Here is a 140376-nt window from a genome sequence, read left to right as displayed (position 1 = left end):
AGAAACAGGCGGGTCAGGGATTGAACACTTTCAGCTGGGTAATTTGTAAACGTCAATCAGGCACCGGGGCAGAGAGAGAGAGAGAGAGAGAGAGACACACACACAGAGGAAAAACCAGAAAAATACTGTAGCAACCTTAGTGTAGGAGGCCTCTTCATCCTCCAGAACCCAGGGCTGGAAAGGCTCAGGCCAGAGGCAAGGCAGGAGGAAGAAGATAGGGAGGCAGGGAGAGAAAGACAGGGGAGGGGAAGAGGGGGAAGAGAGGGAGGAGGGGGAGGAGGGAGGGGGAGGACAAAGGGGAGGAAGAGGGGGGAGAAGGAGAAGGAAGAGGAGGAGGAGGGAGAAGGGGGGAGGGGGAAGGGGAGGAGGAGGAAAGGGAGCCCAGAATCAGCCACAGAAAAGAGGCTGGGATGAGAGGGGAGGAGGGGTTGTGGATGGAGAATGAAGAGAGTGAATCAGGAAAACAGTTTAAATAAGACCAGGCAAGATTAAATTAACTGATACATACATTCTAAGAGGTAGGTCGCGGGAGCAGCCATAAATACCAGCTCCCTATCTCCCCTGCTCAAGACAGCAGGGAGAGCAAAATAAAATTAAAAGATATAACAATAAAAATTACAAATGCATCTTGAGGGCTGTGTACCTGAGGTCTGTAATGGAGGCACCGAGTAGGCTGGGGGCACAGCTCTCACTCACAGCTGTGGGAGCTTCAAAGTGGGAGCAGGAGGGGTGGGGGGCCGCGGGGAGGGTGGATCAGTTCATTTTCCATTTGGCTGGTCGTTCTGTGTCTCCTATTTCATCCAACAGACTTGCAGAGTGTCCCCTGGCATGTGTGTGAAGAATTCAAAGGGTGATGGTTACCACATGACCACAGATTTGGTGCTTTATAATTCATAAGATTTTTCCTGGTCACCATCACCCCCTGAGTGAGCTGGCTTCTATTCCACTCATTTTACAGGTGAGGAAACCAAAGCTTGGAGAGGCCATGAGTTGGCTCAAGATGACTCACTAGTTAGCAGGTAGAGCAAGGATTCGAACCCAGGCCCCCTGACTCCACACCCTTTCCACCACTGCCCTCCAAGGGCTTATTCCCATCAGTTTCATCCAAGAAACTGAACACACTTTCTGAGCACATGCACATCCCAATACGGACATGCCCCCTGAGTGGTGAACCAGATAGGTATGAACAGAAGCAGGATTGTCCACCTCAACAGATTGCAAAGATCTTCCTTAGCATCCAAAAGTTACTCAACACCACACCAGCCACGTGCATTCACAAGAACACTAGTGGTTCTACTTATAAACATCTGGAAGTTGAGAAAGTGCCTAATAGCTCAAAGCTATAATAAATCCAGGCACACTTTTAAAGGAATTATAGGGATGCCTGGGTGGCTCTGTGGTCAGGTGTCTGCCTTCAGCTCAGGGCGTGATCCTGGAGTCCCAGGATCGAGTCCCGCATCGGGCTCCCTGCATGGAGCCTGCTTCTCCCTCTGCCTATATCTCTGCCTCTCTCTGTGTCTCTCATGAATAAATAAAATCTTTAAAAAAATAAATTTAATTTTACTCATCACCATATTCTTGGGGGAAAAAATTTAAACACAGAGATAAACAAGACAAAGTCTCTGTTGGCAGCAATAGTAGGCACACGTGAGGATCAGAAGACCCCTTTGCAAGGACTCCAGGACAACTTCCCACACTGAGGCCCTCAGCCCAAGGGTCCAGGCCTCTGAGGGCCTTTGGGTCAGGAAGTTATGGGTTGGCAAGGTCAGCCTAGGAAGACTCCCAGAGGGAGAGGGAAGATCTGCCCTGAGGAAGGGCAGGGAAGGAAAGCAGTGTGGCAGCACCAAAGCTGGTGGGGGCAAGAGGTGGGAGGGAACAGAGCAGGATGGCCACAGCACTCTGGCCCCATAGCCACCAGAGGTCTCAACTTAAACCTTTGTCATGATCTCTAAATGGGGTCATGTTGGCAGCCACAGGGACTCCCCAAAGGTTGAAAGAAGAAGGTATTATCTCTTATAGCTTTAACCTGAAGTCTCACCTGGCCCTCGCAGCCAGGAGTGTACCATTCATGCATCAGGGGAGCAGCAAAGACCCTGGAGCTCCTACTATGTGCCAAGCACTGCTCTATGAGCTAGAGCTACAGCATGGAATGAACCAGGGGACAGAAAGCCTGATGTCATGGTTGTCGATCCTACCTTCATAATTTTCTCAGTCTTGAAATGACTTTGTGAGAGGCACAATTACATGCATCATCTTTTGTGAGTTAAAAGTGTTAATTTGTGGAATGTAAATCAGATGACACTTTTGCAACCATGTTTGGCATTTCTTCTTTTTTAAATGTATTGGAGCCTCAGAAATAGAAAAGGCCTACAGGCCCCCAGGAGAGTCTGAGCAGGGCCAGGGACCAGGACCTGATTAAAGTCATCCATCTAACAAAAAGTAGCTGCTGCCCTCCTAGATGCCAGAGGCTCCCAGGGTGACAGAGACACGAGGGGAGGGTACTGGTACCCAGCCTCATCTCCACCCTACAGCTGACCGACCTCTTCTGCCTTCCCACCTCCCTCAACCAAAATCACAGCTCAGTAATTAAAAGCTCCTGCTCTGATTGTCCTCCAGACTATTTGCTCTTCCTACCCACCTCCTCTCAACAAAAAGAGATTTCCTGGAGAGAAAAGGCATCAGGAAAACTTGCAAATAATCCACTGAGTTTTGACTCCACAGACGTGGTCCCTACAAACTACAGAAGCCCTGCCCCTCTCCACCCCAGCCAGCATTGCCCTGAGCTAATGCTCCAATCTCATTGTGCTTCAGCTGCCTCATCTGTAAAATGGAAATAAATACTAGTAGCTAGTCTAGCAGGGCCACTGCTAGATGATTCCAGGGCAGAAGGCAGAGGCTCCATATTGTTGACTATTATGATGATACTCTCCCTCTGAGGCTCCTAACAGGTTGTACAAGTTGGGGGGAGGAGGGAAATTGGGAGCTAAGCCAAAGAGTAGGAAGCTGTTGCTGAGTCAGCAGAGATCAGGAGAAAGAGGCCTACGCTGGGAGTTAAGGAGACAGGGTCTGCCGTTCCTAAGTTTGTAACAGCCTAGCCTCAGTTTCCCCATTTGTAAAATGGGAAGGTTGCCCAGCTGGGCTGGGAATGTCTCTGATTCTAGGAATCGGCGTTGGAGAGAACTAGAGGGACCCAAGCCAGATGCAGTCCATGAACAAAGATAGGGTAACTGTGGACAGGGCTCTGTCAGGCAGGTTCTCTTTGAAATCCCAGGCCCCAGAAGAGAAACTAGCCAAGATCACTTCACAGACTCATCACCATCACCAGGAGCCAGCAAAAGCAGAAAGCCTGGGCAGGGGAGGAGAAGGGAGGGGAAGGGAGGGGGGGAGAGGGAAGGGGAGAGAAGGGGAGGGGAGGCGAGGCCAGGGGAGGAGGAGGGTGGCACCCTACCTGCTGGCCTGCCATCTTGTAATCAGGTACCTACTCCTTGTCATTAGCTCCACCCTCAGCCGAATTTAATGAATCTGAGAAAAATTATGAAGTCCCATAAAGCCACAAGTATCATAAAAAGTATAATAAAATTGAGAAAAGCTATTAAGTTATAAATACAACCAATGCATGCAACATCACTCAGTCGGGGAGGAAGTCGCTATAAAATAAAGTCATTCCACAAGTGACTAAATCTCCTAATTCACAAGGCACACGCTCCCCTTTACCAAGCCCAACCAAAATGAGAGACGCCGGACCGAGGCGAGGCCGAGCGACCCCCGCCCTAGCCGGAGGCCAGCCAAGTAGGAAGCGCCACGGCGCCCGCACTACGCGGGGGGCCGGCGGGGGGGGGGCGTCTCCAGGTCCCAAATCTAGACCCCGACTTTGCCAAGCAGCCAAGGTGAAAGGAAACGCAGATTTGGAAAAGAAACAGCGCGGGGGGCGGTGGGGGGGTTGGTGCTTTCGCCGGGGGGCTCGGGGCGCGCTGGAAGCGGGCCGGGCCCTGACCCCATCCACCCTCCGCGCTCCGCCCCCTCGGATGCCGGCGCCGCGCCGCGGGTCGCCCGAGACCCCCCACCCCCCGCCGGCACCGGCGCCGGGGCCCCGCGCGCGTCCACCCCGGGCTCCCCCCGCCGGGAGACCCCCCGCGCTATGAATATTCATAGCGGTAATTAGAGAGCGCGCCCGGCGCCCACCACGGTGACTGTGCGTCCAATAAAAACAAACACGCTAATGAGGAGCTTTACCGCCGGCGGGAGGGGCGGCCCCGAGCGCTGCGCTCGCCGCCCCGGAGCCGAGGAGGAAGACGGGGTGCCAGCGAGGGAACGAGCGGTCCCTGGGAGGGGCTCGGGAGGGGACGGAGAAGGGCGAGGGGCCAAGTCCCCCAGGCGGCGGAGCCCCTCTGATGGAGAAGCCCCCGGCGCGCGGGCGGGCGGGCGGGACGCGGGCTGGCCTCGCACCCCGCAGAGAGAGCAGGAGGGGGTCCGGGCATCGAGCAAGGCTTCCTGAGACGCCGGGCGGTGCAGGTACACAGGCCCCACCCCGGGCGGAGACGCATTCCGCGCGGATAAGCCCCAGACCCGACCCCACGGCTCCCAAAGACCTTGCATTTTCAGAGATTTCTGAGGATAGCCCAGGGCCTTGGGCGCCCAGGCGTGACTCCACTCCTGGGAGGGGTGGCGAGGGAAGCCAAGGTGACAGGCAGGATGTAGAAGCAGGAGGGATTTAAAGTCGACCCTTTGACCGACTGAGTGCCCCAAACTACTTCTGTGGAAAAGTGGGGTTTAGTGGGGAGCAGTAGTCAGAATCTGCACACTATCCAAGGAATGATCCAGGCATCCCTGCAGGTCACAGCCACTCTACCAGCTGAGCAAGCTGATGCAGCGGAGGTCAAGGAACTGTACGCGATCACCCTCCCGCAAGTAGGTTCCACTGGGCCTGCTTGGCTCATCTGCGGGGCTACTTGAAATGTGTCGGGGAGCCTGGACAGAGCGGGGGCTGTGGGAGGCGCTTCTCGCTGAGTGGCTGCCTGGGATGCTTGGGAAGGAAGGCGAGAAGCCCACTACTCTGTGCGCCCCTTAGCCATGGGCCCACCCTCACCTAAACCCGGCATGCCCAGTAAGTGCCCACTGATGTTTGTTCAGGGGATGAAAGAAGGAAACCACTGGAGGAAGGGGACTTGATGTAGAAGACGGGAGAGTAAAGGAAAGATCTAGAAGAGAGATGAGGTGGGAGACTGTGAGGCCTACAACAGTGACTCTCAAATCCAGCAAGGTTAAAATATAGATTTTTGGGGGGGCACCTGGATGGTTCAGTGATTGAGCAGCTGCCTTTGGCTCAGGTGGTGATCCCGGGGTCCTGGGATGGAGTCCTGCATAAGACTCCCCACAGGGAGCCTGCTTCTCCCTCTGCCTATGTCTCTGCCTCTGTGTGTCTCTCATGAATAAAATCTTTAAAAAAAATATGGATTTCTTATGTTCCTGCATACAGGATTTTATGTACAGAATTTTCACAGCATTATTATGAGAGCCCCAAACCGGAAACAACCGAAAAGTCCATGAAGTGGTGAATGGATAAACACATGTGGCCTATCCATGCAACAGACTATTTGCAATCCAAAGGGCTAAACTATTGGTGCGCACTACAGCATGGATGAACCTTGAACATGTTACACTAGGTGAAAGAAGCCAGTCACAAATGACCACATTTTATGATTTATGATTAATTTTTAATCAAATATGATTATTATTAATAATAAATAAATTTATGATTTATGATTCAGTTTATATAAAATGTCCAAAATAGGCAAATTTACTAGAGACAGAAAGTAGATTAGTGATTGCCTAGGGTGAAAGGCTAAGGGAATTTGGAGGCGACAGCTAAGGGGTACAGGGTTTCTTTTGGGGGCTAATGAAAATGTTCTAAACTTGATTATGGTGTCGGTTACAGGACTCTATGAATATACTAAAAGCCATTGAATTGTACACTTCAAATGGGTGAGTTGTATGGTAATGTGAATTATATCTCAACAAAGCTGTTAACAATTAACAAAACATTATGCTAAGTAAAAGAAGCCAGACAGCCTCCAGAAGAGACAGATCTGTGGAGACACAAAGTAGATTAGTGGTTGCCTAGGGCTGGGGTGGGGAAAGGATTAACTGTAAACAGACACTAGGGATTTTATTGGGGTCATGGAAATGTTCTATAACTGGGTCGGGGTGATTGTTGCCTAGCTCACTAAATTTACTCAAAAGTCGTTGGATAGTGTGCTTCAAACAGGTAAAGTTTATAGTATGTGAATTACACTTCAATAAAGTTGTTTAAACACACACACACACACACACACACACAGATTGCTGAATCCTACCCCCAGGGGGTTTTGGGATAGGATGGGATGGTTGGAGAATGAATTTCTACGGTGTTCCCTGGTGAGGCTGGTACTGCTGGCCAAGACCACGCCGGGAGAACCGCTGCTCTACAGAGGTGAAAGGCCGAGGCCGAGAAGGGGGAGGGGCCTGTCTTTTAAAACGGGGAAGGAACCCTTTGCACCAGCTCCCAGGCCCACCCCCCGTCCTCGCGCGGCGCCCCGGCGGATAACCGGGAGCGGCTGTAGGGCGCCAGGTGGCTCTCCGAGCCTGGCCGACATTCCTCCGCAGCAGACAGCCTCAGAGTTCATTTCCAGGCAGCCTCTCCACGATCAACCGAAATTGCCTTCGTAAATAGGAACCGCTGTTTATTTGCCACTTACCTCTGTCTTGTTCCGCTTAAATACTGAGGGGAAACCCGGACCATTACGGTCAGGAGAAAGTACGCAGCGTCGCTGTGGGTGGGTGACAATGATATTAGAGACTGAGTTGGGGGGGGGGGGGGCAGGAAAAAAATAAATAGAGGAAGAAAGGAGGGTGGAGGAGGAAAAACTGCCTTGCACCAACAGAGCATGAAATAAAATAAAATTAAATAAAAATCTGTTTGGTGGGTGGGGAATCTTCGTCCCAGGAAATATGGGTGGAGTTTGAGGGAGGGGAGACTTCGGGAGTTGTTTGCAAAGCCAGCCCAGGGAGACTGTAAATTCGGATTTCTGTGTTCTGGACGGATTAGAGAACGGTTCCGAACGATTCGCTTTCCTCTGGGTCACCAGGAAACGGGCCCAGGGAGGAGACAAAAGCCCAAAGCAACCATCGTCCCCCCCCAGGGGGTCTCTCCCCCTACCTCCGTGGTCTTGGATTGTCCCTGCCCCGAGGGGCTTCACACCCCGAAGCGGCCTCCTGCCTCTCCTCCAGCCCCCACCCCCTGGCGGCATTAATTGGAGGCGAGAGAAGTACCACATTTATTACCTCCCCTCCTGCTCCACACTAAATCTTGTGGCAATGCTTCTAAAAGTCAATAAAACGAGAAGGAAGATGCGATAAAATTAAGGTGGAAAGTGCGATGGGGAGAGGAAATGGGAATCTTCTTTTTAATTTAGCTTTAATTTTAATTTTTTGTCACCTCTCCAAACAGCCTCCTTGCTGCCGCAGCAGAGGAGAACTGGGGGAGGGGCCGGCCTCGCTTTTTAGAGACTGGAGACGGCTGCACACTGGGCCGGGTCTTGGGGAGCCAGGTCTTGGGGGAACCACAGCTGGGAGCGAGCTTGGGGTGGGGTCTGGCGCTGCCTGTTAAAACCCAATCCCCCGGAAGGAAGTGCTCTCTTCTTGGGGCGCCCAGAGCACACTGTCCAGACCTGAAGGCCTTCCTGCACCAGATTTTGCACTCCCTGAAAGTAGGATCTGTGTCTTAGGCTTCCTAGTCATCTTTTTTTTTTTTAATTAAATTAAATTAAATTAAATTAAATTTATTTATGTATTTATTTGAGAAAAAGAGCATGAGCAGGGGAAGGGCAGAGGGAGAGAGAAGCAGACTCCCCACTGAGCAGGGATCCCCCCACCCCCCACCCCCCAGATGCAGGACTCTATCCCAGAGCCCTAGGATCATGGCCTGAGCCAAAAGTAGAGGCTTAACCAACTGAGCCACCCAGGAACCCCTCCCCCCTTTTAAAAGATTTTATTAGTAAGTAATCTTTGCACCCAACCTGGGGTTCAAACTCACAATCCAGAGATCAAGAGTTGCAGGCTCTATGGAGTGAGCCTGCCAGGTGCCCCATCCTAGTCATCTCTTTATCCACAGTGCCAGACACAGAACAGAAATAGCAGTGATGATAATAGCTAATAGTTATTGAGCACTATTCTGCTCAATAACAGAACACAAGCCCTGTTCTAAGCACACTTTATAGTTACTATTTCATCTTATTCCTCCCATCAGTATTATGAGATACATACCATTATAATAGCCCCATTTTACAGGTGAGGTCATTTAGAATCGAGAGGTGAAGTGTCTTGCACCTGGCCACAGGGCCAATAGGACGTGAGAATGATACTCATGAAATAGATAGCAGATAGCAGATGACTCTCATTTATGGATTGGATGAATAATGGATGAAAATTGCATAAGAATTCTAACAAATTGCCAAGGATTCATAGGAGTGGCCCTGTGGTGTTCCTTTCCTTCCATCCTCAAATGATGGGGGGGGGGGGGGTGCCAAGCAGTGCAAAGGTAGAGGTAGATGGCTTCAGAGCTCTGGGAAGCTAAGCTTCTTGGTACTGGTGGGAAAGCCCTTGAGGTCAGGCCAACATCTGTTGTCACATACTTTCCCATTTTTAGGAAGGGTGAACTAACAGTCTCTCATCTCCATCAAACCAGAAGATATGCTTTCCCCAGTGGCCCAAATCATGAGGCAGAGAGTCTGTGGCTCCACTTGTAAGCTTCTTCTCAAGAACAGGACCCCTAGGCAGCAGCATTATTGACCCTCCCTCACCCAGACACCAGCCGGGTGTCTGGAAGCTTCCTAGCAGGGCCCCATGTGGCCTACTAGAGGAGGTTGGAGTTCAGAAGTGGAAGCTCTAAGGATGCCAGATCTGCCAAGTATAGCTCTACAACCTACACATGAGCAAAGTCAGCCCCCTGAAGAGGATGTACTCCTCCCAAGCCACCTAGGTGGGCAACTTCCCTATAACCCAGAGATTCGCTTTCTTTCATGGGACCCCCCATGTTCACTGTTCTTCAAATTCCTGAGTGGACTCACATCTGTCCCTGGTGATAGCCATCGGGAGGTGGGCAAGAGATAAAGGGCTGATTCTTCTACATACAGAGAAGGCTCAAAAGGTTTCATAGTTTTTCCAAGACCATGTACTAACACTGGCACTGGGCCCTGTGAAGGTGCAATGAAGGATCTGGCTGTTGTCTATCAGTATGAAAAAAATATTGTATGTTTTCAGAAGATACTTTCCTCCTCCCCACTCAGGTTCTGACATGGCACTACCTGCTTCTTTGCCCACTTCCTGATCCACAGGGACCCAGTGAGCTACTCTGCCTCATAGTATTTCCCTCCCATAGTCCTGAAGCCCCAGCCTCTCCAACTAGAGGAGGCAAGAAAGGATATAATTCCTTTCAGATGGGCTCCTTCTTGCCCAAAATATTGTTCCCCTCATTAAAAAAAAATCATATTCTTAAAGACTAATCCCATGGAGAAGTACACATGCATATTTGTAAGTCAAAAAAAAAAAAAAAAAAAGCAAGTTACTAAATGCCATGCAGCATATAATCCAATTGTGTTCTGTTCTGTTTTATTTTTATTTTTAGATTTTATTTATTTATTCATGAAAGACACAAAGAGAGAAGTAGAGACATAGGCAGAGGGAGAAGTAGGCTCCATGCAGGGAGCCCGATATGGGACTCAATCCTGGGTCTCCAGGATCAGCCCTGAGCTGAAGGCAGATGCTCAACCGCTGAGCCAGCCAGGTGTCCCATAGACGCATTTTACTCTTTTTTTTTTTCTTAAGTAGGCTCCCTGCACAGTGTGGGGCTTGAACTCATGACCTTGAGTGTTCTGTTTTTAAAAATAGTTTATGGGGGATCCCTGGGTGGCACAGCGGTTTGGCGCCTGCCTTTGGCCTAGGGCGCGGTCCTGGAGACCCAGGATCAAATCCCACATTGGGCTCCCGGTGCATGGAGCCTGCTTCTCCCTCTGCCTATGTCTCTGCCTCTCTCTCTCTCTCTCTCTGTGACTATCATAAAAAAAAAAAAAAAAAAAAAAAAAAAAAAAAAAGTTTATGGGGCAGCCGGGTGGCTCAGTGGTTTAGCGCCACCTTCAGCCCAGGGTGTGATCCTGGAGACCCGGGATCAAGTCCCACGTTGGGCTTCCTGCATGGAGCCTGCTTCTCCCTCTGCCTGTGTCTCTGCCTCTCTCTCTCTCTCTCTCTCTCTGTGTCTCTCATGAATAAATAAATAAAATCTAAAGAAATAGTTTATGGCAATATTTATGCATGCACAGATTAGAAGAATATACATCAAGCTATTTATACTGGTTTTTGTTTCCATCCTTGGCATTTCTGTATTTTCCAAATTTTCTGCTGGGAACACATGTCCTTTTATATTATATAAAAGGAAATTATAAATGAATTTTAAAATTATGCCTTATTAGGTCCCATTTTTTAAAAATATTGATACCCCTTTAGCTTGCTGGCTTTGCAGACTCATAGCAGCAGCCAAGAACAGTTCACATGTGACTATGTGTGTGTGTGTGTGTCGGGGGGTCCCAACTCCCCCACCCTCTCCCAGTGACTGCTGTTCATCATAACCAGGACAATTAACCATCCCCTTATTATTCACACGTCATGATTACTAATCACCCTTATTAATATCCATGCTTTGCAAAACCAGGAGGCAGCTTGGCTCAGATGCTTGGAACTCCACAGGAATCCATTCCTGACCCCAGACGCATCCCTTCCTGCTCTGTGCCTTCACTTCTCCCTGGATTGGGAAGATCTGCCCCTTCCTCATCCCTCCACAGTGACCAATGTCCTCTGCTTCCCTCCTTTGCCTGCTCATAAGAGCCTCACGCCCCAGAGGTGTTCCCATCCCCGTTTGCCACCTGAACCACAAGCCTCCCTTCCACTGGAAGTGAAATAAGGGTCTCTTCCTATAGTTGATCCCTTTTCTCAAATTACCCACATTGTTCATAAAATCCACGCTTTACACTAAACAGATGTTATGGCTAAAGACTGAACTCTATGGTTATACCATTTAACCATGTTCAGTCTCTAAATCTTGTTACCTGTTTTGGGAAATGCATTAGTAGTTCCGTGTTAAGCCAGCTATTGATACATTGGCCATTCAGCTAATGTTAAATTTCCTGGCCAATGTTTAAGGCAGATTTATACCCTGGGTCACTTCAGCCCTTGGTTTTTAATGTGGTGGTGGCTCCGAGAAATGCCGAGATGAGCTGTGTTATTATCGGTGAAGTGGGTCCAGGCTCTGCCACATGTGCACAGAATATACACTGCACCGCCATACCAGGTCCTAAAGAGGTGGCTGTAACCTCTTCTGGGTGGAGGTGACGATGCCATAAGAGATCTCTGCATAAGATGTCTCTGCATTGAGCACACTCTGGGTCAAGACACTAAGCACTGATCACTATCCCAACCCTGGTTGAGAGGCAGAGCCCATGCCAGTCCTGAACCTACTCGTGGAACATATGGGGGATGGTGAAAACAATGGATGTAATTTAAAAAGGTATAGCAGTTGTATCTATTACACAAGAAATTAGACACCTCTTGGGGCACCAGGGTGGCTCAATCTGTTAGACGTCTACCTTTGGCTCAGGTCATAATCCCACTGTCCTGGAATCCAGCCCCACATCATGGTCAGGCTCCCTGCTCAGCGGGGAGCCTGCTTCTCCCTCTCTCTGCCCCTCTCCCTGCTTGTGCTCTCTCTCTCTCTCTCAAATAAATAAATAAAATATTTTAAAAAAAAGAAATTAGGCACCTCTCACCCAATGAGAGTGACTAAAGTAATAATCCTGCAACATGATGGGACACCGTGTTCCATTAAAATGACAAGACAGTGGGCTCGAACCCTGAAAATGTCCATGTGTGTGGATGTTAGGGGAAAGCAGGAAACCCAGATGGAGGGCAGGCAGGGCATGCAGCCCCAGGGAAAGAGGCTGACACCAGAGAAGGGAAGAACCGGGTTCAAATCCAGACTTGGTTGTTAATGTTGTTCGTGAGCCGCAGTCCTTCCACTTGTAAAGGGAGACAAACACCCCGGCTCCCAGTGTGGTGAAAAGGCTAAATCAGGTCCCAGTGCTTAGGACCTTGCAGGTACTCATTAACACAGATGCCACTGAAGGTAATGATACCTCAGAAAGAACTGATCCGAATGTGAACATGTAGCAATTAAAGTCCTTTAGATCCTTTTGGACATGGCTTGGGAGGAGCGGCTTGAAGATTCCCCATAGAGGACTGGTGGCCCATCCAAGACCAGCCAGGCTCTGGAAGAGAGAAATGTGGGCTCTCTACCCAGCCTGGGTCCCCCCGCAAAGAGGACCAAAGCGACACTCCGTACCTGGGCACTAAAAATCCCAAGCTCAGGCACAAAATCATACCCACCCTGTGCAACTCAAGGGAAGCACGGGGGAGGCAAGGAGGTCTTAGGAGTCCCCTGGGAATTTGCCCTGTGAATCAGAGACACAGAGACAGAGGGAGATGGAGCCAGAAGCAGGGAGGGGAAAGAGCTCAAGCTCTCTCTTCCTTCAGCCCACGTCCTGCCTGCTGCCTGCTGCGGGCTGGGGACAGGCTCTGCCAGCCTGCTCCAGGAACAAGACAAATAAAGCAGGCAGTTCTGCCGGGGCTCGGGCTCCTGGCGCCGCCTCCCCCCTCCTCCTCTCCCTCCTCCTCTCTCTCCTCCTCTCCCTCCTCCTCTCCCTCCTCTCCCTCCTCTCTCCCCCTCCTTCCACTTCTGCTACCCAAACTGCATCCCCTTCCTTTGGCATCCTGGAAAGAATGAAGAGTGTGTGAGCCCTGTTTAATGTAAATTACCTGACATGAGTATTTCTGGCGGAGAAAAGGATTCTTCCCCCCACGTATGTGCCTTCAGGGACCCATGAAAAGTCGCACAATATGCGGCTCTGACACCTCCAACCCAAGGCCATCCCTCCTCATTATCTAAGGACAGTTTGGGGACCACCTATCTCCAGCCCCCCCGCCCCCCCGCCCCGCCACAATCTTCCTCCTATACCACCTTCTTTCTTGGAGGAGTGGGAATGGGATTAAGGACACACCGGGAGGCTGAGGGAGAGGGGGAAGAAGAGATTTTTAAAAACCTGTTATTCTGGAGGGAAAGGAAAAAGGAGGTGGGCTACCTTGAGAGAGCAGAGCAGATCCAGGGATTCAAAAGAACATTTCAGTAATTATCTAAATAATTCAGCCTCCTACACTCTTCCCTGTCACCTTGCACTTTTGTTTTAAGAACCCAGGGATGTGCAACAACTCTCAGTTTCATGTCACTTACACTCTGCTCTAGGAGAGCAGCCTGTTTGCAGCTTTGTGCCTGTGGTCCCAGGTTTTCCACCTGCCAGGCAGCTGGAGCCATCTGAGAAACGCTCCCTCTTTTATGAGACCGTCTTGGCCTCTCACCAGACAGAAAAGCTCTATTTTTTTCTATGCTGTCCTGGAAAGGCAGTATACTCTGGGATTTTCTGCTCACATCCTATCCCCCAACTGCAGAACACCTTGCTGGGTCCCTGTGATGCCTTTCACCTAATCGATCAGCCAATGAGCTGAGAAAAGCAGCTGGAATAGGGGGATGGGAAGCCACAAATTTGCCCAAATTCCAGTTAAGTGACCCTAACGACAAGGATGCTTGAATTCAGTCTAAGGCACCTCACTTTGGTGATCTCGGCCAAGTTGTGTATCCACCATCCAGAGTGAGTCCCGTTACCACTCATTCTGCCTGAAACACCCCCAGCTAGTAGAGACCGGAACCCAGTCTCGCTGACCCTGCCGCCCAGGCTCTCCCCACACTGCCTCCTATAGCTCATTTCTCCAGAAACAAGGGGCCGCCCCCAATCCTAGTTCTCCCAGATGGGTGTCTCGCCTTTGGATTCTTTGCTTCTTCAGCTCCAGTCCAAGCTGAACCAGGCAAGTGCCATCACTCAGCCACCTGGGTGGGCAGGTGGGGTAGGTAGGAGTTGGGGAGCCCCAGGCACTAGTAAACACTCAAAGAGGTGACAGGCACCTTCTCATCTTCGTGAGTAGCTGGGCGGCAAACATCAAAAATCTCTGGGATAGAGTCCACCACATTATTTTTCCTTGGGTTGTTCTGTAACTAGGCAGCAGGAATTTGGCCTGCCAGGGAAGGGTCCATGGAGAAAAGGATACCCACAGTGGGAGAGAGGACCCCCTGACCTCAGCAGACAGTCCTGCCCAGCTTTTAGCCCGAGTTGGGGTGGGGGAAGGGTTGATCCCATCTCAAAATCCCATTCTCTGAGATTTATTTCTTGACTTCCCTAGGCCTTTGGGGAAATGCTGCAAATTCTCAGGCTGCCTCTCATCGCCATACCTCCACCAGGGCCTCAGTTCCAGCCCTGGAATTTTAGGAACAGACGTCCTGACATGAACTGCCAGGGCTTGGCACATCCATCTGACAGCTCTACTGGCTCAGGCATCCTGCAGGACAGACGGAGCACAAATGCTGGGGGTCTTCAATACACTCACACAATTTAAATGGACCCTTCCCACGCATTCTCTCAATTGGTTTAAGCCCCACAATGGGGTCCTGTGAGGTGGGCAGGGCAGATATTATGAACCCTTTTCTTTTTTTAAAGACTTTGTTTATTCATGAAAGACACAGAGAGAGAGGCAGAAACATAGGCAGAGGGAGAAGCAGGCTCCCTTCAGGGAGCCCGATGTGGGACTTGATCCTCGGACCCTGGGATCACGCCCTGAGTCGAAGGCAGATGCTCAACCATTAAGCCACCCAGGTGCCCCATGAACCCTTTTCTTAAATGAGGAACCTCGATTTCAAGGAAGGTGAGCAACTTACTCAAGGTCACATTCTTCGGAGCTAGTGACCACAGTAACACTGACAAGATGCACAGCGGTTCCCAGTCATTAAATGCCAAGCCCTGTGCTAAGTACCTTCCACGCGCCTAACATCCACAACCATCCCATGAGGAAGACATTTTATCTCCATTTTACAGATGATGAAACAGGGACTTAGGGATGGCTGGTGTTTGGGGGAAGCTGCCTGGAGTCAAGCCTCAAGCAGCCTGATTCCTCGGACCTTCCCCCAGGGTGCAGACTTTGTCAGCTGGGTCCTCTGAATCCCCAGCACCTACAGGCGTGCCTGGCCCACATAAGGTGTCTCACTGAACGTTTGCAGAATGCTTTTCCACGAATAAGTCCATCCCCACTGCCCTTGCCCTTGACTTACTACTCCCAGACTATTCTTATCCTTTCTCCTAACACCTCGCTGGTCCCAGGCCAACCATTTGACACCTCTTTCCTGGGAGTTTAGGGTTAAGACCCCTCAACCCCCCACCAAAGTTCCCCAAAGAGGCTAGGGAATCCTACCAGCATTTGAGGATTTGTGGTTTGTCTCCATGGTTCCCCTTTGCCTCAGTTTCCCCACCTATACCAGTTAAGAGGAAGTAGGTAAGCAGAACCCTGGAAAAGAGGCCCGGAGGCAAGTCTGCCTCTCTCCTTCCTACTCCCAGGGGTTGCAGGGGTGAGGGGTAGATACCATGGAGCTGGAGCCTCAGACACAGGCAGAGTGGTGCCTGCAGGGGGAGGGGGAGACGCAGGACAGGTACTAGAGCCAGCAGGCCCTGCCCTACCATGCATATTTCCCTGCAGGGAAAATGGGAAAATCTGAGGGCAGGGGTCTCTGGAGGATGGTCTCCTGCGGGGTGAGGTTTTAAAGCCCCTCTGGAACACTGGCCTCTCCAGCTAACCAGTCAATGTCACTGAGAATTGACCAGGCCTGCAGGCAACGAGGAAGCCAAGGTGCCACTTGGGCAAATGTATGGGACCAGAGAGGTGCCCCAGTCTGGGAGCCCTGGGCACCTCTGTGTGTGACCTCATTCCAGCATCCTAGCAACTTGGAGAGATACACCCATGTTGCAGAGAACGAAGCAGGGATCTGAGACTTGCCCATGGTCACAAGGACCAGGACAGAGCTAAAGGGGGACAGGAATCCAGGGGTTTGAGGCCTGGGCCAGTGGATTCCTTCAATAGTAGCTGGAGGCTCACACAGACTCACCTCCCCAGGCTCTTAACCTGGCCCCCAGGTCCAAGGGCAGGCGGTGTGGGCAAGTCTCACCTCCAAGGGGCCCTGGGTTTAGAAGCCTGGGTTTTAGGGGCCAGTGAGAGGACAGCCTTCCCCGTGCCCTCACTGGCTCAAGGTCACCCACACGCCGCTGGGCTGCTCCTCCCTCACCACCCCCCTCTACCTATGTGCCTCCCTCTGCAGCCCATCTGGTCCCTCTGTCCCTCCCACTGCTACTGGTCCAGCCTCACTATTTGGGGCCCCAGGAATGACCTGACTGGGAGGAAGAGTGCTCCCAACCCCCAGCCTGTCTTCTGACCTCTCCAGCACCTCTTCACCCAGCCTCGTCCCTGGTGTTAGGTCCAGTGAAAGGGACTTCTGCTCAGCCCACCGGCCACAGCCCAGCCAGGCTTGCAGGAGATTGACCAATATCAGAGCGCCACCTAGTGTGCCCTGTCCCCCCGCCGGCCCCTGCCGGTCGTTCACTTTGTCTGGGGGCACCGCCTCTAGGGGGTCAGGGCTGAAGAGGAAGAAGGGTTTCCAGCCCCGGACTCAATCACACAGACCAAGGGCCTCAAATCCAGACTGCTGACACTATTCCTAGCTACATTTTTGTTACCCGTCTTTGGCGAGTATTTCTAACAAGAGCCTAAAATAACGAACAGTGACTAAAAGCATCGATCAGTAGCTGTCCAAGAAGACTCCTGCTCACATCCTATCATACCCACATCAGGGTATGGAGACTGTGCTCCCTACCTTGCTCAGCCTGTTTTGTTGTTCTCTATCCCTCCCTGTCCTTCCCTTTCCCTCTCTCTCTCCTTTCCAGACCTGGCAGGTCGCCTGATAAAGAGAAACAAGCACTGAGCATGGGCAGGGAGGCCAAGCAAATCTAGGTTCAAATCCTCGCTCTTTACCAGCTGTGTGACCTTGAAAAATTCACCTAAGCTTTCCGAGCCTTACTTTTCTCATCTGTAAAATAGGCTTGTGAGGAGCATCATGTAAGATAACAAACACGAGGCACTCAGCAAAGTGGCAGCTTACCATAGGCTCTCTATCTGCCAATCTTGTCCTTCCCGTCCCCGTCAGGGCCTCTCTTGTGACATATGCTTCCAAGGCACCCTGAGCTGGGTCTCCATCACTTTCCTGCTCTCTGAGCACTGGTCACGATGCATCCTGCATCACCATGTTCTGTGGATAGGTGTCTCTCCCCAACAACTTTCTGGAAGCCCGGCCCAGTGGGGGGCCGGTGTGAGTGTGTATCTGCCAGTGGCTGAATCAAATGTTCCCAGGCCAGTGGCCACACCACATTAGGAGAGCCCATTCTCCAGCCCAGAGACTTGACCAGGTTTCTGGCCCTGTCAAAACATTTTCTATGGACTTCCAGTTATGGAATGAATAAGTCACAGGGATGAAAGGTCCAGCATGGGGAATAGAGTCAGTGGTGTGATAATAGCGTTATGTGCTGACAGATGGTAGACACATTTGTGGTGAGCACAGCATAACATACAAGGATGTCGAATGACTGTGCCGTACACCTGAAACTAATGTAATATTGTGTGCCAACTGTACTCCAATTTAAAAACAAACAAATAAAATTTTTTAAGAAACATTCTCTCTTCCAGAACCTCAGTCTTCTCCTCTGTCAAGTGGCATTGAAGTTCCTGACTCGCCAAGCTGTTACAGGGATTAAGGAGAGGACATTTGTGAAAGCACTTGTAAAGGTTGTAGCACACAGCAGGCCCACAATAAGTAGAATTTGTTATTGTGATAGCTGGGGAGGCCCAGTGGGTGCTCAAAGCCATGCCGAAGGAACACGGAAGAGTCGGATTCTCTCAATTGTACAACTTCAACAAAGACATAGGGCAAGGATGCAGAAAGCAAAATGGGGAGGATGGGAGGTGGTTAAAATTGACAAAAATTAAAACCCAGTCAAGATCTCAGTCAACAACTTATTTAAGAGGCACCACACAGGCCAAGGGTGATTGGGTGGGGGAGGCTTCTCCTTCTCCCCAAGGTGGGGATGGGGAACAGGCCAAGAGGGGTGGGGGATGAGGGGGCGAACAGCCTCTTTATTAACACAATTATTTTATTTGCCGAAAGGTAATCATCCTAAGTGAGGTCAAGGCGGCTGGCGCAGGAAGGCTCTGCAGGCGGCTGGCCCACGTTGCCATGGAGACGGAGCCTGAGCACTTCTAGCAGCTGCAAGGGCTGGAGGTTCCTGAGAAAGGAGCCCCCCTATTTCTCTTCTTCCCCCCAGAGAAAAGCTGAACAGGACCTACGGGGATTTGCATTCCCCTCCCAGCTCCAAGTGATAGACCTAGAGTCCTGGGGGAGGGGGGGTGATGTCCAGCCCAGGTTTGCAGGGAGCCCATCCCAGGGGAGAAGGGTCTCTGCGTCCATCATCTCTTTTCATCCATAATCACCATGCAAAGAAAGGACTAAGCATCACCTGATCATTTCCCAGAAAGCAGTGGCTCAAAGGAGCTAGTGATCTATCCACAGACACACAGCCCCTGAGGATTTACAAACTGGATCCTGAAGTCTGAGGCCCTTTGCAGTTGCCTCAGAGCCAGGGGCAGGTGACAATGATGGGGAGGGAAGAGACCAGGGTCTCGATTGATCAGAAAAACTGGGGCAGAGGAAATGTTGCTACCCTAGAAATCAGGGAAACCTGGGCTTGAGTCCCAGCTCCCTCCTCACAAGCCACTTCACCCTTGGCAAATTGGCTCCAAGCATTGGTTTATCCAAAGCTTTGTGTACCTGTGACTTACCAGTCCTGCAAGAGTAAGCAATGACCAAGACACATTTCCCTATCTGCAAAATGGGCCAAGTAAGCCTTGTGCCAGGACCCCGGGATGGCGGTGGTGACTGGTAAGCTTGCTGCAGTGCACCACCATGAGAAGCTTGTTTTTTTAATTTTCACCCAAATCTCAAAGAGTGTTATCTGTGCAGAGCAGGGAATAAAAGACTCCCTGACCTCAAATCCTCTGGCCCTCCCTCGAGTCCAGGAGACAGCACAGCAGAGGCAGGCCCCAGGAGGATGCTCCCAATGCTGGGGTCCATTTCCCTTGTGCCCACAGCATCTACCGCCCTCTGGTGGACGAGTCTGACACAGCCACAGGGACTCTGGGCAAGTCACAGGAATTTCTGAGGGGACTGAAGGGAGGGGAGCTGGGGGCGGGAGTGGGCAGAAGAAGGAGAGGGGAAGCGGGGAGGGAGTCCCCTTTACTGAAGGCCTGCTCAGCTCCTAGCCCTTTGCCGGCGTTCCTGGTAACTCTGGGGACCAGTGCCCTGAAGTAAATATCCCTGATCCACAAGAAGGAAATCAAGACTTGGTATGGTTAGGAACAGCCCAGGACTCCCACAGCCAGGACACAAGCTGGGGGGCTGACCTCAAAACCTCTCAGACCACAAGCAGGAAGAGAAACTAAGGCCCCGGAACACTTACGTGGCTCAGCAGTTGAGCATCGGCCTTCTGGCCTTCCGCTCAGGGTGTGATCTCAAGGTTCTGGGATCAAGTCCCGAGTGGGGCTCCCCACAGGGAGTCTGCTTCTAACCCTAACCCTATGCCTATGCCTCTCTTTTCTATGGGTGTCTCTTATTAATAAATAAATAAAATCTTTAAAAGAAAAGAAACTAAGGCCCCCAAGAACCCATGATCCCTTCTCCCAGGAGTAGGACCACTCTGGCCCAGACACCATGGGGAAGCATTCTGGAGGCCCCTGCCGTCTTCCTGTGCCCCCTTCCAGCTGTCTTCTCTCCTAGCCACATCAAATCCCCAGTCTCCCGTGACACACACACTCACACTCTTGCTTTTAGAGTTCTGGTATACCGAAGACATTCACAAAGAACAGTTCACCTAATTTCCCATTTTAAGATTCACTCACCTCCTCTGCAGCTGCCAACTGGAGTCCCTGTCCTTTACCAAATGACATTGATCAAAGGCAGGAGATGAAAGGGGGACTGCTTAGGGGAAGATGAAAGGGGGACTGCTTAGGGGACGGTCCATGTACATGGCCGGCAGGCGCCACCCGCCCTGGTGGATCCCAGGTGAGAGACTCAACTGTCAGGGGAACCTCTTAGCAAAAGGTGGGCAGTGGAGAGAGTTCCTCTTCTCCCAACTAGTCACACAGAGACCTCTCCCAGGGTGGGCTCATGAGGGGGACAAGGTCATCAGGTTTGAGGAAGTTTTCAGGGTCATAAGGCAGAAAGAAATAGAGACAAGGTGAGAGACAGGGAGAGGAAAGGGATGGTTCTAGCATCACAGCTGGACCTGGCACCAATGCCCAGGGTCCTGGCCACACTCCAGCTGGGTGATAGCGCCAGTGCAGCCCTAAACTTTAATCAGTGGATCTAAGGCTTGGCCACAAACAGCAGCAAGGAAGATTAGCAGAGACCTGGCAGGGAAAGAGGAGGGGGGCACGTTTGGCCAAGGAAGGGTTGTATGGATCTCTCTTGGATCAGAGTCAAGTGCTTTCAGTACCCCTTCCCAAGAGGTGTGGAGTGAAAGGCTGAGCTACATCAACAGCGAGGGAACAAATCTGACCCACTGAGGCTCAGCTAGAACCCAAAATTCAGCCCCAACTCAGTCTTCCCCAGTCCCAACAAGCTTCAGTGAGACCCCAGGATGTCGGAACAGGGGCAGCTCAAGATGTTCATGCCATGCCTAGTTGGTAGGAGGGGGTGTCTCAGCAAAGGAGCTGTGGTACCCCATTCTCCCCTCCAGGCCAGGCTGCACAGAGGGATGGACGGAATGGGCCACATCCCCACCCCCCAGTGTGCTGGGGAGAGGGTGGAAAGTAGGAGGCGACAAATGGTATCAGCTGCCCAGCATAACTTATTAGCATCCAGGCGAGATTAATCAAGCCCAGAAACCTCGAGCAGACCCCTAATTAGTTGCTGCTGATAACTATATTTGTCATGCTCTCCAATTATTCCACTGTAAATTTCAGAGTTTAATTGCACCTTGTTCTTCATTGAAGTGTCACTGTTTGCACACGCTCCCCTAATTCTTTAGCAAATTTGACAAAATTCAGCATTAAATATAGATTATCTTTAGATTTCCATAATTAACACAACCAAACTGTCTCAGGCCTAAATATTTCTCCCAGTGCCATAAATCTGGCCTGTCCCCAGAACCCAGAGAGCTGCTCCCAGCTCCCCGGCAGAGGTCTCTGGGAGAACACGCATGAACATGACAGGCCTTTCAGGGCTGGGGTAGGGGTGGTAGGTGAGGCTTCTTTGAGGGCATAAGCCCAAGGATCACCCTAGCCCCAAATTTACAGGAGGCTTTATCAAGGCTTCTCCCTGGGGTAGCTCAGCTGGTTCCCAGAGTTTAGAAGTCCAGTCTGGCACCATGGCTGACCTCTGGCCCTGGCAGGTGGGTTAGAGGCAAGAGGGCCAGCCTACTGCCAGCCCGAAAGTCATTTCACCCCACAAAAGCCAAAGGGCCCTTGTTTATGACATTTTTCCCCATTAAAGCCCACCTTGGTGTTTGACGTGCTAGGAACACAACCCAGACAGACAGGAATGCGCTCCATGCCACAAACCCTTCCTGGCACCCTCACTGCCAGTCTTCTCTCCAACCTACTCTCTCCAGACTCACCAGGTGAATATATATGTCCAGTCAATTCTAAACACACTCAGATGGGACTCTTAGTTCGGATTGGAGACGGAGGGTGGAGGAAAATTTATGCCCACCTCCAGCATTAGGTTGTGAATCTTTTCCATCAGCCCCCAAACTCCAAACTTAATAATGTAACAAAGTCAGCAAGGTGCCCCATTTCCAAGATGACAAAGGGACAGTAGGGGTGAGTGGGAGAGGGCAGAGAACCCCTCCAGAGCCCTACCCAGCCCTTGGCCCCTGGTAAGAGAAATATATGTTGGGTTTATTTTATTTATTTTTTTTAAAGATTTTTTACTTATTTATTAATGAGAGACACACACACGCACACACACAGAGGCAGAGACACAGGCAGAGGGAGAAGCAGGCTCCCTGCAGGGAGCTCAATGGGGGACTTGATCCTGGGTTTCCAGGTGCCCAGGATCACGCCTTGGGCAGAAGGCGGCGCTAAACCACTGAGCCACCAGGGGTATCCCATATGTTGGGTTTATCCCAAGTCAAGTCCCTGCTCCTTCCCCAGACTGGCTTTTTCATGGGCAGCATAGCATCCGGAGCTCAACTGCAACCCAAGACCACCCCCACCGCATTCACGCAAATACACACAAACTCACAGACACACACACACACACACACACACACACACATACACACAGATAAATACAGGTGCATAGAGACACTACTGACACCCACGGACACACATACAGACACACAAAATCACATACCAACACACAACATACACACACAGAAACACATACCTGTCTGCCTAAGCCCTGCAGCCAGGGAGCAGCCAGGCAGGGAAATACTCTCTCCCCAGAAACCGGTGCCATCCCAGAGTCTTGCTGTGCCGTAGGGCTGGGGACTCCAGCCGACAGCACCTGCAGGCCTCGCGCCCTCCCTATGGCCTGCCAGCGCAGCACTCCTCAGTTTCCCCGAGGAAGCTATGGTGGTGGTTGAGGGGCTGAAGGTGGGAGCCGGCAGTAATATTGAGAAGCCTCAAAGTGTACTCACAGTAAATTTGGAGGAAAATCAATGGCCTTTAGTGAGATTTGATTTTTCTCCATGATGGGCCGGGCTGGGGGTAACGTGGGGGAAATTTCTGGGCACAACATGGGAGATGAGCCAGGACACAGGATGCAGGACTGGGCAGCCAGAGTAAGAAGCTCCAGGCCCAGGAGCCACAGGGGCAGGCAGAGTGAAGACGAATAGATAGGATATCAGGCTGCCATCCAGCACCTCCCAGACAGGGCCCCTGGTCCGGCTTGGGTATCTGCCATGGCTGAGCTGGGTTCTGGATCCATGAGTCTGGATAGACTGCCCTCAGGCTATGAAGGGCTGGCCAAGGCCATGAACAGTGGAAGTGGTCACCAGAGGGTAAAGAGTATGTAGCCCATTTGGGGTCACTGGCTTTGAAAGATGGTGGGAGGCAATTATCTGGGATTAACCTGGTCACTGTAGTTTACTGAGCACCTGTCAGGCTCCAAGCTCCTGTTATTGCCATTCTGTCAACCCTGTAAGAGAGGTGACAGCCCCTTGCTCAGATGAGGAAGACGAGAGTCAGAAAAGTGAAAGAAATTGCCTGAAGTCAGGCAGCTGGAGAGTGCCTCAGGCAGTACCTGGATCAAGGTCTGCCAGGCTCTGCAGGCTCTGTATCATGCATTGTGCTCACAAGTAGCCCCTTGCAGATGAGGAAGGAGCCACATCTTTCTCTCTTTTCTCTTCCAGCCCCAGGCTCCAAGATCCTCGGGCCATCTGGGTCAGAGCTTGGGTCGAAGCTCCAGGCTGATCGAACTCAGGAAATCTCCATAGATAGACCCCAATACAAGACATCCCCAGGCACAGAGGAAGGTACACCTGTCACCTGCAATCCTGCCCACCCCACCCCTCACCTCACTGGCTAAAGTTTTGAGTTCCCAATCCTTCCTTACTGAATCATAGAAGTAATCAGAGGCCATCAATCCAACCTTAATATCCTCTCCCTGAAGTTCCTGTGCAACATCCTACCTGAATGGTCATCTGAGTGCTTATACTCCTCCAGTGACAGGGAATTCATTACCTCTAAAGTACTCCATTCAACCTCTGGAATCCTGTTAGATTGAGCTGCTGTCTCCCTGAGCTTCCCACTGGTTCTAGTCCTGATGTCTGAGTCACTGCCCCACCCAATGAGCTAAAGATGTTGACAGAATTGCTGACAGTGGAGAGAAGCAACCATTTTTGGATGGACTCAGCGATGATTTCTTGGATTTGATACCAAAAGCACAGGCAACAAAAGAAAAAATTGATAAATGAGTCTAAATCAAAATTTAAAACTTCTGGGCATTAGAGGACACCTTCAATGGAGTGCAGAAGTGCTTCTCCCTCTGCATGTGTCTCTGTCTCTCTCTCTGTGTCTCTCATGAATAAATAAATAAAATCTTTAAAAAAAAGAAACAAAACATACAAGCAGAGGGAAAAAATGAGAAAGAGGCAAATCAAGAAATAGACTTTTTTTTAAGAATAATTTTTTTAATTTTTATTTATGATAGTCACAGAGAGAGAGAGGCAGAGACATAGGCAGAGGGAGAAGCAGGCTCCATGCACCGGGAGCCCGACGTGGGACTCGATTCCGGGTCTCCAGGATCGTGCCCTGGGCCAAAGGCAGGCGCCAAACCGCTGCGCCACCCAGGGATCCCCAATAGACTATTTTTTAAAAAGGTTTTATTTATTTGACAGAGGGAGAGAACAAGCAGGGGAAGCAGCAGGCAGAGAGGCAGGGAGAAGCAGGCTTCCCGCTGAGCGGAGTCCGATGTGGGGCTCCAATCCCGGACCCTGGGATCATGACCGGAGCCGAAGGCAGACGCTCAACCAACTGAGCCACCCAGGTGCCCCAAGAAATAGACTCCTTTTTTTAAAAGATTATTTATTTACTTATTTGAGAGAGAGAAAGAGAGCACAAGCAGGGGAGAGGGGGAGGGGGAGAAGCAGACTCTCCACCGAGCAGGGAGCCCATGCAGGGCTCCATCCCAGGACCTGAGATCATGACCTGCGCCGAAGGTAGATGCTCAACTGAGCCCCCCAGATGCCCAAGAAACTGACTCTTAATTATAGAGAACAAACTGATGGTGACCAGAGAGGAGGGAAGTGGGGGATGGGGAGAATAGGTGATGGGAGTTAAGGAGGGCATTTGTCATGATGAACACCAGGTGACGTATGGAAATGTTGAATCCCTATATTGTACACCTGAACTTAATATAACAGTGTATATTAACTATACTGTAATTAAAAGAAAAAAATTGGGCAAAGGACTGGAATAAACATGTCTCCAAGGATAATACACACTTGGCCAACAAACATAGGAAAATATGCTCTGTATCACTAGTCATTAAGGAAATTAAACCCACAATGAGATATCACTTCACATCCATTAAGATGACTATGCTAAAAAAAAAAAAAAAAAAAAAAACAGAAAGTAGTAAATGTTGAGGCACCTGGGTGACTCAGTCAGTTAGGTGCCTGACTCTTGGTTTCTGCACAGGTCATGATCTCATGGTCGTGAGATCAGGCTCCGAGCTGGGTGTGGAGCTTCCTTAAAATTCTCTCCCCACCCCTCTCTCTGTCCCTCCAACACTTGCTGCCTCTCAAAAAAAAAAAAAAAAAAAGTAGCAAGTATTGGCAAGGATGTGGAAAAATTGGAGCCCTTGTGTGTTGGTGGGAGGATGTAATGGTTACAGCTGCTATAGAAAACAGTTATGGAGATTCCTAAAAAATTAAAAATAGAACTACCGTATGATTCAGCAATCCCACTTTTAGATGTATATCTGAAAGAACTGAAAACACGATATCAAAGAGATATTTGTACACCCACGTTCATTGCCGCATTATTCACCAAGCCAAGAGATGGAAGCCACCCAAGTGTCTATCATTCCATAAATGGATAAGTAAAATGTGGTATATACATACTGTGGAATATTATTCAGCCTTAAAAAGGAGGAAAATCTTGTCACATGCCACATGGATGAACCTTGAAGGCATTAGGCTAAATGAAATAAGCCAGTCATAAAAAGACAAATATTGTATGATTCCACTTATATGAGTCTCTAAAGTTGTCATGTACATAGATACATGGAAAATAGGATGGTGGGGATCCCTGGGTGGCTCAGCTGTTTAGTGCCTGCCTTCACCCCAGGGCGTGATCCTGGAGTCCCGGGATCGAGTCTCGTGTCAGGCTCCCTGCATGGAGCCTGCTTCTCCCTCTGCCTGTGTCTCTGCCTCTCTCTCTCTCTCTCTGTGTGTGTGTCTCTCAGGAATGAATAAATAAAATCTTAAAAAAAAAAAAGAAAATAGAATGGTGGTTGTCAGGGGCTGGGTGAGGGGAACAGGGAGTTAGAATTTGATGGGTATAGAGTTTCAGTTCAGTTTCAGACGGAGCAGCTCTGGTGCACCACAGTGTGAATAAACTTAACCATACACTTAAAAATGGTTAAGGAGCACCTGAGTGGCTCAGTTGGTTGAGCGTCTGACTCTTGGTTTGGGCTCAGGTCATGATCTCAGAGTCATGAGATTGAGCCCCAATCAGCTCTGCTTGGGATTCCTTCTCCCTCTCCTCCCCCTCTGCTCCTCCCCACCCCTCTCTGCTTGCCCGCACATGCGCACTCACACACACACACACTCTCTCTCTTTCAAATAAATAAAATCTTTTTAAAAAATGGTTAAGGGACACCTGGGGGGGCTCAGCAATTGAGCATCTGCCTTTGGCTCAGGGCATGATCCTGGATTTTGGAGATCGAGTCCCACGTTGGCTCCCTGCGTGGAGCCTGCTTCTCCTCCCTCTACCTGTGTCTCTCTGCCTGTGTCTCTCATGAATAAATAAATAAAATCTTTAAGAAAATAATAAAAATAATAAATAATTAAAAAGTGGTTAAGATGGTAACCAAAAAAAAAAAAAAAGGGGAGGGGGCCGGAAAAGCAATGGTTTTGGAGGCAGACAAAACTGGGCTTGAATCCCAGCCCTGCCATTTCCTGTGTGTCCTGGGGCAAGTTGCCAAATATCTCTGAGCCTCATTGTCCTCAACTATACAACAGAGAGTGAGAGAATCTAACTGGTTGCTGTGAGCATTAGCTCACTGGCAAAGCAGTGAAGGGCCTGGGACATTGGTGTGAAACTCTAGGCATGGAGTTGCAGAAGCAGCAGAACCATGTTCTGGAAGCTACCCTAGTAGAAGCTGCCTAGGCCTCTCAGATTGGAGTTGGGGCAGCTATCAGCCCAGGACTAACCATCTGTCCCAAGCCCCAGACAGCCCCTGGCCCCATTCCTTCTCCCACCCATTCTCTCCTTTTCTCCTTATTCCTCACCTCCCCCCCACAGCCACACCGGCCCCCCTGGGAGCCTAGAGCACACAAAGCATCACACCCCCACCCCCTGCCAGAGAGTCTTTGCACTTACCTGATGTTTTCACTGCCCAGAATGCCCTCCAATGGCCCAGTCCCTCATTCTCTTGGGGTCTTGACTTAAAGGTCACCTTTTCAAAGAACCTCATCCTTCATGAGCCTATTTACAATGTCACCTCCCCTCAATCACTGCACTTCCATCCCTTTTTCCTGCTCTATTTCTTGCATAACACATTATAGAATTTTACTTATTGATTTTTTACTTGCTTACTGCTGTATTCCCAGCTGGCACATAGTAGGTGTTCAACAAATCTTGTTAACCCACAGCATAAGCCAAGCCTTGGCCTTCTGTCTTCAGAGGCCCTCTGCCCCATCCTCTACACCCATCCTAGTGGCAGGGTCTGCAGCTTTAAGGACTCCCACTCCCTGGTCCTGGTAAGGGAGGGGGGGGAGCCCCACTTCCCCTGCAGCCCCAGGCTCCCCAGCTGCCACTCCATGCAGCCTGGGCACCAATCCTGTCCATCAATATCGGCCTCCAGCAGCCACAGTTGGACGCCCACCCCAATCGATAACCAGCGGCTGCCATCGATCAGCCCCCAGGGTATCAGGAGCCGGGGGAGAGGCAAGAAGAGGGACAGACAGGCTGTGGAGACACAGCCCTAGAGAGGGAGCAGCAACAGGGAGCCCCCAGGGACAGGCAGACAGGACAGAGATCATCAGAAAAGAGGCAGAGCTGAGAGAGAGGCACCAGACCCCAAAGCTAGGAAGGGCAAGGAGGCAGACACAGAGGGAGGCCCCTGAGAAAGAAGGAAGAGGCCAGCAAGGAAGAGTTCTTGAAGTCCTACCATGTACCACGAGCATCTTTTCTCGAACCTCAGCACAACCCTGGCAGAAATGTCATTGGTGTTATTTTACTTTATTTTAAAGATTTTATTTATTCATGAGAGACACACGAAGAGAGGCAGAGACACAGGCAGAGGGAGAAGCAGGCTCCCCACAGGGAGCCTGATGCGGAACTCTATCCCCAGGCCCCGGGATCACGCCCTGAGCCCAAGACCAATGCTCAACCACTGAGCCACCCAGGTGTCCCACTAATGCTATTTTATAGGGAGGAAAACAAGCACAGAGGTTGAGAAACTTGACCGAAATCTGAGCCTTTATTTGGGAGCAGGGCCAGGATTTAAACCTAAATTTGGGTGTCTCTGCGAGTCCAGGCTCCTTTGCTGCATCCCACAATAGATAGCTCTGAGCCCTCTATGCTGGCCTCCCAGCCTGGGTATACCACCCAGCTGAGTGGGGAGCTGGTGGAAAGTGGCCCTCACCCCGCTCTGCTGGGATGCCCTGCTTACAGATCGTCAGGATGGTTCAGGAGAGCTGGAGTTAGGAGAGAGCTAGGGGTACTGCGTGGGGGCAGGATTGGTGTGGTGGGGGTGTGGGGAGGGTGGCTGTGTGCAGATTTGGCTTGGCCTCCTCAGCCACAGGCGTCTTAGCTGATGCTTGAGCTGGAGGCTCTCTCCTTCCAAGCCTAACTCCCCACCCTCCATCCCTGACCCCCCTATAAACCCTTTTAATTGCCACAGCATGGGCTTAGGCAAGGGACTCAACCTCTCTGGGCCCCAGCTTCCTATCTATGAACCAAAGGTAATAGTGCCTATCCCAAGGTGTCATGAGGATTAAATGAGATGAAGCACGTAAAACCGTTTAGCACAAGCTAAGTATATAATAAACGTTAGTACCATCACCGTCATCCTCATCACCCTGCTCCAAGCACACGGCTTCGGGGGCCCTTCCCCGCCATAGTGAGACTGTATTAAGTACGTGTGTTGCTCTCAGGGCTGATTCAACCAAGATCCAGCCCCTTGCCATGCCTGACCCAAGGCTAGTATAGTCCCCCCATCTACGGGAAGGGCATCTGTGCAAGGCCTGAATGCACATGGGTCTCAGCAAGGCCAAAGGCTGAGATGTTCTACAGAGCATCCCCTTGCTCTCAATGAGCTCCTTTGTCTCAGAGAATCCAGAGCAGCTGTGGCTAGGACTCATTTGTGTCTTGCCTTCTCTGAAAGTGGAAGGGGATAGCCAGCTGGAATTGTGGGGCGATTTGCCCCCAGCTGACAACAGAGAAGAGAGGGAGTCTCCAAACTCAGGACATGCTCGCATGTTCATTTGTGATTGTTAAATACCCAGTATGTGCCTGGCCCTGGGCAGGGACCAGGGACTATAAAATGAGGAAAGAGGGACACCTGGGTGGCTCAGCGGTTGGGCGCCTGCCTTGGGCTTAGGTTGTGATCGGGGCTCTCGGATCGAGTCCCACATCAGGCTTCCTGCAAGCCTGCTTCTCCCTCTGCCTGTGTCTCTCATGAATAAATAAATAAATCTTTTTAAAAAATGAATAAATAAAATGAGGAAAGCTCATTCCTGCCCCTCTCCTATAAAGGGGGGGGGGGGTCCTAAAGGTAGGAGGGGCTGCAGAGGCCTATGGAAGCAAGGGGCTTACTGGAAGGTACCAAGCCCACCGTCTTGCCGCCCCCCTCATTTGGGAATTTGTGCCTTGGTTTCTTCTCTCTAGAGGAAACTGCTCAGCTCACTGACATTTTTTTGAGACTATGGCTCAATCACAAAAGGGGACACTTCACAGAGTCTCTCTTCTGACACCCACAAACCTCAGCAAAAAAGCCCCAAGTCTGAGAGGAAGAGGAGGTGCAGAGGTGGCAGGAGAAAGCAGGGCGGGCCAAGTTCCGCTGGCTGCAGGGCTGGGACAGGGAGAGGCCCAGGGCCAGCTCCTCCTTCCCGGCCCACAGCTGGTGAAGGGTGTCCTCCGAAATGAAATATTGTGACGGAGGGGGCACAGCTGGGGTGAGGGGCAGGCATTTCCATAAGAATCCTTCTTCTTGAAGTGTCTGGAGGGGAACGTGGTTTAGAAGCATCCTTCCCAGAGCCCAAGATCTAAATCTCCAGGTCCTAATTCATGGATCAGCCCCACTCCTTTTCCCAGTCTGGGGAAGAAACTGGGACAATTAACTGGGGCAGAGCTTATGCCCTTTCCTGTTTCTCTAAATGCGGCTGCTCCCCCACCCCCACCCCCACCCCCACCTGCAGCCAGCTAAACAAGGTTCTGCAATTTAAAAAGATAATTCAGGGAGCAGTTGTGTCCGCAAAATAACAGTGGCTGCCATTATTGAGAACTTAGTTTTCTGGGCCCTGCGCTACCCTACCATAGGGAGGCTATCCCGGTTTTACAGAAGCAAGTGCACGTCCTAGAGAATAAGCGCCTTGCCTTAAGTCAAGGTAGATCAGGATTAGAACCCAAGACCATGCTGCTCACATCGAGTCACAGATTTGAAAGGAAGAAAGTGTCCAGATTGGGATGCAGTGGGGCTGAGAGACTAGAATTTACCAATGAGAGATTGAAGGGGGTAGAGAGAAAAAGAGGCCAGTCCCAGGTACTACGTCCCCTGACCAGGCCTCCAGGACTCTGGAGTAGCAGACAGCGACAGCCTCCTGGCCAGTGGCCCCCTCTCTGTCACATAAAACCCTCTCCATGTGCATCTCAGTCCAGACCTAGGAGCATGGCCACATTGAGCTCTGGCTGAGTAGGGGGCAGTTAGAACTTTCTGGAGCACCTCCCCCAGTAGGATGAGCTGAAGACCACCAGGGAGGTGTTAATGAAACAGGGAAGCTGTGAACAGACCCAGGAGTGATTCTAATCTGACACCTCCACCCTAGCCCCCACCAGTAATGAGCTGGGACCTGCCCTTCTCCCCAGAGAGGAGGGTGTGGGGGAGAAGAGGAAATCCTTGGGTATCTTTGTAGCCTCGGATGCCTCCTTTCTTCCTCAGCATCATCATCACCACCATCATCATTTTCACTGCAATAAAAAGCTCACATTATTAAGTACCTACAGTGTCCCTTGCACTGTGCTAAGTCCGTTTCCTAAATCCAATAATGAATTGTCACCACGAAGTATGTGGTAGGTACTATCCTTGTCTCCATTTTACAGGTGAAGAAACTGAGGCTCAGTTAAGTGATTGGCCTGAGGCAGACCCAATGTTTGGACCCAGGCCTGTCACACTCAGAAGTCTCCGTTCCTTTTTTTTTTTTTTTTGTAATATTTATTTTTTATTGGTGTTCAATTTGCCAACATACAGAATAACATCCAGTGCTCATCCCATCAAGTGCCCCCCTCAGTGCCCGTCACCCAATCACCCTCACCCCCTGCCCTCCTCCCCTTCCACCACCCCTAGTTCATTTCCCAGAGTTAGGAGTCTTCCATGTTCTGTCTCCCAGAAGTCTCTGTTCCTAATGCTTTTACTACCGTGCCTCATAGCATGGCCCCACCAAATTCCTCAGTAGGAAGGTAGATGGAGTGGGAATGCTCCCCCGTCTGGAGACAGGCAGAGCTGAACTGTTGGGACACTGGGGGTGGGCTCACAGCTCCATGCTGGGAGGCCTATACGTGTGGCCACAGAGCTGGAGCTGGTGTGATACAAGAAAGGCAACAAGCCCACCCTGCATCCAGAGATTCCAGAACTAGAGAGAGAAAGGGAAGAAGAGGATCGTAGCCCTATCACTGAGCCTCATACTGTCCCTGTGTGCTCTTCCAGTCTTCTTTCCATATATGTGCAAAGAGAGTTGGGTGAGGGGGCTCCAGGGAGGAACCTCCAGCTCTACCCACTGCCTGGGGAAAGGGATGGAGAGGGTCATTGGCCTAGTGTGTGTGTGTGTGTGTGTGTGTGTAGAGGGGGTGCTGTTAGAAGACTCCTCTCTCCTGGTCCTGGAGGGAGGGGTTGAGCAGCTCTGTGAGTGGAGTCCCATGTTTGTAAACATCATTAATCAGGGATTAGCAGATGGGCATGCTAATTGCACCTGTGGAAGTCGGAGACCTCAAGGTTGATTACATTTACAAACTGTGGGGATCCCTGGCGCCTGGCCCTGCAAGAGTGATGGGGGAGGGTCTAATTTAGGACCTCAGCCTGGGGGAGGGAGCTGGCAATTTAACCTCCTGCCAAAAAATATTGCAGCCCCGGAGGGGGCTGGGGTGCTGGCCACAATTTAGCTATTCTGGAATACCAGCCTTCTGGGACCCTTCCTCTCTTGGCTGGGGAGCCCTGACAAAGGAGGAGCTTGCCAATGTCATTCCAACCCCCTCCCTCTCCAGCTCCCTCCAGCTGCTCTGAGGTAAATCACATGTTGCAGCTGAAATAGGCCCTAGTCTGTGGGGAAATTGAGGCCAGGTTGGTAGGACGGCAGAGCCCATGCCCTCAGATGCTGCAAGAACAGCTGCCATGCTCCTCCAGGACTGGGCTGAGGGCTTTACATGCATGAGCTCATTTGATCTGCACCCCGACCCTCTGAGGTGGAAGCTATTGGAAAAGTTAAGGGATCTGTCCATATTTACACTACGAGCAAGTCTGAGTTGGAACTCAAAGCAAGCACTACTTCATGGCCAGGGTCATGTTCTTAACCACCACTGCTCCCCTCTGGCTTCATTCTGACCCTGCCCTGCAGGGGATGGACCCCAGCCAGCCCCCCTTCATATCCACAGCCACGGCCACCCCGGGTCCTGTGTACTCAATCATGCTTGCTGAGCAGCCTCTGTGCCAGGCACTGCCCTGTGTCAGCGACCAGAGGCCACCCCAAGGAAATCCAGACCTTCTCCTTCACCTTAGGCTCTCAGGTGCTTTCTCTTTGTCTTAATGCCTGGTTTGCATCACATAATTACATACCTATGTGTGCATGGCAGGTAATCACAGCCTCAATCCCCTTTGGTTCAAGTGAGGCCAGACAGCCTGCTGCCCAAGGGATGAAGCAGGGAGGAGCCCCCTGTGCTTGGCTCTTAGCCCCCAGAGTGGCACTTTAGAGTGGCCCTCTAGATGGCTCAGACTCTTGGGATCTGGAAAAGTGATGAACACCGTGCCCAAAGCAGGGTAGATTAGGTTCCAGACACTACATGAGAGTCCGTGGGCAGGAGAACAGCCTCTGAACCCTGAGTATCCCCAACCACAGCTTCCAGGTTCCATGCTGGGTTTGGTCCTAGAGAGCAGAGCTCAATTCTGCACTGCCGCATGGAGGGAACACCAGGACATCTCAGTTAATTTCCATCAAGTCTACAAATCTGGATTCTCCAGAGACACAGAACCAACAGGTGATGTATACCCATATCCCTATCTGTATACACATGTATACACATTTGCTTATTATGAAGACTTGGCTCACTTGACTATAAGACTGGCATCTCCCAGCTCTGTAGGGTTGAGGGAGCAAGCTGGAAGCCCGGGAGAGCTGATGACACAGTTCCCATCTGAAGGCCACCAGCAGGCTCAAGACCAGAAAAGAGCCCACGTTTCAGTTCCAAAAAGCAGGAAGAATTCTTATCAGGGGAGTGTCAGCCTTCCCCCCGCCACCCCCTTCAGGCCTTTGATTGAGGCCTTCCCACACTGGAAAGGGCGCTCTCTCCCTTACTCAGTATACCAATTTAAAGTTTATTAGTGATCTATTTATTAATAATCTCTACACCCAACGTGGGGCTTGAACTTACAACCCCAAGGTCAAGAGTCACATGTTCTTCAGACTGAGCCAGCCAGGCGCCCCTCAGTCTACCAATTTAAATGTTCATCTCATCCAAAAAACACCTTCACAGAAACACTTGGAATAAGGTTTGGCCAAATAGCTGGGTATCCCATGGCCCAGGCAACTTGATACCTAAACTGAGCTGTTACAGCCACGTCTGTATTATCACATGCTAGTCCTGGGGTGCGCAACACTTAGGTTTACAGAATGTTTTTGCTGATACTCTCTTTTTATTCTTACAAATCCTTGTCGGGGAGCGGGTACTGGGGCAGGTGCTGAAGGCACTGTCCCTATTTTACAGATGAGGAGGCTGGGAAGCTATCCAGGCCAAAAGCTGTGGAGCCAGGGCTGGATGCAGCACCTTCTAAGAACCTTTAGGCAGAGATGAAAGGTTAACTGGCCCAAGCTTTCAGACATGCACTCAAAAGCGTGGGTGTGGGGGCACCTGGGTGGCTCAGTGGTTGAGCATCTGCCTTTGGCTCACAGCGTGATCCTGGGGTCCTGAGATCGAGTCCCGCATTGGGCTCCCCACGGGGAGCCTGCTTCTCCCTCTGCCTCTGTGTCGCTCATGAGTAAATAAGATCTTAAAAAAAAAACACAGGTGTGAATGATTTAGAAGCGGTTTTTTGGACATGAGAACGTGGTTTCAAAGACCAGTGATTCTCGAACCTGGTGACACAGTGGCGTCAACTGGGGAGCCCTAAGAAACATGGGACCGGTCTCCTTCCCCAGAGATTCTGATCTAATCAGCTTGATGCCTCTGGGCATCTGGAATATTAAAGCTGTTACCACCACCACATACATCCTCAACCCTGATCTATAGAGTTTTATGAAAGGGTTTCTTCTTCTTTCTCTTTTAAAAAGACTTTATTTATTCATGAGAGACAGAGAGAGAGAGAGAGAAAGGCAGAGACACAGGCTGAGAGAGAAGCAGGCTCCTCACCAGGATCCCAGCTCCCCGGGATCACGACCTGAGCCAAAGGCAAGACGCTCAACCGCTGAGCCACCCAGGTGCCCCTCTTCCTCTTTCTTGAGAGGAAAAACCTTTAGAGGCATCTTAGACCTTCCTAATGTCTTTCTAAATTGGCATCCCCACCAAAATTCCAAGATCAATTCATTCCAAAGAGAAAAGAGTGGTACTATTTATCAAGCACCACCGTGTGGGAGGCACCCAGCTCACGTTGCCCTCTCTATCGTCCCATAACTTGGAAAGGTAGGATGATCCCCATTCTCCAACGAGGAGATGGAGACTCCAGTGGGAAAGGAGCCTGCCTATGATCACACAGCAATCAGGACTTGAACTTAGGTTGCTGTCCTCCAGATCCATGCTCCAGAGCAGTGCTTCCCAACTAGGGGCAATTGTCTTCCAGGGGACCTTTGGCAATGTCGGGAGGCATTTTTTGGTTGTCACAACAAGGGACAGGGGTGCTACTGGCATCCAGGGGGGAGAAGCCAGGGATGTTGCTGAACATCCTACACCACACAGGCCAAGCCGTCACACCAGAAAGTTATCTGGCCCAGGGTGTCACTACTGAGGTCCAGAAACCTTGCTCCAGTGGTTCTCAGCCTGGGCTATGCCTCAGACTCATTTGGGGGCTTTAAGAATCCTGATACCCAGGCTGCCCCTGACCATTTACACCAGAGTCTCTGGGGTTGGTCCCCAGTGTTGTTTTTGAGTTTACCAGATGGTTCCAATGTGCAGCCAGGACTGCTCTAAACTACTTATACTGGGGGCTTCTGCTCCCTTTGTGGGGCTCTGTGGGAGGAGGACCAAACCTATCTGGGTTGTACAGTAAACAGCAATGCTCTGCTTGACCAGGACTCTGATTCATCAGTTCCTTTCTTGGAGATGCACTACTAATGAGTGGCTGGTGAGGGTTCTGGAGGGCCAGTGAGGTAAATGCTGCTGGCTAATCTTTCCCTCACCTCTCTGGGGGCCACCACCAAGAATCTCCCCCAGGTGGCTGTAAAAGCTTCCAGAAGACTGTGGCTCAAAGAGCGAGGCTGCCACCTAGTGGAGGAATGGGACAGGATGGCCCCGGTGATTTTATTTGATTCTCACAAAGAGCCCTGGGGAGGGAGGTGCCAACAAGGGCTCCAAGGCCCAGAAGGATGGAGCCATGTGCTCAAGGTCCCCACTGGGACAGGGTTTGAGCCTGGATTTGCACCCATCTAGTCCACAAGAGGAACCCGGGCCTCCCTCTACATTCTCACACGGGTTCCAGAGGAACAGGACCCCTGGACTTGGCTGCCTGATTCCCTTCTTGTCTTCCAGGCAGGGCCCAGGAGCGGAGACCCTCTCTGCCAGCACATCTTAGAGATTTTTTTTTCATCTTAGAGATTATTAACAAGCTGCCCCGTCTAACCATAAGCCCAAAATTAAAATAGGAAACAGGGATCCCTGGGTGGCGCAGTGGTTTGGCGCCTGCCTTTGGCCCAGGGCGCGATCCTGGAGACTCAGGATCGAATCCCACGTCGGGCTCCCGGTGCATGGAGCCTGCTTCTCCCTCTGCCTGTGTCTCTGCCTCTCTTTCTCTCTCTGTGTGTGACTATCATAAATAAATAATTAAAAAAAAAAAAGACATTAAAAAAAAAAAAAGGAAACAGCTTTCCTCTGGTCTCTACTACAGAGCTCGCTGCACTCCAAGACAGTGGTTAATAAACAGGGGCCTAGGGACGCCTAGGCAGCTCAGTGGTTGAGCACCTGCCTACAGCTCAGGGCATGATCCAGGGTCTGAGGATTGCGTCCCATATTGGGCTCCCTGTGAAGAGCTTGTTTCTCCCCCTGTGTGTGTGTCTCTGTCTCTCTCCGTGTGTCTCTCACGAGTAATTAAATAAAATCTTAAAAAAAAAAAAAAATACCAGGGGCCTGGTTGCACACTGAGGCAAGAGACTTCAGCACATTCAAGCATTTGGGTATGCATGCCCTCCGGCTCAGTCCAAGTCAGCTCCCATTTTGTCTCTCTCATTCTGATCCTGAGGATAGTCCTGGGTGCTGTGCCAGCCCAGGCCCTTCTGATGTGGCTGAGGGTTCCCGGGGGTCTTGGAGCAGGTGTTCTCTCTTCCTCCCCATAGGGAAATCTTTCCTCTGGCAGCAAATGGAGTGAAGAAGAATTCCTGTGCCGATAGACAAAAGGATAAGGGAAAAGGGAAGATAGAGAAGAGGAAGGACCACATGCCAGCCACGCCCTCATCCTACTGCAAGAGGACGCATTTCCCCCATCTGGCACATACAGTGACGGAGACAGAGAAAGCCAGAGAAACTTGCTTGAGGTAGAAGAGCTGCATGTATGTGATCAGAGGGCAGGAGGTCGGGCAACAGTAGACTCACCTGCAGCCACGGAGACATTCAAGGACTCGAGTCCAGGAGGCAGCTGCCGGCCGGGCAGGATGGTAAGGAGTAGCTGGCAGGATGCCTGCACCGCCTGGGACAGACCAGAGCCCTCGTTACCTGCAGGGCACAGAGGCAGAGGGTTAGGGATGCCCCAGCTACACATGTACATCTGGACAAGGAAAAGCAGGGATGTCTACCTACCCAGCACTAGGAGAGTAGGCTGGTCCCAGAGGAACTCCAAGCAGCTAGTGATGGGGATCTCAGAGGACATCTCAGGCCTTGGGCAGCCCACCGTGCCAGCCACGAGCCAGCCCTGCCGGGCTTTGGCCTAAAGAGAAGAAATCCAGTTCCGGCTCACCAAACCTTCCTCGGGCAAGGAGCTGGCCTTGCCCATATAGTCAGTTACTCCCTCACTGATCCATCAATTCAGGCAATAGTTATTAAGCCCTAACAGGCAGGCTCTGTCCTAGGACTTAGGACAGACAGGGCAGAGAACAAAACGGGCTAAAATCCCAGCCATCTGGCGGAAGGGTGATTGAGGAGGGTCTCACTGAGGTGAGCCTGGAGGATAGAGTACTGTGTAGGCTTTTGGGGGAAGAAGAATCTAGGGAGAGATGAGCAAGTGCAAAGGCTGAGAGGCTGCTGCTTATGCGACGCGTGTGAGGAATGGTGGCCCCGCGGGAAGGGAGCCACTGAGATGGAGAGGGAACAAAAGGCCACCTAAGGCAGGACCTCAAAGGCCACTGAAAGACTTTGGCTTTTATTCTGGGAGAGCTGTATAGGCTTTTTTTTTTTTTTTTTTTAAATATTTCATTTATTTATTTGAGAGAGAAAGAGCAAATGTGCACTCACAAGCAGGGACAGTGGCAGAGGCAGGGGGACAAGCAGACTCCCTGCTGAGCAGGTAACCCAAAGCAAGGCTTGATCCCAGGACCCTGAGATCATAACCTAAGCCAAAGGCAGATGGCCAACTGACTGCACCACCCAGGCGCCCTGCAGTAAAGGCTTTGAGCAAAGAAGTAAGATGTTTCAACAGAATCACTCTGCCAGCCATGTAGAGGGCCAACAGGAGACTGGTTTGGACATTTCCACAACACTGCAGGCAAGAGATGATGGTGGCCTGCACCAGGGTGGGAGCTGCAGAGATGGTGAAGATTGCTAGGAACACAAAAATAACTTCAAGGTAAAACTGAAAGAATCTGTTGATAGCTGTGGGCCATAGGCTATGAGAGCAGGAAGAAGGATCAAGGCCACCACAGCTTTGGGCCTAAACAAAGGGATGCAGTTGCCATTGGCTGAGCTGGATAAGTCTACACAAGGAAGTGCTCAGCTTTGGAAATGTGAAGTTTGAAATGCCCCTCAGACCACAAAAGAAGCTGTTGAATCTGGGCCTCCCGAGTAAGATCCAGGCTAGGATATACATTTGGGAGCCATCCAAGTGTAGATGGTATTTAAAGCCTTGAGACTGGATGAAACTAAGAAATGAACCCAGAATAGAGGAGGGGGCGAATAGTCAGAGGAGTAGCCAAATGCAAAGCAAGACTGCCCCCTCGTGTCCAGCACGAGAAGCACAGCCGAAGACAGAAACCTGGACCAGGAGAGGGTTTTCCTTAGGTTTACCCCTTCCTGGATATCAAAGTTGTTTGGTGGTGGTGGTTTGTCTGGGTTTTTGGTTTTTTTCTGGGTGGGGGTGGGGGGATGGGGAAGGCATAGATTAGTCCTTGTTCAGAGAGTCTTTCAAGCTGTGCCCCTACTCAGAACACATGACTCGTGCCCCCCAGCTTCTCAAAGCTCAACAAACGTTTACTGAAAACCTACTGAGAGTGAGGCTCTGAGGTACGTTAACTAGCCTCCAGGGCAAAGAGCTATGTATGCCTGGGGAAGGCACGAAGGGAATGAAGCCAGAAAGTTTCCAACTTCAGATTCTGTTCTACTAAACCCCTTCCTAAAGGGATTTAGAAGGACGTAGGGAACGATCCTACATCCTCCTCTTCCTCCATCAGGTGGCTGCAGAGACTGGGCTTGGTTCCCTTCTGCTCCTTTCCCCGCCGCCCCCCTCCACGCCGTTACCTGTAGAAAGCCGGCCAGGTCATCGGTGGAGAACACGTCCATCACCTCCATAGCCCCTGCGCTGGCCTTGCTGACCACCGGAGTGAGCGGGCAGCTGCAAATGGCCCCATGCCCTGCATTAAGGTGGGTAAACTCAAACCCGGCGCCCTCCCCTCCGCCCCGGCTTCCAAGGGTTAGGGGTGTGAGTTCTGACGATGGGAAGCCCTGGCTGAGGGACCCCGGGTCAGGTGCTTAGAGACTCGGCTGCGCCCCAAACCAGGGCACATGGGGACTAAGGGACATCGTGCCTGTTTCTCCCGCTGGTGATGACTTTATCCACGCCGAGGAAGTGAGCAGAACGCAGCACGGCCCCAAGGTTCCGGGGATCCTGGAGCCTCTCGAGGACGAGCCACAGCCGCCGGGGGTCGTCGCCCGGCCTCGCCTCTTCGACCTCAGTCCAAGGCCGAGGCTTCAGCGGGCTCACCTCCATGCACACGCCCTGGTGCACCTGATGGCGGCACAGGGCGTCCAGCTTCTGCCGTCTGGGCCGCAGAACTGGGATGTCCCGCGCCTCTGCCTCCCGGAGCAGCTCGGCCCGCTCCCCCTGCAACCCGGATCTGCCGGCCTGGAGCAGGAGCCTGGCCACCCGGCGACGGGCGGCCCGCAAGGCCAGGAGACAAGGGGCCAGGCCAAACAGAAGCTCCAGTCCCCGCGGAGACCGCGAGGTCGGCGCCAGGTCATCCAGGAGCAGGCGGCTCAGCTCCTCCCCACGCCGCGCCGCGTGGGAGAAATGACAGGCGAAGAGGCGACCGGGACAACGCCAGGGCGCGCCCCCAACGGCCCCGAGCAGCGACATGGCCAATGGCCCTGCAGCGCTATCAGGAGCGCTCACCCCGCTCCCGGGGCCCCAGCACGCGTGCGGGGGACGAGCGCCCCGGGCGCCCCGCAGACTCCCTGGGACCGGCGGCCCCGCCCCCGCCGCCCACGTGGGCCGCCGCGCTTCCGGGTTCGGGCGGCCCGGCCCCGGCCCGCCCACGCACTGCGCATGCCCGGCCGCCCGCGCCTGCCCACAGCGCCCCTCGCAGGGCTGGCTGAGCCGCGGCCTTCTCTGTCGCGCTGCCGGCAGGACCTCCCCTGCCAGCCGCTTCACCTGCGCCCTTCCAGGTCCCCAGAGGTGTCCGGAGGCTGAAGAGCCACGTTCACCCCGGCCCCGGCAGACGCCGCTTTAAGGGCGTGTGTTCAACCGGGTCAGTCGTGGCGACTCCCTCCCCACATCCAGTCCACCGGCCGGTGCAGAAACTCCCGCGTCCGGCCCTTCCTCGGCACCGCCCCCAGGCCCGTCGGACCCTCAGGGTCCTCGCAGGATCCCAGCAGCCACTTCCTGTCCCGCGGCGGCTCTCTGGGCGCTGTGCCTAGGGCCTCACCTGCGCACAAGCCACCTGATGCGCTTGGCCCACAGGTGCTGGGCGGACGCCTTGCTCGCACTCAGACCTGCGTGATCCACGCAGGAGCTTCCTTTTCAGCCCCATCTCACCCCCGCACGATGTTCTGTGCTGTTGCCACAACACTGGCTGCTCATTCACTTATTCAGCCTCCCACCCTTGTATCCACTGGTGTCCTCTTTCCTGGCTGGCAAACTCCTACCAATTTTCAAGACCCAACCCAAACCCACATGTGCTTTCTAAGGTAATCCACACTCCTGGACCGATGCCCCAAATGTACCCACCTTCCCCCTCACCTGGAGGAAATTCCGAGGCACAACTGCCCTGATCACAGAAAAGGAGGAAGAACCTGAAAGACACTCCCGAAGCCAAGGTAGGTTGTTGCAATTTTTCTTTTTTAATTGTCACAGTGAAATTCACTTGGGAGGCAGGCCCTAGTAGTCAGCGGCCATAGTCAGTGTGGAGTGATGACCCCAATAGGAGCCAAGAAGCCAAGCCTGGGCTGGAGAACTATGATGGGGGAAGAGAAAGGGCAATGGGGGCAGTAGGGCAGGGAGAGGAAGAAGCCTGGAGCCTTGGATAACCATTCAGATAGAAGGTGAGGACTTCTCTCTGCCACTTCCTCCCTGAGGGACAGGGCATGGGATGCAAGAAGACAGGGAAAGCCCCCCTCTGGGCCACAGTCCCTTCCCCAGGTCAAAAGGGAGAGACCAAAGAGAGCAAACAAACACCAAGGAGCCTAAGAAGGGGACCAAGAATGAGTTAACACATGAAATTATCAGGTATACCACCTCCTCTCCCCAACCCACTGTTCATATTTGTGGTGGAAACAGTCTGATAAGATATAAAAACTTCAAACAAATTTTCTAGCCCCTGGTGGGGTAGGGAGAGGAAGCAGAATCCAGGAGTCCAGAAATCAACACCTAAAATCCAGAGGCAGGAGCCAAGCCGTGAGGGGCGGGGAGGGAAGGCAGAGGTCCCCACAGGAAGCTAGATCACCTGCTCCGTGGGCCTCATCTGGATGTCTCCGATCTGCTGGAAGGCACAAGGCTTGAGGCAGCCAGAACGTTCTTCCCACCCCCTAAGGCCTCCCTGCGGTCCTCCTCTGAGGATGGCTGGGCTCTTCCAAGGGGTGGGCAGTCAAGGCCAGACTCACCTGGACATGTGGAGGTGTGCTGAGGACATAGATGACAGCCTCGGCCACATCCTCAGGCTTGAGACACTGGGGAGCACCAGAGGAAAGGGGTGAAGCGAGGGAAGAACAGACCTCCTACTTCTAACGTCCTCTCCAGCATCTTCATCCCCACCCCAGCCCTCCAGGAGGGGTGACAGGCTGGCTAGAGGGGTGCAGTCTAAAGGCCAGGGTTCCCTCTGCCTTTACATAGGGAGTAAGTGGCTCACCCCATCCCAGGAGGAGGCCCCACCTTTATGCGTTCATAGGTGACAGCTGCCTTCTCAGGGTCCTTGTCATGGAGTTTGAAGGCGAATTGTGTCTCCACCACTTCTGGAGAGATGCACTGGACCAACAGAGACGGCCTGCTCAGGGGCCGAGCAGAGCCCTGCCTCTACCCTAATCAGAGGCCGAGGCTTGGGGGGACAGGATGGAGACCTGGGGCAGGGGGTGCTGCTTCACAGTGATGGCCACCCAGTGTCCAGCAGCCACCTGGTCCGCCTATGGCTGCGATGCTCACAATGACACCTACCACCTTCTGAGCCCTTATCAGGTCAGTGTTTTATGACAGTGTCCCTTAAAACATTATAACCAAGTAGGTGTCGTCGTCTCCATTTTACAAGTGCAAAGAGTGACACTTGGAGGGGTCAAATGAGCTGCCCAGGGTCATGCGGCCTCCAGGAAAGAGCCCAGAGCCCAGGCTTCCAGCCATGCTTTCCCACACTCCTTGCTTTCTCTCAGCCTCACCCACTGTGTTCCCTTCTGGTCAGCCCCCTCCCACCTCAAAGTCAAGGACCAGGCAGGGGCACGCAAGCAGCAGGAGAGCCCAGGAGCTCTGTGCCCCTCACACTCCTGGCAGCACAGCCTGGACAGTGTGCGTGTGGGGTGGGGAGGGCCTGTGCCTACCCTGTCCCCACCAGGGCCAGGCTGCACCCTCACCGTGGCTCGGATGTGGGTCTGGGCCTCCCGAAGCTCTTGCCTCAGTCCCTCTGTAAGTGCGGTGACAGCATACTTGGTAGCACTATAGAAATGGATCACGGAGTGGGGTGACACTTGGTGACCAGACATGCTGGAGGAAGGAGGAAAGGGGAAAGAAGAGTGAAGCTGCTGAAAGAGCAGCCACGCCCCCTGCTGCACCAGCCAGCCCCACCACCTAGATGCCACAGGAAGCCTGCTCAAGGGGACCTCTGGAGGCCATTCTAGGGGCCCACTAAGGTAGCTTTCGTGGTTCAATCAGCTCCTGCAAGCTCTGCACTCCCCAGGAGTCCACCTAGGGGCTGGCACTTGATAACACTATTCTTTCCCTCACAATTGTGCCATCTGGCTGTTAACTGGGTATTAAATCCCTATTTTACCACCAATGAAACGGATGCTCAAAAAGGTCAAGTGAGCTGCAACAGATCACTCAGCTTGGTGGGAGAGTGGTGACCTGAGACATTGCCCTCCACCACCTGCCTCACCTGTTGATGTTAATGATATGCCCATCATCCACCTTGCGTTCCTTCATGGACTGGTAGGCTTCCCGGGTGCAAATGCTGAGCGCCAGCACATTCACCTGCAGGCCAGGGAAGGCAATGGGGTGTCCCCAGCATGGGCCCATCGGAGCAGGTAATAGAGCCAGAGTACGCCCCACACCCTGGGAGAGTGGCATTCCAAACAGTGTCCAGGTCCTACCAGAGACCAACAATGGTTCCAGGGTAATTTGCCTCCCCCTAAAACCACAAGCCCCAGGTGACAGCAGTAGTAGCTCTCCTCCCAGGGTGAAATCCCCTCCCCGGTTTCTACAAACAGGAATGGAAAACCCCCAAACCCATCCATGATCCTGGACCCTCCCTCTCTTGGCTGTCTCCTCTGCAAACAATAGAATGCCTGCCTTAGAGAACCATCTCCTTTTCTTCCCCAAACACCCTACTCCTCTTTTCTCTGGGTCAGTGTCCCTGGCCCTGCTCGCTCTAAAAAAACCTAAAAATCTTTCCTAAGATTGCTTTAAAAATCTCTCTCCTCAAGCACAGACCCTAGTCTCTCCCCACCCTTCGGAGTACTCTCTACTCCCTTCCTGTCCTCTCCCCTCCCCTGTGACTACAAGCAGAGAAGGCCTGACCTTCCTTCCCCTGCCTTCCATCTATCTACAAGACTAGGTGTGGAGACTCTTTAGACAGTGGAGTAACTGGTCATAGGATGGCAGAGGACCTCCCAAGCACATGGGGGTTTTCTGTCTTCCTTGGCTTCTGCCAAAGGTGGCCCCAAGTCCCCACCTTTCATGGAACAAAGGCCTTAAGAAGTATCTCAGCTCTAAAGCTCCTGCCAAGCCCCACCCTTCCCCCATGAGGACAAGCAGAGATAAAGCTTTCAGCAGGTCCTCACTCTCTCTTCCTGAGAGAAGAAATAAGACCTGCCAGGACATTAGATGTTTCTCTTTATCAGGTGTCAGAGCCAGGCATCGGAGACAGAACACTCTCAGTGTGAACCTGCCTCAGCACACATGGCAGAAGGGCACGAGAAGCTTTGAGCCCTGTTTCTGGTCCTCTCGGTAATGTATGTTTGTGAGGCAGAGAACTCAAATCTGAGGACAGATGGAGTAGGAGAAACAGGTCCCCTAGGACCAAGGGAGTTGATTCTCCTACATCTGGTGGTATGTGGTGGCTGGAGATGTCTCAGAAGACAATCCTAATAGGATTTTATAATGCTGAATGAAGCTGAAAGGGTCTTAAAGATTTGAGATAAGTCCCTCATTTTACAGATGAGGAACTTGAGGTCCAGGTTTAGAGACTCACTTAACTGCAGGTGAGGACCGCAACTCAGACCTCAGAAAGCTTTCTGGGGATAGGGGATAGTGCTTCATTCTTCATGGTTCATTGTTTCAGTGTTCATTGTTCATTTCTAGGCCCAAGCACCTTTTAGGTGCCAAGTCAATTGTGGGGAAAGATGGATCCCCATGGACACACAGCTTTTAATTTCTCGGGATACTTTTATACCCTAATATTGCCCCATAATATAGTCTATAAGTTGAAAACCCATGTCCTGAAGGCTGTGTTTGGTCTATACAAAATTTTAAAACACTTTTAGTTCATTCCCAATGTGTACTGGGAGGTTTCATTCACTCCACAAATACTGAGCATCTACTGAATATCTATTATGGGCAGAGAATAAGCCAGACAAAAATCCTTGCCTTGGGAGCACCTGAGTGGCTTAGTGGTTGAGCGTCTGCCTTTGGCTCGAGTTGTGATCCCAGGACTCAGGTTCTACCCACATTGGGCACCCTGCTCAGTGGGGAGTCTGCTTCTCCCTCTCCCTCTGCCCCTCCCTCCTGCTCGTGCTCTCACTCACTCTCTCTGTCTCTCTCAAATGAATTAAAAAAATCTTTATTAAAAAAATCCTTGCCCTTGGGCAGTCCTGGTGGCCCAGCGGTTTAACACTGCCTTCAGCCCAGGGCGTGATCCTGGAGACCTGGAATCGAGTCCCACGTCAGGCTCCCTACATGGAGCCTGCTTCTCCCTCTGCCTGTGTCTCTGCCTCTCTCTCTCTCTCTCTCTTTCTCTGTGTGTGTGTGTGTCTCATGAATAAATAAAATCTTTAAAAAAAAAAATCCTTGCCCTTGGAGCAGAGGTTTTGGTCAATGGGAGGGGTGGGATGTCACATAAAAACCCAGGCTCTCCGCTCCTCTCAAAGAAATCATTGATCTGGCCACACTGGACCCACACTGCACTAGGGTCAAGATGCTGGACTTCAGCAGCCACCCTTGTACTTGGCCGTGTGCTCCCCCATTGACAGCAGACTCCACCTGACCTACCTCACTCATTTAGGCATTTACCTGGCCCCAGGAGAGTTTGTGGCCCTACACATCAATGATATAGGTGTGTTCACCCCAGTTAAATGTGACAAGACTGGAGCTCAAAGAGGGTGGCCGGCCATCTGCTTGAAGCCACACAGTGACTGAGAGGGCTTAAGGAGAATCTCATCTCCTGTCTCTTGGCTCCTTTGCTTCCGAAAGACCACGTTCCCAAGTATGTAGCGTGGTACTGACACGCAGGGGCATTCAATAAACAGCAGTTCTCTCCCTACCAGTCTTTCTTCCAGGAGAAAGAAATCAGCCTGGACTTTAAAAACGGCCCCTTTTGGGGGCTCAAAGGAAAGAACAGAAAAGATGTGGCCATTCATCTCACTGTGCCTTTGGTAGGGAAAGAAACAAGGGTGGAGTCAAAGTGCCCCAGGTAGGAACCCAAAGCACCCTCTGCTTTGCTGTCCTACCCCAAGCCTCGCCCTGGTTCACAGAGCCCTGGCCCCCGACTCTCCTCCCAAGCCCTCCATCCAAGCCAGCAGCCCTTACGTTGAACATGTCCTTCCAGCCGCTGGTACTGCCTGAGAGCAGGGTGTCAGGCCGGGCCAAGCCAGCATTATTGATGCAGATGTCTACACCGCTATGCTGAGAGCGGACGGCCGAGAACATGGAGAGGATGTCCTCCTCGCTGGACAGGTCACATCTGTGGGGGATCAAAGTCCCAGGATAGCCTGCACTCTTACATTCGGCAGCCAGCTCCTATGGAACCCAACAGGGAGCTAACTGGGGTGAGCTGCTCACTCCCACACCTTCCCACCCAAGACAGTCTTCCTCCACTGTCACTCCTCAGAGAACTCTCTCCTTTGGTAGCCACCTTCCAGCCACGTAGATGTTGGGGCTACTTGTCCTCTTTGGTCAAAATCCAGGAGATGATGAGCATTCCCTGAGTGAGGGGGGCCCAGGGGAGTTGAGATCGTCAATGGAGGAACCTCATGATAAACTCAAGTTTTTGGTTCCAAGAAGGGAAAAGGGAGCCAGGGGTCCTAGACAGCGTGGTCTCTCTTCGTTCTGCCTCTCAAGCAGGAGCCCTTCTCTGCTCACAGGTAAGCTGCACCTCTCACCCCACTCCTTGCGTCCTCCACCAGTACCAGGAGTCACTGAGCTGGTTACTCAGGGATTCTCTCCTCTCCTGTTGCCTCATCCAGTCCCTACCAGAGGGCCTATGTCTGAACTGTCACCCTCCCTCCACAGAGTGCAGCCAGCTGGCTTTCAGATTGAGCCCAACTGCCAGTCTCCCCTCGCCCTACCTATAAAGACAGGTGAGGAAGTCACGACAGATTCTTTTCCTCTGTCCCACAGTGTACTGTCCTCTACCCCTAAACTTCTCAGGTTATGATAAGACCAGTCAGGTGGCAGGTGACACCGGGCAGCCCCAATGTATCAACAGGGACCTCAGGACGCTGAGGAGCCCTGAGACAGACAGACCTGAGAAGGCAGAGCCACTGCGAGGTGGCTGTGAGGGATGCAGACATTCAGAAGCAGGAAGAAACCAAGCCATGTGGCCTTGGAGGCCAGAGACTGGGCACCTGAGGCTTGTGAAGGTGACCATACATGTGTGGGAGGGAGAGCGTTAGGGGGTAGGAGGTGCCCTAGAGGAAGGCCCACTTGGACACCAACTGCCCTGGCCTTGAACCCCTTCTTCCCCAAATCAAGATGGGAATAAAGGGTTGGATCAGGGGACCTAGAGATTCTTTTTCTGCTTTAACTTCTCAAGAGTTCAAAAGGTATAGTCTTCTGGGACTTCGAAGGCCCCCTTTACCCCATTTCATCTACTCACAGCCACAGGACAGGGCTTCTCTCTGTTGGGGGCCAGAACTCAAACTCTGTTTTAATGTCAATAAACACAAATATGGCAGGGATCCTCCCTTCCCCTGGCATACAACTTCTCCCTTCCACCTCCAGACTCAAATCCCCACAGGAAAGCCAAATTGGAGGACTTGGGGACATAGAGCTCCCTGTCATTGCCTTCTCATGTCCCACCTATCCTCATCTATCCTCAGAAATGACCTGAAATTATGTCTATCCCCTCCCAGCACAGGCATTTCCCCCTCACTAAAGGAGTCATCCTGGGGCTGGATGAGTAGCCTGAAGATCCCCGTGGAGCTCAGGGACCCCTTTCCTGGCTAGTTTGCGTTGGCAGGGGATGGTGGTGGGGAGTAGGAAGAGAAGGCAACAATGGCTTTAGAATTAAGGAATCCATGGGTCTAAACCCTGGTCTGATGGTCTAGGCTCCAAGGTTGGGGCTGGGCCCTGAGCTCCTCAGGACAGGAGAAACGGAGGGGTGGAGTAGGGCAATGATATAGCTGGGTGACCTTGGGACTATCTAGATAGCTATAAAGTGTACCTTTGGCCAGCAGCAGGGAAGGGGACAGCCCTCCTTCGGTACACCTTCTCCCTTTGTCCCCACCCAAAGCCTCCTTATGTTGGGACTTTGACCAATGGTGAAGATAAAGCCCTGCAGCTAAGCACTAGCCCAAACCCCGAGAGTGATTTTGCCAGGAACAAATCCAAAGATGACCTATGATGGAAATTTCTCGTCGTCTTCCTTCCTGTTACAACATGGCCAACTTCATTTCATTTTGCTCTGGGCTCTTGTTGCTCACATCTTGGGGCTCCCAACCCCAGGTTAAGAAAAAAATAAGAAGTTTCGGTTCTACATTGCTTTGTCTCCTCAGGGCTCACATATTCCATGCCCTATTTCACCTACTCAGTCCCACCTAGGACAGTGAAATTGGAGAAAGGTCTATCTGTAAATATCCCACTGGGGTCGGGGTTAACCCTCAAATTTGGGAGTGAGTCTCTTCTGGAAAGCTCCACTCCCACCCCAACCACACCTTCAGTCCTGGGTAAAAAAGTATCCTGATCAAAAACCTGTAGCCCCTGTTCATCTGGCTGGCCAGTCACTTCGCTTGGCTTTGTGGGCAAGGAGGTCTGGGGACTAGAGGGAGAAATCCAGTAGCCAACTTAGCCACTGAGGCCAGTAAGTTTTCTTTCCGTCTCCCTAGCTGCCTAGCTAGCCCTGATCTCTGGCAGGTAGATAGGCAGAGAGAAAGATGCCAAGGAGTCAGAGAACTGGTACACTGCAGTAGAGGCTGTCAGGAGTAGGAGCTCCTTAAAAGACGGGACTTTATAACAGGTAAGATAGAGGCCTGTCCTACTAGGCATCCATCCCTCCCCCTCTGGCCCCCTTGCAAATGGCCTTGGGGTGGCGGACAGGGGAGGACAGGTTCACCCCGCCTCCCCCACCCAGACCCGACCCGGCTGGAAACGACGCCTCCCAGAACGACCCTCCCCGCGGCGGGGACTTACCTCGATGTTGCCCACGGTGCGGGCACAACCCACTACCTTCAGTCCCTGCTGGACCAGGGCCCGGGCCACGGCCGCGCCGATGCCCCCCGAAGCTCCCGTCACCAGTGCCAGCCGGTCACGCCACCGCTCCATGCCAGCCCTGGCGGTGGTCCCGAGCCGCCCGCCCCCCTCGCTCCACGAGCCGGACATTGGGATCGCGGAGCCCCGCCCCGGGTCGCTGGGGCTCGGCCGCTCTCCGGTCACCGCCGCGGCCGCCGCCCACCGGCCCCGCCCCGAGCCTCGCCCCAGCCCGCCTCCATTCCGCCGGGCCCCCGGCTGCGGCCCCACCCTCCGCCCCCCCGCGACCCGCCTCCTCCCAGCGGGAGGCCCGCCGTGGCCTGGCCGCCCCGCCCCCGCCCCTGCCTGGCGGGGGCCGGGAAACCACGCTTCCCGCCGCGCGGCCGGGCGTGGGAGGGCCGCGGGATCTCGCGGGCCGGCCTCCCGCAGCGGCAGGGAAGCCGAGGTTTGATGGGGGCTTGCTCCAGGCCCGAGGCCGCACGTACCCCCCCGCCCCGTGTTCAGTCTCCCTTCCCAATGTCCTGAGCCCTAAGGCTGGGAGGAGAAATTAAGGGCGCTTAGGTGACTCCAACGCCCCCGGTGGCTGATGGGAAGAGTTCGGCCCAGAAAAGGCTGTCTCAGCAGCTATCCTCGCCTAGTTACCTTGAAGAGGCTCTTAGACCCACCTGAATCCTCGGCGTTACTAGAAGGAGAACTTAAAAGTTAAAAATGGAAATACCCCCAAGTACACGTTTATTGGCCCACTGTCTCCAACGGTCCTATCCCTCCCAACTCCCATTGAAACAAATGTATCACTATGCATATCAAAGATTAAAGCAATAGCTAATATTTATTGAGCACTTACTGTGTAATAGGTACTTTTAAAGCACTTTAAATATATTAATATGCAGAGCAGCCCTATGAGATAACTACTTCCTGGTCTTCATTTTATAGATGACTATCCTGAGAAGGTGAAGCATGGTTTGGACTTCAAGCTGTCCAGTCTTAGGCCAGAGGTTGTGCTCCTAAACTGGGTTCCACTCCATTCTCCCCTTTGTCTCTTCTTGGGTTGTTGGGTTTGCTCAGAGTAGAGCTCACTTTGCTCTTTGACCACACAGGATGTTCCATCAAAGCTCTGGAAACTGCCTTCCTTACGTCTGCATTCCCAATATAACCATCCTTTCAAAGAAAAAACACCTCTGCCTAAGGAACTCCTCCACTGCAAGCAATGGTATAAGCAGTAAATGTGGCTGGTTTATTCATTCACCAAGTACCATGTTTGGCCCACAAAGATTAAAATAAAACCAGGGATGCCTGGGGGGCTCAGTGGTTGAGCATCTGCCTTCAGCTCAGGGCATAATCTGGGGGTCCAGGAATTCAGTTCCACACCGCTCCCTGCAGGGAGCCTGCTTCTCCCTCTGCCTTTGTCTCTCATGAATAAATAAAAATCTTAAAAAAAATAAAGCCAGCCCTTCTTTCACGGATCTCGAGAGAAAACCTGACTGCAAAGGCAGTGAATAGAGCTTTAGGGCTGTGGGGGACCCTTAGTTATTTTTTCTGGATTCCAGGATGAAAGTGAACAAAGGTCAGACTCATTTTACCTCTGCCCCACCCATCCTTATACAACTGAGGGGGTATATCAAAGAAATGCCACCATCTATAAAAATTAAATCTAAGCTTCTGCTGTTGTCCCCCCTGAAGTCTGATTAAGTGGTAGAAAGCCCCTAAAATTCACTCCATCCTCACTCCAAAGAGGTATTGACTGTCCCACTATTTCACTGCTGCCCACCAAGTATTATCAACATGTAAACACAAAGCTCTAAGCACACGTTTACTGAACTGACTCAACCTTTTAAATGGCAGCCAAATGCTACTCCAGGGGGAATCGCTCTCCTTCAGTGCTCTCAGACAGCTTATGGAAGCAGTAAACTGTAATGCCATAGTGACTTTATTGTAGGAAACCAGACAAGGAGCATGCACTTACAGACTGCAATGTGGTTAGCCTTGGGTGCAGCCCTCCAGTCCCAGGTTTAGGTGCTTGCTAGAGTCACATTGCTCAGGCCACTCTTGGTAGAAATTCTGGTTTCATTCTTCTAGTTCAATATGAATCTCTGAATTTAAGGTGCTTTATGTTAGGTATCAGGGAATTTTTAATAACAGCAATTAACAATGTCATGAGAAAGATGCTAGCTAGCCAGTATTTAAAGGTACTGAAGCAAATTTCTTTCAAGACTGGAAACTGCTTTTCTTGGTTGTTGACTCTGGTCAAGGGAAGAATTTTGCCCTCAACGATCTGTATCTCTATCCTAACATTAACAATGGCTAAGTACCAAGTCCACAAGTGGCAAATATTAAAATACTGCCACACATTAAGTAGAAACATGTACACCAACTTTTACTATGCGTATTAATAAATATTCTTTATTTTAAATTTTGCACATTGCGCTTTAACATTACATCCAAACATTTTGCAAGTGGATGTCTACTTTGTAAAACCATATATTCAGCTCATTGTCATTTCTGTACAGAAGTATAAGTACAACATTACTTTTTGCCACTAGGTTGCTTTAGTAAGTCTCACAGGAAGAGAAACATTTAATGAAGAGAGATGGCTTAAATCATATGGCAGGCCTGCGCAGCCACGCAACTAAAGACACAAGCCTGAAGAAAGAACAAACTAATGAGGTTACCTCCACCGTCTCCCAAAACAAGAAAGAATCACATTGATTTAAGATAAAATTTTGCCATAAGTCACTAAATTAAGTTTTTTGAAAGAGAAGGCGCAGTAGTCATCTTGAGTGTTTCATTGAAAGACAGAGCTATTTTATTTATTTAATTTGCTCCAGCCGTTGTCAACCAGCCACTACAAATGGGCCTCTTGTGATCATTTAAGCGGCAGTATTTATTAAATTTCTCCTTCAGATGCTGTCGGTATTGTTCTCTATTGCTGTAGAAAGACTGGTTATTAGCCATAAATGACTGTATTTCGTCTTGTGAGATAAAGATTTCCTCATCTGAAGTACATTCAGACTCATCCTGCAAATAAAAGCAGTAGTTAAGATTATGAGTTAAACTAAGAATGCAAAATACTATGCTGATGGAGGACAACTAAAAATTAAGGCAGGTTAGCCTTTTGATTTCAATTGAGTCACAAAAGGTCTTTGATTGGACTGTTTACAGAACAAGCATCATGTCATTCTGTCTCAGAAAGTACTAAGTAAGAATATAATCCAACTCCACTCAGTTTGAAATTCTGAATCTATAATTTGTCCTAGAAGACCTGTAAACCTGACAGAGTACCAACATGCCTTTGCCTTAAAAAAATGACTAGAGGGCAGCCCCAGTGGCGCAGCGGTTTAGCGCCGCCTGCCTGCAGCCCGGGGTGTGATCCTGGAAACCCAGGATCGAGTCCCACATCAGGCTCCCTGCATGGAGCCTGCTTCTCTCTCTGCCTTGTCTCTGCCTCTCTCTCTCTCTCTCTCTCTCTCTGCGTCTCTATGAGTGAATAAATAAAATCTAAAAAAAAAAAAAAAATGACTACAGATGGTTATAGCTCGCTACCAAACTCTAAATAACCAGACTGATCTGGTTTTTAACTGGCTGGTCCTATGCTGAAACTTTTAGCTCTAACAAATTAAGTAAAATATAACCTTTTTAAAACTTAGGAAACTTAACCACCATGTAAAAAAAAAAAAAAATCTAAAGGATTTGGTTCCATTAACAGCCTAACTACTATACAAAAGATACATCACCCATCTCTTTTCTTCCCCTCCTCTAAGCTCCACACAAACTATGTACTACTGGGTTGCTTGCAATCAGGCATAATTCACCTAAAGTATCAAGACTTGGGAATCAATATAAAAGATTTTCCAGTTATGCTCTGATCCTACATGAACCTAAAGGATAGAACCTAGAAAAGTGGGCTCTAGTTCAGATTCTACATATTTTCCTGGTCTGGAAGGCTAGCCACCATAAATTGCCACTCAGAAAGGCAGTTTGCTTACAAATAACCCTCTTCAAAGAGGCAGACTCCTGGACATAATGCTAACTCTATCCCCTTCTCCCAACTATTCTCTCCTACCTCTGAGACAAAGGAAGACAAGGAAATGTGCTCTAGAGCAGTTGCATAACCCATGACTGGAAGAGCAGAAATGAAATCACCAAAAATAATGAGACTGCCCTTAATGTCCCCCAGTCCCAAGTTTAAATTCTCAAATATTGTCCCCTTCCACATCTACCCCATGAGCAATCAGTTATTCACAATAAGATATCCTTACTTACAAGGAGTTCAACTAAGCTCTTGGCACCTTTACCGGAATCAGGACCAAATGACGGTTCTGTAGGTTCTGCAAACTGTGGTACATTTTTCCTATGCTCAAACCAAGGCAGTGGCTGCCCACCCTTTTCAGAACTGCAACAGCTTTCAGGATGTGCATCTTTGGTCTTGTCACGGTGAAACACTGTGTGCACGGTATTTCCTGAGGTCTCTCGATTACCTGGATCTGTAATACAGCTTCCAAGCTTTTGGATCTGAAACCACAACAAAGGATATCCCAGATAAAAAGGCAGGAAATAATAGCAATTACTCTTTAAAGAAAGAAAAAAAAAAGGTCCTAATGACGTGTTAACTTTTTAGAAGGAATGCTGAATAACAGCAGCAGCTGGCAGTTAGTAGGCACTTACTACATAACAGATGCTATGTTAACTCATCAATATCACCTCATTTCATCTTCACAGAACTTAATCTGATAGGGACCATTCTCTCCTTAAAAATGGAACAACTGGGATGCCTGGGTGGTTCAGTGGTTGAGTGTCTGCCTTTGGCTCAGACTGTGATCCTGGGGTCTGGGGATCGAGTCCCACATCAGGCTCACCACAGGGAGCCTGCTTCTCCCTCTGCCTACGTCTCTGCCTCCCTGTCTCTCTCAAGAATAAATAAAATCTTTAAAAACAAACAAAAACAAAAAAACAAATGGGACAACTAACATCAAGCAAACTGCTCAAGATTACATAGCTAATTCATTTAAAACTATTATGAAGGGACGCCTGGGTGGCTCAGTGACTGAGCGTCTGCCTTTGGCTCAGGTCATGATCCAGGTTCTGGGATAGAGTCCCACATTAGGCTCCCTGCAAGGAGTCTACTTCTCCCTCTGCCTATGTCTCTGCCTCTCTCTCTCTATCCCTCATGAATAAGCAAAACTTAAAAAAAAAAAAAAAAAAAAAAAACTATTATGAAAAATGGGGTGTGGGATCCCTGGGTGGCTCAGGGGTTGAGTGTCTGCTTTCAGCCCAGGGCGTGATCCTGGAGACCCGGAATCAAATCCCACCTCAGGGTCCCTGCATGGAGCCTGCTTCTCCCTCTGCTGTGTCTCTGCCTTTCTCTCTGTCTCTCTCATGAATAAATAAAATCTTAAAAGAAAAAAAAAAAGAAAAGAAAAAAATGGGGTGCCTGGATGATTCAGTCAGCTAAACATCTGCCTTCAGCTCAGGTCATGATCCTGGGGTTCTGAGATCAGGCCCCACAGAGCTCCCTGCTTTGTAACAAGCCTGCTTCTCCCTCTGCCCTTCGCTTGCGTTTTCGCTCTCTCTCAAATAAATAAATAAAATATTAAAAAAACGTATTATGAAAAGAATGAACTGGATTTATGACTCACATGGACTGCTGGTCAAATGACTACATCAGACACACACACATACAAGATGAGCAACCAATGGAACTGCATTCTAAAGGTACTCCTTCTCAAATAATAATAAATACTAAGAACTAAGCTGCAGACTTGTCACTCCTAAAAAAAATAGGCTGTTCTCCCCTCAACAGCAAAGATTTTAAAATTATAACATTTACATGTTCATCACATTTCAACATCTTGGCTTTCTTTTTCTTCTTTTTATTTTTTCCTTTGGTGGTGTTCTCTTCAGAATTTGCCCAACATTCAACACAGCTATCTCCATCATCCTCTTTGTCTTCACAGTGATGAACACAGGAGTCGTCACCTGCAGAAATCAATAATCTCTTATTTATGTGCTTAAATCAGCCATGTAGTAGAAATAATTGGGAGGTTTAATCTGAACCTACCGTGTTCATCATGATTACAAATGCCTTCAGTGCAGGCAACATCTGAACCCTCCCGAGAACCTGTTTCACTCCCTTCCATGCTAGATGAATATCCACAATCACTACCATTACAGTGTGGTGATAAGCCTGAAAATAAAGCAGTTGAGAGATACAATTAACATACCAATACATATATTAGTACAAAGAATGAACTGGAGACTACAGAAAAATTTCAAAATTGATAGCTTACTGAAAATAAAAAATTAAATAATGAAAACATAATTAGGGATTTACAGTTTTTTGTTTTGATCAAATAATAACAAATCAAACACCATAAAGAAAAAGGGACTAGTGTCTTAAGAAACAGGATCTCTAAAACCTCTTACATTTTTTTTTATTTTTTAAATTTAGGTTTTTTAATTATTTATTTATTTTTAAAGATTTTATTTATTTATTAGAGAGAGAGAGAGAGAGAGAGAGGGGGGCACAGACACAGGCAGAGGGAGAAGCAGGATCCATGCATGGAGCCTGACATGGGACTCGATCCCACGTCTCCAGGATCACACCCTGGGCTGAAGGTTGTGCTAAACCACTGAGCCACCCGGGCTGCCCTTAAAGTTGTTTTTAAAAAGTAATTTCTTCCCTCAATGTGGGGCTTAAACTCACGACCCTGAGATCAAGAGTTACATTCTCTATTGACTGAGCCAGCCAGGTACCTCCAAAAACCTCTTACATCTAAAAGAAAGAATATGAGGCATCTGGGCGGTGCTGTGGGTTAAGTGTGACTCTCAGTTTAGGCTCAGGTAATGATCTCAGGGTCCTGGGATTGAGCCCTAGGTCAGGCTCTGTGCTCAGCTCAGAGTCTGCTTGAGACTGTCTCTCCCTCTCCCTCCTCCTGCTCATCTGCACATTCTCTCTCTCAAATAAATAAATACATCTTTAATAAATAAGCTTGAGACTTAATTTTAAAAAGAAACTGTAGAGGGAATACTTGGGTGGCTCGGTCAGTTGAGCATCCAACTCTTGGTTTCGGCTCAGGCCACAATCTCAGAATCATGAGATGGAACTCCCACATCAAGGCCCCTGTTGGGCTCTGCACTCAGTGCATTATGTTTCAGATTCTTTCTCGCTTCCTTTCCCTCCCCCTCTGCCCCTACACTGCCCCCTCCCCCCATCCTGTTAGAGTACAGTCTCTCCAAAATAAATAAAATCTTTTTTTTTTTTTTTAAGATTTTATTTATTTATTCATAGAGACACACAGAGAGAGAGGCAGAGACACAGGCAGAGGGAGAAGCAGGCTCCATGCAGGGAGCCCGACGTGGGACTCGATCCCGGGTCTCCAGGATCACACCCTGGGCTGCAGGTGGCAGTAAACCACTGTACCACTGGGGCTGCCCAATAAATAGAATCTTAAAAAAAAAAGAAAAGGAAACTGTAGAGGCGCTTGGGTGGCTCAGTCAGTTGAGCAGCTGACTTTTTTTTTTTTTTTTTTAAGATTTTATTTATTCATTCATGACAGACAGAGAGAGAGGCAAAGACACAGGCAGAGAGAGAAGCAGGCTTCATGCAGGGAGCCCAATGTGGGACTCGATCCCAGGACTTCAGGATCACACCCTGGGCCGAAGGCAGGTGCTAAACCCCTGAGCCACCCAGGGATCCCCTCCAAAATAAATCTTAAAAGAAAAAAGAGACAGAGAGAGACAGACAGAGAAAGAGAGAGAAAGAGAGAGAGAAAGAAAGAAAGAAAGAAAGAAAGAAAGAAAGAAAGAAAGAAAGAAAGAAAGAAAGAAAGAAAGAGAAAGAGAGAAAGAGAAAGAAAAAACTAAACTGTATTTGGTTACCTTTCTTTATTTTAGGGGACCCCAAGAGATTGCCGCTGCTAGGACAGGTACAGGACGTATTTTCATTGGTAACGATGACTTCTACACAACCATTACCATCTTCAGTGCTGCCACAGGCTTTGCAGCTGTTTTCTATGAAGTCTGTTTCCTTTAAAGATCAATCAATAGTAAGAGATAGTAAAAAATCTTACCTACAAAATGGCTACATTTTAATTTCCTTAGCAGCAACCAATTAGATAGGAGCTAGAAGGTTAACAACTGAAAAAATTATTCTCATGTAAGAAAATCACTAACCCACTGATCAAGACTATGACAACTAAAAAAGCAAATTAACAGTTAATGGTATCAGGAAAGTCTAGGAGAGCAGTTTTCAAAGTACAGTCTGCTGACTCCCTAAGTCAAAACTATTTTCATCAGAATACTAAGATGTGATGCCTTTTTCACTGTATTGACACTTACACTGATGGTACAAAAGCAATGGTGGGGAAAGTTGCTGGTACTTAGCACAAATCAAACCAGCAGCAATCAAAGTGCACTAACAGTCACTATATTCTTTACTTGTCAAGTACTCTTAGGAAATCAGTAAGTATGTCTCTTACGAATGTCTTCCATGAAGCAGTAAAAATATTTTTATTAAGTATCACCTCATGGGTAGATGCCTTTTTATTTTTATTTATCTATTTTTTTTAGATGCCTTTTTAATAGTCTATGTGACAAACAGGAAGTATGCTTAAAGTACTTTTGCTGCATACCAAAATACTTTGCTGTATACCAAAATACTTTGGTTGTCTCAAGGAAGAGCACTTGAGCAACTACTTGAGTTATAAGCTGAACTAGATGTGTTTTTATCCTGAAACATCAATTTTGCTTGACAGAATGAGAGACAAACCATGGTTATTCAGACTGGGACCCTTAAAAAGCACTTTCTCAAAAACGAAGTCAGCCTATCGCCTCCAAGAAAACAATGGACAGTATTTAGTATCAGTGGTAAAGTTCAAACTTTCAAAACACAATCAGAATTTTGAAAATTTCTATACATAAGCATAATGAGCTTGAAGCTTCCCAATACTTAAAGTCCTTTCTGATGAGATTAGTAGTGGTTTTAACATGATTACGTGATGTTATGTAATGAAATCATATCTGGCAAGATCTGCATAACTCAGTAAACCAGTATCTTTCAAATGACCAATGCATGATGTTACAAAATCATGCATGAGTAAAAGATCTATTCAAAGTGCAAGACTGACTAATAGATTTTAATTTAACTGAGTTATGAAAAGGTCACTGATAGGTGCCAGGTTCCACATCATAACTAATCTTTAAGATTTAAACTACCACTTGTTGAGTTGCAATGCCAAAGAATAGCCACAACTATCTGAAAAAGTTTATATTAAAATATTTCTCCCTTTTCTATTTGAGGCCAGACTTTCTTCATATGCTTCAACCAAACACCATAAGGAACTGGACTAAATGCAGAAGCAGATATGAGAATCCATCTAATTCCTTTTATTTTTTTTTTTCATCTAATTCCTTTTAAACCAAATATTAAAAAGAGCTGCAAAACTATGAAATAATACCAATTCTTCTCACTTCTTTTTTTGGGGGGGAAGGGGGAACATTTTCCCAAAACTGTTATTCATGTTAATATATAATAGGTTTTTTTTATTTTCTTAGAATTAATAATTTTTAAATTTCTCCATCTTAATTTCTAATACAGCAAATTTTAAAAAGTATAATCCACATAAACAAAAAGCACATTGGGCAAAATAATTTTTAAGAACGCAAAGGAGTCCTGAGACCAAAAAGAACAGCTCTAGGTCATGCAAAGACTTAACTTTCCAAATTTGGAACTTTGATCTAATCAATGTACTAAGAACAGGTAAAAAGATAACCATTAAACAATATAAAATAAATGTATGACATTAAAAATTTTGGCTTTTACCAATTTTAGTAGGAAAAAAGCCAATATACAAGCTGCAACTTCTCATATTCTGGAAAAGCAGAGCAAAAATACCAAGATCTAGCAAAAAAGCAATACTACATGAGTCGAAATTAAGAAATACTACCTTCTCTTGGCTTACTTCCTTTTCATCTGCTGCTTGTAAGGGAGTAGGAATATCACATACACATTTATTTTTTCGTCTATTCTTCCGTTTTTGGCGTTTCTTTTCTTGCTTGAGTTCTCTTACTCGTTCTTCCTCTGAAAATTCTTCACAAAGTTGTTCTAATCGGCTAATACCCTGTACTTTTTCCACAGTCATCTATTATAAAAACAAAGTTGAGTGAAGACTGCTCAAAACTTCATTTATTTTCCAAGGAAATTCTCATTTGCTAATTCTGTCTATCTATCTATCTATTTGGGCTCCACACAGCATGGAACCCAACATGGGGCTTCAACTCACCACCTTGACTGAGATTGAGAGATGGGTGTTTAACCAACTGAGTCACCCAGGTGCCCTTCATTTACTAATTTTAAATGATACCACACACAGGTAATTCATGTTGCAATTTTACAGATTTTTACAAAGAATCTTAAATTTTAATACTTTAAATAAAGACATCTTAAATCTACAGGAAGTGAATATACTACTAATCCCTACAGGAAAGGCAAACTTATATATACTCCTATTCCAAACCAGCAATACTCTAGTTTCAAATTTCAAAATTTTAATGCAGCAGAGTAAATACTCATTTTTTCACACAATGAGAAGACTATTTAACCTGATTAGATGATCTAGTTTCTGAAGTCACAAATATACAAAGAGAAAAGGAAACAGAAATGTGTGCAGCAAGAACTAGTACAAATCTCCTCAGACTCCCCAGGACAATGTTTAAAGCTCATGGATGGGCTTTTGAAAAAAGGGTTTATAGCTTTCATACTATTCTTAAAAGATCTGTGACCCAGTTAAAGGGTTACAACCATTCCCTAGAATGTAACAAAATGTTCACTAGCCAATATTCTATGTGCTAAGAGTGGAACCCGCCCCCCCAAAGAAAGTTACCAAATCACCAGCATTAAACTCAATACCAGCAATATAAAAAGGCTACACATCTGCAGGCAAGCTGAGCCTCATTAAAAGTTTCTACTTTTGTTCCTTATTTTGGGGGCTGCTTTTAACTTTTCATTAGATATATTTAATAGCAACATCTTGCTAAATAATCACCAACTTCAGTTTTCTACTCTGAGAAGGTTTAAAAACCAAAGCCAGCAGAATAACAGGATTAAAAAAACAAAGAAAAATCTACAAATTTCTAAATTCTCATTCCCCTCCCTGAATCCCCCTAAATCCATGACACCATCAGTGGATCACAGGCCTGTGAGGCAAAATCAGACTGGTGGCTTATAGCAATATTCAGTCTAATAATGTGACTAAGCAATCTTAGACACTGAAGCAGCCCACTATTTTTACCTCAAAACCCTTTTTTTTTTTTTTGTTTAAGATTTTATGTATTTATTCATGAGAGACACGGGGGGGGGGGGGGGGGGGAAAGGCACAGGCAGAGGGAGAAGAAGGCTCCACACAGGGAGCCCAACGTGGGACTCGATCCTGGGACTCCGGGATCACGCCCCAGGCCAAAGGCAGGCACTACACTGCTGGGCCACCGGGGCTACCCATTACCTCAAAACTCTTGCGTAAAGCATCAACACCAAGATAGAAAAGCATCTGCCATGTTTGCTCTTCTGCTCGTAATTTTTGCCAGATTCGATGCAGTCTTTCATAAAGATGAATTCCCAAGCAGGTCAGAACTTCCTCTTGAGCTATATCTATTGTCTTTGCATGCCTTTCTCTTCGCCTATAAAGGAGAATAAATCACATAATTCCTAATACCCTTTACCAAAACAGTAAAAGACAGATTAAGACATCTGCAAGTTCAGGTTTTAAATACAATTTGCGTATCTAATAACAAGCCAGTTATATATTCAAATTCAATATACATATAAACATACAAGCACACATGTATATAACAAATGAGAAATACACATGCAGGCAAAACTCAGTCCTAATATTGCTAAAAATTAGATAATTCAGGAACTGGCCCTAAAGAGATGGTTTTGTGGGGCACAGAGAAGTCATATACGTGTCCAGCTCAAGGTAAACAAGGTAAATACGACAGCTCCTTTCACCTTCCAATTGTAACAAATGCCTACTTGGTTTTTGTTTCTTTTTGGAATGGAGAAAGGTAATGCCAATGTGATTCAATCATGGACCGAAGCCTTCCAGGCTAGTTTTCAATAGAAGTATTCATAAAGTTTCAGTGATAATTCTTCATGTTCTAAATGCCTAGCATAAAGTAGGCAAATGAGAGCTGATATACAAAACAAAAAGGAAAATGGGTTCAATTTATTCTAGAACTTTCTCTGATTTTATGTGCACAATAAAGCCAAAGTTAAAATTTTAGATTCTTATACAATCCAATAATAATATACACACAGTTCATGAATTACATTCAGTATTTAACCCCTTGCTTCAAAGACCTTTCTTCCTATGCAAAAACCATCATTCTGAACAAAATTTAAACATGGAAATGCATGGGTGGAGGGGGAAAATCCCTTCTAATCATTTTCAAATGAAAATGATAATCTATAATAATGAAGCCAAAAAAAAGCCTGTCTACTTCGAGCAACAAGGAGCAGAGGGCTGAAATGAATACCACAGAAAAGTTTTTCTCTCTTTTTACTCAATTAAGAAATGCATACTTTAAAGAAAGCAAAATCTTTACAGGCACACTTTAATTTTTACATATATCACATGTACTGAGGCAAAAGGTGATGGAAATAAATTTTCAGTAATAAAATGAAGCAAAGCGCTAGATAGCCCATTCTAGCAAATTACATACTCATACCCTCCTGCGAACTCTGGCTCAGCACGACCCAAGAGATGTGCAATGAAGTCTGTTTCACAGCAAACATGTATGTGCCGTTCGTGTGGACAGCACCGCAAACCTTCATAAAGTGCAGCACAGTAGCCCTTCTCTTTGCTGCAATCAAGTTCACCAATAAGGATATTGTATGCTCGGAGGACTTTATTTTTGCAATCAGTGCAAAACCTGTTGAAAAGAAAAACTTCAAAATTAAGAACTAGCTGCGTAATTATTTCATGAAACATGTTACACCGTACTAATGACATTCCCCTCCTATATGGAGTGTTAAAAAAAATCCTCCAAACACACGTTTAAAACATACACATGTAAGAGAAATACAAATTTGCGGATTAGAAGAGTAGAGCTGGATCTCCATTTGCAAACGATTCTTAAATGAGACACATGGACCCAAAAGAATGAGATGGATATATACCTGTTTGTTCACAAAATACACGTGTAAAAAAAAGTTGCCAAGGACAAGCATACCTCCACTTCAAGAGCTACTTACTTGTACAAGTTCAAAATAAAACAAAAGGCTACAAACCAGTGACTCAAAGAATCCCTTCTTTCAGCCTCTGAAAAATAGTTGCTATCTTCGGTCAGTAAACCTGAGTCCATACTTTGCTACAACATTTTAACATCTCATTAGCTAAACACTGGGAAGAGGGTGGGGGCAAGAAGAACAGGAAAGTGGCACACGGTAGATTAAGTAATTTCCAAAATGTCAAATTTCTTCTTCTTACAAAAAAAAAAGCATGTTTTCAAACACAATCATAATATTGACAACACATACACAGAACTGTTGTCTAAATTTCAGTGCCAATAGTGTAGAAGAGGGAAAAAAGCACAAAAGAGTGTGTGAATGTAGAAGATGATGACATTTTCTTTTAGACACCAAACATTCAATTTTTAATTCAAAAATTGGAAAAAAAGAAACAAAAATTAAAAATTGGGCAGTGAAAGAAAAAAAATAGAGCCTCGTTTCTTTAGCTTTGATATCCTGAAACAAGGAAGAACTGGTCTGATAAAAAAGCCAGGCTCATAATATTAATAACTGCCTCTCTCAGAAGATTAGCTGTGGTGGAATCAGAAAATTTTGATCTCTTTAATTTAAATTTATCTCCCTAGGTGACGTATTCTATTTCAATGGCTTCAGCCAACACGTATACCTCTCACCTCTACAGCTCTTGTTAAGTGTCCGCCCTTGCCTGGGGGCCAAACCCACACTGAAAAATGGGGGACACCACAGATGTACAATAGACAACATGTTAAACTTTCTCTCCAAAACCAAGGGCAACACAAGTGTTCCCTTCTAAACTTGTTAAGAACATCATTCATATAGTCACCCAGGAAGAAAACCTCAGTTAACTCGCAACTTCTTCTCTGGTCTTCTTTTAGGGGTGGAGCCAATTGGTATCAATGATTTCTTACATCTCCCTAGGCTTCTTTCCAATTTCCCCTAACCTGTTTTCAACTGCCTAAACAATTTTTTTAATGCTTTTTTACTTCTCTGTTTGCATTCTTTCTAGCTTCAATGCATCTCTCATAAGAAAATAATTTTTTAAAAAGACTTTATTCATTTATTTGAGAGAGAGAGAGAGAGACAGTAAGAGACAGCATGAGCAGGGAAGAGAGGGAGAAGCAGGCTCCCGCTGAGCAGGTGGGCTCGATCCCAGGACCTTGAGATCATGACCTGAGCCAAAGGCAGATGCCCAACCAAATGACCCACCCAGGCACTCAGTAACAAAATAATTTTTGAAAATAAATCTGATTATCTCACTCAGCTTAAAGACCTCTCCACTATAAAGTTTCAACTTTTTATTAAGCCCTTCACGGACTTTCTCTCTTATCCCACCTCTTTCCAGCCACACGTCCCAAGACTCACCTCTCCCTCATCTTCTCCCCACTCTACCCTGTCCTGTACACACACCACACAGACAATGGACTATTGTGAACACAGCAGATGCGTCCCTACTTCAAAGTATCTGCTTTCTCTCCATCCCTCTCCACATCTTTCTCCATTTGCCTAAATTGTGTCCATTCTTAAAGACACGCCCTTCTGCAATTGCCATACTAGAATTCAGACTTCCTCTGCGTTCCAATATTTGCATTTACACTTCTTACTGTACTTACCCTTACACTGCCACACATCAGTTTGCTGCACAAATCTTTCTAAGTATGTTTCTTGAAATGAATACTTGTTAAAATAGAGGCGCTGAGTCTCTAGGGCCATTTAGTAATAAGTACAGGCAATAATGTTGACTAGTAAAAATAAAATCACTGTATCACTAATGCTTCGAAAAACAAAGAAATGTACAAAAATTAACACAAAATGGACTAAAGACCTAAACATTAAGACCTGAAAGTACGGGCAGCCCGGGTGGCTCAGCGGTTTAGTGCCGCCTTCAGCCCAGGGCATGATCCTGAAGACCCGGGATAGAGTCCCATGTCAGGCTCCCTGCATAGAGCCTGCTTCTCTCTCTGCCTGTGTTTCTGCCTCTCTCTCTCTGTGTGTGTCTCTCATAAATAAATAGAAGCTTTAAAAAAAATAAAATTAAAAATTAAAAAAAAAAAGACCTGAGTACAAAACTCAGTTTTGTACTACAGTTTTGTACAGTTTTTTGTTTATAGAAGAAAACACAGGAAGAAAAATTTCATGACACAAAATAGGTTATTTTTTGGATAGGACATCAAAAGCACAGAAAACAAAAGCAAGTAACAAATGAGACTGTATCAAACTTAAAAACTTCTGTGTAGGGATAGCCTGGGTGGCTCAGCGGTTTAGCACCGCCTTCAGCCCAGGGCCTGATCCTGGAGACCTGGGATCGAGTCCCACATCAGGCTCTCTGCATGGAGCCTGCTTCTCCCTCTGCCTGTGTCTGTCTCTCTCTCTCTCTGTCTCCCATGGATAAATAAATAAAATGCTTTAAAAAAAAAAAAAAAAAAAAAAAAAAACTTCTGTGTAGCAAAGGAAAGAAGAGAGTGAAAGACAACCACAGAGAAAATATTTGCAAAACACATACTGGATAAGGGATTAATATCCAGAATATATGAAGAACTCCTACAACGTTAACAGTAACAAGAAAATTGGGCAAAAGACATGAATAGACATTTCTCTAAAGAAGACAGGCTAACAAAGAGCTAACAAGCATATGAAAAGTTGCTCCACATCATCATCAAGGAAATGCAAATTACACATGGTACTATCTTATACTCGTTAGTATAGCCATTATCAAAAAAATAGAAAACAGTATGTGTTGGCAAAGATGTAGAGAAACTGGAACCCTTGACACTACTGTTGCTGAAACTATAAAACAGTGCTATCAATAATGGCAAACAGGGATCCCTGGGTGGCGCAGCGGTTTGGCGCCTGCCTTTGGCCCAGGGCGCGATCCTGGAGACCCGGGATGGAATCCCACGTCGGGCTCCCGGTGCATGGAGCCTGCTTCTCCCTCTGCCTGTGTCTCTGCCTCTCTCTCTGTGTGACTCTTATAAATAAATAAAAATTAAAAAAATAAAAATAAAAATAAAAATAAATAAAAATAATAGCAAACAGTATGGCATTTCCTTAAAAAATTAAAAACAGAACTACCGTATGATCCAGAAATCCCATTTTTGAATATATATCCAAAAGAACTGAAAACAGGATCTCAAAGATATTTGCACATTCATGTTCATCATGGCATTATTAGAAACAACTACGACATAGGGGCAACAACCTAAATGTCCACCGACAGAGATGAGCATGGTACACACACAGATGGACTGTTATGCAGCCTTAAAAAAGAAGGAAATTCTGCATCATATGCTACAGCATGGATGAACCCATGAGGACGTTGTGTGAATTGAAATAAGCCAGTCACAAAAAGACCAATACCGAGAATGATTCCGCATATATGAGTTATCTAAAAAAAATCAAATTCATAAAAACAGAAAACAGAACCCTGGTTGCCAGGGATTGGGAGAAGGTTAAGTAAATGGGGAATTATTGTTCAATGGATGTAGTTCCAATCATGTCAGATGAAGAATTCTAGAGATCTACTGTACAACAATGTACATATAATTAACAATACTGTAACGTTCACTTAAAAACTGTTTAAAAAGTAAATTTATGTTTTTTTAACCACAATAAAAAAAAAAAGTCTTCCCCTTGATGGGCAGAATAGACTTATTGCAGAAATAACAAGTACTTCCATGTTTCCAGATTATAAAAGATAAGGTTATTTTTCAGGTAAATAAATAGTTAGATGTAATACAGCAGCAGTAATAAAACTTAAAATACTATTCCCTTATTTTACTGCTTTAAATCGTCATAGTTTAATGTATCTTTGTGAATAATCCTAAGTATCAAAGGCATAGATAAATAGCAATTTTAAGACTAAAAGTGATTTTTTCCTGTTTTCAAAAGTAACCTTGCACAAATATTTCTTAAGGCAGAGGCTTCAGTTTCTTAACATGTTATTTCCAATTATGTACTACCACAATACTTAACTGGCCAGTGTTATCAAATCTTTATTTAATAACCCAGTGTGGAGCCCAACATGGGGCTTGAACTCACACCTGAGATCAAGACCTGAGCTGAGATCAAAAGTAGGACACTTAACAGACTGAGCCACCCTGGCGCCCCATCAAATCTTTATTATAAAGTGCTCAGAAAAGTTCACTAAATAATGTGACTGGCTTATTTCACATACCTCAAAAACTCAAACTGTACCTAAAACAAGAACTAGATACAAAGGAATAACAAGGACCTTGCAAATCTGGCGTGCAAAATTCCTTAATGTGCTTACTATGTGCTAGATACTGTTCTAAGTAAGTATGACTATGTATTGTCCATCCCTGTGACAAATTTAACCCTACAATTAATTAGTACTATCATTATTTTTAAGAAAAAAATGGAGGCACAGAAAAGTAACTTGTACAAAGTTATAAAAAAACAAAACAACAACAACAAAAAACAAAGTTATAATCACTAGATTATAAAAAAGCAATCTCTCTTAATTGTACTTCTCTCTACCCTTCAGATATTTATCAAACAAACTCCACCTTCTTATAGACATAAAATATTGCCATTCAAGTACTGGAAATATCTAGGAACCATTACAGGAAACTCCAAAACACTAGCTCTTACAACTAGTAATTTATCACTGCAAAAAGCTCTCTTTTGGTGGACCAATTAACATTGAATATAGGGATCAATTCATATTGAAAGAGGAAGGAATCTATAATGGACCTATCTATATAAATATATTTTGTGTCTATATAATTCCTCTTCAACAAAACTGCAAATATTTAACATATCCTCTATTCTCTTGGGTATAATCAACCAAAAAAAGGCAAATAAACAAGAAAGTTTGTAACTGAAAATAGAAAAACATCTAATAAACTTAGTATGCAGGTTAAGTCATTACCTCATTCCCATATAAATACCAATCTTGATAATGCTAGTTTTTATATTCACGTGTTTTCTAGAAGTGTCCCCAAAGTAAGTATGTGTATATGTTCCAGGTCAAAGAACAAACAACCACACACCAAATATATGATGTATTTATATTAAAAGAATACAACTCCCTCCAAGAACACCATCTCTAGATGGCTCCCTTACCAGTTTCCTTTCCTACTGCACTCTCCCTCCCTATGAATTTCCAAATGTTAATGACACTTAGAAAATTCCTTTGTAAAGTAGTATTCTAAAAAGAATAATCTGAAGTTACTTTTTTAGTACATGAACCAGACAAATTCTAATTCTATTTTTAGGTCTTGACAAACAATTATAGAAGAAATAATTTAAAATATTACTAAATGAAAGCTAATTTAAACCTGAATTTTGAAAATGACAATATGAAATGCTTCTATCATAAAAACAAAGAATACTAGAATTTCCAAAGTGAATAAGTAGACTTTACTCAATTAAGTATACTTTATTGGCCTGGAACCAACAGGTAAAAATTACAAAAAGAGGAGATACTGGCTCAACACAAGAAGGATAATACTGAGAGTCATCCCATAAAGGAACTGCTTATCCTAACATTAAGCTCTGCCTAGCACCAGGTATCAATGGCAAGAATGGAGTGCTATTATATGAAGGAGATGACAGTCAATATGGATGACTCAGAGAGTACTAGGTCACCTTCCGACTATACTGTGATGACATGACCTTTAGACTTACCTGTGTTTTCGCAGATATGTTTCTAGTGTTTCTAAAAGACAACTGGAGTCAATTAAAACTACTTCATCCCTGCATTCTTGGGACATTAGTTCCCATACGTCCATCCAACAACCTCTGCAGAAAGAAACAGATATTAGTGAAAGAAGGAATATATAAGGGTAAAACATTAAAAAAGGCAGAGTAAATGATTGCTTGATTTTACCTGGATGTTCCCTGGAAAGGTCCATAATGGAAAATGATCCTACACTTGCTGTCCTTCCTGTGGTCTTCACTACTTCTCTTATCTGTACTTAACTTCTCTGAACTGACACTGCTACTGCTCCCTTCACTGTAGTACAGTATAGTACAAAGCTTAGTGACACTGAGATAATCTGAAGAGATAATTTCTATAGTCTAAATTAAAATCATAAAGTATTTAATACATTTATATTAGTAGAATAAGTTTACAAATTGGTATATAATTACATATTCATTTTAATTATATTAAAATATTACTTAAACATATGCTCGTATCTTTATATAAAAATATCTGTTCAACTATTAAGTTTATCTGACACAATTTAACAACATTTACATTTATTAAGATACTAACTTATTAAGATATTAAGCATTTTATGAGCAAACCTACTTGGAATGCTTTAAAGTCAATAGGGCTAAAAAAATATTTTCACCTATAAACATGGATCAATCTTCCACAAATTGAAAATTCTAACAAGTTTTGATCTACTTAATGTGGTTTTATATCTAACCCATGGCAACAAAACTGTTATCTACCTTCACATTTATAAGTAGCTAAGAAAAAAAGACACAGTTTAATCAAATCATAGTAAACAAATTTTTACATTTATTAAAACAAAGACAACACACTAAGACGAACACCTTACACAGCCTGTGTCAGTAATAAGGACTATATAAATAACTTTTAGAAAACTTATTAAAAACTTCCCAGACTCTCCCTCCCCCATAGGGTTTCAAAGTACTGCTCATGCGTTTTGCTTTGTTGCAGATGTGCATTCCAAGATAAATGTGTGTCTATATGCCATTTAATGATATTCTTGGTATGTCATGATTCTGAACACCTGGCTCCTGCCTGTTCTTCTGCAGTCTCACTACAATCTTAGAAATGTGTTAGTTATCTTGGATGCTTGAGATGGAGAAACCTCTGAATCTTTACTTAACCTGCTCTATATAGCTAAGTACCTATTTCTCAACTCCCTGCCACCACTACAGTTCATCTGTACAATTCAGCTCCGTATTCCTTGTTACAAGAGCTCAGGTAAGGTATAGCACTCTAATTTGAAACAAAAACCTCAACTACTGCTCTGTCTTCCATGTTCTACCTTCCTACTCTCAACTCTTGTATTTCCTTTTTTTCTAATTATACCTCCGTGATCTATAATCTCCTAAAACTGATGAACTCTCAAACTCAAGTTCTCACAATTGAGGAAAAAGTTCATGAAATCAGAGCTAGGGGATGATTATTTTATCATTGGAACATAAGAGCATTAATACTTTTTTAAAAACGCTACAACTCAAATCAAGATTTTATCCACAACCTCTCTAGACTGAACATTTTTATATCACTCCTTCCTTTCAAATGAAGCTTTCTGAAAAAGAAGTCTTTCCACTCCATACTTTCCCTCATAGCTTAATCCACTACGACCTTAGATTGCATTCTCTTTTCTACCCATTCTGATCTGGATTATTTCCACTCAACCACATATTTACTCATCAAGATCACCAATTATCACAGTGTTGTTATATCCATTCAACACTTCTGGGTCCATGATGACTTCAGCAGCATTCAATACAGCTGACCAGACTCCCCTGAAACACTCTTTCCCCTTGGCTTCCTCCTACCTCTCTGGCCACTCTCTCAAGTTTCTCTACTGGCTTCTTTTCTACCAATTAACTAAATTCCTCAGCATTCTTCTCTCTTACTCTACTCTCTCCCTGGGTAGACCTTATACACTATTCTCTAAGATAATCTTCAGTCATCAGCTACAGGCCTATAACTGTAGCCTAGATTTTTCTTCTGGATCTCAAACTTGCTCCCGGGCAGCCAATAACTTGGGGTTACTTGCATGAATACAAGAACACTCTCAGGAAGGCTGACCTGGATTGTTGCCATTGAGTAGGTTGAAACCTAATCAATTGTTAACATTTCTCTAGAGAAAGTCTAAACAGCAAAAGGGAGGGAATAACAGTGGGAATATGTAAAATGGAGTGCCAAAGTATCATACAATGGCAGTGACAATCCAATGTCGAGGAGAGGGAGTCTTGGCTAAGCACACTACTCCTTGGTCTGCTATCTATATGGCTTGTGGGAATAACTGCAGCTACCTTAGGAGACAGTGCTAAAGATCAACTCATACTGATTTCCTAACTCAGCAAACAACCTTCTAAAATATCTGGCTTCCCATGTGGTGGAGCTGTAGCTGAAAGGGAATGTGAAGTCTGTGGAGGTTTGTTTTTTGTTTTTAAACAGAAAGATAGGAAAACACAGTTGTATGTCAATTTAACAAAAGCAGATAATTGATAAAGCAAGTCAATGAGAACAAGAGGAGAAGGAACCTGGAGTAAAAGTAGAACTGGTCTTTGAAGGAAGGTACCAATGAGCAGATGTGTAAGATATTGAGATATGTTGCTCTTTGGTTCCACAATGAAGATTATTCATAACAAGAAAACCAGAAGGCAAATTTTTTATACTACCACTCTGTGACTTTAGCCAACAGTCATTTAGGTGAACGTTACCGTCTAATGAAAAAACTAGACTGAATTTTACATTCAGAAAATCAGAACTCTAAAGATAATGGTAAATCAGGTATGTAAAATAACAATTTTCTTTCGATATCCACTTTTATAGAGCGTTACTGAAGGTTCAGAGTATTCTCACATTTAGGTATCATATATTTCGTGGTTTTTGTCTGGATCCTGATTCTAACAAATCCATGTAAAAAAAAAGACACTTTTAGAGATAACTAAGAAAATCTGAACTGTGTATTAGATTATTATAGTTGATTCTGTTAAGTGTTGTAATGGCACTGTCATTATAAAAGAAAATGTCCATGTATTTGGAGATGAATGTGGAAATATGTAGAAGTAAAAAAGTGGGACTTGTTTTAAAATACTTCAGCAAATTAAAAAGATGGATAAATAAAACGAATGTGATAAATCTTGATACTACTACTGAATCTGAATGAAGATATTTTGGGGGGTGGGCAGGGGCAGTTCTTGAATAGTGTCTCTACTTTCCTATGTGTTTGGCAGTTTTCACAAAATTTTTAAAAAATTTTGTTCCTGACTATAGGAAAACAAACTTGTTAATAGATTATTAATATACCACCACTCAATCATTCAAGTCTTTTATCAGGAAGGAAAAGGTCTATACAATAATGGTGTCAACACTACTAATTAGATATTAAAAAACTGACTTTTAAAAGTAATTCAGTATTGTTTCATATCATTTCATTCTCTTTATTTTTTATTATTTTTATTTTTTAATTTTTTTTCCATCTCATTTTTCTTAAAACACAAGTTACTTCTTAGAACCACTCCCCTTCAAATTCCATGGCTTTTCCTTACTACCCCTAACCTCAAGCAATTTTGTAGGGGGGCAAAGGTAACAATATGCTGGGAGATGAGGACAAAAGCAGCCTTGGGCATTGTACCACACCTAACCAGAACAAAACTGCAAATTAGTTACATAAATACACATTGCTACAACTGATCCAAGACCTTTTTTAAATCCCTGATAAATTATTAGGGAGACCTAGAGATAAGAAAAACAAGAAAAATAATTTATACATTATAACTATTATACAGATCAAAGAATGATATCACTACTTTGAAAAACTTAATATTGTCTAAATAAATTTCCATAAAGATCTCAACTTCCTTCCTCTGAAACATATTGAATATAAGAAAAAAAACTTCAAAAGAAAAATCAGATCTATATTGAGACACTACACAGTCTCTATGCAAAAAGGCCTCATAGAATCAGGACAGATTTATTTTAACCTATGTTATAGTGTAACTAATTAATAAAATAAAACTAGCAATGTTTTTTTTTTTCTTTTTACTAAATACGATCAACATTTATAATCTTAACAATTACAAAGCATCTTGTCGATTCTACTTACCCCAAAGGTTTTGGTTTGTGCGTATCTAAGGAGTGCAACTGACATCTCTTGTTCTTTTTACTTTTTGGAATAGCATCTATCATGTCATTTAGTTTGGACCTAAACAACAACAAAAAAAATCATTACAAGTTTGTTTAATATTTCTTTTTCTTTAGAATTTTCAAAATCTCTATTTACTACCTTTTAGTGTGAAGTGTAAAGTATTACAGACCTATCACCTACCTTGAAAATTTCTCATCAAATTCTAACCAAGAAGAATCTGTACACCTGTCTTCTCCCATTCCATTTTCAGTCTGTCAATGTTTGAAAGAGACCTGTTCTATTCAACATACTCATTCTCCTAGACTGCATCTGTCTCATTCATCCCTATATTTGCACTATATCTAGCAGTGTGCCTGACACTCAAATATTTTATGACTGATTGCTACCTCTCAGCCATCTTCCCCGGTTCCAACAATATCTAAATAAACACTATCCTCGGGCAGCCTGGGTGGCTCAGCAGTTTAGCACCGCCCTCAGTCCAGGGTGTGATCCTGGAGACCTGGGATCAAGTCCCATGTTGGGCTCCCTGCATGGAGCCTGCTTCTCTGCCTCTCTCTCTGTGTCTCTCATGAATAAATAAATAAAATCTTAAAAAAAATAAAAAAAAATAAAAACTTTATCCTTGATGATGAGGAGCCATTAACAGAAATTGTATGCAAATATAGAAATGTGTACAGCTAATATTCACACCCTATATCCAATCAGCAAAGCCTGTCAACTCTAACTTTTGAATATGTCCAGAATTCTATCACTTATCACCTCCACCATTACAATCCATGTCCAACTCGCCTCTCTAGCTTAACCAAGTGCAATCGTTGATCTCCCAGATGGTTTCTTTGCTTCCCACCCTTTGCCTTTACATTTTAGGCTTCACTCAGCAGCTAAAATGATCTTTTCAAAACAAGAATCACATTATGTTCTCTGTCCAAAAATCTTCCAAGGTTTTTCTCAGGCAGAGTAAAAATCCTACGTTTCTATCACCACCTCTAAACAGAAAATCCGAGGGTTTGGTCTTTAGATCCCTTCTCTTTTCCTATTTATATTTAGTCTTTGTGTGTATACATATAATTTATACATAGTTCAGATACTATATACGTGCTGATGACATGAATTTTTATCTCTAGAGCAGACCTCCTTGAACTACACCTGGATGCCCAATTGGTATCTCAAACCTTAACACATCCAAAAGCGTGTTCAGCAAAACTGCTCTTCCCATACTTACCCAACTCAATAAATGGAAACCACTGGTCTTATTCTTTAGATCCCAAATCTGAGAATCATCCTTGATGTCCTCCTCCATATCCAATCTATCCAAAATCTGAGTGGCTCATTCCTCAAAATATACCCAGGATCCAACCATTTCTTATTATCTATGACCACAATACTAGTCATCATTATCTCCCACATGGATTATTAAATACTCTTTGTTTCTCTCCCCTTCCACTTAGTCTCAACACAGAGGTCAAGGTAAGCCAAACTTTAAGTCAGACCATGTCACCCCTCTGCTCACAACACTTCAAAATCTTCCAATCTTACTAAATAAATAAATAAATAAATTCAGGATGGCACTACATAAGTAGGACTTTTATTATTCCTCTGATCTCATTTTGTTTTTTGTTTTTTTTTTAAAGATTTATTTACTCATGAGAGACATAGAGAGAGGCAGAGACACAGGGAGAGGGAGAAGCAGGCTCTATGCAGGGAGCCTGACATGGGACTTGATCCCGGGTTTCCAGGATCAGGCCCTGGGCCGAAGGCAGCGCTAAACCTCACTGAGCCACCCGGGCTGCCCTGATTCTCATCTTTTATTAGTGTTCCCTTCAATCACCTGGCTCCAGCCACATGGCTTCCCTACTGTTCTTCAAACATGCCAGGCAAATTTCAACCTCTAAACCTCTACACTTGCTCTTCCTTCTCTGTCTTCTCCCAGATATCTACAGTTTACTTATTCACTGCAAGTCTTTTTTTTTTTTTTTTTAATTTTTATTTATTTATGACAGTCACACAGAGAGAGAGAGAGAGAGAGGCAGAGACACAGGTGGAGGGAGAAGCAGGCTCCATGCAGGGAGCCCAACGTGGGATTCGATCCCGGGTCTCCAGGATCGCACCCTGGGCCAAAGGCAGGCGCCAAACCGCTGCGCCACCCAGGGATCCCTACTCACTGCAAGTCTACACTCAATGTCATTTTATCAGAGAAGCCTTCCCTGACCATCCATCCTCCATATTAATTCCACCCATCCATTCATTCTCATCTCCCTTACTTGTAACTTACCTGAAAAATCATATATTTGTCTACTGCCTGCCTCTTTCCATATCAGAACAAAATGTATAGTCACTGGCACACAGAAGATACTCAATAAAATTACTGATTTTGAACGCAAGCTTCATCCCATCAAATTTAGTAAAAGAGCTACCACTGTCACGAAGTTTAAAAAAATTTAACAGTCATCTTCCCATTGATTAAACTTACCCATGTACATAAAATAAGGTATAAAGCTTCTTTGCATCAGTCATGCAGCTTCGAGTTACAGATAGGACTCCTTTGGGCCCTACTGTCAGGGGTTCAAGTGCGGGATTTCCAGACTCTACAAGCTGGGAAAAGAGGCGCTCCACACTGCGACGACAACCAACACATGGGACAAGCTGAGAAAGTGCACTCAATACTTCACGTGATGTCACCACCATGGCAATACTTAGATCTTGCTGCTTAAGCATGCTATGTCGCTGAGAAAGAGGGAAAGAAAAATGAAGAACAATCCTTAAGAAAGACATAAAATTTCTCTTCATTACTACTTCTGGTTCCTGTCTTTGTGTAGTAAGTACAATCTGGGCAGGGCTTGCCATCTATCTATCTGCAATTGACTTAAAAAACAAGTTGGCCTTGCTTGCACTGTACTGAGTTTACTCCACAAAGCCCTCTATTCTAGCATCTAAGGTATCAAAAACTCTGCTTAGGATGTCAGGGCTAAGCAGTATGTGCCCCAGCATAGCAAAAAGCAGCCCTGCTTCAGGAAATTTAGTGTTTGTTCAATGAGTACTAAGCTTAGTACACTCTCTTGAAATAAAAAATTTTAAACAAAGAAAAAAATAAAGATGGTATGCAGCTTTGCCACATCTTCCTCTCAATTTTTAACAACACACAATGGTTAGCTACAGGAATCAAGTTAGGATGGTGATAATATAGAGCAGCAATTCTCAACCTGGAGGTATGGACAGGTGGGTTATGGATTAGTGGGAGAGAACAAGGCCTATCTTACCTATGTAGAAGCCTGCAGTGAGTAACTAATATGGTGGTACATATGAATGTTATCTGTTGTCTATGACAAGTAGAAAAATGACTGAGAACCACAGCTGTAGAGAAATGGGCAAAACTCTAGTAAATAACTTCTATCTAGATGAAGTTATAGTTATACTACAAATAGTGTTTCCAGCTTTACAAAAAAATATGGGTAAGTAAGATAATCCCAAGAATTCTCTCACATTTACCATTAACCTTTCATTCAAAGTTTTCTACAAGAGTAGAAATAGAATTTTGAAGTAAAGTTAACAATTTACCTTCAATTATCTTGATTACATACAGGGTTTTATAAAGTATCATACTGCTTAAAAAATTAAATAAAAATCATGGAGTTCACAGTATAGTTTTTTTGTTTTTGTTTTTGTTTTACTTGAACAATCTCTACAGAAGAAAACCAACAAGTTCTCAATGAAAAGCTGTATACCCTATCTTTTAAAAACAGGGAAAGATAGCTTGGTGAAATTAAAGCTGTAGGGACATGTAAAATGATAACCCACCAAATCTTTTTTTTTTAAAAAGATTTTATTTATTTATTCACGAGAGACACAGAGAGAGAGGCAGAGATATAGGCAGAGGGAGAAGCAGGCTCCATGCAGGGAGCCCAATGTGGGACCCGATCCCGGGACCGCAGGACAGGCGCCCAACTGCTGGGCCACCCCAGGAGTCCCACCACCAAATCTCTTTCACATAACAGGCACATAAATGCATTCACTGTAGCAGGGTGCCTGAGTAGCTCAGTCAGTTAAGCATCTGTCTCCGAGTTGGGCTCCCTGCTCAGTGAGAAGTCTGCTTCTCCTCCCTCTGTGCATGCTCTCTCAAATAAATAAATCTTTTTAAAAAAATGTATATATTCACTGTAGCAATAGTAAAAGAAAGCAATTTCAGGGCAATCTTAAGATCTAAAGACCCCTAGGTAAAATGTAATTAATATTTAAAGCTAAAATTTTAAATGACTCTTCAATATACACACACACATTTAAAACATTGATTTTTAAAAATATTACCTGAATAAACTGCTTTAGTTGTGCACCATTATTTTGATGCCCATCAAGATTTAACACATTGTCAGGAAATTCCATCACCATCTTAATATGCAAAAGAATGAAAATCAATTATTTTATTTTCTTTGAACACATGCTACAAACTATTTTATAAACCCCTAGGACAGAAATAGGTCCCTAAAGCAGGATTTGCACATCCCAGTCCCGCCCCCTGTTGAAAAAAGTTAAAACTACCACCACCACCACCGCCCAAGTTATACAAGTTTCTAAAGCCAGAAATGGTATAGTCATTAGAAGCAAGGACACTGAAGTCAGGGAAACAAGAGTTCAAATCCCAGTTCCACTACTTATAATCTACATCAGATGTCTGGGCAAGTTACTTAACCTGTTTGACTTTCAGCTTCTTCATTTGTAAACAGAGATTAAGTAATAATGTTTAATATCTCTCAGAGTACGTTGTGAAGATTAAATTATGTTTAAAAGGGTTTGTTGCAGTGGCCCATAATATTTAATAAGTAAAATAACCTGACATTTTATATTAAACATACATACTTTTAGTTATTCCTCTTAATTATGGAATACAGTAAATTTTATAATGCAAATGGCTATATATGACAATATATGACATACTCAGACATCTATGAAATACTCAGAATAGTACCTGGCACATACTAAATGTTTGCTCTAATTAGGAACAAAAACAGAGCTATTTATTCAATTATCAAAATTCCCTTGGGTGCCTGGTGGCTCAGTTAAATATCTGCCTTTGGCTCAGGTCATGATCCCAGGGTCCTGGGATCAAGTCCTGCATTGGGCTTCCTGCTCAGCGGGGAGTATGCTTCTCCCTCTACCCCTTCCCCCTGCTCATATGCGCTCCCGCTCTCTCTCTTTCATACTCTCTCTCAGATCAATCAATACCTTAAAAAAAAAAAAATCCCTACCAGAGGAAGAGGGATATAAAATTCAAGGATGTTTCTGTATATCAGATAATGGGGAATTACTAATTAGCACATCACTGATCTGTGACACCACTGATTTTAGAAAAGTACAGTGGTTACATACCACTAGGAAAGAGCCTTTATAACTGTTAGATGTCACCAAATAAAAGAAACATTCCAATTTCAAAGATGTTAAAATGTGAGGGCAAAAACAGTATGCCCTTCAAAACAATGAAATAAAGTAACACATTTATATCTTAACTAAAAACATTGTTAAAAGTATTAAACATACTGTGCTAGGACAAACTTCTATTTCCAGATGACAAGGACCAAAAACTCCTACATACCCAAAGAGTGAAGTCATGATAAAGAGACCCATTTGAGGCAAAAACACAACACTAAAAATACCCCAACCAGTTGAATATGATCTTTAAAAAATTCCTTCTTCACTAACCGGCACCACAAAGACCTTCTTTTTTTAATAGAAGTGATCATTCTTTTTCCTCCACATTAGAAATGACAGCTCTTATACATGCTTGCTCTAACAATAAACTAAGGACTGGACAACAAAGACAAGTACAAGTAATAGATCTTTCCTTGATTTGATAAGGGGGGAATACAGGATGTGTGAAGTAGAGAGAAGGAAATACCAGAATGGATAATGATGCAAATATCAACTCAACAATCTAGGGCTCCACTGTATTACACAGAACCAAAAACTGCATGTACAAAATGATTCAAATGTTTCTATTTGTTGTGTATTTTCTTAGAGAAAAAGATAATACAAGATATATTAGATGTAGCCTATCTCTGGGCAGTGAAAAGAAAAAGGACTTTTTCCATTATGTGTTCCTACCTTTCCCCAATTAATTACAATGCACATATAATATTTATGACCAGAGAAAAGTTAGTGTTCCTTGCTTCCAATTCTATACTCATTATACCATATTCAGATACATGTTTCCACCTCAAGAGTTTTTATTATTCTGGAAGTTTCTTCTTCCATACACATAGACTATTATGTCCAAATCTCATAGATTTAAGGATCAATTACCCAGTTTTCAGGTTTACTGACTTCTCTCTAGTCTTCTCTCTTATAGTCTTACTAAAATCTCCAAAGACTGGTAGTAGTAATAATAAAGATATTTAGTGTAGCTTTATATATACTTCGTGTTGTTCTAAGCACTTTCATATGTTAACCTTAACAAACTGGTCACTGGTCTGCTTTAACAAGGTGGCTCTAAATGAACTGGTGAGGATGACAGAAATAAATGGGCAAAAAACCTAATGATCCATACTGTCCATTGTCCTTATATTTAACAGTCTACTCAGATTTTTCTTAAAAATTAATAATCCCAATATCAGAAGTCCTGGTCTATGAAAACTGATGAGACAAAAGTAGTTAATAGTACTTTACAGTTAATTCACATTTTTTTTTTTTGTCATCACTACATGGTTTAAAACACAAAGAAATCAAACTGTCAAGTCAGAAAAAAGTGTAGGATAAACTTTTAAAGCCATTAACTCAACAGAATACTGTAAACCACTCCAAATCTACCATTTAAGCAACTACCATCTTGATTTGCATTCTCACTTGTTTGATACAAATGTATACCACTTTAGTACATATTGATTGCCACCATCAAAAAAATTAAGATAATTACCTATTTTAAAATTAAAGCTACCAATTTAAGAAACACTCAAAGAATGCTTCTCATTTAACCAAATCAAGGTCTCTCCAGTCTGGTTCATAGGGGAAATCCTAAATTCTGACTCTGTGTAATAATGAATTATTTTTATTTTCAACTATGTTTTATTGTTTGAATAATTAAAGTGGAGGTCAAAGAACAAATTTAACATATTGAGACCTAACAGCTGACATTTAAAATGTATATAATTTAATGGATAAAAACTAGGAATCATTTCTAAAAGGTACCAACAGGAGGACAGGGTTAAAAAAATTTTTTAAACTCCTCATTTCAGATCATTTGATTTTCACCTAACCAGGTGAAATGTCAAGATCAGGTCTATTACTGTGTCTTTCCTAGGTTTCACTGGCCTACATAATACTAAGTTTTTTCTTGTAACTTACTCTATACCACCCTGGTTACAAACTCTGCACTCACACTAAATAATTATTCTGTCCTTGCCTTTCAAACACTTAGGACAACAGCTTTTTACCTTGCTGTTTTCTGGTCAATCATTATATACTCTTTAATGCTGAGAGAAGACAGTAAGAAAAAAGGAAAGAGGGAAGACAAAGAAAAGGGAAACACTACTTTTCCCATTCTTTAAAACCACCTCCTTGACTTAATCTTCAGATTCTAGGTTCCCCAAAGGAAGACGCTCATGTAAAGTATTTCAGGTGTGGTTTCACAGACTCATTAGTGTTCTGCTTCATGATGAGGTTGCCTTTCCCTAGCCGACCAAAAATAGAACCAGTCATTGTCCTGCAGTTACTGCTTTATAAAGTTTATTGAATCCATTACCCACTTTCACTCTTAAATACCTGTCCTGGTTTCTCCTGACCACAAATAATCTGTTTTTAGCACAAGCTCTAACCAACAGTATTAAATTTGTATTTATTAAAAGTCATTGTCACTTTAGCTTGACTTTTTTACTTCATCCTCATAGCTATTTGTAACATCTATCACCTTTGGTAAAATCAATTAAACACTTAAGAGTTAAAACATTAAATACTAAATTTAACAAACGATAAACACCTAATCCCCAAGTGAATACAGTACCATTTACTATCTTTTAATGTCTCATTAAAAACCATTATTTGAGATGCCTGGGTGGCTCAGCAGTTGAGTGTCTGCCTTCGGCTCAGGGCATGATCCCAGAGTCCAGGGATCAAGTCCCGCGTCGGGCTCCCTGCAAGGAGCCTGCTTCTCCCTCTGCCTGTGTCTCTGCCTCTATCTCATGAATTAAAAAAACAAACAAACAAACAAAAAACCCCACATGATCAGTCTCTAGTCCATTTAGATTAGTTGATTAGGAGGGTAAACTGCTTCCCAGCAATACTGTAGCAATGTGACACTATGTATCAAGAACTCTACAAAAAGGTTCTTATCCTTCGATCCAGTAACTATACTTCCAAAGCCTGAGAAAAAAATTTTAATGCAGATTTATGTGTTATTTATAATCTTATCATACATAATCAAAAGCAGAATCACCTCTATATCCACAAAGGAGGAATGATTAAATTATGGAATGTTACAAAACAAATTATTATTTGGCCAATAAAGCTGCTTAAAAATGACAAGAATATTCTCAGTATTACATTTAGTGGGGGAAAAAAAAAAAAAGCCAAATATAAAATGCTACAGTAAACAATACATCTCAACTCTCCACCTAAGTGTGTTTCTATGACCAGAGTTACAGCCAATGTTGCTATCTTCTTAGTTATCTCTCAGAAGTAGGATTAAGGCTATTTTTTTTTCTTTGTTATACAGTTATTTTTCAAGACTATTTTATAAAGAGTATAAATTTTGACTCTTTTAAAGAAAACTACCTACTTAAAAATTATAATTCTTCAAAAATATTTCTAAGGTAAAATATGTATTCTGCCCATCTGCTATTCTACAATTCTAGTTAATACCAAAAGTATTTTGGCCACAAAGTATACCACTTTCCTAAATATTCCACCAGCTTACCTCTTTGGGATTTTCTAAAATACACCTAGATCAGCACTATACTCAAGGATTCAAACCCACTAAATTACCAAATGGGTCTTAATGTGTATTTAATATACCACATAAAAGAGGCAGCTACTTCCTCACATACAAGCTTCTCAATTTCATTTTACAAACCCAACCTAAAATCACCAGTAGAATTAAGGCTAGAAGTTTCAACTTGTTATTAAAATGATACATTTGTAACTGAATTATGAAAGCTGTAACCAGACTTAACATCTAGGTGCCAACAAGATTCTAAGACAACTTGAAATAAAGACCACACAAAGTTTTTTCAATGCATTATGTATAAACCCTAAGAACAAAGACCAGACCAAATGTTAACTTCAGGGATACACTGCCATCAAATTATCAGTAGGCCAGTGCAGAGCATAAACTTCTGCTACAGGCGTCTTCCCTCCCTCTTCCAACAGGTGCTTGCTCTGCATTCTTCTTTTAAATAGTATTTGATAAAATAGTTCTGAAAGAAAGTTGTTTCCCAAAATATAATGCATCCCTGACAAGAATTTTCACTAAGCAGCACTCAATGACTATGCACAAGTTCCAAGACAAAGCAATAAATAGTCCCACTCATTACTAGTGATAAAAACCCTTCTAAAGCCAAGAAAAACTGCATCTTTTCCTAAATAGAATGCTATTTTGAGATATTTAAATTAAATGACCCTAAATTTTATTTGCCTTGGTGACAAATTCACAATACAACAAAAGCAAAACTCAACCACCAGGTTCAATCCAATCCCAACTTCTCTGGAGAAATAAGTACAATAATGTATCATAATGCAAGGTTACATCTTTTTCTGTGGGAAGTTTTAGAAATTAATATCCTTGTACAGAGAACAGAGTATAAAAACACTCACTGTTTTAAAGTGCTATATGACAGATGTGTCAATGCTGCACTCACAAGGTGGTTATGTGAGCGTGCTAGTGCCTTTTAAAATGTTGTAAATATTCAAATTTATGTTGATTTCCCGTTTTGATACTATACACTCAAAAGTAACCTTATGTTTAAACCCACTGGATTTTTTTAAACTTCAAAGGCATTCTGGGGCAATAATCATAGAAAGTTCATACTAAATTATGTGCTCTAGAAAAGTGTTTGCGTTAGAAGTGGGAGAAAGAAAGTAACAAATAACTCACATTAGGAGTTTTCAAATGGAGAAATGCATCATTTAATTTGACCAGAGTGCTATTATTTTTTTTAACTTAAAATACAATTCCATTATACTTTTAATGTAAAAAATACAGAAATCATAACCAAGGAATACAAACACTTTCTAATGCATCAACACAAACTCTATTTACCCCATGTCAGGCCAAATCACTCTATCTTTCTCTACAAAAACAAAAAACAAAAAACAAAAAAACTTTCTTTTCATGAAAAAAAAAAGATGCTTTCACTTAAATAGTTCTAACCAATTAAGTCACCAAAAAGCTCCTCTAGTCCTTTTAAAAGTACTGCAGCTCAATCAAATCTTAATTGAGACTGGCAAACAGAAAGGCATAGAGTGGCAGCTCTACAATGACTTGCATTTTATACAAAAATTGAAAAAACTTCAATGGATATTTGCAAAAGAAAATTCAAGAACAGAACTGCCTCTTAAAAGCAAAAAGGCAAAGGTAATACGATGAAGAGACTGAGTTACACCTATCAAAATAGGGAAACGTATAATCCAAAGCTCCAACATCATCAAAATGCAGGTTTCAAGATATTCAGAAAAAGGCTCATTTCATGTCTTAAGAAATAGTGGCAAGCAACTGCACTCATTTCCTGTTCAGATTCAATTCAAATTTCTGCCATTTCCTTTCAAAGGAAATAGTACAGCAACATAGGGCAGAGGGTCAGTAATGCTGTACTACCATCAACTCTAAAAAAGAAAACTACCCATAAATGGGTTTTGACACTTGAGATGAGCAATCACCTCTTTATAATGCTCTTGCACATTCACTAATTTTGCTTCATTAAAAAAAAGAAAAAGAAAAAAAAAAGGTTAACTGTAAACTAAAAAATAACTATTGCCAAGAAAACCCATTTTGAAGAGTCATGGCCTACCAATAAATCATTTCAAAGAGTTTTAATGTACTAGGCAATATGACACTATTTACAATGAAACCAAATCATTTTTGTGGAATCTTTACTGTGCGAGAGCATGTCACTTTGCCCTAAGTAATTAAGCTTCTGTTGTGAGCTATACAGTATTGAGAGACAAAATATACAGGTAGCAGTGCAGCTGCGACATTTCCAGATAATTAAGCCTCCCCGAAGGGTAGGTGCATTCTGTAAAGGATAGGCCCTAAACGCCCAAGATCCTTCAACCCCTCTCCGAGGCGCGTGCTTTGGCAAAAGCAGCGTCTCCTAAAGGGACAGAGGAAAGGAAGAGGGTTCAAAAAGGAAGGAAAATCTGGAGAGAGGGGCTCGAAATGCTTACGAAGCGCTGGGTTAGGGCCCCGCAAGGATTACCGTGCGATACACTGCAAAGGCGAGTTTGTGGGGCCTGCCGGAGAGAAGGCCTCGCCTAGGAGTTGCAACACACTCTTTCTCCAGTGCGCAGCGCTCGGCCTGGGGGAGGGGGAGGAGGGGAAACAGCTGCCAGGGGAGCGGCGAGCCCGGCCCGGCCCGGCCCGCTCACCGTGAGGGTGTCGTCTATGTAGAGGGGAATCTGCCTCCTCTCGAAGGGGAACTCCTCCTCCCCGTCCCTGCACACTGCCACCAGTCGCGCCATCGTCCCCGACGCTGCCGTTGCCACCGTCACCACCTCCTCCCAGCTGCCGCCGCCGCTGCTGCTCCTGCCGCTGCCGCTGCCGCCTCCTCCCAGCTCCTGCCTGCAACAGCCAAACCCCGCGAGCGTAAGCACCCGCCGCCGCGCAGCACTTTCGCCACGGGGGGTAGGGAGAGGAGCAGGAGGGCACGGGAGAGCCGGGCTGCGTTTCCCATCACCCGATTCCACACGCGCTCAGCCAATCAGCGACGAGCAGCGCCGGGACCCGCCCCCTCGCGCCGCTCGCCCTCCCCAGCCCCCACCCCCGCCGGCCTCCAGTCAGGGTCCAAAGGAGAGGCGGAAGGGACCCGCCAGCCCCGGGGCTTCCCCAGCCCGTCACCGGAGTCCCAGCTCCAGGACCCCACCCACGGCCTCAGCCTCAGAGCCCACCGCCTGCTTCCCGCCGCCGGGGCGCCCTCAGCCCCCAGCTGACCCCTTCCTCCCCTTTCTTGGCGCGCCCCGCCCAGTCCGTCCCCAGGGCTGCAGTTGCCCAGCGCGACCCCGCCCCTGGGAGGGGTCGACCCCGCCTCAGCTCTGCGGAGTCCGTGAGAGGGAGGCTCAGACCCTTTCCTCACCCTTCTCGGAGGAGGCCTCTCGGTTCTGACCTTCACCGTTTTCGTGGTCGCCTCCCTGACCCCCACCTCTGCTCCCCGTTACCGGCTGACGAGGCCCGCGTCAGGGCCGGCCTGGGCGGGAGCGCGGCTCCGAACGCCGTTTCCTCTCCAGGCTCAGTCAGCCGCTCGCGCCACGGGGAGTGGGGGAGGGAGGGCGGGGGACGTGAGGAGGGTGGGGCAGGGAGGGGCCGAGAACTCCGGGCGGGGCCCCGCCTTCTCTCGCGAGACTGTAGACCGTCGCTCTCTGGTCGCCTCTTTCGAAACCCTGGTGGAGGGGGTGGGGGTGCTCCCTCGGGTATCTCGAACGCGTGACCGACCCCTCCCCCGAGTCTGGCTACCCAAATAAATCCGAGGTAGGGCTGCCGGGAAGAGTGAACAGGCCCGAACCTCCGTGGCCCTGCCGCGCGGGCCCGGGAACCGCTCTCCCGAGGTCCGGAGGGTGCAGAGCCGAGCTGACGCAGGGCCCACCTGAGGGGTCAAGGCCCTGGGAGGACTTAGGTAAGTGGGCGCGGGGGGGGGGGGGGGGGGGGGAGGTGAGGCTTTCCAAGTCAGTGGGAGCGGAAAAGCGGGAGTGAGGGAAGGGGAGACGAGCGTCTGGAGGGTGAGCGAGAAACTCGGGGCTTGGTTTCCAGGAACTTGACGCCGCTTTCCCTGAACACCCCGACTGACCGGGAGCCCGCCGCATCACCGCTTCCCCGACAGAGACTGCGTCAAGATCCCGCCCGGGGGAGCTACTGATGTGCTGACAGTTGTGCGTTGTAGTTGCTACTGTAGAGGCAGATAGAAGACGACGTGGGGAGAGGCTCGTGAACGCCCTGGCCAGAGAAACGTCTTGGGCCGGGTTAATATTAACTTAGAGACTCAGGACACGGGTTCCCCTGGGCAAAGTACTGGTACGGGCCAAAGGCCCTTCCCTTTCCTCTGTGAAGGCAAGGTACCTATACCCTGCGTGCCACCGTGTACTCACTTCCTACCTTGAAGGCTTTGGAGGGCTGCTGGAAAGCCGAAACCGTTGTTGGGAAGTATTTTGCCTATGAAAGTCTTGACGGTTGTAAGGACAAGTCCATCTGCTGCTTCTAAAACTAATCCTGATGACAGTATTTCCTGGTAGAATAGGCTAAAGCAATGATACCGGTCTTTTAAAAAAGTATTTTGGTCATCACCAGAAACCTTAGAGACTCAGAACAACAAAAAAACCCCATAGTGCATCTTTAGCCACATGTTGACTTATGACATTGTGTTGTCACTGTTAGGTTAGGTGACATAATAAACTGGAAGAACCATTGTTCAGTCCCAAAGGTGTGATTATCCAGTATTTATTATTTCTGTCTTTTGGCCATGTTAGGAGAGCAGAACAATGGGATCGTTAGCTTAGATCCAATAGGCATATAGGATGAGCATGCAGCTTCTGACAGGTTAGACTACAGAGCCAGACTTTGGACTTTTGAGAGAATCTTGTGTTTTATGTATAAACACTCCTCTAAGGAAAAAAGAATACTGTGGTTTTTAAGACCTAAAGGTGCTCTTATAAAGACTATATTAATGAATGTACCTATTTTAAGTTTAAACTTCTTTTGGATTGTGGTTGGTAAAGGACGTTGAAAAAGACAAGCTCAACCTAAAGGTGCTAATTTTAATGACTTTGGTTATTGAGTACACACTGGGTACTAGCAAAGAACAGAGTATTCACCTGGGGATTTAAATCTTAAGTTAGAAAGGGCGTTAAAACCCAGATGTAAAACAGAATGGTACTACAACAGTCTCTTTCCATCTGAAGTTACATTCCCTGATTTGGATTTGTCTTTTATTACATAATCTCTACACTCTACGTGGGGCTCAAACTCACAACCCTGGGATCAAGAGTTGTATACTCTACCAACTGAGCCAGCTAGGCACCCCTGGATTTGTCCTTTAGGTTTCCTGAACTTGCTGCTTAGTATCTTTGGACAATGTTTCACATACATTTGATACTCAGTAAAAAGGTGGATAATTTGCAAGATAAGTTGTTAGGGAGGTAAGTCTGGGTGCTCCAAATATAATAAAATAAATATTTGAGGAGGAATGCTTAGAAAATTATTTCACTAGAAAACAATTTTTAGAAATTGTAGCTACGTCAAGCACTCATGGTCACTATTGGTCTAGCTTCTGCCAAAACCAATACTGCTACAGCAAATATTTCATAACTAAGTATCTGCATTTAGAGAGGTTAAAGCTAATTGACAAAATGAGTTATTGCTTACCTATTGTCTATTTTTTAATTTTAATGTAGGCATTGTGAAAGGCAAGGTTGAAGGATTTGAGAGACCAGGAGAAAGCAACCAACCACGGAAGACCTTCTGCTGATACCTGGTAACAATTGGAGTGATGGAGAGATAATTATCAACAAAATGCTGTTCTTTTTCTTGTTATGTTCCCAGTTTGTGAGACCCAGCCACAAAACTCCAGCACAAATGAGATAGGATTATTTTCCAAGCAACTTAGGTTTATTTAAAGTTTTTTTTTTTTTTTAATTTATTTATGATAGTCACAGAGAGAGAGAGAGAGAGAGAGAGAGGCAGAGACACAGGCAGAAGGAGAAGCAGGCTCCATGCACCGGGAGCCCAACGTGGGATTGGATCCCGGGTCTCCAGAATCGCGCCCTGGGCCAAAGGCAGGCGCTAAACCGCTGCACCACCCAGGGATCCCGCAACCTAGGTTTAAAAGAAATGAAGAGTACTGATTTATTCCTTGTGTTGTTTTCTATATTCATAGACTATATATAAACTCTTAGGAAGCAAAATAAGATTTTGTACGATTTATACATCATATTGGATATCAATGCTCAAAAATAAGATGTCATCTTCTAAACACAAGTTATCGATACATATTGTAGATATAAACAGTTTAAATTGTGTAAAATTAAAGTCATAGGAATGAGTCACTTCCTGAAGGTCATCAATAGTCACAGACCAGATTATATTTTTCCCTTCTCTTTCCCCCTCAGTTCTCTGTCCTCAAAAATTGATAGTTGAGAGATGCCTGGTTGGTTCAGTTAGTGTAGCATGTAACTCTTGATCTCAGGACAGTGAGTTTGAGTCCCACTTTGGGTGTAGAGATTGCTTAAAATCTTAAAAAAAAAAAATAGTTGAAAAGAAAATTATCCAATTAGAATACTTTTTGTTTTCACTATAATAACCATGTTGTTTAGTGTGGTAGTAAAATCAGTAGCAGAATGTTCATTAAATTAAATTACCATGGTGATCCAAACCTGAGATTCTGTGAGTTTGGTTTTCTTTTTCATGAGCTGATAATGGGAAGTTTTTTTGTCTGTTAAAAATAGGGACATACTGGAAAAAAAAAAAAAAAAAAAAAGACATACTTTCACCATTTAAATTTTTTTCAGAGGGAAAAAAAAATTTAAGGGAAAATAATGTCCACAAGTTAAAATGTAAGCCCCTTGAAGGCAGGGACTTTATTTTCTATTGTTTCTCTAGCACCTATACCTGGTACATTGGAGCTCAGTAAATCTGTGTTGAATGATCTCTTTTGTCCTGTAAACTAGAACCAAGTCAGAATGGTCTTTACTAATTCTTCTGTGCTTAATGAATGCTATTTCATTAGCTTTCTCTTAAATGACTTTCATAATTGGAGATGGAAAAAACACAGAGTACGCTTTGTTCTTTTAAGTTATGATTTAGTATCCATAATTGTGACACATAAACTTGCTGAGAGATATTTAAGACCTAGTAAAGATGGAGCAGTTACCAACAAGCAGCAGCCAGTTAGACAACATGTTCTTTCAGTCATCAAATAATTTACTTTTTTAAAAATGAGAGAACAATATGTTTACAGTCCTATTGGCCCTCTGAATGCTTTAATTAGATAAGTTGTGGGGTATTAGACTATGACATAGCAAGAAAACCCATCACCTTTCCTACTCATGCTTAATTTACATGCTGTAATCTTACTGGTTAAATTTCAAAATTTTTTTTAATTGAAAATAGAATTTGATTTTTGTTTTTATAGCTGTGTAACTGCTCAACATGCTGATTTATTCAGGGAAAAAATTCCTTTCAATAATAGAGTAACTCCAAATATCATTGATTATAGTTGGCAAAAATGCTACGTAACTACTAAATTAGCCAACATCAGTGTAACAGATTGAAGTAAACTAATTAGTGTAATAATGTGCCTATGTTTAACAAAGTAGGGAATAAAATAAATTTTAACTAATTTAGAGGCAACTTATTAAAATAGCAAATCCAATTTTTTTTTTTTTTTTTTTAGCAAATCCAAAATTTAATGTTAGAGGAGGCTCTACCTACACTACACAAATGATTGAGTCCTTACCAAATATAAAATTAACTTGGGCATTCTGACCCTTGACTATTTCTGCAAAGATTTTTGCTTGAAAATGAAACACAACTAAAAATTTTAGTTGAGTAGGCACTACGTCCAGCATGAAGCCCAATGCCAGCCCAAACTTATATGACCCTGAGATCAAGATCTGAGCCCAAATCAAGAGTTGGATGCTTAACGTACTAAACCACCCAGGCACCCTTTTTTTGCCCACTTTAAACAATATACAGGAAACATAATCAGAAACTAAGGGTTTTGTTTTTTAAATCTTAAGATTTTGAATAGCCAGTTCGAAGTCTGCTTAGAACTTTTAAAGGACTCAAATTGCCAGTAGGATATTGAACTTTAATATAGCCATCATTGTATTAAATCAGCCTACTACTTCACTTTCTCACTGGTTCTCTTTCCCTTTAACATGGTAGATGAGATGAGGTATGTCTGATATGGCCCCTGCCTGCTTCTCTAGCTTATTACCTACCCTCTCCCTTTTTCTGAGCTCCAGCCTTGATTTCCAGGATGTGCTATTTTCCCAACTCAGGACTTTTGCCTTGCCTCCCAGAGGATTCATTCTACCTAGAATGCTGTTTACCCCTTCCCTTACCACATTTTAACTCCTCATCCCATCCATCAGCTCTAGCTCAGAGAAATACCATTTGGGAGTGTGTGCCTGGGTGGCAAAGTCGGTTGAGTGACAGTCTCTTGACCTCAGTTCAGGTCTTGATCTCAACAGTCTGAGTTTGAGCCCCACCTTCCTCCCCAACCCCCATCCTGGGTATGGAGACTACCTAGGCTGGCTCAGTCTGCAGGGCATGTAACTTTTTTAAGATTTTATTTATTCATGAGAAACACAGGCAGACATAGGCAGAGGGAGAAGCAGGCTCCCCCGCAGGAGTCCTAGGATCACGACCTGAGCTGAAGGCAGACGCTCAACCACTGAACTACCCAGGTCAGGTGCCTAAGCACGTGACTTGGTCTTGGGGTTGTGAGTTCAAGCCCCATGTTGCAGTAGAGATTGCTTAAAAATAAATTTTTAAAAAAAATACCATTTGTGAGTAAAACTTTGACTCTACTAGATCAGTTCTTCATGACACTCTTGGTAACCTATACTTCATGACTTAACAGTTTATAATAGTTGTTCAATGTCTGTTTCCCCACTGGATTACAAGTTCCAAGATATCAGAAAACCTGCTTATCATCCCTAGAGCAGTGTTGGCTAAAGAAATTAGTCCCAAAGTAAAACTACTGTCTCATAATTACTAGGCATGTAAACTACGTAGTACAATTCAGTCCATTCTTTGCAGCATTTGTTTCCTGACTTAATAGTATATAAGTATTTAATTGTAAACGTTTGCTTTCTTAGGCTTTTTTAAAAGGTTAAAACTGAGCAGTAAAGTGTTGACAATTTCACAATCACACTGAGATGTTTTAATGTAAATTTTATTATAAAAGTCATACAATAAAAAAATACAGAATGGTTTCTGATATAAGATGGAAAGTAAAAATCCTCCTTTCTACCATCTAATCTTTCAGTGTCATGACTCCAGTTTCTTTTAAATAGTGGAATTTAATAAATATTCTAACAAGTCACAAGGCTCTGTCTATTCTCTATTGGTTTGTTTTACATACTGTTGAGATACATTGGAACAGTAAGCATCACTACTATTACAGAGGATTGAAACTCAATTCTATAATAAAGTATGGTTAACACTGGGTTGCCAAAAGCCCATTTTCTTCACATTTAATATTTCTCCTCATTAAGATAATAGTTGTGTAACACAAGTACTTTGTACCTATACTGATCACCAAAATTTTATAGTCTTATCTTGCAAGTGTAACACAAATATAATTAAACAGTTGGTAAACATATAGAGATTGAGCACAATTAAGGCCCACAAAGTACTGCTGTGTAACGTATCTACCATCAGGTTGATGAGACCAGTAGTTATATTTGATAGCAAGAAAAACACTAACTGGTTTCTGTTCATAGCTGTGATTAAACAAAGACTGGCTTCCTTTCTTTCAGCTTCGGAGACTAGAGATTCTGAATGCTTTTTACTGGTAGCAGATGGCTGGACTGGTTTCCAAGAACAGGGTACGATAGCCCCTTTAGTTAGAAATTTGGCAAAACTCAAAATTATATCACCTACTAATAAACTACTAAGAAGGATCAGGCTGGAAGCAACTATCCAAATACAAAAGGCTAAATTGGCCATTCTCCGAGATACAACTTCTACATTTACCTGAACTATGTAAAGAGATATGAAGAGGCTAATTGCTGTCAGCAGAATACAGTATGTTACTTTTATCCAGTCTTTGACATGTGATCTTTTTTTAAACATATATGACCCTGTTTGCACACCAGCCATATGAATTGCCACATACCCCAAAGTAGAAATTATTCCTTCTCGGTTGGCATTTAGTAAACCAATCCTTGTGCCACTACCATCAGTGCCATACAAAATTAACCTTTTCAATGGGGTAAAGTCCAGGGCTAGTTGGTATAACACAATAATGCTGATGGCCACAATCCAGGATTTATTTAGAGGAAAAATAATCAATAGCAATGATGTTATAAGTTTCACAACCATTAAGGTAAAGAAAAAGTTCCAGTGAACTCCATACTCCGTTAAATGTTCCTGATAGCCTATGGATTTTATAATGACTAATCGTCCTATTCCTAGGAAGACTAATGGCCAAACAGAGTACAATGACTTTGTAAGATAATAAAATCTGGACCCTTCTTCTGCATATTTTCTCCTAACCTCTGGACAAACCATTGCAGTCCCAAAAATAAAACCTCCTACTCCAAAATCCATTGCTCCTGTCCCATAGAGCTCAGTTTTGGCAAATCTTCTGGGAAAAAGTGGGAAGTCTACAGCCAAAATGGCAACAGCAGTAAATGCACTGTTAATTACACGGAAACAAGAGATGGCTGGAACATATTCTGATTCTAGACTGATTTTCAAGAATTTTTCAAGTATTTTCTGGACAGGTATTCTGGCATAGTAAGTTCTTCTGCAGTATATTTGATAGAATAGCCCTGCCCCAAGGATAATTACAGCAAGGTGCTCAAGGAGGACAAAAGAAGACAAAATGGTCAAAGTTGCCACCAGGGGAACTATTAAGAAAACAAAGTCAATGAATAGCCTAGTTCTCCAAGTATGTGAAGAACACAAGTACTGTGAGAGAATGATCAGGAGCCCTCTGCACAGGATACAGAATGCAGGTAAGCACAGGCCTTGGGTAACTTCTAGCACACTGGTTCCATTGTGGTTACTGACAAAAGCTTCCTTCATCTGCTTTTGAGACATTTTTTCTTCCTGTGAAAATAAGAGCAAAAGGATGCATTGGAAAATCAATGTTCTTTTGGAATAGACATATATATGTATGTGACCTGATTTTACTTTTTTAAAAAGAGTTTACTTGAGAGAGAGCATGTTTGGGGAGGGATACAGGGAGAAGGGAGAAACTTAACAGACTCCTCACTGAACTCAGAGAGCCCAACACAAAGCTTGATTTCAAGACCCTGAGATCATGACCTGAGCTGAAACCAAGAGTCTGACACTTAGAACCGACTGCACCACCCAGGGACCCTATTTCACTCTTATTCCTAGATTTCACAGCAGAACTTTAGCCCCTAGTGATCTCAAATCAGGGCAGAAATTAGAATTTGTGATTCCCCTTCCAAGGATCGTGGGAAGAAGCCTAACACATCAGGATAAGAATGTCAGGGCATCTGGGTGGTACACCCAGTTAAGCATCCTATTCTTGGTTTCAAGACCAGGTCTTGATCTCAGGGATCAAGCCTGAGGATCGGCTCCATGCTTAGCACAGTCTACTTGAGATTCTCCCTCACCCTCTCCTGCTGGTGCTCATTCACTCTGGCTCTCTAAAATAAATCTTTAAAAAACCGGCGGGGGGCGGGGGGAGAGGGGGTGCCTGGGTGCCTCGGTCAGTTGTCTGTCTTGAGTTCAGGTCAGGATTTTGGTGTCCTAGGATCCAGCTCCACCTCTGGCTCTCTGCGACACGGGGAGTCGGCTTCTGCCTCCCTATCTATGCTCTCTCTCGCTCTCACTCTCTTCAGGTAAGTAAGTAAAATCTTAACAAAAAAAAAGGATAAGAATGTCTTGCTAATGGTATGAAATCGGTTAAAAAGCTGCAGCTATTCTCAGTATAAGGCAGACTGACAAACTTAATTTGGGATATAAACCCTGAAAATGGGGATCCCTGGGTGGCGCAGCGGTTTGGCGCCTGCCTTGGGCCCAGGGCGCGATCCTGGAGACCCGGGATCGAATCCCACGTCGGGCTCCCGGTGCATGGAGCCTGCTTCTCCCTCTGCCTATGTCTCCGCCTCTCTCTCTCACTGTGTGCCTATCATAAATTAAAAAAAAAAAAAAAAGAACCCTGAAAATGGACTCACAGATGGAAATTCCTATTACAAAGCATAGGATATGTTATTAAAATTTTGTGATGGAAATTGAATACATTTAACTGATGACTTCAAGTCAAATCAGAGAGGGACCGGGAGAGAGATGGTAGTTAAGTGCACCCTGGAGTTGGAGACCTTGGTTTGTGTGAAACGTCCCTCTGAAGCCATTGCCTCCAGTACAAAATACTAGTCCTCTAGGGACATCCTGAGCCCCAGGCTGCTTCCTCTCTCATTCACAGCCACGCTTTCAGGTTTAGGTGTAGATGGGATAGAATGGATGCTAGTCATGCGGGAAGGGGCGGGACGGGGGAGGCGTGGGCGCATCGCACACGCCAGTGTTCGTGGTTTCAAAAGGATGTAAAGCACCTCTATCATATTTCAATGTCTGAAAAGTGGCGCACAGAACTCGTCCGTTGGCCAGACCACAGCCGCGTTGAACAAACGAATGAATGCATGCCCGCCTGACGGCCTGTCTGGACAAGCAACAACTCCTCACGATAACGAACCGATCGTAATCGACTGGCCTTTAAAAACGACGCAGTCCTTTTCCAGACTGACACGCGCCACGGCCGCGCCGGCCCTTCCACCTCACGCGCCTTCGCTGTCCCGGCGCCCCGGCAGGCGGCCTCCTACGCGAGCCCGGCAGCGCGGCTCCCACCGCAGCCGCAGAGCCACGCGGGAGCAAGCCGCTTCCGCCTCCCGAGCCGCGCTTCCGGCCGACGTGGGGCGGCCGAGGCTTCCGGGCGGGGATTCGGCGCGCGCGTGCGCCCCGCCCAGGGCCCGAGCTCGCTCTCCGGCCCCGCGGGCTCCCCTCCCGGTTCTTGCCTGTGGTGGGCCTGCCGCGCGCCCGGGTCCGTCAGAGCAGTGCGGAGCCGAGCGGAGCGGACGCGTCCCACGCCTCACCGCCACTCTCGAGCCCACGACGAGTCCCTCAGAGTGGCGGGATCAGAGGGCCCGGCCCAGTGTTCACCACGGCGTCCTCTACCCAAGGACGGGGCCCCGTGAGGCCTTGGCTCCCGCGCCTCTCGCGCCGGAACACGGGACGCCGGCGCCTCGTCCCTCTCAGCCCAGGTTCCCCGAGTGCTTTGTCCCAGCTGGAGCCCCTCACTCCCACCCGGCGTCCAGAGCGGGCCACGTGCGCCCCGCGCCCCGTGCGCGCCCCGCCCCGGGGGAGGAGCCGCGGGGCTCCGGGCCACTCGGCGGGAGCGGGTAGCCGGCCGGTGCGCCCCGGCGGTGCCGGCTTCCCGTCCTTCCCGGCTCGCTCCCGCCCCCTCCTCTTCCCGCCGACTCTCCCAGCCCGCCCGCCCGCCTGCCTTTTCAGTCGGGCCTGGCGGGGCCGCGCGCGCAGCGGCTCGGGCCGTGGGACCGGTGAGTGCCACCCCCAGCCCAGGTCCGAAGCGCTTGGTGACCCCGAAAGGGTAGAGAGGCCGGTTGCCGCCGGAGCGCTGAAGAACCGGGGCATCTTCCTCTCCTTTTTCCAAAGCCCCGTTTGCCCCCCCTTTCCCATTTCCTTTTTGAGCGTCTCGTGTCCGCAGGGGGTAGCCCAGCGCTTGGCCCTAGCCCAGAACCCTCCACTCTCCACCTTGCTGCAGGAGGCGCCCCGGGGTCGGGCAAAGGCCCCAGCTGGGAGGCCGAGTCCCGTCCCCTGCCCCTCCTCTCGCACGGCTATGGACCAGGGAAGGGGCGGCTGGCCCCGGGAGGCGTCAAGGGCAGCCGCGCCCTTGGCTGGGGTCACATCCACCTTCCTGGGAAGGGCATACCCTCGCCGTGCCAGGTGCTTCCGGAGCGGCATCCAAGCCCCAGTCCCAGCGGGCACCTCGTCCCGAGAGGGAGTCCGGGTTCCCGCCGGCAACCTGGGGGCGGGCCCCGCTGTGTTCCCAGGACCCTTACCCAGCTGTTCTCGTCTGCCCTCCCACTGCCCTCCGAACGGAGGACAAACCTGAGGCTGGGTAGGAGGAGGAGCTAGTGATCAGGTTGCCTCTTGCCTTGATCTAGTGTTTCATCTGTTCATTACCGTCTCCCTTCTGCCCACAGTGGTCACACCCTTTCCAGAAATTCCTGGCTGGTAACCGCGAAGCTGGGGGAAAGCGAGAGCTGGGGGAACTGGAGAAGACTGCTCTAATCTGACTTGACTGGCTGGGAACAGACGCATCATCATAATAACCAAGATTTGCAAAGCGTTCTCTAGAGGTACTAGCCCATTTGATCCTTAACTCAGTATTTTGAGGTGTAGGTATTAGTATTACTTTCTGCAAATGAGTAAACAGAATGAGGCTTAGAGAGCGCTTATGACCTGCCTTGGAGGAGTTGGAGCTTTGATTTCTAACTCCACAACCTATTATGCTCCCCCTCTGATCCTCTCTCTTAAAATGAGCTTCCAGTTTTGGGAGCTTTGTTCTTCTTGACTCTCCGGGTGTCCTCTCCATGGCTGTCCCTTGGACAGCATATGGTCTGTATCTGTGGTGAATGTGGCCAACACATTCCTGATGCCCTTCTCTGTCCTTTTTCCAGTTTGTATGAATTCCCTGTCCCTGAATTCTTTCACGTGCTAGATATATTCGGAACCCCAAACAAGACTCCACCAGGGTTAATCCATTACAGACACTCTTCATCTTCATCCCTCCTTGCTAGGAAAGTGTGAGGCCTGGGAAATTCTGAGTCTTAGGGTCACTTACAGTTTTTCAGAGATTGGCCCTGGTACAGCCTCACAACACTCCATCTCTCAGATTTTCCTCCTCTGAAATCTTTGCCTTCTTAAAGATGACACTGGACTGTTCTGATTAGTGTCCCCAAGTGGATTATCCATCCTTAGTAGTCCTTATTAGTAATAACAATATTCCTCCTCTGAGTGAATATTCAGATTTGTACTCCTTGACATCATTGACCTTCACAACCACTCCTCATGAGGTAGATTTACTATACCCATTTTCAAGATGAGGGATCAAGGTGGGCCAGGAAGGTGATGTGGCTTTCCTGTGAATAAGCTATGATTTTGCTCCCACACAGCAACCTTCTGAGAGCGTCAAGAATTGACTCCAGACTCCCTGTTCCATCAATCACTGGCTATACAAAAATAGAATATTTCTGTCCAGTAGAGAGGATAGGGCAAGAGACTTCTCTGTCTCCCAGTGTTTCCATTCTCCATGGCACACTGACTCAGAACATATGTAGCCCCACCCCAAACCCCTATAGTAAAACTGGCTCTGAAGAGCCTGGGGAGCCTCTGGAGGCCCTCCTAAAATTTTCCCCTCTTCCCTAATGCAGGAGGTAGGACCGACTTTCCCTCTCTCCTCAGGCTCGCCCTGATTCTCATTTTGGTTCCTCTTGCTTGGCGGGAGGAGCAGGAGTGAGTCACCCTGAAGAAGCCCTCACCTGTTTGGCTCTTACCTTCTCTCTCATGTCATATGCTCTGAGGTGACTCATTCACATTCCTCCAGAACCGAGCCTTTTGCTGGACCCATGTTCCTGCCTGTGCTCCCATGACGGGGTGGATAGCACTGCTTGTGCCTGTGACCCAGAACCCTGGCTGACCACATTGAAGCAGGATGCTCCAGCAGGTAAAACGTCACCCTTAGGTAACCTAGGCCCTGAAGCATCTAAGGCACTTTCCCATCTGTCACTTGGCTGAAGAAGATTCCACTTACCCTGACCTGGAAGGAAGGGAAGGATCCCTTAAAGGTCTTTTCTCTCTTCATGTAGTCACTCCAGTGCCTTTTACCTGTCATTGAGAAGCTTTTCCTGATCCCTAATTTGAATCTTTCCTATTGTGGTCTTTAGCTCTTTTTCCTGGGATGAGTATGATGAGATTGATAAGATGGGATGGGTAGGGGAATCCTTAGGGCTCTTTGATGACTTCACAAGCCTGAACCAGTGAGTGAGTCCAGAGAGATGTCCCAGCCTGAACTGTTGAAGTACAGTGGAAGCTTAGGGCTTCCAAGAGGAGGTGTTCTTTGAAGATGAACCTTAAAGAATATGTAGGAATTAGCCAGGTGAAGAAGGGAAGTAAGCAGTCCAAGCAAAGAGGTCAGCCTGTGCAAAAAATATGGGTGAAGATGCCTATGTTGAAATATAGAAATCTGATGAATGGATCATGAAGCGCATAGTGAAGGGTTGAGACATAAAACCTACCCTTACTCCAGGTGTCTATCTAAAAAGGCTACTGTGGCCTCAGGCCTGTGGGATTCCAAATCACCCATCCCCTATTTGTATCATCCTTTACATGCAGCTCTCCATCCAAAGAGAATGCTAGTAGATAGGTATTTACTGAATTTTTATTTACAAAATGTTGCCATGCACTGGGCTGAGGCAGATGTTCAAGATGGGGTGCCTGGGTGGTTCAGTTGTTTAAGCATCTACCTTCTGCTCAGGTCATGATCCCAAGGGCCTGGAATCGAACCCCACATTGGGCTCCCTGCTTCTCCCTCTTCTTCTGCCTCTGCCTCCCCTCCCCACCTCGTTCATGCAGTCTTTGTCTCGCTCTTGCTCTCAAAATAAATAAATAAAAATCTTTTAAAAAAAATGATACTTGCTCTTCAGGAGCTCACAATCTAGTGGAGTTCTAGGCAGGTAAGTGCCTGAGACTTATTAGGATCACCAAGTGGAAAGCCAGCCAGCCTCAAGGGAGCCCTGGTGGACAAAACTGCTTGATCATTTTCCAGACTTTTATCTTATGCGATGAGCTTGAGACTAGAGAGAAGCAGGCAGGACAATTGTCTGCTCTGGGCCTTTTTTTGGTTTGTTTTCAGCTTTTTTTTTTCTTATTAAAAAAGCAGTAACATCCATCATCACCATACCAGCAGCTGCACTGTGTTGAGCCCTACGTAAGTAGTAGGTATTCTAAGCATTTTACATGTATAGTTTTGTTTAGTCCTCGAGCAAGTTATAGTGTTACATGTACAGTGCTACTATATCCCCATTTTGGAGATAAAACTCAGAGAGGTTATGTGACTTATTCAAGGTCACATTCACTGTAAGCAATGTAAAAAATATAAGCAAAAAAAAAAAAATTAAAGTTACCCATAATTACACTATCTAGAGTTAAGATTTTTTAAAAATCCTATATTTTCCTAAAGATATAAATATATATTTTTAAAGATTTTACTTATTTATTCATGAGAGACACAGAGGCAGAGACATAGGCAAAGGGAGAAGGAGGCTCCCTATAGGGAGCCCAATGCAGAACTCGATCCCTGGACTCCAGGATCACGCCCTGAGCTAAAGGCAGACACTCAAGGGCTGAATCACCCAGGTGTCCCTCCTGAAGATATATTTTTTTAACTATTTGAAGTTATACTTTTTTTTTTTATCCTGCTTTATTCTGTTGTGAGGATATACTATAAATTGTCCACCATTTGGACATATCAGTTGTTTTCAATGTTTTTTGCAATTACAAATAGCTTAATATATGGTGAATAAGAAGGTAATATTCTTATGGCCCTTCTAAAAGAATTGCAGGCTTAAGAGGCATGTGTGGTTTTTAGGCTTTGATATACCATTGCCTAATTAAAGAAGAGCTGTTTTGGTTTTTTTGTTTTGTTTTGTTTTGTTTTGTTTTTAAAGATTATATTTATTTATTCATGAGAGACAGAGAGGGGGAGGAAAAGCAGCCTTCATGCAAGGAGCCCAATGCAGGACTCGATCCTAGGACTCTGGGATCATGCCCTGAGCCAAAGGCAGATGCTCAACCACTGAACCACCCAGGCGTCTCAAAGAAGAGCTGTTTTTAAAAGAATAATGAGGGATCCCTGGGTGGCGCAGCGGTTTGGCGCCTGCCTTTGGCCCAGGGCGCGATCCTGGAGACCCGGGATCGAATCCCACGTCGGGCTCCCGGTGCACGGAGCCTGCTTCTCCCTCTGCCTGTGTCTCTGAGCCTCTCTCTCTCTCTCTCTGTGACTATCATGAATAAATAAATAAAATCTTTAAAAAAAAAAAAAAAAAAGAAACTTTTAAAAGAATAATGATACCTAACTTAGGGTGCATATACCAGGTGCCTTCTCTAAATACTTGATGTGCTTATTAGTGTCTGAAGTTGCTGCTACCAGCATTCCCATTTTATAAGTGAGGAAAATTGAGGCATAGAGAGATTAAGTAATTTATAAAACATTGTACAACTAGTAAGTGGTAGAATCAGGATTCAAATCCAGACAATCTGCATTCAGATCTAGGCTCTTGAACATTATACTCATCTACTTCCCTGGTTGTATTAGAGCTGATCATAAAATATGGCTCAGATTGTGATTGTCCTTCCCCCCAGTCCCCCAAGAGAAGAAGGATTTGCATGAATCTAACCGTGCTCTGACCTCAGCATCAGGGATGGGCCAGGGTCAAGGAGAAACCGCTTTTTTCCCCTTTGGTGCCTATTCTTAACCTCATCCAACTTCCAAACCAGGCTCCCTCTCAAGTAGACCCAGGGCAGAGGAAAATAACTAAATAGACTAAATCTAAGCCCCAAGAACCAGGTGATGAAGGTGTGGAGCTACCTCACAGCTGGTTTTTCATCACAAACTAAATGGTTTCTTTCAAAAAAGGCCCAAACCATGGTTCATCTGTGTGTGTGTATGTGAGAGAGAGTGTGTGAGTGATCGATCCCCTGTAGCAGACCTCCATGTTAGGCCCCACCCCTCCCAGTCCCAGTAGGCTGGAGCTTATTAAGAGGAGAGGGAATAGCATTTATTCATTTATTGAGTACACACTGTGTGCCAGGCACTAAGTGCTTTGTATATCTCTTATTTTTCTGTCCAATAGTCCTGCGAACTGGTTTTATTTTCCTTTACTTACAAATAAAGAAGCTGTGGCTCAGAGAAGTTAAGTAACTTATCCAGGCTCACAGGCTTAGTAAGTGGCAGAACTGAAATTCGAACCCACCCAGACTATGATACTAGAGCCCTGTTCTTTTTGCTATTCAGGCCCCCACCCCTACATTGCTGCCACCTGGTCTCAGTCCCAGCTTTCATGGCCCTTTCCTCATGGCCTCTTAGGTTAATGGCCACAGTTCAGGCTCTGATGCCCAAGGCGGGGGATCCCTCAGAAAAGACCTGCAGAAGTTCCTGAGTGGGGAAGCCCCACTGCACCAGCTGGATGACCTCACCAAGGTGAATCCTGTGACACTGGAGACAGGTATGGGCCTCCCTTTCCTCAAGAATGCTGTCTCCAAAGCACCCGTTGGTGCCTGGCTGGCTCAGTTAGTGGAACATGCAATTCTTGATCTCGGGGCTGTGGGGTCCAACCTCACATTGGGTGTAGAGATTACTTAAAAATAAAATCTTAAAAAAAAAAGGAGGGGGGGCATCTTCAGAAGGGAGGAGGTGTGATGTGGGTAGTTCACACAGCTTCCCCTGGCCAGACCAAGGCAGGCAGGACTCCTGATCGCCAAATGGGCTGCTCCAGACCTCTGCCTGGCAGCTGCACCCAGGCTCCAGGGCAGACTTTGCTCCAGATTTGGGGCTCATCTTAATTAGATCTTGTACCTATTCACCAGGGAGTTGCTGGGATCTAAAGGCACTTGGCTAATTGCAAAGGTAGCACAGTTAGGCCAGTGTTTGTGTGGGCAGTTGTGTCTACATGTGAGCCAGAGTTTGCTAAAGGTGCCTCTGCCTCAGTCCTGAGGTGTTTGCAGGCTCGGTACGCAGCAGACACGTTCTACACCAATGCTGGCTGCACCTTGGTGGCTCTGAACCCCTTCAAGCCCATCCCTCAGCTCTACTCAACAGCACTGATGAGAGAGTACCATGCTGCTCCTCAGCCCCAGGTAAGGCTCCGCCACTTCCTGGGCCTCAGGGTTCTGCCATATTCATCTGGGCCTTCTTGCAGCTTCCCTATCATTGTCTATTCACCAGCCATGTAGTCATTCAGAGTCTGCCGGTGCCAGGGCGACCGAAATATTTTGGACACGTGACAGCAGGTACAAAGTAAGAGTCAAATAAATATTTGTTTAACTGAGTTTGGAACCTAAAATAAGGACATAGGACAATGGATTTTTTTTTCTTGTTTGTGACTTTAGTAAAGGGAAGGATTTACAAAGGTATATTTGTATATTTAATAAACCACTTTTTTGGGGAAAGAATAAAATAACATATGATAAGGAGTGCTCTAGAAAATTCAGCATGTGTTCCTTTCCACTGAGAGGAATGAGACAAATTCTTATGGGGTTGGAGGTGGTACAGGCAGGGAGTCGGCTAGTTGGTGTTTAAGTGCGTGATGTCTTCAGGGAGAGGCAAGAGCAAACTTGCCGGCAGGAGAGGTGCTGTCAAGGAGAGAGGAAGTAGATGAGATGGGAGGATGACATAAGCCAGGGCTGCTGGCAAAGGGTCTGAAGCCCCACAGCAGGCAGAATGAATCCATAGTGCTGCTTCCCTGGGGATAGAGGGACTGACTGGAGCCCACCATGGGGATCATTACTCTGCAAGTTGGGGGAGTCAGGTTCAGGAAGGTAAAACAGGATGTAGGGAAAACAGTCGGAGGCTCTTAACAGTTCAGGCAAGAGGCAGCTGGGGCATAAACAGGTGCAGGGAGGGATGGCTCTGATACTATCCACAACAGTATGTTCTCTCTTCAGGAAGCGGTGGGTAGGTGATCATTGCTAGGTAGGCAGTGCTGGGCTGACCCTTTAGAAGCTCATGCATGGTTAAGTGTCCAAGTCTTCCCTGAGAGCCCATATCTCACTGACTGACAGCCTCTTCAAAGGCAAAAACCATGTCATGATTCCCTGTTTCCCCAGTGCCCAGTTTAATGCCCAGCACATTGAGGATAATTAATATTTGTTGATGGAAAGGAGAACAGTGGCCTTAGAATTCAAATCATGTGGTCACATTTACCTGCTGAGTAGACTGGGGAAGGTAATTTAACCCCTCCAAACCTCAAATACCTCATGTATAAAATAGGATTAGCTATCTAAGTAATGCACAGATTTTTTTTAGCCAGTAGCTTGTAGGAATGTTCTTTGTATGCTGCAAAATACAGTAATGTAAAATAATAAGTAGAATAAGACTATTAAAGTAAGATAAAATGGGAGGACAAAGTGTTAAGGTCATAGACTGGTCAAGGCCAGCGCTGCTTCTATCCTGAGAGAAGATGAATGGATATAGCCACCATAGGGGTCCCACAGTTGGGTCTAACACTGTTATATCCAGGAGGTTTTGCTAGAGGAAGTTTCCTGGCACTGCTGTTGGCAGCCTCCCCATCTCAGCCATCATTGGATTAACTACTCCTTGGAGACAAGCATTCCCTCACGTGACCTTTCACCCCTTGATATTTTAGAAATTGAAGCCCCACATCTTCACGGTGGGTGAACAGACATACAGGAATGTCAAGAGCCTGATTGAACCAGTCAACCAGTCTATCATCGTCAGCGGAGAGAGTGGTGCTGGAAAGGTAGGAGGGCCTCTTTCCCACCATGTCAACTTCGTGACTGGTGGGATGGGCAGAGAAGAAGGAGGTCATTCTTGTGGACTTGTTTGCTGCCTAGTCATTTTCCAGATAGTCTGGCTCAAACAGGAAGTCAATGTGTGGTGGTGAGCAAGCACTAGTCAGGAAATCAAGAGATAGACAGGGTTCTAGTCCAGGCTCTTCCAAGTAAACCTGGGTTAAGTAATTTTTCTCTCAGCCTTCATTTTCTCCTCAAAGGTCTCAGCTCTGATGCCATTGGAAACAAAAGTCAGCTATTGGGATTCCAAAATATGGTTAAGAGCACATCATAAAGGTATTTAGGCTCTGCAAACATGAGTTCTTTCATTTGTAAGATGACAAGGACAGGAGGCCCAACATGTAAGTCATGGGACACCTATAAGAGTTAAATAAACCAGTGCACATAGGCGCTTGTTGGCATGCTTGGCACATGGCAGCACTACTCTAGAAGTAGCTGGGATTACTTGTGGGAAAGGATTTATTGGAGTAGCCTACCTGTATTCTCTGGGTTGCCCTTGATGGCAAGGACAGGGCATTGGGCCAGAAGCATTTGATGCGGTCATGTGGCCCCCTAGGTGCCAGAACCACAACAGATGAGACAGAATGTTGCACAAGGATGGTCAAAGGAGGCTACCAGGCCAGTCCTCACCATCTTCCTGCCAAGGCTCACTGAGTCACCCCACCCTTTCCACAATGCTTTTACTTTCACAAGGGATTCTTCAGACCATGAACTGCCTTTGCCTATACTTACATATGAGAGAATTGCTGAGCACTGAGTACCTGCCAGCTTCTAGGCTATGGGCTAGCTACTGAAGAGTGGCAGGGAGAGGAACAGAGATGAAAAATGCAGCATAAGGCTTGCAGGGGGCTCTTAGTCCACTGGGAAAGACAGACAAGGACACAGGTGAAGAGTGTAAGGCTGTAGGGATGACACCTTGGACTTGGGTGTAGAGAGGATCTTCAAGAACTCTTTCAAAGTGACCAGTGCAATAGCTAACACCCAGCTCCCTAGAGGAAGCCCATTGTCCTCCAGAATTGCTCTGGGGAGCTGAAACTAGACCTGGCTTGAAGTCTATGCATCTGGAGCTCAATAACCCTTTTTGAGCAGCTACTGTGTTCTTTTGCTGGGTCTGTATTTTTTTAAATTTATTTTTAATAAGTGGTAGCATAATTAACATAGTTCAAAAACAATACTGAATGGCTTACAAAGAAAAACAATGACAGCCCGACCCCTATCTATCAAGACTATTCCTTCTCTCCAGAGGCAACTACTTACATATCTTCTAGCAGTTTATTTGGGTATTTGTATCCATATTTCTAAACAACATCCTTATATTGTTATTAATTTTTCAGTTTTTGACCTTATTCGTTCATTTCCTACTATGTTAAGGATTTAGCCCTCTTTCTCTACCCCCAAATACATATATAATTGTATCACGCTTTCTTTTTTTTTTTTTTTTTTTTTTTAAGATTTTATTTGTATTCATGAGAGACACAGAGAGAGAGAGGCAGAGACACAGGCAGAGGGAGAAGCAGGCTCCACACAGGGAGCCCAATGCAGGACTCGGTCCTGGGACTCCAGGATCACGCCCTGGGCCGAAGGCAGACACTAAACCTCTGAGCCATCCAGGAATCCCCACGATTTCTAATTAATATGCAGTATTACAACCATGTATATATTGTTCAGAGCAGTATACTGTATACAGAGCAATATACTGTCCTTTCTTATATAATTTTTACTTTCCCTCTACTTAATAATTACCCTGTTTTTTCACTTGTTTTAGTTTCTGTATACCTATTATTTATTATAAACTTGTCGCCAAAGCTGGATAACACCTATCCACTGGCAAGTATCTCAGGTCCTTTTTTTTCTTTTGTGATGTTCTTTTTTTTTTTTTTTTTTTTTAATTTATTTATTTATGATAGTCATACAGAGAGAGAGAGAGGCAGAGACACAGGCAGAGGGAGAAGCAGGCTCCATGCACCGGGAGCCTGACGTGGGATTCGATCCCGGGTCTCCAGGATCGCGCCCTGGGCCAAAGGCAGGCGCCAAACCGCTGCGCCACCCAGGGATCCCCTTTTGTGATGTTCTTCCCAGAGCTCCCACATCTCTGTCTCCCACCTAAACTGGTGGCTGCCAAGGGCTGTTGCCACACAGTTATTACCTGAGAGCTTCTCTGCCTCACTCTGGGGATCCCCTCGTTGCCCTCTGTCCTAAGACAAACTCTCTCTCCCCCACTCCCTCATCTCCTGGTGTTGGTCCCCATGGTTTCAACTTCTTAACTGCCTTGTTTTTATGGTGCACATTCTTTAGTAACTTTCTGAAAAAGGTACATAGAGGGCAGATTTTTTAGTTGTTGTGCACCTGAAAATATTTATTTTGCCTCAAATTTTATATGTTGGCTGGATTTTATAATTCCAGGTTGGAAATCATTTTCTTTCAAATTTATAAGATTTTTTTTTCTTCTATATTTTTTGAATTAACGTTATGATAGTCCCAGTCCATAATGGTGATTTGTTTTTCTTTCCAAAATCTTTTACAGTCTTCGTTTTTATCCATGGGTATTAAAACTCACAATGCTGTGTCTTGGCATGGTTGTTTTGGGTTTTTTTCACTTGCTGTGCTGGATATTTTGTGGGGTTCTTTTTAACCTGAAACTCATGTTCTTTTGTTTGGGGTAAATTTGTATTATAGCTAATTTAATAATCTCCTCCCCTCTCTTTTATCTTTCTAGAAGTTAGTGTTATTAATAGGAAGTTTGTTTAATTGTCTATATTCTTATTTTTGTCACTTATTCTTCCATCTCTTAACATTTTGTTTGACCTTCTGGCAGATATTCTCTACCTTCCAATTTTTTTGAATTTTGAACTTTTGTTAGATTAATTCTAAGAGTTCTCTCTTGTTCTTTGAATATTATTCCCCACCACCTCCCACCATCCTGGTCTGATTTCATAGTCAGTATCTTATTTTTAAGAATACTTCATAATTTTTATTTATCTTCTTCTCCTTGCATTGACTGTGTTTTCTTCTAATTCCTTTTCCTCCATTTATTGTGATATTTGTCAATCTTGTAAAAGAGGTTTATTATAGTTGATGATCACTAAGTTTCTATTCATATTTAATGCCTCATTAAGCAACTGATTAGAATCTTTGTTTATGGATAGGATTGTCAACCAAGGATCCTTACTAGAGGTAGGTTTTTAAACTTGTGGGACCCTGAATGCTCATATCTTTTCTCACGAGCTTATCAGTATCTCCAGAGAAGATTCTTTTTTTTTTTTTTTTTAATTTTTATTTATTTATGATAGTCACAGAGAGAGAGAGAGGCGCAGAGACACAGGCAGAGGGAGAAGCAGGCTCCATGCACCGGGAGCCCGATGTGGGATTCGATCCCGGGTCTCCAGGATCGCGCCCTGGGCCAAAGGCAGGCGCCAAACCGCTGCGCCACCCAGGGATCCCTCCAGAGAAGATTCTTTAGCAGAGATATGGAAACTATAAAGAATTAAATGAAAATGATAAAAATTAAAAATATAACAAATAATTCCTCATCCTTATCAACAGACCAGACATGCAGATAAATACATCAGTGAATTTTGACAGTAAATCAATAGAAATAATTCAAATCGAGAAACAAAGGGCAGCCCTGATGGCCCAGCGGTTTAGCACGGCCTTCAGCCCAGGGCCTGATCCTAGAGACCCGGGATCGAGTCCCATGTCAGGCTCCCTGCACGAAGCCTGCTTCTCCCTCTGCCTGTATCTCTGCCTCTCTCTCTCTTTCTCTCTCTCTCTCTCTGTGTCTGTCATGAATAAATAAACAAAATCTTTAAGAAAAAAAAGAGAAAGAGAAAAGCACATCTGAGAGCTATGGTACAATATCACATGGTCTACCATATTTGTTATTGCTATACTAGGAGAAAGAGAACACGTGGATCAGAGGTGTTATCTTACACAATGAACAAAAGATGGCAAGCACAGATCCAAGAAGTTCAGGAAATAATAAGCAAATAAATACAAAGAAACATACCTAGGCACATTATAGTCAAATTGCTGAAAACCGAACAAAGAGAAAACTTTTGTGGGAACCAGAAAAACGAAGAAATATTACAAAAAGAGAAAGATAGGGATCCCTGGGTGGCGCAGCGGTTTGGCGCCTGCCTTTGGCCCAGGGCGCGATCCTGGAGACCCAGGATCGAATCCCATGTCGGGCTCCCGGTGCATGGAGCCTGCTTCTCCCTCTGCCTGTGTCTCTGCCCCCCCCCTCTTTCTCTCTCTCTCTCTCTCTCTCTCTCTATCATAAATAAATAAAAATTAAAAAAAATAAAATCTTAAAAAAAAAAAAAAGAAAGAAAGATAACAGTGGCAACAGGCAGGAACCCTGGGTGGCGCAGCGGTTTAGTCCCATGTCAGGCTCCCGGCATGGAGCCTGCTTCTCCCTCCTCCTGTGTGTGTGTGTGTCTCTCTCTCTCTCTCTCTCTCTCTCTATCATAAATAAATAAATAAATCTTAAAATAAATTTAAAAAATAAAGATTTATTTATTTTTTGAGAGAGAGAGAGAATGAGCAGGAGGGGCATGGGAAAGAGAGAATCTGAAGCAGATTCTGTGCTGAGCATGGAGCCCGATGCAGGGCCTGATCCCATGACCCCGAGATCATGACCTGAGCTGAAACCAAAAGTTGGTTGATCAATTGACTGCATAACCCTGGGCTTGCATTTTTTGACAGATGCCTGTTGCCACTCTTTTTTTTTTTTTTTTTTTTTTAATTTATTTATGATAGTCACACAGAGAGAGAGAGAGAGGCAGAGACACGGGCAAAGGGAGAAGCAGGCCCCATGCACCGGGAGCCCAACATGGGACTTGATCCCGGGTCTCCAGGATCGCGCCCTGGGCCAAAGGCAGGCGCCAAACTGCTGAGCCACCCAGGGATCCCTAAATAAATCTTTAAAACAAAAACAAAACAAAAACTGCAAGCCCAAAGTAATAGCAACATCTTTAAAGTGATAAAAGAAAATATCTGTTGGGACACCTGGCTGGTTCAATCGGTAGAGCATGTAACTCGATCTCAAGGGTTGTGACTTTGAGCTCCACTTTGGTCATAAAGATTACTTAATTTAAAAAGTTTTTTTTCGGGATCCCTGGGTGGCACAGTGGTTTGGCACCTGCCTTTGGCCCAGGGCGCGATCCTGGAGACCCGGGATCGAATCCCACATCGGGCTTCCGGTGCATGGAGCCTGCTTCTCCCTCTGCCTATGTCTTTGCCTCTCTCTCTCTCTCTCTCTCTCTGTGACTATAATAAATAAAAATTAAAAAAAAAAAAGTTTTTTTTCTTAAGATTTTATTTATTCATGAAAGAGAGAGAGGCAGAGATATAGGCAGAGGGAGAAGCAAGCTCCATATAGGGAGCCTGATGCGGGACTCGATCCCGGGATCACACCCTGCGCTGAAGACAGACGCTCAACCACTGAGCTACCCAGGCATCCTTGTTTGTTTTTTTAAAGAAAGTTTCTATCAATCTAGAATTCTATTACCAGCAAAAATGTCAAATATCTTTATAAAAATGAAAACAAGGGATGCCTGGTTGGCTTAGTCAGTAGAGCATACAGCTCTTGATCTCAGGGTTGTTAGTTCAAGCCCCACATTGGACATGGAGATTATTTCACTTTAAAGTAAAGACTCGGGATCCCTGGGTGGCGCAGCGGTTTGGCGCCTGGGTGGCTCAGTTGGTTGGGAATCTGACTTTTGATTTCAACTCAGGTCATAATCTCATGGTTGTGAGATTGAGCCCCATGTCTGGCTCCACACTGGGAATAGAGCCTTCTTAAGAGTCTCTCTCTGCCCCACCCCCAACTTTCTCTCACTATCTTTAAAAAAAAAATCTTTAGATAATTCACTCTAAAGCAAAATATAGTAACAATTTACTGTGGAGATACAATCATAAAAGTACTAAACTCAGCCGTAAAAGAAGAAAAAAGTAGCAAAGATCACGTGAAACAAATCACAAAGAAATAAGATAGTTAGGATGCCTGGGTGGCTCAGGAGTTGAGCACCTGCCTTTGGCTCAGGGCATGGTTGCTGTGTCTCTCATGAATAAATAAATAAAATCTTTAAAAAGAAATAAGATAGTAGACTTAAACCTAGCCATAGTGATTATTACATTAAATGACAATAGACTAAACACTCCAATTAAAAGACAAAGAATGTCAGATTGGATTTCTTTTTTTCTTTTTTTTTTAAGATTTTATTTATTTATTCATGAGAGAGAGAGAGGCAGAGACCTAGGCAGAGGGAGAAGCAGCAGGCTTCCTGTGGGGAGCCAATGCAGGACTCTGTCCCATGACCCCAGGATCATGACCACAGCCAAAGGCAGACACTCAACCACTGAGCCACCTAGGCGTCCTTTGGATTACTTTTTTTTTTTAACTTTTTTTTAAAGGCAAGACTCAAGTTGTAAGTCTTCAAGAAACCCACTATAATTATATGGTAGGTTCATAGTAAAAGAATGGGAAGAGATACATTCCAACACTAATCAAAGGAAAGCTGAAGCAGTTATATTGGTATGGAACAAAGAACATTTTAGGGGTAGGTGCCTGGCTTAGTCGGAAAGAACATGTGACTCTTAATCTTGGGGTTATGAGTTCAAGCCCCATGTTAGCTGTAGAAATTACTGAAAAAAAAATAACACTTTAAAAAAAGAAGATAATACTAAATGTGTACGATTTCAAAATAACATGAAGCAAAAATTGGGACTGAAAATTTGATAAAATCAAAATTATAGTTTGAGATTTCAGCATTTTTTTTCAAGTACAAGTGATCCACTCACCAACAGACCACATTCTGAGCCATTAAAACAAATCTCAATTTGAAAAGATTAAAATCATGCAAACTGTGTTCTCCTGAGTAGAACTGAGCTAAAAATAAGTAATAAAGATACCTGGAAAATATCCAAAGCATTTGGAAATTAACACTCTTCTAAATAGCTTATGGGCAAAGATAAACAAAGAATGTTAGAAAATACTGTGAACTGAATGAAAAGGAAAATAGGACATATCAAAATCTTTAGAAACAATAGCAGTGCTTAGAGGGAAATTTGTAGCATTAAATGCTTAATTAGGGAAGAATAAAGAACTCTAATGATCTGAACTTCCACTTTAAACAAGTAGGAGAAAAAAGAATAAACCCAAAATAAGGAGATAAAAGAAACCAATATTGCACTGTATGTTAACTACCTAAAATTTAAATTAAAAGAAAATAGATGTGATGTGTATATATGCAATGGAATATTACTCAGCCATCAAGAAGAATGAAATCTTAGCCATTTGCAATGACATGGATGGAGCTGGAGTATATTGTGCTAAGCAAAATAAGTCAATCAGAGAAAGACAAACACCATGTCATTTCATCCATGTGGAATTTAAGGAACAAAACAGAACATATGGGAGAGGTGTGGGAAGAGAGGGAAACAAACTATAAGAGACTCTTGAAGGTAGAGAAAAAACAGGGTTGATGGAGGGAGGTGGGGGGACACTTGTTATGATGAGCACTGGGTATTGTAAGTAAATGAATTCTACTGAAACCAGTAGAATTCTACCCCTGAAACCAACATTGAACTGTCACCTGATAAGTATTTAAATTAAAATAAAAATAAAAAAAGAAGGAAATAAAGTGAAAAATCAATAAAATAGGAAACAAAAATAACATAATAAATGAAGTCAAAGTCCATTTCTTTTTTTTTTTTTTTTTAAGATTTTTATTTATTTATTCATGAGAGACAGAGAGAGAGAGAGACAGGCAGAGGGAAAAACAGGCTCCATGCAGGAGCCTGACGTGGGACTCGATCCTGGGTCTCCAGGATTACACCCTGGGCTGCAGGTGGCGCTAAACCGCTGCGCCACCAGGGCTGCCCTCAAAGGCCATTTCTTTAAAAAGATTAATAAAATTGATAACATCCTAGTTGAACTTTAAAAAGTGAAAAATTCACGAGTTACCAATTATTAGGAATCAAAGAATTAGGTATTAGGGGATCCCTGGGTGGCTCAGCGGTTTAACGCCTGCCTTCGGCCCAGGGTGTGATCCTGGAGTCCCGGGATCAGGTCCTGCATCAGGCTCCATGCATGGAGCCTGCTTCTCCCTCTGCCTGTGTCTCTGCCTCTCTCTCTCTCTCTCTCCCTCTCCCTCTCTCTCTCTCTCTCTCCCTCTCATGAATAAATAAATAAAATCTTTTTTAAAAAAAGGACAAAGAATAGATATCACTATAGATCCTATAGATTGATGAGAGATTATTTATTCCAATAAATGCTACTATTTAGTTGAAATGAGAAATCTTTTGGAAGACACAAACTTCCAGAGCTCACACAAGAAGAAATATATAGGCCTTTATCTATGAAAGGTGCTGAAGTCATAATAATAAACCTGGTCAGAAAGACAGCCCCAGGCCCAGGTGGCTTACTTGTGAATTCTACCAAGTATTTAAGGAGGTAATGTCACCAGTTCTACACAGTCTTTCAGAAAATAGAAGGGAACATCTACCTCATAAAAAGACCTGAAAGTTTACAAAAGTTACTACAACTTAAAAGCACACAGGGTTAAGCAAAGTAATAGGTTACAAAGTCAGTATGTAAAAATCTATTTTATTTCTGTGTTCTGGCAACAAACAATTGGAAATGAAAATGTGCCTCATTTCAACTGATTAAAAACAAAAAAAAATGAGAATTTTCTAATTAGATTGCCTGGTTATAAATCAGAATTGTGTCATTTACTAGATGTATGGTCTTCAATAAGTTCAAATTTTTTCTTTGCCTCAGTTTCATTTTGAAGACAGGTATGTCCTGGCACCTGCATCAATAGGTGTAGTAAGAAAATGCACAGAAAGCATCCTTATTAGCTCAGTGTCTGCCACAGAGTAGTCATTATTTCCTGTGAGCCCTCAGAGACACTGAGTAGCCTGCCCAGGTCAAGATGGGTTGTCTCTTTTCTATCCCAGCTTCCTTCGTTTTTTAAAGGTGTCCTCTGGAACTAGGAGCAGCAAAAGTGAGCAAACCCCCCACACTCCATTTCACAGATGGGGGAAGTGCCTTGTCCAAGGACACAGTTGAAAACATCCCCCCATGTGGGCAGCAGCGTGCCTGGTGAAGAAGAGGGGTCTAGTGGGTACCATATCCTGAGGTGTGGTGGGAGAGAATGGGGACACTGCTCCTACACGGCTGTTTCTTTTTTTTTTTTTTCTTTTAATTTTTACTTATTTATGATAGTCACACAGAGAGAGAGAGAGAGGCAGAGACACAGGCAGAGGGAGAAGCAGGCTCCATGCACCAGGAGCCTGACGTGGGATTCGATCCCGGGTCTCCAGGATCGCACCCTGGGCCAAAGGGCAGGCACTAAACCACTGCACCACCCAGGGATCCCTTTTTTTTTTTTTTTTTTCTTCACATGGCTGTTTCTGCTGCAGACATGGACGTCCCGCTGCCTGATGAAGTTCTACGCTGTGGTGGCTGCCTCACCCACATCCTGGGAGAGCCACAAGATCGCAGAGAGGATCGAGCAGCGAATCTTAAACTCCAACCCTGTCATGGAAGCTTTTGGTGAGCTCAGTGTCCTCTGCACAGTACCTCAATTCTATTTCCTCAGACCTTTCAGGGAAAGGGGTAGTCGTTTGAGTCCATCTCTGGGAGCTGAAGGATGAGACCTTCTCAGTCACTACCTTGGACCCTCAACCTCCTCCCAGGTCCCCTTGGCCTCCTTCTATTAGAGTCATCCACTTCTCTAGCCTAGGCAGATGTAATGGTGTGCTGGAGAGGACCTCGTGGCTCACCTAGTTCAAATCCTGTTCTTATATATGGCTTTCTAATGGTTCAGAGAAGGGGACTTGACTAAGAATACTCATAAGCTAGCGTCTATGTGGGACTCCAGCTTAGATGTGTCAGGCAGGGCCCACAGCTGCCCAGATGCTTCCTGGAGATAGGTCTGTTGTACCTAGATGTTGTCTCACTCAGTGACAGCTGGTTGGTTTTGGTCCTTTCTCTTCAAAGAAGACATTCCCTGACAACCTAGACTTGCTTATTCCATTCATCGCGAAAAAGTTCTAACTCTCCTGAAACACGTTTGCTGAAGCCCAGGTGCCCATTCCCTAGTCCTGCCCTCTGTGACATGGAAACTCACAGAGGGGCCATTCAGTGACTTGATAGAGACATGCCCCCCCCCCACATTGGTCCATGAGGACCCTGTCAACATGGGGGAGCGCTATAAACATAGGTATGTGATCTGTAGGGAACGCGTGCACACTGAGGAATAACAACAGCAGTCGCTTTGGGAAGTTCATCCAGCTCCAGCTGAACAGGTAATGACTACTGCCCCTCTGGCTGATGGGAGGACGGGATGGGGAGTCTGAAAGTGGCCAGGGCAGTTTCTAGCCTGGGCTACACCTGTGGCAGAACCCTTCTCCTCTTGGCATGTGATGTTTGTGGGATAAATGAACCCGAGGGTGATTTTTGAACCTGGAGAATTCTAGCAACTCCCAGCCTTAGGGACACTGAGGCAGTGTGCTTGTCATGGCCTGTGAGTTCCTCCTGGCTTCTACCCTTGCTCAGGGACTTTTAGTTAAACTACCACCTCTCTGGGCTATACCCCTGAGCTTGAACCTGGGGCTTCTGTTCTGCCTTGAGATGGGACAAAATGATAAATAGAGGGTTTGGCCCTGTCCACTGGAGCTGGTCACAGGGGAATGTTCCAGACCACCCAAGGACCTGCTGAGTGGTCCCTAGTCCTCAAGACCCACTTTGGCTAAGTGGAAGAGCTTTGGGGGGAGTGGCACGGTTGCATTCTGGCAGATAGTAAGTACTTACTAAATGGCTATCTGCTTGTGCTCAGGGCCCAGCAGATGACTGGAGCTGCAGTCCAGACGTACCTCCTAGAGAAAACTCGAGTGGCCTGCCAGGCCTCCAGTGAGAGGAACTTCCACATCTTCTACCAGGTTTGTGTCAAGCTGGGCCCCCAGCTGCCCAGATTTAGGGTGGAGATGGGTCTGAGCCTCCAAACCCTCCTCTCCAGCTCCACCATGTTCCAGGCCTGCCTTGTCACTTGGCTTTTGGTGATGCCGCCACATACTCCTACAGACTGTATGCAACACTTCTGCCTCATGCTGGACCTTGGCTCCCAGGATGGTTTTGACATGAAGATGCATTTGCTTTCACTATCAGACCAAAAAGTCTTTGAGATTGGGACTGTGTCACCCTCATTAGACTGAGGACTCTTAGAATGGCAACTATCTCGAACAGAATGAGGGCTTTGCTAGAGCTGTGTCTGATGTGTTTCCCATCAGACTTTGGGTCATACATAAATAGGATGTCTCCCTTCTCAGATGGGACCTGGGGGCTCCTCAAACAGGAGTCATCTTTCTTCATCAGACCACAGGCCTCCTCAACAGGTTTTTTTTGCATCAGGTTGGAGACATTCAGAACCGTTGCTGTGGCTTTTGTCCCTGGGCCTGCCCTGGGCTCTGTTCAGGAACCTCTCAGCCTTGTGAAGTCAAAGCATTTCTCCTCTCATGGCAACCCCAGGCTTATGCAGGCCTGGGCTTCCTTACACCATCACTTCAGCCACCCGCCCACCCCTCCCCACAGATCTGTAAAGGAGCCAGCACGGACGAGAGGCTCCAGTGGCACCTCCCCGAGGGAGCAGCCTTCTCTTGGCTGCCCAACCCAGAGAGGACCTTGGAAGGTAGGGGGAGCCTTGTCCAGCACCCTGGGCTGGCCCATCAGTACCCACTTACCCTCTACACAGGGCCTGCCTTCATCACCCCTCGATGCCCCTGCTGACCTCTGGTCCTGACACTGGGCTGTGACTTGGATTCCTTTTCAGAGGATTGTTTCGAGGTGACCAGAGAGGCCATGCTTCATTTGGGCATCGACAACCCCACTCAGAACAACATCTTTCAGGTTAGAAGAAGAGACACACCTCTTCTATTTATTTGGCAGAGGTGACAAATGGGCAGCCACTTTCATAGTTCCCTTTTCTGAACTCTGTAGATCTAGGACTTTAATCCCCAATGTCTAATCTCTAAGGATTCAACTGCCCCCTGTGCCTCTGAACCTGGACAGGGCATCACGGCAGACAGGGCATAAAGGACAGTGATTGAGTATACAGTGCTGTGGTACAAAACCTCACACAGTGTGGGGGGCAGGGGGCAAGTGCCCAAGTCAGTTATTAATGAAGTGATCAGACTAGAGAAGCAGTGCTATCACAGGTTTGTCTAGTGTATTCAGATTTTGAAATCATGTTCATACCTCTTAGTCCATTTGGTTTTTTCAATAGTCCTGCATGTATGGAGATTTTTCCCATTCTTATACTTTAGAAAACTAGGAGGTAAAGTGACCTCCTCAAGGTCAGACATCACTAAGTGACAGTTTGTACCAAATGTAGTAATTCCGACTTTGAACTTTTCCCTCCTCTTGGGTAGAATGCTGACCCAGGTGAGCTGGGCCCCTCTCATCCCACTGGTGGCCTCCCTTCTCCCTTCTGTCTTTGCTGACAGGGCTGACTACCTCCCTGCCCCATCACCTCCTTACCCACCAGAGCACCAGGAGGGGATATAGAGGATAGGCTGGCAGCAGACACAGGGAAGCCTCTGCAGGAAGATGGCTGTGCTGTGGAAAGTGACCTCTACCTCTAGATGGGGGCTGCCCAGGCATGGAGGGGATCATGTCCAGTAGAAGCACCATCAGGTCAGAGCTTGGTCAGAGGGATAGCGCATGGGGACAAGCCCAGGGCAAGTGGACAACACTAGGGTTCTGGACAGCAGTGTTGGTTTGGCAGTATCCTGACCCTCCACCCATTAGGCACAGCAGTCTTCTGCCAAGGTAAGTTGTGGCAAAGCTGATAGCATGTAAAGACACCCTGCCTGGGACCAGACAGGAATGGTAGGAGAGGCCCTGCTCTCCTGATAAGGGTCTAAGGGTTTCCAGGCTGCTGGACCTATGAGTCTTGCTTTACAGCCCCAGGGGACTCAACCATGTGGATCAGTGAGTGCAGAGTCCACTGTACAATGTGGACTGACAGAGAACCACTGTACAGAGACCAAAATCACAGATCCTACCCCAGGCTGAGCTGTCAGAAGCCCAACAGTGCTGAGAAAAGGCCAGAGGGAGCCAGGGCCAAACCCCCACTGGCCACACAGAAGTGATCCTGGCCCATAGGTAGTAACAAGAGTGGTGTTCTCAGTCTGCTCCTAGAGAAGGGGAGGTACAGAGACGGTCATTGGGTGACTTAGGAGCCCCACTGGCTGCCCTGGGAGGCATCTGAAATCAGACTTCCTGGGTTCTTCTTTTTTTTTTTTTTTTAAGATTTTATTTATTTATTCATGAGACACACAGAGAGAGGCAGAGACACAGGCAGAGGGAGAAGAAGGCTCCATGCAAGGAGCTCGATGTAGGACCCGATCCTGGGTCTCCAGGATCATGCCTCGGGCCGAAGGTGGCACTAAACTGCTGAGCCACCCAGGCTGCCCTACTTCCTGGGTTCTTACCCTGCTTTTGTCTTTTTTTTTTTTTTTTTTTTTTTTTAAGATTTTATTTATTTATTCATGAGACACAGAGAGAGAGGCAGAGACACAGGCAGAAGGCGAAGCAGGCTCCACGCAGAGAGCCCGACGTGGGACTCGATCCCAGGTCTCCAGGATCAGGCCCTGGGCCGAAGGCAGCACCAAATCACTGAGCCACCTGGGCTGCCCCCTGCTTTTGTCTTTAACCAAGTCTGTAGCCTATAGGCTTGTGATTTAAAGATTTTATTTATTTACTTATTTTTTAAGTAATCTCTACCCACTGTGGGGCTCGAACTCATAACCCCAAGATTGAGGGTCACATGCTTCACTGAGCCAGCCAGGACCCCTGTAGGCTTATGATTTAACCACCTTTGTCACTTCTGTCATAGGCATCATTACAGCACATTCCTCATTGACTATTGAAAAGATTAAACAAAGTGATGCATGTAACTTGTCTAGAATTGTGCCTGGCAGAGTGATGTAGTAAATGGGCATCGGTTAGGAGCTTCTATTATTATTCTGTTAATAATAATAATTCTGTGATTATATTCAGCAAGAGAGGGGCCCTTCCCGGGCTAGGCTCCAGCCCTTAAGAAACAGCTTACATCGTGTCTGTCCTCTCCTGCCCGCTCAGGTCCTGGCTGGACTGCTGCACCTCGGCAACATCCGGTTTGCTGACTCTGAGGATGAAGCCCAGCCCTGCCAGCTGATGGGTGATGCCAAGTGTGAGGATAGGGTGGGGGCCTGTGTCTCAGGCTTTGATCACACACCCAGGGAGCAGGGCACACCCCGTCTGGAAAAAGGCCGACATTGGTGGGTCTGGGTGGCCAGAGGGTGAAATTTGGAGTGCAATGCCCTTGATGAAACCATGGATGTTACTACTCACCCCATCTCTGGTGAGGCAAACAGCAGCATCTGTGTTTTGCAGTTGAAAATAAGAAGGTTTATAAAATTATTTGTCCCACATGTAGCAGTATGGACTGGTATGTAGAAGTCCTGGGTTCAAGTCCTGCCTCTACCTTGGGCAAGTCTCATGCACCAGAACCTAGGTTTATTCAGTCCTGTTGGATAGGTCATGGTTCCAGTGATGACTTTACATTGTCTTGTGAAGAGGGCTCTTTGGATGGAGGGTGATTTGTCCCTCTCAGGCTCTATCAGGACATCAGCCTCACTGCTGCAGCTTCCAGAAGACCCACTGCTAGAGACACTGCAGATTAGAACCATCAGGGCGGGCAGACAGCAGCAAGTGTTCCGGAAGCCCTGCTCCCGAGCTGAGTGTGACACACGCAGGGACTGTCTGGCCAAACTAGTCTATGCACGGTGAGCACTCTGGGCCCTGCCCCCCTTCCAGGTTCTCCCCTCATCTGGTGTTGGTCCAGATAGCATCAGGCAGTAGGCCCAGGCTCATGGTGAAGGCTTTGAGATAAAGCAGATGCATTTCTCTCCCTGCTTCCCAGACCTTTGGGGATAGCAGGGAGTAGCTCCTGGGTTTTCCTTGAGCAAGGCCTCTGATCTTAATTCCAGAGTACACTGCATGGGGAGGTTGCCACATTCTGGGCTAGATTTGGCTCATTATTAAAGTATAGGAGTCTGCCTTGCCCTTGGCAATGAGTGAGAAAAGCCTGCCTAGCTCTCCACTGGCAGAGCAGACCCCAAAGGTAATCTGAGGCCCTCAGAGTTCCAGGTTTAGACCTGTGGGTGAATAGGCTTCTCTGTCTCTATGTGTCTTTGTACTTCATCTCTTTATGTTACCTGGGGAAATTGATAGAACTAGAAGCTTGGCCCACAGTCTTGGACAACACAGTGTGCAGCAAGTGGGAGCCCAGAACATGGTGAAGGTGGGGGTCCTGGGTTTTTCCTGGTCAGTTACTTGGTCATCTCCATACTCTGGCCATGTGGTTTGGGGTGATTTCTCACCACGGGTTCTGAGAACCTTCAGGGTACCAACTAAAGGTGTCAGGTGGCTCACAATCCTCCAAAACTATGGGACAGAACACATGTATGTGTGTGTGCATGTGCTTATGGGAATTTGGGCACTGGGGAGGGGGGTCCCCCTGCTTTCATGAATTGCTTGAAGAGTCAAGAGCCTGAGAGGCACTACTGAGGGAATAAGATCACTGAGATGAAAATGGCCCAGGGCAGCTGGGCTTAGACTGGCCCCAGCTCAGCAAGAAACTCCGTTCCCATTGCCTCAAACCTGAATTCAAGCCAAAGACTTTTAAAGCCTTTGTGTCAAGTCACTGCAAAATAAGCAGATAAAATAAAATATGACGACCACAGGCAGAGTGAGCCTGTGTGAAGCAGAACGTTTCATACGGGATAGACATCGGGTCACTGTATCACTTGTGTTTAGTACCTCACATGGGTTCTTGAAGCCCCTGTGGCAAAACAGAAACCAGCAACTGGGTTGCAGTAAGTTCCAGAACAGTCACGTTAAGAAAAGCTATAAGAGGGATCCCTGGGTGGCGCAGCGGTTTGGCGCCTGCCTTTGGCCCAGGGCGTGATCCTGGAGACCCGGGATCGAATCCCACATCAGGCTCCCGGTGCATGGAGCCTGCTTCTCCCTCTTCCTGTGTCTCTGTCTCTCTCTCTCTCTCTCTGTGACTATCATTAAAAAAAAAAAAAAAAAAAAAAAGCTATAAGAGATTCCTTAGGGCAGCCCAGGTGGCTCAGCGGTTTAGCGCCACCTTCAGCCCAGGGCATGATCCTGGAGACCTGGGATCGAGTCCCACATCGGGCTCCCTGCATGGAGCCTGCTTCTCCCTCTGCCTCTCTCTCTCTGTCTCTCATGAATAAATAAATAAAATTAAAAAAAAAAAAGATTCCTTAATGTACTGTATATGTCCCCAGGAAAGTGACCTCATCTTCTAAGGGTGGGGATGGCCCAGAGCACAGGATGCCACCTGCCCTCAGGTGACTCAGAGCCCACTTGTATGGGACTGAGTGGGGGGATGTGGCAGGGTCTTGAGCTCTAGGTACCACAGGTCTACTTTTGCAGGGGAGTCTAATGAACTTGGTTCTTTACAGGCCCCGCTCAGACCTGCTCATCAGCCCCTTCCCTTTTAGTCAAGACACCAGCTGGGTGTCCAGCCAATTGGAGACCTACTCCCTATCTAGCCCCACAGTCTAGTCCGGTGTTCTGTCTTGCTGAAAAGACAGGTCAGGTTTATGTATACCTAGAAACAGGCACAGCCATAGTCTGCATTTGTAATAGGGCAAGCCAGGATGGGCAGGGAAACCATGGGAAAGGGTTTGACCCTTTGGGATACAGGCTGTTCAGTGTGGCACCCTTGCTGGAGGAGCAATCTTGCCACCCTCAGGCTCAGCTGACCTCTCACCAGAGTCCTCTCTCCCTCTATTCCCACCCCAACAGGCTTTTTGACTGGCTGGTATCCGTGATCAATAGCAGCATCTGTGCAGACCCTGACTCCTGGACCACTTTCATAGGTAGCAGGGGCTCACCTTTCGGGGAGCACTCCTTCAGAAAAAGAACAGTGGAGTCCACTGTGTGACTTCAGGCAGCTCTTTTCCCCTCTCTGCACCCCCATCTCCTCATCTACCAGTGTTTGGGCAGGTGCTTTTGGTCTGCCTGAGTCCAGGCCAACTCAGATGGTGCCTTGTCTGTGAGGGCCCGTCCTCTCTCCTGACACCCATCTCCAGCCTCAGAAGAGCAGTAGGGGGATAGGCAAAATAGGCTGGTAGAACATGCTAACATGATTGGAATTAGGGTGGGATAGTCAGGTAGGGGAGGAAGTAAAGCTCAGAGATGTGAAGTTGACTCAAGGGACAGTGGAATGCTAGATACCAGCTAGGCTGGTAAGATCAAGGCCCTCCAAACTGAATTGGACACAGAAAATGTTCCCTAGGCTGCCCCTCAACCTCATTCAGCTCTTCTTCCTGCTCTTTGCAAAGTAGAGATGGGCCCCACCCCAAGGCGGGGTGTATGCTGTGCCCAGGGCTGGGGATCACACTCATTCAGCTTCATCTCCAGGCTGCTAAGTGTGAGGCTTCGCCCTGGGCTCCTGGAGTCCCCTGCAATAGTTCCATGGGCTCTCCCCCATCCTCTCAGGCCTGCTGGATGTGTACGGATTTGAGTCCTTTCCCAACAACAGCCTGGAACAGTTGTGCATCAACTATGCCAACGAGAAGCTGCAGCAGCACTTTGTGGCTCACTACCTAAAGGCTCAACAGGTGAGAAGTGGAATGCTCCTTCCCAGACCTTACCAGGAGCCTTTAGTTCCTTCTTTGATGTCTTTCTGGAATATGCTGTGGTACTGAGGCCCAGCCATGGATGAGCCATCTGGGCCTCAGTTCACAGTTGCCTTCTCCTGCTACCCAACCCCCACTTTTGTCCCCTAGGAGGAATACACAGTTGAGGGCCTGGAGTGGTCATTTGTCAACTACCAGGACAACCAGACCTGCTTGGATCTCATCGAGGGGAGCCCCATAAGCATCTGCTCCCTTATAAATGAGGTGGGGTCAGCTAGTATGCTGAGCACCAGAGTTGGGCCTTTCTGGGGCCTTGGAGGCTATACTGTGCCCTCTGTGCCTCTGTCTTTCCATCTGCCAAATGGGCTTGCTAATCCCTATGATCCTTTCCTCTTAGGGTCACTGTGATGCCTGTATGACAGCTCTGCTGCCAGAGGGGACTACAGGGTGTGGGGACTGTGAGGGTTGTGGTGAGCGTGTCTCACTGTGTGGCTGACTCCATCCCATCCCACACAGGAATGCCGCCTTAATCGGCCAAGCAGTGCAACCCAGCTCCAGACACGCATCGAGAGAGCCCTGGCAGGCAACCCCTGCCTAGGCCACAACAAGCTAAGCCAGGAGCCCAGCTTCATTGTGGTACATTACGCAGGGCCGGTGCAGTACCACACCGCAGGCCTGGTAGAGAAGAACAAGGTGAGGGCTGGGCCATGGTTTGTAGGGGCCTGCATGGAATGAGGTGTTGACTCATTGCTGCCCATACATGGAAGTTTCCAGTCGTGCATTCTCTCTCTCCTGAACATCTTCCAAGAGTCCAGAGTCACCTCTTGGGCCTACCTGCCTGAGGTGCCTGCTAATCAGGCATGAGCTGCTCAGAAATGACTCCTGTCACAGTTGGGCTGCCATAGAAGCCATCTTGTGGAGGCCTGGTGGGCAGGGCTGGCAGACTTTCTGACAGCCCTGGGTAACACTCCACCTGGCCTTACCTGCAGCCCTTGTCCTTGTCCAATAGGACCCTGTCCCCCCTGAGCTGAACAGGCTCCTCCAGCAATCCTGGGACCCCCTGCTCAAGGTGCTGTTTCCTACTGATCCCGAGGAGCAGCCCTCTGGCCAGAGCAGAGCCCCTGTGTTGACCGTCGTGTCCAAGTTCAAGGTGGGCCTGGGGGGCACTGGTATGACATGCTTGGCTCACTCACCAATCTCAAACATTTACTGAGCACCTCCCAGGATCAGTACTGTGCCAGGGAACACTGACAGGTCAAGTAGACATGGTCCCAGTCTGCATGGGGTTGATAGTCTCACATGGAAGACTGAGACAGGAGACTGACAGATAATTAACATGATTGGAAGCCTAGGGGTTTGGGTGGGGGAAGACAGTGAGGGCCTCTCACCCACTGCTGATAGTGTGATCACGGAAGAGCAGTAGTTCTGTGAACCTCTGTGTCCTGGTCCATTCCCAGTTCGACAACTTCCTGCTCAAGCTGTCCTTGGCTAGCAGATTTGTCACCTCCTTAGCATCTTATGCTTTCTGCCATCTCAGCCCTTGCACATTCTGCTCCACCTTCCTGGGATGCCCCTTCCCCTGCCTCTGCCTCTCTCCCCCGCACTCCCACCCTCCACACCCCTTGTCCTAGCTGATGCCTTCTCCTCCTTCAGACCTCAGCCGAATCATCACCTGGAGGAAGCACTTTTGTTGGAGCCTAGATTTTGTGGGCACTTTCCTGCCTAGCCTCAGACACACCATTCAGGGGGCCAACCCCATGTCTGGCCCATCAGACCCTGGGCTTGGAGCAGCAGACTCACCATGTCCTTGTCCTGGCACATAGGGTGGTCTTAATGAGAACAACTGTTGCCTGAATGAATGGCAGTGGCTTCTGAGATTGTTCTCCTCTAAGAAGATTGCTTCAGTGAGAGTGGGGGAAGGGGAGCAGAGAGCAACCAGGTGTAGGATCACAGGTCAGGAAGCTCCCTGGAGGTGGAGGTGAGGAGCAGTAGGAGGGCAGGCCAGGAGGTGCTCAAACTCAGTGAGCACCTCCCATAACCATCCCAGAGCCTGGGAGGATCCCCATCTCAGGGCTGTGAGGACTGCCTCAGATGTCTGATGCAGTCAGTAACTGGGGCCCAGCTGATGCCCACAGGCATCCCCAATCTGCCTGACCCGTCTCCCCACAACAGGCCTCCCTGGAGCAGCTTCTACAGGTTCTGCATAGCACCACACCCCACTACATTCGCTGTATCAAGCCCAACAGCCAGGGCCAGGCGCACATCTTTCTCCAGGAGCAGGTAATTCACTGGACCAAAGCTGCTTTGCAGGGAGCTCCATCTGGCCAAGGCCCTGAAGGGGTGAAAGATAGAACATTATCCTTCATATGGAGTGACCAGAACGTGTCTCCTGGGTTGCGTCTCGCATTAGGGCATCTTGTGTCCCCTGCTTTGGTAGGACAGTCAGATATGGTCTGTGGTCTGTGCATGGCACAGTGAACCATCCAAGAAGGCTCCACTGCATCTTGCGCTCTATTCACCAAACCATGTTCCCTGATGAGACTAAAGCTGCCCCGAGGAATGGGTGACCTTTGTGATTAGCTGAAAGCCTGTATCGCCTTACAGTTTGTACACAGTGCAGCCATTTCTGACCAGAGGTAGAGTTTTTTCTAATTTGCACAAAAGCAGCCAGTGGCCAGCAGCTGCCCTTTGGGTACTGGGCTCTGAGATGTGAATGAGGTATGAGTGTTGCCCAATGCTTGGAGAGTATCCCCTGGCCTAAGGGTTTATGGCCAGGATCTCTCCACTCAGGTCCTGAAGAATCTTTACAATATAACCTCTTCACCCTCTCAGCTATGATTTACTCTGTTGTCCACAGAAAATAAATAAAAAACAAATTGGGTTGGGCTGCATGGTGAGGCAGAGCCTCTGCACTACTGGGAGTGGTGAGATAAAAGCAGGACCAGCACTTGTCTCAGCTGTATCAGAAGCCAGGCATCAGAAAAAGGAACCTAGGGCCACCAGAACCCTTTCTAGAAGGGAGATGTTCTTGAGGTCCCAAAGGGTATATCCCCATTAGCCAAGCCTCTGGACAGCCTGCAGGTTCATACTGACCAGGGCCACAGTATGGCCTCAGAAAGGGCAGAAGGAGTGGTATATCTGGCCTGCTGGCCCCATGCCGCAGGTGCCTACCCTGTCTCCCACACTTGCAGGTCCTGAGCCAGCTGGAGGCGTGTGGCCTCGTGGAGACCATCCACATCAGTGCTGCTGGCTTCCCTATCCGGTGAGTGGGCTGAGCCTACATGGGTCAGGGCCAGTCCTGGGATTCAGGTGTGATGAGAACTGCCCAGCCCAGAGCAGGAAGTGGAGGTGAAGAGAAAGAGGCAGGTCCACAGAGGTCAACCTGGAACTCGAGAGGCTTCACTTGTTCATTTATCCATTCTCTTTCATGTACTGTTTTGTACCGGGCACTGCTTCTAGCCTCAGTGAATAAGGAAGGTGAGCCTCTGCCTCTTGGAGCATATGTTCCTATGGGAACAAGTATAAGAAGTATAAAGTTAGGGATCCCTGGGTGGCGCAGCGGTTTGGCGCCTGCCTTTGGCGCAGGGCGCGATCCTGGAGACCCGGGATCGAGTCCCACGTCGGGCTCCTGGTGCATGGAGCCTGCTTCTCCCTCTGCCTGTGTCTCTGCCTCTCTCTCTCTCTCTCTCTGTGTGTGACTATCATAAATAAAAAAATTAAAAAAAAAAGAAGTATAAAGTTATACAGTGCTACAAAAGAAACAAAAAAACACTGCTCCATAGACTAATGGGGGAAGAGGATCTTTGGGCTGGTCAGGGAGGGGCCCCTTTAAGCAGCTCAGGTCTCTGGGAAGGGAAGGTTTGGGGGAAGAAACAGCAAGCACACAGCTCCCAACTTAGGAACTAAGATGCTAAAGTAACTGGAGTTTAGAGACCTGGGGGAGGGGGGCCGCACAGGAGGAAGCAAGGGAGGCTGTGGTGTCAGAGAAACCAGAGATGTGGCTGATTGTATGCAGCAGGAGCCATCCAGATGGGGAGAAGCCTGCAAGCCCCTTTGGAAGCAACCCGCAAATCCCCTAGGAAAAGGGCAAGCCCTTTGTTTGGGTAGCCCATGGCTGCAGGAAGAGCAAACCCAGTTTTAAATGGTCTCTACTGGCTTCCCGTGAGTGATTGTAGTAATCCCTCCAGAACCACCACTTCATCCATTCAGTGCACACAGGGCAGCGCCTCACTTGGCTGCTGAGTAGATTAAATAGAGGAACTCCCTGTGGCCCCAAGCGCTGTGTCAGGCCCATAGATGAAGTCCCTTCATTGTCTTCTACCTCCTTTGGCTTTCAGAATCTCTCATCAGAACTTCGTGGAACGATATGAATTACTGAGAAGGCTCCGTGCTCGCACATCCTCTGGCCCCCACAGCCCATCTCCTGATGAACGGCACTCAGGTGAGTGGGGCCCATTTGATACTCATTTGTTCAAGCACAGTTAACTGAGCACCTGTCCTGGGCCATCTCAGAGCTAGGAGCAGGGCATTCAGAGCAGAGTAAAACATGGCCCTAGCCTCATGGTTCTTGGTTCAGTGGAGGAAACAGACTAAAAGAAGACAAACAGTGGGGAAAGTAGAAAGGCAGAGGTAGGAACAGAATGCTGTGGGGAGTGCTGGGGAGGTGTGAATCAGGGAAGGCTTCCTAGAGGAAGTGGTGTCTGAGGACAGATGATATTGACCAGGTGAAGGGCATTCCACAAGACAGGTAATTGAACAGAGGCCTGCAGGCAGGAAACAACACTGTGTGTGAGGCACTCCAGGCCAATTTTGCCTGCCCATAAGGGCAGAGAACAGTTGGAGGTGAGCCTGGGGTGACAGGCAGGCCATATCAGAGAAGGGAATTCTCTGAACAGATGGAGGCATCTCAGAGGAGGAAGGGAGTGATGTTAGCCTTGTGCTTTCTGGAGACCACTGTGGGGCCCCCATAGCAGACCATGGGAGTGAGGCTGTTATGTTGGCCAGAGTCCAGAGAAGCTAGAGATGTGGCTATAGTGGGCAGTGTTGGGAAGAAACTGGCCAGACTGTGCCTGGCCTATGGGGAAGAGGGGTTTGGGGAAGGTTGCTGACTTGAAATCCAGGTCCCTGGAGTCATCTGATGGAGAGGTCTTCAAGACACTCGGCAAACTCTAGTCAAGGGAAAGGTCTGGCATGTGGCCCCAGTTTGGAGGTTGTCAGCTGGTAGGATAAGACCCCTCCCCCTCCGCACAGGTGGAGGAAGAGGCCAAGGACTGGGTGTGAGGCCTCTGCTCAGCAGGATCCCACCCCAGCAGTAGGTGCTCCCACACACACAACCTTACCCTGGAGCCTGTCAGACCTGGGACAGTTCTGCTTCCCCTCCTCTCTCAGGCACGGTTTTGTCACTTTCATTCTTTCTCCCACCTCTTTCCTCCCCTTCTCTTCTGATCTGTTCTACTGCACTGTCTTGTCCCCAAAGCCCCCTTCGCCCCTGGTTGATTTTGCGGTTTCTCGTCTACGGCGTCTTCTTTGGCAGCCTCTGTCCCCAGAGAGGCACTGGGCAACAAAAGGTGGTCAGAGCCCTCAGGTAAATCCTCTACAGGAGCCAGTCCTGCATGCCGCGGGAGGTCAAGCAAGGGGATCTGCTGGGCCTCCCTGGGACTGGGATTTGTTCTCCCTTTTCTCCTACATGGCAGGGAGTTAAGGGGTCATGGGGAAAGGGAATGGCCCAGCTGCCCTGCTTGGCCCTCAGCATGTTGGGGCCTTGGAACAAAGGCTGGCTGAGTAGCCTGGGTTTCCAGATTGGAGTCCTGCCACCAAGTGCCCTTTGCCAGCTTGCCCAGGGGACCCATGGGAATGGAGGCTGCAGGCTAGCCCAGGGCACAGTCACAAGTGGGGATTCCAGTGTTCCTCAGAATAGCCAAGGCCTGAGGAACAACAGAGGGGTCACCTATGGCTTCCCCAAAAAAGGATGAAGAAGTGGTTAGAGGCAAGAACAGCAGCAAAGAAGCCTGTGGAGTATTGGGGAGACCAGAACCAATTTCTTAAGTCTGTAGAAGTGTGCAGATGACCAAGAGCTGATGGGACCTCTGTCTCCCATCCTACAGAAGGGTCTCCGTGCACGGAGGCGGCCACACTGCAACCTCTCCTCCAGGACATCCTCCACACTCTACCAGCTCTGTCTCAGGCTGCAGCCACACTTGGTGACCCAGCTGAGGCCACACCAGCCCCAGTTTGTTGTGGCAGAACCAAGGTGTTCATGACTGACTCCATGGTAAGCTGGTTTGTGCTAAGGAGGGGAATTCACACAAGCCGGCCTCGTGCTCCTCAGCAGGACGTAGTATAGGACCACTTCAGGGCAGTGGGAAGAGAGGCCAAGGACCTCAGTGGATACTCCTCCTTCCAGCTGGAGCTTCTGGAACATGGACGTGCCCAGGTGCTGGAACAATGTGCCCGCTGCATCCAACGTGGCTGGAGGCAACACTGGCACCGCAAGCAGGAGAGGCAGAGGCAGGCCGCTGTGCTCATCCAGGCAGGTAGGAGGGGCAGGGCCCTGGGCACACAGCCACAGTTCCAGGCCAGCAGACAGGCCTGCGTGTAGCCACTGTCAGCTGCCGCAGACCCCACATGATACAGATTTCCTTTGAAATGGTGCTCTTTGAGACCCCATATGCCAAGGGTGTGTCCCAGCCTCAAGACATTGACAGCACGACCTTATGGTGCATTGGGATTCAAATTCTGATATACCTCACCCAGAGTGTCTCTCCAATTCAGTGGAAACTAGGTCACACCACAAATAAGGGTGCTCTGTAGGTAGCAGAGGCTAAAAATTTGCCTTGAATTCCCAGACCTAGAGAGCAGTTTTTGCCATCTTCCTTTTTTTCTATGACAAATCATTACCTATTGCGTCCAGGGCTCGTAATGAGTTTGAGAAGGCAAAAATTAACAAGATTTGATTCATCAAAGGAAAAGATATAGGAACCATGTTCATGGTAATCATATTTTGAAAAAAATACGAGAAACAATCCACGTATCTGACAGTGGTAAAGCCACGGCTATATTATGGACTATCCTTATGATGCAGCTAGGAAGTTGTTCTGAAGAGTGTTTTAAATTTAATGGAAAACCACTTCCAATATGATATTCAAACCAGGATGCCAAACTGCACATCAGGGGTGATGTTACCTTCCTTAAATGTGTTTCTGTGTGTATAGACATAAAAAATCATATAAGGAAGCATTATAGAACAGTGAGGGTTGGTGGGACACCAAGGTGGCTCAGCGGTTGAGTGTCTGCCTTTGGCTCAGAGTGTGATCCCAGAGTCCAGGGACCGAGTCCCACGTCGGGCACCCTGCATGGAGCCTGCTTCTCCCCCTCTGCCTGTGTCTCTGCCTGTGTCTCTCATGAATAAATAAATAAAATCCTTAAAAAAAAAAAAAAACTGTAAGCGTTGGTGAAATAACAGGATTTGGATCTGTCTTTAAACTTTTTAGTTTTCTAGAATCCAAATGTGTTAATATTGAATGGAATAGCCCCTTTTCTGAATGCAGTTGTAACAAAAAGAACCAGAAAATGCTGAAATTGCAAGAGAAGGAAATGAAAACTGCCACATGATCAGTCTACCATCCAGTAGTTCTCCCATTTACCAACACGTGGGTGCACAGTGGGGTCACGGTTTGTGAATTCATAAAGCCAGTAAGCAAATTCAACTGAAGATTTCCCAGAAAAGAGAACCCTTCTGTTCCCTGGGCATTGCCCCAGACAGACCCTAACGCAGGAGGTGAGTGTGCTCCCCACTGCCCCTGTCATGCGAGGTCTCTCCCAGCCTAATGGTCTGAGAGAGAGATCTTTCAGAGCCAGGGTTCCTTCAGAACTGACTTTAGTTCCCTATCTTATGTAGTGGCACAGGGTAGCATTCATGGAAAAGGCACCTATTCCAAACTTCTTCAGCACCAAGTTAACAATAGTTCTAATGAACTATTGTCTAATGACTTCTTTTGTTTCTGGGCAAATCCCTTAGCCATCCGTTCCTGGTTAACTCGGAAACACGTCCAGAGACTGCACACAGCTGCCACAGTCATCAAGCGTGCATGGAAGAGATGGAGAGTGAGTATGTGACTCAAGTAGTCAGGATGGATGGACAGCTTGGTACCAGATGGCCCTGGGTTGGAATGCTGGCCCTGCCACTGCACACTGGATGGCCTGATCCTCGTGCAGGAAATACCACCTGTCTCGCAGGGTGGCTGAGACATACAAAGGGTGGTGTAAACAACTCCAGGAGTATAGTACAAACCATGAAATTGGGCAGCCCCGGTCGCACAGCAGTTTAGCGCCGCCTGCGGCCCAGGGTGTGATCCTGGAGACCCGGGATCGAGTCCCACATCGGGCTCCCTCTGTGGAGTCTGCTTCTCCCTCTGCCTGTGTCTCTGCATCTCTCTCTCTCTCTCTCATATGAATAAACAAATAAAATATACAAAAATAAAAGTAAATAAAAAAATAAAAACCATGAAATTATTTAAAGGGGTGAATTTTATGATAGATCAATTAGATTTCAATAAGGCTATCATATAAAAAGGCTATCTTTAAAGTGGCATACATCAGGACTAAGTACAGTTGCCTTGGGTAAAAAGTTCAGCCACATGGTGCCAATCTAGTTGAAGGCATCCAGCTGTTCAACAGTCAGGTGCCCTTCAGTTAACCTCATTAAGCTGTATCATTAAAGATAGTTTTGGTTTCCATTAAGAGCTAATAAATTGAGAAATATAAAGTAGCATTTTTTTTTTTTTTTTTTTTTTAAAGATTGGAATGGCCTTCCTTGCTTCTAAAGAACTGGATGGTGTGGAGGAAAAACACGTGTCTCCAGTTCCCCTTTCCACAGGCTCCTGCCTGCTGCCACAGACACAGAGCAGCCTCCTGGCAGCAATAATCCGCCTCTGGCCCCTGGGACTGGTCCTTGCCAATGCATCGGTGGGTGTCCAGGGCTTTCGGAGGAAGCTGGTGGTCTGGGCCTGCCTCCAGCTACCCACGGGGAGCCACAGCAGCTACAAGGTCCAGACAGCACAGGAACAAGCTGGCATCACATCCATCCGAGCACTGCCTCAGGTAAGCTGTGGACAGGATGGCCATCCTGCCCAAGATGGCTCTAAGCCCCTCATGTCCCCGTAGAAGGCAAGAGGCTGGGAAAAGGGCTGTCCTGCCCCTGCTCTGCCCCTGCTCGGACAGAACTCTCTGTTTCCCAGCTGGCTGCGAGTCTGGGTTGTTTCCATCACTACAACTAGGAATTTTCTAGAGCCCTTTCACTTTTTAAAAACTGCCTCTGACTTTTCTGGCATCTCCTCTGAATCTCCATAACTAGTCTCACTTTTTAAAAGTTTAGGTTGTGGGCAGCCCCGGTGGCGTAGTGGTTTAGCGCTGCCTGCAGCCCGGGGTGTGGTCCTGGAGACCCGGGATCGAGTCTCACGTCGGGCTTCCTGCATGGAGCCTGCTTCTCCCTCTGCCTCTCTGCCTCTCTCTTCGCTCTCTCTGAATGAATGAATAAATAAATCTTTAAAAAAATAAAAATAATAAAAATTTAGGTTGTGATGACAGCTTATACTCTCAAATAGCACTGAATTTAGCATATTTTCCTCCAATTATTACTTGGTTTATCTCCTGTTCCAGCTGCACAAATGACAAGCAGGTAAGTCGGTGGTCCCAGAACTCTTTTTATATTATGGGCTCATGCTCAACCTCTTACATGGGGTCACAGCAAGGATTAAGGGACACAAGTCAAAAGGAAGGAAACAGTGGGTTTCCATACCAAAAGAAAGGATGTAATCTGGATAAAGTCTCCTATGACAACAAACAGGCTAGCCAGAGTATAAACAGAAGTGTAACTGTTTGCTCTTCCAGTTTTAAGCAGTCTTAACACTGTGACAGGTAATACTCTTAGGGGAGAGCTCCTTCACCCATCACGCCGAATGGATGTGAAATTTTATATTTTAATACTGCTTTGGACTTTGCCACTGGTTTAGAATGAGAAAAAAGCATTAACTCAATCCTGCTCTTGCTGTGACTCTCATACCAGTACTTGTCCACACCTCTGCATTTCTAGCATTTGCTCTTTGAGGCACCTGGAGGCTGGCACTCCTGGGAGCTGGAGTTAAGCTCTTATCTTATCTCTCCCTAGGGCTCAGTCAAGTTCCACTGCAGAAAGTCTCCACTGCCATATGCTGACATCTGCCCTGAACCGTCACCCTATAGTGTTACTGGCTTTAATCAGATTCTGCTGGAAAGACACAGCCTGGGCCACGTGTGATGTCTTCTCACCTCTCAGCCTCACCTGGCTGGGCAATCCTTTGGTGCCTTTTTGTCTACGAGGCCTTTTCCTGCCAGCTGCCTTGCCAAAGACATTTAATCCACACAAAGCTGCCAAACTACTCCCACAGCAACTCCAAGCACCTGAGAGCGAGTAAAGGCTGCCACAGCCCTACACAAGGGACCTGGGGCTCCCATTGACATCTCCGAGCCCTCACAGGGGTCAGGGGCTGGTTACCAAATCAGGGCTAAGAAACCTCAGGGCCACAGAGCACTACTTCCCACATTTTACTACCCTCATAGATCCAACTTGGCAGTGGAGTCTGTCACTATAGTGGGGCTCCCCTGATTCCCTACAAACAGAACAGACGTCGGCTTGAAATTAGCTCTAAAATTTCAACTGGGATATTTACAGGAACAAAACCCTACTATTTAATACATTGATTTATTTAATGTAATTTCAAGCAATTATGAATTAAGGATGAACAAAGCAATTTACCATCAAATCACTGTATCTTGATTTTATTTAGCGACATTAAGCAAGTTTTAACTCAGATGAGTATGAAACTTGACAAATTATGTGTGATGTCTAAACTGCACCAAAATTAAAACATTTAAAGACAACTATCTGAATGTTAAGTTCTCTCTCCAATAAAGGGTTTACCACCTCGAGTATCCTCATCTTGCCTGAAACACACACCCTTTGTGCGGCACACCCTTGCTGAGGGCCCCACGCTAGCTCTTCTGGGGGGAGGAGGCAGGTTCTTAGAGTCACGCACACGTGTTCGAGTGAGCAGGACAATAGTCCATCTTAGGAATCCTCATCCTGGGATGGTTCCACAATCCGTAAACAACAGTCTGCAAACTCCACAAACAAGGGCTCCTGCATGCAGGCTCGCATGAGCTTCGCCTTGTTGTCGCCCTGATCGAGGCTGACCATCAGCTGTCTAAGGTGTGGGTTGAGCAGCAGGCTTCTTAATGCTGCAGACTCCCCTTAAAAATGAAGAAGCAAGCCAGAGTGAGTTCAAGTGGAAACAGGTGATAGCTAAAAGCTAAATGTGTCCAGTGTAGTACATATCAAGGGTGCTGCTTCCCAAGAACGGAACCAATGCTCCACATAAACAGGATGAGGTCAGCATATCAGATGATCTCCAAGTTAAATGCCATCACAGGTTCTTATTCTTGGGATCTCTGTAAATAATTTAACTTTATGCCATTTCAACTAGGACAAAACCTCAGCACCAATACAGAGGACAGCAGCAAGTTGCTGGCATGCTCTGTTCTTAGGCCTGAAGGGTCTCACTGGTGAGGAGACTTCTACCAAATACTCTGGATGCTGCTGACGCCAGCACATGGCCCTTGCACAGCAGCCTCAGAACAGATACTGACGTCTGCATGGTGCTTTATAGTTTACAAAACTTCACACCTGCCCTCAGGCTTATCACTGCTGTGGGACTGGGTGCACAGCAGGGTGGGCCTGATGATGAGACGGAAACAATGAAACCTCCCATGTTCAGGAACTGCACTGACTTGTTAATCACACATCATAGAGCTGCCACAGGACTGACCGCACAGGCCTACAACAACACTGGACATTATTAACACCCCAGTCCCTCTAAAAACCCAAATCCAGGGATTACCATCTGTTGTGATGGCCAGACCGCACACTGAGCCCAGGGTAGGTGGGAATAAATGCCAGCCCCTGCCCTATAGACTGGTGGGGGAGAGAGATTAACATAAAATACGACGGGTATATTTCAAGGCCCTATGGGAAGGTGAAAAGTGCTTACTTCTGAGAAAGACAAAAGGTCAAAAAAAGTTTAGCTGAGGAAGGGTAACCTGAACCAAGCCTTGAGGGAGAATTTTGCCAACCCACCAAACCAGTAGGATTCCAGGCCAAGGGAATTGTAGGGAGGCTGGGAGGTGTGGAAGCCCTGAGTGTTTACAGAATTGTGTGGCTAAAGGACTCTGCATGCCATCCTCAAGGACAGGGGACCCTTAACACAGGTTTGAGCTGCACGGGCCCACTTATATACAAGGTTTCTTCCCCACAAATACAGTGCTATAAATGTATTTTCTCCTCCTCGTGATTTTAACATTTTCTTTGCTTTCATTCACTTTATTGTAAAAATGCAGCATATAATACATAAAACATACAGAACACATGTTAATCAACTGTGCTATCAGTAAGGTTTCCAGTCAACAGGAGGCTATTAGTAGTTGTTTTGGAGAGTCAAAAGTTATACACACACATTTTCAACTGCAGGGTGGTTGGGCAGGAGCCCTACCCCTGCACTATTGGGTCACCTGTATTTAATAACTTAAAAAAAAATCACTTTCTATACATTGGATTAAATGTATCAGTGGTTGATAAAGAAGCACAGCACAGACTTACCTAAATTCTTTAAATTCTGTAAAGAAACTCTGTCCTCTTCCTCATCGCTATTGAGAAAATCAGCTACAGACTCCTCATCATCATCTGAGGAATACAGAACACAAGTAATTATGATTAGAAACAAAACCTAAATGCCAGAGTCTAACAACTACTCCAACAGATTAAAAATGTGCACACCAGTGACAGTAGTAGGGGTAAGCAGGTATTGACAAAACAAAGTGATCTTTTCTAGGATTTATGACTATACCAACATTCCTCTTTTTGGGAAGGAAGGTGAAGCAAAGAACTGGGGAGTTTAATAAATGCTTACTCTACGTGTTTTCTCTGTGCTCTTCGAGCCAGGAGCCTGATTTTCCAATTCCTATTTTAGTATATGTGCTGCCGAAGTGAGCACTGATTTTCCAATTCCTAATCTCTCCAGCTCACTATAGCTCCAACCCTGTCAGGGGCTGAAAAACTAGGTGCTCTGTAAAAACCTGCTAAAATGAACACTTTGTGCTTTCAGCATGGCCAGAAATTTCTGACACAGCCTGAACCCAACAAGGAACTTTCTCAAAGGGCAGAAATAGGTTATTGGCACCCAGGAGGGGCTGCTTTCAGAGCCTGGCATGGTACATGGAGATACTGAAGTCTGGAGAGATGGATGGGATGACAGCCCACTCCCACAGTAAGCTGTGAGGAGTGCCCAGCAGCCAGAAGGTGACCGGGGCCAAAGGCAGCATCCCGCATCCCGCCTGAGCCTAGCTCCGGTAAACAGACAGCTCCAGCCAGGCCTGGGGAGGAAGGAAGACCCGAAGCCATGATTGGGGAGAAGACTCCTGCCAGCAGAGTCCACCCCTCACCCCCACACCACAGCGACCCGCCTTCTCGCCCTCTTATTTCTTGTCCTTAACAATGCCCTGAGGCTGCTCTAAAATACACAACAGGTGCCTCCACTCTTGGTGCTCTGCGCTAATAAGGAAGCTCTTGCTCCTTAATGAAGCATCGTTCCTGACTCCCAGTCCCAGTCCACATCTCCTTTCAGCCTTTTCTATTTAAAACCCTTTCCTAGGTTGGTTTCTTTGAAGTCAACCAACCCACCTTTGTTTTCTGTAGGCTTTATAGTTTTTGCTGTAACAGCTGACCTTATCTTTTTCTCAGTAGGACGAGTTTCAGGGTTGCATTGCTCTGAAAGAGACACAAATCAGATGCACGTGTCACTTCTGCTTTAGTGACAAGGCCGCACTTCCCCACCAAGCCAGCATCTAGGTGGGAAACATGTATAGGGTAAGGGATGTGAGTAGGGACAGGGATGGATACAAAGGAAGCGAGGAATCCAATCAAAGGGCAGCATCCAGAAAATGAGTAACCATGAGCAGAGGACGGAGGAAGCAGGCCTCATGCACCCTGAAGGGCTGTCCTCACCCTCCTTATCCCGCCTAACCATAGGGCTCTCACCAAGGTTAAGTGGCACACTGACTTCAATTAGCAAACTATTTTCTCAGCAGTTTCAGATGCCAAATCTGCATGTACCACATGCCACTGGGATTACAATGATGAAAGTCATGAGGCCCGCTCCAAGGGGTTGAGCCTTAGGGATGACAGCTAGACATGAGTAAGCGGAGTCTGATCTACATCACCTGAAAGGACTGGGAGACAAAGGGGAAGCGCTGCCAGGTGGAAAAAGCATTCCTGGGAGAAAGGTCTACAGCTGAAAGGTCAGACCCCTGGAAGACTAGGATCACGGTGCAAGGACAAGGTGACGAACAACTCCCAGCTGATGGACAAGGCAGGCCCCGCGGGTGGCTGGGGCTCAAGTGGAGAAAGGAGAAGAATACCACATTTTGGCCTTTCCTCCCCAAACCAGTGTCTCTCATCAAAGGCACAGGTAGTTTTCAGGGTAGAAAGATCTTTAATGGTGTGACATAGTCTCACATGCCACAGATATTTATCTGCATCAATACCAATTACCAGAAGTGCCCCCAACCCCCCTTCAGCTGTGACAACAGAAACATTGTCACAATGTGTCTCCCTCGGGAGAGCAACACCACTAAGAACCACTGACTGCTACACCACTGACTGCTACAGAGGCTGGAGGTGAGTTACTCAAATGTGTATTTCAGGAGAAACCCTGGCAGTAGCAGGGCCACACAATTAAGAGCTCCAGATTACCTCGAAATGCCCTACGGGGTTCACAGAGATGCCACCCAAGGCTGCACAGCCAGAGCAAAGCTAACCAACCCGGCTTCCCAACCCTATTTCCAGCCAAAACAGTACTACTTCTTTCCTATCTTGAACTGAAAAGTTTCCTTTGAAATGGTCCAGAGATATTAGGATAAAAAAAGAGCCAAGGGAGCAATGCAGCTTGAAACATACCTCTAAGTCAGACACTGCAGAGGATGACACTAGATACATAAAATTAATAAGCAACTTTAACCAAAGAGTCAACCCAGCATGAGTTCCTGGGCAAGAGTCCCTGAGGACTGAGGAGACGCCCAGGATTGGCCGTTAATATGTAGATGTAGCAACACTAATCACTACCTCGTTGTTTCTTTCTTTCTTTCTTTCTTTCTTTTTTTTTTAAAGATTTATTTATTTATTTAATGATAGACACAGAGAGAGAGAGAGAGAAAGAGGCAGAGACACAGGAGGAGGGAGAAGCAGGCTCCATGCCGGGACTCCAGGACTGCGCCCTGGGCCAAAGGCAGGTGCTAAACTGCTGCGCCACCCAGGGATCCCCTACCTCGTTTCTAACAAGATACTTAAAGGAAAGAAAATGGGGGCACCTGGGTGGCTCAGTAGTTGAGCAACTGCGTGGGCTCAAGTCGTGATCCAGGGATCCTGGGATCGAGTCCCACAGTAGGTTCCCCACAGGGAGCCTGCTTCTCCCTCTGCCTCTGTGTCTCTCATGAGTAAACAAAAATCTTGAAAGAAGATAAATAAAGGAAAGAAAATGTTCTTGTTAACTTCAGCCAGCACAGCTTCAGCGCCAGAATACTAAGATGAAGAAACTGCTAGGGCAGACTTTGATGGCCAAAGCTGTCCCCCAATTTTTTTTTCCAAAAAGATTTATTTATTTATTCATGAAAGACAGAGAGAGAGAGAGAGAGAGAGGCAGAGACACAGGCAGAGGGAGAAGCAGGCTCCACGCAGGGAGCCCGACGTGGGATTCGATCCCGGGTCTCCAGGGTCACACCCCGGGCTGCAGGGGGCGCTAAACCACTGAGCCACCGGGGCTGCCCCGCTGTCCCCCATTTTTAAAGGCGGGGGGACCGGTCTGAACGACGAAAGGTAGAGAAATCCTTGACTTTTCAAAATCCGGGAAGGCATTCACAGAGGTCCCCCGGGAGCTCCGACGGGAGAGAGCGAGGCAAGGTAGGAGGGAGTGCGGCGGGACGCGGGGCCTGCCCGGCGGAGGGGAGGGGGGGAGGAGGGGGAGGGGGGGGAGGAGGGGGAGGAGGGCCTCTTACCTTTGTGTTTCCGGAAGCAGGTCACCGAGCAGCTGTAACAACAGAGGCCACGGGCCGCGTCAACCCGAAAGGCCTCGCGGGCTCTCCCGGGGCCCCCGCCGCCCCGCCCGGCCCCCGCCGGCCCCCCGCCGCCCCGCCCGGCCCTCCTCCCCACGACCCCCTCGCTCACTAAGGCACGCGGCAGGCGGGGCAGCGGTATTTGGGTTTCTCCAAGCAAATCACGCAGACGACGGCGCTGCAATTGAGCGACGCCATGGTCGCTGGCGGCCTCGCTCCCACGGGACGTGCCAGGCTCCGGCCGCAGGTCCCACGCCGCTCGCGGGCTTTGCCCCGTTTCCTTAACCGGAGCCAATCGGCGCGCGGCGCTCCCTGGCAGTCAGAAGCAGTGGATCGATCCTGCTCCTTGCTCCAGTCCTGAGGAGTAGAAAGTCGATGCACTCGATGCGCATCCAGTAGCGGCTCTGGCGTCCCCGATTAGATCACGCTGTCGCCGGAGAATTTGTTATGTAGCCCCGTCCCTGTCCCTAGGGAACTCTGTGACTTGGACCAGGTCATCGTCACTCTCCAGTTCTGTAAAAAGAATGTGGGACTAGGGCAGCCCGGGTGGCTCAGTGCTTGGGCGTCTGCCTTTGGCTCAGGGCATGATCCTGGGGTCCCGGGATCGAGTCCCACGTCGGGCTCCCTGCATGGAGCCTGCTTCTCCCTCTGCCTGCGTCTCTGCCGCTCGCTCGCTCGCTCTCTCTCTTTCTCTCTCCCTCTCTCCCTCCCTCTCACTAATAAATAAATAAAATATTTGGGAAAAAAAAAAGAATATGGGACTAAATGCCCTTTACCTCTGACTTGGAATTTCTGAATCTTGCCAGGGCACTGGGTTTTCTTCCCCCTCGACACTCCATTTACTTATATCTAGCAGATGAGAAGTCCAGACCCTGGCCAAACCAGAATCGGTTAGATTGAGTGACATACACGTGCTCTTCCCTACTTAAGCCCCTTTTATCTCAGGAAAGAAAGATGAGGCTTAACCACTGACAAATGTTTATTGAACTCCAAGTGACAGCACTGTCCTGCTCAGATGCTGGGCTGGGGACACCCAGGCAATAGTAGGCACAGTCTCTGTCCTCTAGGAGCCCAAAGCTTAAAGGCAAAAGGGGGAAGGGAGACAGACTGTCTTAGGTCCTACCGATGCTAGCCTGCACTTGCTCAGCCCTGAGAGTGCCTCTTCAAATTTTGCACCCTAGCCTCCTCACTTGACTCACCCTAGTCCCAGCCCTTGGTGAGATAGCTTGGTCAGGGGACAGATGAGTGAGCTCTGGCCTGGAGGTGGGGATCCCGGCCTACTGAGTCCAGATGGATGAACTGTGACGGGCCTTGAGTGGCACCTCAGGCTTTAGGAACAATTACGTTTAACTGGCAGCCTGTGCCTCCTTGAAGCCGTAAGCACTGCCCAGCCTAACCAGGGCTCCCATCCCACATGTCCAGTGCCCCACCTAGGGTCATAAGTCATTCTCACTCCCAAGTGCCTCCACCTTTGTGTTGAGCCTATCAGCCCTCAGGATCCCACTACAATAAGGGCCCCACATGAGTATAATTGTTTTTGTGGATAAATCTGCTATGCCCAAGGCAACTGTTTGAGTCTTGGCTCAAACCCCTCCATGGCTATGTGACTTTTACCTTCTCTGAGGTAGCTCACCTACTGGTGTGGATGTGCACGCACGCTTCCCTGAGCTGTTGAGAAGCAGAAGACTGTGTGTAAAAATGTTTGTAATTTGAGCAGAGCTGGAGACTCAGTGCTTGTGGGCCAGTGGCCGCTGGGCCACATGGAGGGGCCGCTGCAGGTGGGGATGTCTCTCTGCACAACTTCAGTGGGAGACTGTGGGGGCAGATCATCCATTTCCATGTCATGCAGCTGATGGACTCACTCTTCCTATGGGTGTGGGCCACGCCGCACCTGCGCAACCTCACAATGACCATGTGCAACCGCTACGATTCCATCCCCGTGTCTACCTCCCTCCTTGGAGACACTTCTAACATGACCTCCATTGGCTTCGCCCAGCGCTTAGCCAGAAAGACCAACAAACAGGTGTTTGTCAGCTATAACCTTCAAAATACAGACAGTAACTTTCCATTACTGGTACAGAACAGGATCAAGGAAGAAATGAAGGCTTTTCAGGAAAACTTCTGGCACAGTGGCAGAAGTGAGGATTTTTAACTTATGTAAAATATACATGTGAGTAAACAGGGATGCCTGTAAACAGGGATGCATGATCCTGAGGTCTGGGTATCAAGTCCCACATCAGGCTCCGTGTAAGGAGCCTGCTTCTCCTTCTGCCTATGTCGCTGCCTCTCTCTCTGTGTCTCTCATGAATGAAAATATAAAACCTTAAAAAAAGAAAATACATGTAAGTAAATGGATTGAATTTTTTTTTTGATTGAATTGTTTAAAAAATGTTGTAATTTGAAGCACTACAAAGCGTTGACACCCAGAGTCTGTAACTCCTGGAGCTCAGGTCCCAAACCTATATGTGCAGATGTCAGGCCCTAAGTCCCTCAAGGCTGGGGTCCTGAAGCTCAGGCCCCTCCAAAAGGGTTCTGCCATCAGCCTCTATGGTCCACACTCAGGGAGCATAAGCCACTATCCATCCCTGCTTTGGCTTTGCCAAACTGTCCTGAGGATGCTGTCCAGTTCCTAGTGCTGAAGTGGCATGGATTCCCTACCTGCCCAGCATGCAGCTGCCCTTATGTAAACCAGCACTGGCCTGAAATCTAAGACATGTCCACAATGACCCCCAAATCAGCAGCATTCCCTGTATTCTTTTTGTTTAAGATTTTATTTATTTATTCATGAGAGACACAGAGAAAGAGAGGCAGAGACACAGGCAGAGGGAGAAGCAGGCTCCATGCAGGGAGCCCAATGTGGGACTCAATCCTGGGACTCCAGGATCATGACCTGAGCCAAAGTCAAATGCTCAACCTCTGAGCCACCCAGGCATCTCCATTTCCTTTATTCTTCAACAGCTGTGACCATCCCAGAGCCACCTCAGTAGGCCCATGCTGACCTGGGAAGGCCAAAGGTCAGTGATTTGTCTAGGCCATACTTGATTCCTGTGCCCTGGCTGGCACCCAGTAGAAATTTGCTGACTATGTATGACACCACTATCCACTCCAGATTTTTCCTGTGATTGTTTGGAGGCTGAGATCTGAAAGTCTCTATAATTTTCAAGGCTCGACAACCCCCTCACCCACATCCAAATCATGCTGATTCCTCTACCTTTGGGTCCAGAAATGTTGATATAAGCAGAAAGAAGTTTCTGGAATTCCTCTCATGCACATTCCACACAGTTAAGACAGCCTTCCCTCTACTCTGGGAGGCCCCCCAACTTTCCCAGACAGCTACACCCCTCCTGCTCCAATGTCCAGTGAAGGAGGTGGCTCAGCTGTGGTGGCGATGAGGTTGAGGGGCACCAAAAGGCCGAGCAAGCCCAGTATAGATCTTCTTGGCAGTGACCAGTTCAGAGAAAAATGACAGGCATGACTCCAGGCCCGGCAACTACATGTCCACACTGATGTAGCCACCCTTAGCAGCACCCTGGTTCTCCCTGGACCCCCGCCAAACCCATCCTAGCAGTTGTCGCACCTCCCCCAGCCGGACCAAGAGAGGGGTGAGGTAATAATCAAGGCAGAATGATTTTCAGAGCTCCGCCACCTTGCAGGCGCTGTCCAGCGCATTCTGGGGACCAACCCCAAAGCCCGGCGCTGTGCGTGGAGGGCCCGGCCCGGCGTCCAACGCCGCCAGAGGGCGCTCCAGGTCCAGATTGGCCCAGGTGTAGCGGAGCTCGAGCTGGATTGGAGTCAACTCCATCCCACTCGCTGTGGGAGCCAAGGCTGTCTCGCTGAGCAGGGAGGCGGAAATCCAGGCGCTGGCCGGTACCTCCAACATTGCCAAGTGGCAGGAAGGGAGTGGAAAGATCGGTGCTGAAGCCGGCGACCGGATGGGCAGGAGTGTCTCCTTCACGAAAGCAAGAGGACTCCAATTGCAACTGGCAGTCCGGGGGCA

At 46.7% G+C, this 140376-nt stretch overlaps 7 protein-coding genes across 31 annotated transcripts; 2 read left to right on the top strand and 5 right to left on the bottom strand.

Moving 5' to 3' along the window:
• Positions 1-33568: 33568 nt before the first annotated feature.
• Positions 33569-40036, bottom strand: MRM1 (mitochondrial rRNA methyltransferase 1). The gene is made up of 5 exons (XM_038548026.1): positions 39372-40036; positions 39085-39178; positions 37216-37342; positions 37012-37131; positions 33569-36797 (listed from the first exon to the last, which is right to left on the bottom strand). The coding sequence occupies exons 1-5, from the start codon at positions 39917-39919 to the stop codon at positions 36646-36648; spliced, it is 1041 nt and encodes a 346-aa protein (XP_038403954.1). The 5' UTR covers positions 39920-40036; the 3' UTR covers positions 33569-36645.
• Positions 40037-40879: 843 nt separating this feature from the next.
• Positions 40880-49067, bottom strand: DHRS11 (dehydrogenase/reductase 11). The gene is made up of 7 exons (XM_038548024.1): positions 48824-49067; positions 46004-46213; positions 43137-43231; positions 42616-42745; positions 41930-42022; positions 41662-41727; positions 40880-41537 (listed from the first exon to the last, which is right to left on the bottom strand). The coding sequence occupies exons 1-7, from the start codon at positions 49010-49012 to the stop codon at positions 41496-41498; spliced, it is 825 nt and encodes a 274-aa protein (XP_038403952.1). The 5' UTR covers positions 49013-49067; the 3' UTR covers positions 40880-41495.
• Positions 49068-51252: 2185 nt separating this feature from the next.
• Positions 51253-84437, bottom strand: GGNBP2 (gametogenetin binding protein 2). Of its 6 annotated transcripts, none has more exons than XM_038548011.1 (15): positions 84238-84437; positions 83534-83726; positions 76274-76354; positions 74442-74695; positions 71930-72028; positions 67990-68115; positions 67788-67901; positions 61595-61804; positions 60376-60550; positions 58822-59016; positions 56756-56903; positions 54936-55061; positions 54705-54853; positions 53141-53389; positions 51253-51895 (listed from the first exon to the last, which is right to left on the bottom strand). In XM_038548011.1, the coding sequence occupies exons 2-15, from the start codon at positions 83624-83626 to the stop codon at positions 51692-51694; spliced, it is 2223 nt and encodes a 740-aa protein (XP_038403939.1). In that variant the 5' UTR covers positions 83627-83726; positions 84238-84437; the 3' UTR covers positions 51253-51691. The 6 variants fall into 6 exon arrangements, with proteins under 6 accessions (XP_038403939.1, XP_038403941.1, XP_038403940.1 ...); XM_038548013.1 differs by having other exon boundaries at positions 58837-59016; XM_038548012.1 differs by having other exon boundaries at positions 61601-61804.
• A 4-nt stretch (positions 84438-84441) lies between these two features.
• Positions 84442-131150, top strand: MYO19 (myosin XIX). 14 transcript variants are annotated; one of them, XM_038548000.1, is made up of 29 exons: positions 84442-84774; positions 84909-85027; positions 86546-86625; positions 95078-95233; positions 96481-96600; positions 100021-100159; positions 100642-100790; positions 100879-100950; positions 102299-102412; positions 111891-112023; positions 112709-112778; positions 113309-113411; positions 114061-114157; positions 114299-114375; positions 116611-116701; positions 117125-117296; positions 119350-119423; positions 120046-120167; positions 120336-120449; positions 120702-120878; positions 121195-121335; positions 122358-122465; positions 123377-123447; positions 124523-124626; positions 126290-126456; positions 126589-126718; positions 128203-128288; positions 128982-129284; positions 130351-131150. In XM_038548000.1, the coding sequence occupies exons 5-29, from the start codon at positions 96589-96591 to the stop codon at positions 130477-130479; spliced, it is 2955 nt and encodes a 984-aa protein (XP_038403928.1). In that variant the 5' UTR covers positions 84442-84774; positions 84909-85027; positions 86546-86625; positions 95078-95233; positions 96481-96588; the 3' UTR covers positions 130480-131150. The 14 variants fall into 14 exon arrangements, with proteins under 14 accessions (XP_038403928.1, XP_038403927.1, XP_038403926.1 ...); XM_038547999.1 differs by having other exon boundaries at positions 84909-85117; XM_038547998.1 differs by having other exon boundaries at positions 84909-85210.
• PIGW (phosphatidylinositol glycan anchor biosynthesis class W) lies at positions 90034-136638 on the bottom strand. 7 transcript variants are annotated; one of them, XM_038548018.1, is made up of 4 exons: positions 136492-136638; positions 133954-134040; positions 132874-132957; positions 90034-91934 (listed from the first exon to the last, which is right to left on the bottom strand). In XM_038548018.1, the coding sequence occupies exon 4, from the start codon at positions 91923-91925 to the stop codon at positions 90414-90416; it is 1512 nt and encodes a 503-aa protein (XP_038403946.1). In that variant the 5' UTR covers positions 91926-91934; positions 132874-132957; positions 133954-134040; positions 136492-136638; the 3' UTR covers positions 90034-90413. The 7 variants fall into 7 exon arrangements, with proteins under 7 accessions (XP_038403946.1, XP_038403951.1, XP_038403947.1 ...); XM_038548023.1 differs by lacking the exons at positions 132874-132957; positions 133954-134040; positions 136492-136638 and adding an exon at positions 94804-94926; XM_038548019.1 differs by lacking the exons at positions 132874-132957; positions 133954-134040; positions 136492-136638 and adding an exon at positions 93869-94199.
• Positions 130910-136689, bottom strand: ZNHIT3 (zinc finger HIT-type containing 3). Its single transcript, XM_038548025.1, has 5 exons — positions 136492-136689; positions 136323-136354; positions 133954-134040; positions 132874-132957; positions 130910-131471 (listed from the first exon to the last, which is right to left on the bottom strand). Exons 1-5 carry the CDS (start codon positions 136575-136577, stop codon positions 131290-131292), a joined length of 471 nt encoding a protein of 156 aa, XP_038403953.1. The 5' UTR covers positions 136578-136689; the 3' UTR covers positions 130910-131289.
• Positions 136576-139771, top strand: LOC100855647 (proteasome assembly chaperone 4-like). Its single transcript, XM_038546038.1, has 3 exons — positions 136576-136606; positions 138125-138517; positions 139740-139771. Exons 1-3 carry the CDS (start codon positions 136576-136578, stop codon positions 139769-139771), a joined length of 456 nt encoding a protein of 151 aa, XP_038401966.1.
• The last annotated feature ends 605 nt before the right edge of the window (positions 139772-140376 follow it).

The sequence above is a fragment of the Canis lupus genome, chromosome 9 (assembly GCF_011100685.1).
Source record: "Canis lupus familiaris isolate Mischka breed German Shepherd chromosome 9, alternate assembly UU_Cfam_GSD_1.0, whole genome shotgun sequence".
Lineage (NCBI taxonomy): Eukaryota > Metazoa > Chordata > Mammalia > Carnivora > Canidae > Canis > Canis lupus.
This window is presented reverse-complemented; position numbering and strand designations above follow the sequence as displayed.

What these genes read in the sequence shown, in the direction of transcription:
- MYO19 (XM_038548001.1), top strand. An exon ending in TCCTGTGACACTGGAGACAG is followed by an intron (nt 100,160 to 100,641) that starts GTATGGGCCTCC and finishes CCTCTGCCTCAG; the next exon opens with TCCTGAGGTGTTTGCAGGCT. An exon ending in CACGTGACAGCAGGTACAAA is followed by an intron (nt 100,951 to 102,298) that starts GTAAGAGTCAAA and finishes TTGATATTTTAG; the next exon opens with AAATTGAAGCCCCACATCTT.
- DHRS11 (XM_038548024.1), bottom strand. Translation starts at nt 49,012, where the DNA reads ATGTCCGGCTCGTGGAGCGAGGGGGGCGGGCGGCTCGGGACCACCGCC. An exon ending in CATATCATTAACATCAACAG is followed by an intron (nt 42,746 to 43,136) that starts GTGAGGCAGGTG and finishes TCCTTCCTCCAG; the next exon opens with CATGTCTGGTCACCAAGTGT. An exon ending in TCACCTATGAACGCATAAAG is followed by an intron (nt 41,728 to 41,929) that starts GTGGGGCCTCCT and finishes GGTGCTCCCCAG; the next exon opens with TGTCTCAAGCCTGAGGATGT.
- MRM1 (XM_038548026.1), bottom strand. Translation starts at nt 39,919, where the DNA reads ATGTCGCTGCTCGGGGCCGTTGGGGGCGCGCCCTGGCGTTGTCCCGGT. An exon ending in GCCTACTCTCCTAGTGCTGG is followed by an intron (nt 37,132 to 37,215) that starts GTAGGTAGACAT and finishes TGTGCCCTGCAG; the next exon opens with GTAACGAGGGCTCTGGTCTG. An exon ending in GAATGTCTCCGTGGCTGCAG is followed by an intron (nt 36,798 to 37,011) that starts GTGAGTCTACTG and finishes CTATCGGCACAG; the next exon opens with GAATTCTTCTTCACTCCATT.
- GGNBP2 (XM_038548011.1), bottom strand. Translation starts at nt 83,626, where the DNA reads ATGGCGCGACTGGTGGCAGTGTGCAGGGACGGGGAGGAGGAGTTCCCC. An exon ending in ACATAGACGACACCCTCACG is followed by an intron (nt 76,355 to 83,533) that starts GTGAGCGGGCCG and finishes TTGCATATTAAG; the next exon opens with ATGGTGATGGAATTTCCTGA. An exon ending in TTGTAATCATGATGAACACG is followed by an intron (nt 54,854 to 54,935) that starts GTAGGTTCAGAT and finishes TGATTTCTGCAG; the next exon opens with GTGACGACTCCTGTGTTCAT.
- ZNHIT3 (XM_038548025.1), bottom strand. Translation starts at nt 136,577, where the DNA reads ATGGCGTCGCTCAATTGCAGCGCCGTCGTCTGCGTGATTTGCTTGGAG. An exon ending in CCCGCCTGCCGCGTGCCTTA is followed by an intron (nt 136,355 to 136,491) that starts GTGAGCGAGGGG and finishes CTGTTGTTACAG; the next exon opens with CTGCTCGGTGACCTGCTTCC. An exon ending in ACAGAATTTAAAGAATTTAG is followed by an intron (nt 131,472 to 132,873) that starts GTAAGTCTGTGC and finishes TTCATTTTTAAG; the next exon opens with GGGAGTCTGCAGCATTAAGA.
- LOC100855647 (XM_038546038.1), top strand. Translation starts at nt 136,576, where the DNA reads ATGGTCGCTGGCGGCCTCGCTCCCACGGGAC. An exon ending in CGGCCTCGCTCCCACGGGAC is followed by an intron (nt 136,607 to 138,124) that starts GTGCCAGGCTCC and finishes CTTGTGGGCCAG; the next exon opens with TGGCCGCTGGGCCACATGGA. An exon ending in CTTCTGGCACAGTGGCAGAA is followed by an intron (nt 138,518 to 139,739) that starts GTGAGGATTTTT and finishes TCCAATGTCCAG; the next exon opens with TGAAGGAGGTGGCTCAGCTG.